This window comes from Neoarius graeffei, chromosome 4 (genome assembly GCF_027579695.1).
Source record: "Neoarius graeffei isolate fNeoGra1 chromosome 4, fNeoGra1.pri, whole genome shotgun sequence".
In the NCBI taxonomy this organism is placed as follows: domain Eukaryota; kingdom Metazoa; phylum Chordata; class Actinopteri; order Siluriformes; family Ariidae; genus Neoarius; species Neoarius graeffei.
The window spans coordinates 89,392,801-89,536,979 of record NC_083572.1 but is presented as its reverse complement, the minus strand read 5'-3'; the positions used below and the strand labels follow the sequence as shown (position 1 = coordinate 89,536,979).

The 144,179-nt window shown below is 41.5% G+C and overlaps 4 protein-coding genes across 8 annotated transcripts in view; 2 read left to right on the top strand and 2 right to left on the bottom strand.

Annotated features, from left to right (window-relative positions):
• The window catches only part of ccdc17 (coiled-coil domain containing 17), a 28,204-nt gene extending 22,277 nt beyond the window's left edge, over positions 1 to 5,927 (top strand). Inside the window, exons 12-14 of the mRNA XM_060918353.1 lie at positions 4,455 to 4,662; positions 5,570 to 5,680; positions 5,787 to 5,927. Coding sequence (XP_060774336.1) covers positions 4,455 to 4,662; positions 5,570 to 5,680; positions 5,787 to 5,927 — 460 coding nt within the window. The remainder of the gene's footprint in view (positions 1 to 4,454; positions 4,663 to 5,569; positions 5,681 to 5,786) is intronic.
• A 13,272-nt stretch (positions 5,928 to 19,199) lies between these two features.
• nasp (nuclear autoantigenic sperm protein (histone-binding)) lies at positions 19,200 to 31,255 on the bottom strand. 3 transcript variants are annotated; one of them, XM_060919975.1, is made up of 15 exons: positions 31,104 to 31,255; positions 25,474 to 25,512; positions 25,280 to 25,393; positions 24,638 to 24,718; positions 24,442 to 24,551; positions 22,911 to 23,651; positions 22,664 to 22,725; positions 22,515 to 22,588; positions 22,350 to 22,423; positions 21,810 to 21,998; positions 21,551 to 21,723; positions 20,219 to 20,287; positions 20,067 to 20,141; positions 19,671 to 19,799; positions 19,200 to 19,389 (listed from the first exon to the last, which is right to left on the bottom strand). In XM_060919975.1, the coding sequence occupies exons 1-15, from the start codon at positions 31,136 to 31,138 to the stop codon at positions 19,351 to 19,353; spliced, it is 2,004 nt and encodes a 667-aa protein (XP_060775958.1). In that variant the 5' UTR covers positions 31,139 to 31,255; the 3' UTR covers positions 19,200 to 19,350. The 3 variants fall into 3 exon arrangements, with proteins under 3 accessions (XP_060775958.1, XP_060775956.1, XP_060775957.1); XM_060919973.1 differs by lacking the exon at positions 22,911 to 23,651 and having other exon boundaries at positions 22,515 to 22,591; positions 31,104 to 31,253; XM_060919974.1 differs by lacking the exons at positions 19,671 to 19,799; positions 22,911 to 23,651 and having other exon boundaries at positions 22,515 to 22,591; positions 31,104 to 31,254.
• A 15,746-nt stretch (positions 31,256 to 47,001) lies between these two features.
• Positions 47,002 to 89,403, bottom strand: akr1a1b (aldo-keto reductase family 1, member A1b (aldehyde reductase)). The gene is made up of 9 exons (XM_060919972.1): positions 89,283 to 89,403; positions 85,107 to 85,201; positions 62,684 to 62,803; positions 62,444 to 62,595; positions 53,403 to 53,598; positions 50,515 to 50,714; positions 50,285 to 50,357; positions 48,063 to 48,149; positions 47,002 to 47,384 (listed from the first exon to the last, which is right to left on the bottom strand). The coding sequence occupies exons 2-9, from the start codon at positions 85,185 to 85,187 to the stop codon at positions 47,319 to 47,321; spliced, it is 975 nt and encodes a 324-aa protein (XP_060775955.1). The 5' UTR covers positions 85,188 to 85,201; positions 89,283 to 89,403; the 3' UTR covers positions 47,002 to 47,318.
• LOC132885357 (sialoadhesin-like) lies at positions 85,036 to 113,682 on the top strand. 3 transcript variants are annotated; one of them, XM_060919970.1, is made up of 9 exons: positions 85,036 to 85,059; positions 105,412 to 105,501; positions 105,766 to 105,804; positions 105,898 to 106,185; positions 106,589 to 106,870; positions 108,785 to 109,021; positions 109,118 to 109,147; positions 109,248 to 109,329; positions 111,915 to 113,682. In XM_060919970.1, the coding sequence occupies exons 2-9, from the start codon at positions 105,471 to 105,473 to the stop codon at positions 112,060 to 112,062; spliced, it is 1,137 nt and encodes a 378-aa protein (XP_060775953.1). In that variant the 5' UTR covers positions 85,036 to 85,059; positions 105,412 to 105,470; the 3' UTR covers positions 112,063 to 113,682. The 3 variants fall into 3 exon arrangements, with proteins under 3 accessions (XP_060775953.1, XP_060775952.1, XP_060775954.1); XM_060919969.1 differs by lacking the exon at positions 85,036 to 85,059 and adding an exon at positions 105,192 to 105,235; XM_060919971.1 differs by lacking the exon at positions 85,036 to 85,059 and adding an exon at positions 105,193 to 105,235 and having other exon boundaries at positions 105,766 to 105,801.
• Positions 113,683 to 144,179: the final 30,497 nt, after the last annotated feature.

The window sequence follows — 144,179 nt, the reverse complement described above, 5'->3', positions numbered from 1 at the left end:
CATGCTTCAGAGTTGGAGAGGTGTTCTTTTCCTGGAATTTGGCACCCTTTTTTCTCCAAACATACCTTTGCACATTGTAGCCAAAAAGTTTTATTTTGATTTCATCAGTCCACAGGACTTGTTTCCAAAATGCATCAGGCTTATTTAGATATTCATTTGCAAACTTCAGACGCTGAATTTTGTGGCTCAGATGCAGGAAAGGTTTTCTTCTGATGACTCTCCCATGAAGGTCATATTTGTTCAGATGTCACTGCATAGTAGAACAGTGCACCACCACTCCAGGGTCTGCTAAATCTTTCTGAAGGTCTTTTGCAGTCAAACAGGGGTTTTTATTTGCCTTTCTAGCAATCCAACGAGCAGTTCTTTCAGAAAGTTTTCTTCATCTTCCAGACCTCACCTTGATCTCCACTGTTTCTGTTAACTGCCATTTCTTAATAACATTACGATCTGAGGAAACGGCTACCTGAAAACACTTTGCTACATTCTTGTAGCCTTCTCCTGCTTTGTGAGTATCAATTATTTTATTATTCAGAATGCGAGGGAGTCGCTTAGAGGAGCCCATGGCTGTTGATTTTAGGGACAAGTTTGAGGAGTCAGAGAATTTATACAGCTTTGAAATCTGCATCATCTGACCTTTTCTAATGAAGAATTTGAACAAGCCACAGCTGAATAAGCTAATTAAGGTCTGGAACCTTGGTAAAAGTTACCTGAGAACTCAAATGTATTGGGGTGCCCAAACTTTCGCATGGTGTTCCTTTTCTTTTTTCACTCTCCAATTGTACAAAACAAAAATCTTGCATAAAATGCTGAAATGTCTAATCTTTACCTTTATGCCTTTTGGTGATCAGTTCATCTTCTGCTCACTTAACTATTCACAGTAACAGACATTTTCAGCAAGGGTGTCCAAACTTTTGCATGCCACTGTACATACATATCTGTGAAGATACTCAGTCGTCCAGGTACATAGTAATCTGTGGTTGGTAGAAGAGAGCAACTGGACTTGCTTGAAAAGTCTTGAAGACGTTTCGCCTCTCGTCCGAAAGGCATCATCAGTTCTGTCTGTCTAATAGGGAGTATCAAGTATTTATCCTCTCATGGATCATAATAGAATCCAAATCAGAATGCTGATGGCTGCATTGAAGGTGGCTGATAGATGTCATAGACACCCACCTCTGTTCAGTGATGGTCGTTCCAGGCTGACAAAATTGAACGATCCTCTCTGGCTAAGATGTCTGCCAGTTTTCTGGAAGTCCTCTCATACTCCCGCACTAGTCGAAGGGTACTCATCCCAAAGTGTGTAGAAACATATCTGTGAAGATACTCAGTCGTCCAGGTACATAGTAATCTGTGGTTGGTAGAAGAGAGCAACTGGACTTGCTTGAAAAGTCTTGAAGACGTTTCGCCTCTCGTCCAAAAGGCATCATCAGTTCTGTCTGTCTAATAGGGAGTATCACTGAACAGAGGTGGGTGTCTATGACATCTATCAGCCACCTTCAATGCAGCCATCAGCATTCTGATTTGGATTCTATTATGATCCATGAGAGGATAAATACTTGATGCTCCCTATTAGACAGACAGAACTGATGATGCCTTTCGGACGAGAGGCAAAACGTCTTCAAGACTTTTCAAGCAAGTCCAGTTGCTCTCTTCTACCAACCACAGATTACTATGTACGTGGACGACTGAGTATCTTCACAGATATGTTTCTACACACTTTGGGATGAGTACCCTTCGACTAGTGCAGGAGTATGAGAGGACTTCCAGAAAACTGGCAGACATCTTAGCCAGAGAGGATCGTTCAATTTTGTCAGCCTGGAACGACCATCACTGAACAGAGGTGGGTGTCTATGACATCTATCAGCCACCTTCAATGCAGCCATCAGCATTCTGATTTGGATTCTATTATGATCCATGACAGGATAAATACTTGATACTCCCTATTAGACAGACAGAACTGATGATGCCTTTCGGACGAGAGGCGAAACGTCTTCAAGACTTTTCAAGCAAGTCCAGTTGCTCTCTTCTACCAACCACAGATTACTATGTACCTGGACGACTGAGTATCATCACAGATATGTTTCTACACACTTTGGGATGAGTACCCTTCGACTAGTGCGGGAGTATGAGAGGACTTCCAGAAAACTGGCAGACATCTTAGCCAGAGAGGATCGTTCAATTTTGTCAGCCTGGAACGACCATCACTGAACAGAGGTGGGTGTCTATGACATCTATCAGCCACCTTCAATGCAGCCATCAGCATTCTGATTTGGATTCTATTATGATCCATGAGAGGATAAATACTTGATACTCCCTATTAGACAGACAGAACTGATGATGCCTTTCGGACGAGAGGCGAAATGTCTTCAAGACTTTTCAAGCAAGTCCAGTTGCTCTCTTCTACCAACCACAGATTACTATGTACCTGGACGACTGAGTATCTTCACAGATATGTTTCTACACACTTTGGGATGAGTACCCTTCGACTAGTGCGGGAGTATGAGAGGACTTCCAGAAAACTGGCAGACATCTTAGCCAGAGAGGATCGTTCAATTTTGTCAGCCTGGAACGACCATCACTGAACAGAGGTGGGTGTCTATGACATCTATCAGCCACCTTCAATGCAGCCATCAGCATTCTGATTTGGATTCTATTATGATCCATGAGAGGATAAATACTTGATACTCCCTATTAGACAGACAGAACTGATGATGCCTTTCGGACGAGAGGCGAAATGTCTTCAAGACTTTTCAAGCAAGTCCAGTTGCTCTCTTCTACCAACCACAGATCACTGTACATACAGCACACCTAATATTTGGGTAAAATGTCTCTTCGCAAGATTCACCTTGACCAAACATTTTTGTTTACTATGAACAAGCTTCTGGCAGAATTCTGGTTGGATATTTCACAACTCTTCATGGTAGAATTGGTAGAGTTTAATTACATTTTTTTTTTTCTTGGCACGGACTTGAGTTATAAGCACGGTCCATATATTTTCAATAGGGTTGAAGTCAGGACTTGTTTTAAGCTTAATGTTAGCCTGCTTTATCCTCCACAACCAGCTCTGACATGTGTTTGGGTTCATTGTCCTGTTGTAACTCCCAAGTCATGTTCAAGTTTCTGATGGTTTATGCTGAAGAATTCTGAGGTAGTCCTCCTTCTTCATTATTCCATCCACTTTGTGCAATGAACCAGTTCCACTGGCAGTAAAACAGCCGCAGAGCATGATGATCCTACCACCACCACCAGCTGGTACAGTGTCCCTCTGCACATGGTGGTCATTGTGGCCAAACAACTCAATCTTTGTCTCATCTGACCATACAGCTTTCCTCCAGAAGGTTTTTGATTTGTCTGTGTGGTCAGCTTCAAACTTTAGTTAAGCTTGAAAGTGTCAATCTTGGAGCGGGGGTTCTTTCTTGGATAGCAGCCTCTTAGTCCATGGTGATATAAAACTTACTGAACTGTAGACAGTGATCCATCAGCTTCCCGTTCATGGCAGGGCTGTGCCATGGTGGTTTCTGGGTTGTTCCTGACCATCCAAACCGATTTCCTTTCAGCAGAGGGTGACATTTTGGGTTTTCTTGAAGCAAAGTGGCTTGGCAAAGTGACTACACTTCCCAGTAACTTGCATACAATTGTTTGAACTGATCTGTGGATCTGCAGTTGTTTAGAAATGGCTTTGTGTACATCTGCGATCCTCTTTCTCAGATCTGCACTGAGCTCCTTGGACTTTCCTATTTTACTGTATTGGTCAGTCCAATGAGTGCTGTAAACAAACCCTTTTTATGAAGGCACAGAGAAGCTACCAGCTGTAGTTAATCATAATCACTAACAGGAAGTTAAGAGGCCTTGGCAAGATAAGAGACATTTTGGAAGTCTCGGCACCTCTGAATTAATAATCTAAGTGATCATTTTTGACTCTGTATGTATACTTTTAACCCTGGGTTGATTTCAGAAAACCCAAAGAAAATTGTGCACTGAATTCTAGTTTTTTTTTGTTTGCTTTTTTTTTTTTACAGGTGTATGCTGTACAATCACTCTGCCACTGAAAGAACAGTTCAGAGAAATCATTGAAAGCCCAAATATTGCCATGACATTCATATCCAAGATGACATTCATGTCACTGTTTGTAAACTTCTGACCACAACTGTAATTCTAATCTAGCAATATGAAGATTATGAGGCTTTATGCCCATGACTGCCAGAAAACCTACAATGGAGTCTTTAGCAAGGAGCTTAACCTTCAACTGCTCAGCTCAACTGTAAGACAAAAAAAGTGTCTACTAAATAGCAACTACAATTAATCTTTTTGATGTAGCTCAAGTTCTCACAAGCTACGTCCACCAGCTCAATTAATATTTATTTTTATAGATAATTTTCATTGCAGAGGCTTATGATCATCAGATATTTTACCTGTATAACTGAAAACCTTTCCATAAATTGAAAATCTCTTCACAGGGTGCAGCCATCTCCATCTCTCTGCTTGGTGGTAGAAGTTCAGGTTGCTGGCAGTTTTGACTTGTGTGATCAGGAGACACGAGGTTGGGCCAAACTACAGCTCTTTGACAGTCACAATCAGGTTCAGAGTGGATTCTGGAAACTTCCTTTCCACTCTCTGCCTGTGAGGCCGTCCTTCAGCCCAGGCCAACTCAAATCTGTACCTCAGGTAAATCTGTATCCTCAAACGCATTTCCTATTTTAGCACATTTGCTGTTCTCTATTTTAAAAAAAAATGTCCAGTACTAGGGCGGCACGGTGGTGTAGTGGTTAGTGCTGTCGCTTCCCAGCAAGAAGGTCTGGGTTCGAGCCCCGTGGGCGACAAGGGCCTTTCTGTGCGGCGTTTGCATGTTCTCCCCGTGTCCGCGTGGGTTTCCTCCGGGTGCTCCGGTTTCCCCTACAGTCCAAAGACATGCAGGTTAGGTTAACTGGTGACTCTAAATTGACCGTAGGTGTGAATGTGAGTGTGAATGGTTGTCTGTGTCTATGTGTCAGCCCTGTGATGACCTGGCGACTTGTCCAGGGTGTACCCCGCCTCTCGCCCGTAGTCAGCTGGGATAGGCTCCAGCTTGCCTGCGACCCTGTAGAACAGGATAAAGCGGCTACAGATAATGAGATGAGGTGTCCAGTACCAGTCAAAAGTTTGTACACCCTTACTCATTCATAGTTTTTTCTGTATTTTGACTATTTTCTACATTGTAGAACAATACTGAAGACATCAAAAGTATGAAATAACATATGGAATTATGTGGTAAACCATATGTTTCGTATTTTATATTCTTCAAATTAGCTGGCTTTTACCTTGATGACACTTTACACACTATTGGCATCATCTTAACCAGCTTCATGAGGTAGTCACCTGGAATGCTTTTCAATTAACAGGTGCCTCGTCAAAAGTTAATTAGTGCAATTTCTTGCCGCCTTCGTGTGATTTTAATAAAAATAAAGAAAAACCCACTGAATTAGGTGTGTGCAAACTTTTCAATCACTGTAGATGTGTTGGTTCTGCATGTAGAAGAACGTTATCTCCTTTCTTCTAATTGGAACTTTGTTGCTCTGGTTCTCTCCATGGTCAGTTGGGTAACATGGAGATTTGCCTTCGTGTAGTTAATGCTCGTGATGGAGATGTACAGTCCCTTGCTAAGATTGATCCGAACAATAGCAGGCAGTACAAATACCCATCAATGGTAATACAATATACAACTTCTTTCATACCATTAATATTTTCCTACTGATTGAGAATTTGTCTTAAATTTAAACTATAAATACGGCCTCATTGTGTAATCATCACAGGTCATCGCACACTTAAACACTGACTTGGAAGCACAAGCATCTCAGCTGAAAACATCACAACTTTCATCTAATCCTTTTCTTTCATCATTGCCACGAACTGATCATGTGGATCCTCCCCCTAAGGACAGTGGTCAGAGGTGAGAATAAGAGATGAACCCCAAACCAACTGGATCTGGTCTGTTGTGAATATGTACACGTTGATCATATGTTCTGGGCCTCACTCATCATCTAATGAGAGTGACATATTTACACGACAGTGCTGTTGAATACTTGGTTTTGATTAATCTTTTATAAAAACAGCAATGACACTTGTACCAGCTGCAAGGCAAATCACAGGTTTTTATTTATCTGCTTGTTCTAATATGTTAGTGTTTTTATAGAAACACCATCCACAGGCCCTGGACCCTTTCTGTAAGGATATGTTTAACTTTTTGTGCAAGGAGTATCTAATGCCAGGGCTTTGTTACAGATCCACGTCTCATTGTTTATCATTGAAAATAATTGAATTGTGCTGTGTTGTAAGTGGAATAAAACACTTGGGCATGTCTTATTGGAAAATAATCTTTACCATACCAGCAAAATTCCTTGTCGTTTGTGCAGTGTGATGATCAGATTGTTGTTTTGCATGTTTATATTTCTGAATGATTAATTTGTTTGTGGACTTTCCCTTTTGAAAATAAAATGATTCTGATATGTGCATTAAATAGACAAACTGTTTCTAATGATTTGAATTAGCCTAGTAAACGAGACCCACCCGCCTAGCGGCCAAAAATATTTTTGCCTAGCGAATGGGTCTAGTCTCGCACCATATAAACAAAAACACCCCGGACATCAAATCGTGCCCGCCAATCACAACGCAAGGTTTTTGTTTGGATTCTTTGGGCAGGTTTTTGCAGGAGTGACGAGAAAGCACAGCAGGAAAGATGGCTACGGGCTAGTGAACAGCGCTCGTTTGACTCCGCTTTGGAATCAGTTTTAGAAGAATTAGACTTGGAGTTTTCGTTGAAACATGAGCAGGAAGAGGCTCTCTGCTCATTCCTTTTCAAGAAGGACGTTTTCGCTGTTTTGCCGACCGGCTATGGCAAAAGTCTGATCTACCAGCTGGCTCCGCTCGTAGCCAAAAGGATGGGGCTAGTTTGTGCAGTACGAAGAATTAATAAACAGCTTTGAAACATTACTTTTTGATTGTTTCTTATTTTCCCGTTATTTGAAATTTAAGGGAAATTATTTCACCAAACACCACTAAATAAAAACTCTCAAAAACAGTTTAAGCAAACCCTTGAAAAACACTTGGAAAAAATATGTTAAGTATGTGGTACAGACTCCTGTGGTCATTATCTCCAAACTTCTTAATATCTAGAACCTGTTTATTAATTAATACGCATTTTGAAAAATTATTTATTTCAAGGCCTCCCCCACTGCGTGCTCTGACTACGTCACAGTCACGCTGATTGGTCAGAGCGTTGGCCTATACGCACAGAGACAGTTTGAAAGACAGTGGTTTGTTCCACCCCCACCCTTCAGAAATGTCTACGGATCGAGGCCAGACTAAATATTCACATTTAGTCTGGCTTGCCAGGCTAGATTTGAATGTTGTTTTATTATAAGCTACTCCATTTCTTTTACACTCTCTCAAAAGAAATAAGGGTACCATTGCTCTTTCACAGCTGTAGAACTCCATCTATAATATTTGCTACCTGCTTTCAGTAAACATGATTTGCCCATTTCTTAATTTTAAACAAACACTGGGAGTGGCAGCTTGTAAATCCGAGAAATAATTACTTCATAACTGTTTCATGGACCTTTATTTGATTTAAATACTGCAGCAGAGTCTGCTTTATCACCTCACAGTTCTTAGTCCACTCTTGTTCCTTCATACTAAATCACGAAGCTCAGACCTCAAACTCAACCAAACCAATCCATCTGCTGCTGAAAAATTGCTCTCATGGACCCGGCAATCACCATCCATCCATCCAGCACACTTAAGTTGAGCAGACATACAGGTGTGATACTTGGCATGTGCTGAGATCTAAACGTGCTTGAAGTAAGATTATTTTCTACATTTTGGCTTGTTCATTACCTTTTTGTTACTAGTTATCCATCTATTATCTGTAGCCACTTATCCTGTTCTACAGGGTCGCAGGCAAGCTGAAGCCTATCCCAGCTGACTATGAGCAAGAGGTGAGGTACACCCTGAACAAGTCGCCAAGTCATCACAGTGCTAACAGAGACAACCATTCACAGCTACCGTCAATTTAGAGCCACCAATTAGCCAAACCTGCATGTCTTTGGACTGGGGGGAAACCGGAGCAGCTGGAGGAAACCCACACAGACAGGTCCTCGTTGGCCGCTGGGCTTGAACCCAGGACCTTCTTGCTGTGAGGCAACAGTGCTAACCACTACACCACCATACCACCCAGTTGTCAATCATGTCTAAATTTCTTGAACTTCTTTATGCATGATAGTTTGAAAGTCTTGCCAAGTAGACCTTTTGGCACTTGTACCAACTAGAATACACCAATGCTTTCTACAATTTTGCCAGTCCTACATATCCAGAACATATGTTAAATACAAAATCTGAAGGAGACAATGTGTCAGAGGTCTGGTTTGACAAAGCTCTCCTTTCATAAAGAGATTAACCTAGCTCCAGTATTCCTGTCAGTTCAAATTTTACCCCTCACCACATCAAGTTTATTTCTAAAGCACTTTTAACAATAGACTGTCACAAAGCAGCTTTACAGAATTTGAATGACTTTAAACATGAGCTAATTTTATCCCCAACAAGCAAGCCTGTGGCGATGGTGGCAAGGGAAAAACTCCCTCAGATGACATGAAACCGAGAGGAACCCATCCTCATCATGCCTCATTTAATCAAGTTTATTTGTATAGCGCTTTTAACAATAAACATTGTCGCAAAGCAGCTTTACAGAATTTGAACGACTTAAAACATGAGCTAATTTTATCCCTAATCTATCCCCAATGAGCAAGCCTGTGGCGACGGTGGCAAGTAAGTAAGTTTAATTTGTATAGCACATTTAAACACAGCATACACTGACCAAAGTGCTGTACAGAGTCAATATTTAAAAGACAAATGATCAAAAGAAAAATAAAAAGAAATAAATAAAACTATAATAATAACAATAAGCTGATGTTTAAGGAAAGGCCAAGGAGTAGAGATGGGTTTTTAGCCTAGATTTAAAGGCAGAGATGGAGGGAGCAAATCTGATGTCCGGTGGGAGCTGATTCCAGAGGCGTGGAGCAGCAACAGAAAAAGCTCTGTCACCTCTCTGCTTCAGCCGCGAGCGAGGTACATGAAGAAGCCCTGCGTTAGAGGATCTTAGAGACCTTTGGACTGAGTGGGGCTGTAAAAGGTCATTGATGTAGGCTGGGGCCAGCCCATTGAGTGCTTTAAAAACAAATAATAAAACTTTGAATTGTATTCTGAAAAAGACTGGGAGCCAGTGCAAGGAGGCCAGAATGGGAGTGATGTGCTCACGTCTCCTGGTGCCAGTTAAAAGACGTGCAGCTGCGTTTTGGACCAGCTGTAAACGTCTAAGTGAGGTTTGAGGGAGGCCAAGATAAAGGGAATTGCAATAATCCAGTCGTGATGTGATAAAAGCATGGATGACTATTTCAAGATCGTTATGAGATAGGAAGGATTTGAGGTGGGAAATCACTCTGAGTTGGTAAAAACTATTTTTGACCACAGTGCTAATCTGTTTGTCAAGACAGAGATCGGAGTCAAGGAAGACACCCAGGTTTCTGGCAGAGGGTGTGACATGAGGAGTGAGGTGACCTAAATCATTCACTGTAGTACATCTTGCCTTGGAAGGACCAAAAATAATGACTTCAGTCTTGTCACCATTTAGCTGGAGGAAGTTGTTAGCCATCCAATTTCTGATGTCTTCAAGACAGACAAGGAGAGATTGGATGGAGTCCCTAGATTTTAAGGGCAAATACAATTGTGAGTCATCAGCATAAAGGTGAAAGGAAATATTGTGCTTTCTAATGATGTCACCAAGTGGGAGCATGTAGAGACTGAAAAGCATGGGACCCAAGATGGACCCCTGGGGGACCCCATAGGAGACAGAGGCAGTTGATGAGGAGAAATGGCCAATAGAAACAGAGAAGGTCCTATGTTTAAGGTAGGACCTGAACCAGAGAAGAGCAGTGTCCCTGATGCCCACCTGCTGGTCTAGACGGCTGAGAAGGATATTGTGGTCAACAGTATCAAATGCAGCGCTAAGGTCGAGTAAAACCAAAATGGCATCATCACCAGAATCTAAAGTGAGGAGCAGATCATTAGTTACTTTAAGCAGGGCTGTTTCAGTGCTGTGAAGGGATCTGAATCCTGACTGAAAAGGTTCAAGTATGTTATGGGTGGTCAGAAAAGGAATCAGCTGTGACAGTATAGCTTTTTCTAGAACTTTTGAAAAAAAGGGAGCTTGGAGATGGGGCGATAATTTTGCAAACATTGGGCATCGAGGTTGGGTTTTTTAAGCAGGGGTTGGACGACTGCATGCTTAAAAAAGGTAGGGACAGTACCAGATGTGAGACATGAATTTAGAATTATTTGAATTGATGGCCCAACAGCATCAAAAACATCCTTTATGATACAGGAGGGAATGGCATCATAGGGGGATCCAGTGGGTTTCATATGTAAAACTAGTTCCCGCAATTCACTGAGAGAGATGGGCTGAAATTGGTTAAGAGTCGAAATAGCTAGTGCACGAGAGTGAACAGGTAGAGCAGTTGATAAGGAGGGCGTAAACACTGATCTGATGTTCTCTATTTTATCAGTGAAAAACTTGAATTTTTCACAGGTCTCAGTGGATACGTCAGCAACTGGAGAGTTAGGAGGGTTAAGAAAAGAGTTAGTGCTAAACAGAATATTGGGTCTGTTGGAGTGTGTACTAATTAAGTCAGAGAGGTGCTTAGTTCTGGCTTTTTTAGCTGCAGTCTGGAAGGAAGCTAAAGTCGACTGGAAAACTTCAAAGGAAACAGTGAGATGGTCTTTTTTCCATTTCCTTTCAGCTTTACGGCAGGTTTGCCTGAGCGAGCGGGTGGCCTCATCCAACCAATATTGAGACTTTAGCTTGGGGCGGGTGAATGTGAGAGGAGCTACAGAGTTAAGTATGGAAGAACAAGAAGATTGAAAAAGACTGACTAATTCGTCTGGCCCAGAAGATGATGATGCCGCTGTTGCAATGGTAGCTGCAACAGAGTTACTGATGAAACTATCTGAGAACTGGGATGCAGTTTGAGTGTTAATGTGACGAGAGTGACGACCTTGAATTTTGGCAGTTTGCAGAGCATTTGATAAACTAACATTAAACATAATAGGTTTATGATCAGAGAAAATGGCATCTTCAATCACAATGTTATCCACAGAAAAACCATAGGATAGAACAAGGTCGAGTGTATGTCCCAAGATATGAGTAGCTTTGCTTATATGTTGAGTAAGACCAAGGAAAAACAAGGAAAAACTCCCTCAGACGACATGAGGAAGAAACCTCGAGAGGAACCAGACTCAAAAGGGAACCCATCCTCATTTGGGCAACAACAGACAGCCTGACTATAATATTAACAGTTTTAACAGGTATAACCCTCAACTGTCCTCATGGGGCCGTCCTTCACAGGAGCGGTGCGATAAAACTCCGACCGGACACAGGGCACCAGGATGGATCAAGCAGGTCCGAGGGGCAGAAGAGGCCAGCATCTCAATCCCAGGATCAACATGTAACTCAGAGGGACAGATTTGGGGGGGGGGGGGGGGGAAGAGAGAGAGAGAAAGAAAACATGTTGTTAGGTATGCCCTAAAAATGACAAGTATTAAATCTGTGTGGTAGGCTCGCAGAGACGAGAGTCTTTACATCAGGCATAACACACAACAATGGCATGTTAATATGGTAAAATATATCATGACCTGCTCTGGCTGGATGCTTGATTGGGTGATGGGAGCACACTCCTCAGCAATGATGAGATGCAGATGGGACCCTTAGAGCTGGCCAAGACAATTCAGTTACATTTCACCGGGTCTGGGACATGCGACAGAATGTCTGATGGCCGATTCCCTGCAGGCTACGATAGCCAGTCGAGGTCTCCACCCTCTCCACCAAAAGATTTCCTGTTGACTCCATGTAACTCAGAGGGACAGATTTAGGGTGGGGTGGGGGGGAGGGAAAGAAAAACACAGGTGGTTAGGTATGCCCAATGTCACCTGAATAAGTAGGAACAGTATACATATTGCACCGAGTACAAGCAGGGACTCCGGCAACTAACTATGACAGCATAACTAAAAGGAGAGAGCCAGAAGGTAACACAGGCATGAGGGAGCCCCGGGACATAAAGCAGCCAGCCACTACACCGTCAACAAACTCAAGTGAGCAAGCGAGTGGGGACTGACAGCATCCATACATCCCAGTTTACCAAAACACTATGTCTGAGGACCCTCCAGATCTACTCCTTTACCTCATAAACACCATTAACAAAAGGCTTGACTAAACAGATATGTTTTCAGCCTAGACTTAAATGCTGAGACTGTGTCTGATTCCCGAACATTACTTGGAAGGCTGTTCCATAACAGTGGGGCTTTGTAAGAAAAGGCTCTGCCCCCTGATGTAGCCTTCACTATACGAGGTACCAGCAGATAGCCTGCACCTTTTGATCTAAGTAGGCGTGGCGGGTCATAGAGGAGCAGAAGTTCACTCAGGTACTGTGGTGCGAGACCATTTAGTGCTTTAAAGATCAATAGTAGTATTTTATAATCAATACGAAATTTGATTGGGAGCCAGTGCAGTGTGGATAAGACAGGCGTGATGTGGTCATATTTTCTAGTTCTAGTAAGGACTCTTGCTGCTGCATTTTGAACTAACTGGAGCTTGTTTATGCACTTAATGGAACATCCAGACAGTAAGGCATTACAATAATCCAACCTGGAGGTAACGAAAGCATGGACTAGTTTTTCTGCATCATGCAATGACATTAAATTTCTTATCTTTGCAATATTTCTGAGATGAAAGAAAGCTATCCAGGTGATGTTATCAATGTGAGTTTTGAACGAAAGACGGGTCAATAATCACTCCGAGGTCTTTTACTGCTGCACGTGAAGAAACAGAAAGGCCATCCAGAGTTACTGTGTAATCAGAAAACTTACTTCTAGCTGTATGTGGTCCTAGCACAAGTACTTCAGTCTTGTCAGAGTTAAGCAGAAGGAAATTAATAAGCATCCAGTGTCTAATGTCCTTTACACATTCCTCAATTCTATTAAGCTGGTGTCTCTCATCAGGTTTTGCAGAGACATACAACTGTGTGTCATCAGCATAACAGTGGAAACTAATACAATGTTTACGAATAATATCGCCCAGAGGTAACATATATAGAGAAAAAGCAGTGGACCCAAGACAGAACCTTGTGGAACACCAAACTTTACCTTGGTACGTCTAGAAATATCACCATTTATATCAACATACTGATAACGATCAGTTAGATAAGACCTGAGCCAGGAGAGGGCCATTCCCTTAACTCCCACAACATTTTCTAGTCTATCCAGAAGAATGGAATGATCAATGGTATCAAATGCTGCACTAAGGTCAAGCAACACAAGTAGCGAGACACAGCCCTGATCAGACGCCAACAGTAGGTCGTTTACTACTTTAACCAGTGCTGTCTTTGTGCTATGATGAGGTCTAAATCCTGACTGATACATTTCATGGATGTTATTCCTATGTAAATATGAGCATAACTGCTGTGCCACAGCTTTTTCAAGGATCTTGGAGATAAAGGGGAGGTTTGATATTGGCCGATAATTGGACAGCTGACAGGGATCAAGGTCAGGTTTTTTAATCAGAGGTTTGATCTCCGACAACTAAAGCTTTGTCTAAGGAAATAACCAGATCTGAGATAAAATCTGCAAATTCAGAAAGAAAAACTCAGAATATGGCCCTGGGGGCCTGTAAATATAAGCAATGGAATTAACTGGGTAGACTTATTTTTCGAGGCTACATACATTATATGAATATGAAGAACTTCAAATGTATTAAATTTATAACCAGGTTTGTGTGTTACACCTAGATAATCATTATAAATAACCGCAACGCCTCCTCCTCTGCCAGTTAGACGAGGCTGGTGTATATAACTGTATCCAGGAGGACTCGCTTCATTTAATGCTATATATTCATTTGGCTTAATCCATGTTTCTGTTAAACACAGTACATTAAACTCCTGATCAGTAATGAGTTCATTAACCATTAGCGCTTTAGATGTAAGAGACAGGGCCGTTGACAGCTTTGGCTGGGCCCGGGACAAAATAATCTGAGTGGGCCCCCCCACACACACACACACATACGCACGCACATCGCCACACAGCAACCACCCACACCCAACCCCTCTTTTCACAGTCTCCGTTCACTCCAACCCTTAAATAACAGGTATTCCAAGCCCATTATAACAGTCAACCATTTTATTTCAACATATTTTACAGTTTGAACATTTCCTTAGTCTGCAACTATTCAGGTGCGAAATGCAATGCGCCCGGACTTTTGCTGTGGCAAAGTCGTCAATAAGGTAATTGAAGTCCAGCTTCTTTGCAAGTTCGCGCTCTATAGAGAGCATAGCCAGCCCATTGAGCCTCTCCTGTGACATGTTTGAGCGCAGGTAGTTGATAAACCAATATGATTGTTTACGGGATGGAACTGGGCCTCAATGAGAACGGAGTTATGGCTTTCCCAAAATCTGAACATAGAAGCATCACCACTAGTCACACACGGACTGGCCATTGGGAGTAGCGGGAGTGGTGGGCCGGTGGTTCAGCGTGGGCCGGCGGAGAAAAAAAAAAAAAGTTGCGCGCTGGCCTTTAATATGATAAGCAATGTTAACAGTTTCTTAACATTGCTTATCATATTAAAGGCCAGCGCGCAACTGTAATAAGCAATGTTAACAGTTTCTTAAAGAAACTGTTAACATTGCTTATCATATTAAAGGCTAGCGCGCAACTGTTTTTTTTTTTTTCTCCGCCGGCCCACACTGAACCACTGGCCCACCGGGAAAACTCCCGCTACTCCCGATGGCCAGTCCGTGTGTGCCACTAGTGATGTGTACAGTGAGTTTTTCAGTGTATTTTTTTTGTCTTGTTTTTCATAAACGTCTTTTCCGTACTCGATTTAGAATGTTACAAAAAAAATTGACACCCTCCCAACCACGTAACATTAGCCTATCTGACCTGGGGGCTGACACGTTTATTACGGATAAACCAAAAGGATTACAACGTTCCCTGGATATAGAACTGGACCGAGAAGATTTCAAAATCTTAACGTGTAAGCAACAACAATAAAACAGAGGTTGTTTTATTCATTTAGGGCTTATTAGGCTACTTTCATTAATTGCGCTTTTCATACAGGCCTATCATTTTTCACTTGAGCAAGGGAATTGTTTGAAGAGTATCCAGTGTAAGCGAAAGTTTAATGTTTTGCAACAGACTAACCTCAAAACACCCCATTTATAGCCCATTCGTTACATTAAACTCTATCTAGCTGGCAATTTCACATGCCGTCGTATCTACACGGGATGATTTCCAACAAAATAAGGTTTAATTAACAAGAGGCAGCGTTCCACGGGCTTTCAGCTAACCGGAGTCCAGCTCAGCGCAGCTCAGCAAGCGTGCCTAAAACATTTGGATATGATTGCGGGCCAATGTGCTATTCTTTGCTTCATTGAGATATATGCAACACAGTGTTATTAAACCGATATGTTTATGAAATAATTCAATGCCCTGTGCATTTCAGTGTTCACTCAGTGTACCCTGCTATCCTCTACTTTATAATTATGAATGGCGTGTCGCACGTGCTGGGGTTACATTACGGGGCTGGAAAAAAGTTATCTGTGTCTTACCTGGCTCAGCTGCCCCACTGCCTTCACCACCTGCTGCATCATCTAAATCTTTTCTAAAATATCGATGCAGTGAGCCCCTGAGGCTCTTGGCTTCTTCATCTCTTTTTCTCTTTTCTTTTCTTTGCTCCTGACTTGTGCATGTTGGCAAATGGGCTCGCACGCTTATTGTCGAAGTGTTATGATGGAATAGTGCCGTGTTATTTGCCGCCTTAATCAAAGACCAAACCATTTTTGCATTAGGGGTGGTACTGTAGGTGGGTTCTTGAATCTATTTTCGAAGACAATAAAGGCAAAAGAACCAGAAATCATTCATTGAATGCAAATATAGCACATTTTTCTCCCCCAAATCAACACATTTTGAAATGAAACAGAATGATTAATGGCATCTTCATGAGGGACCAGTTCTGGGCCCCCCCTCATGCCTGGGCCCGGGACAAAATACCCGGTTGTCCCCCCCTGTCGACGGCCCTGGTAAGAGATCTAATATTTAATAGCCCCACCTTTAGATCAAAGGTGCTGGCAGCAGCTGTACAGTCGGTATGATCTAATTTTATATTGATTAGGTTACTGGAACAAACTCTCTGAAAATTTCTACCTTTTTGTTGAGCTCGGGGAACAGACACAGTCTCGATGTAGTGGGCCCTGAGTGACGACTCTGTGCAGCTAGCAGACAGTCAGTTTAGCCTGTTCGTCTGCTCCCTGGCCTTGGCTCTGGATTGTCAGAAATTAACTAGGCCTGTTCTGAGACTATGACCTATGCTGCAGGAAATGAGAGCAGCACCTTCCCGAGTGGGATGGATACCGTCCCACCCTAACAGGCCAGCAGTGCCCTCAAAATTAGCCCAATTATCTATAAAGCCTACACTGTTTTCAAAGCACCACCTGGACAGCCAGCAGTTCAGCGACCATAACCTGCTGTAAGCTACATCGCCACGCCGCATTGGGATGGGTGTTACATAGCAAAGTTACTCTTAATAACCTCAGACTGACGAAGGCGTACATCATTAGCTCCTGCATGGATAACTATCTTTGAGAACCTGTGCTTGCCTAGGACCCTAAGATTACCTGCTATGTCTGGCGCCCTGGCTCCCGGTATACACCTGACTAAAGCTGCTGGTGCCCCTAAAGGCTGAGCTAATTTCACGTGCCGTATGATAGAGTCCCCTGTAACCAGAGCTCTTTCAGGTTTCTCAGTGGGTGCATCACTAAGGAGAGCAAACCTGTTCGACACGTGACGCGGAGAGGAGTGGCGCTCCCGTGGGCGAGCCTCAGCGGTAGCTTTGGCTCTACGCTTATGCCGCCGAGCCGTCACCCATTCGCCCCGCTGTAAGGGCTCTAATGCCGGAGTTGGGGGATTGCTAACTCCACCTAGGGCGTCCAGACTTTCCCTAACAGAAACTACACTGTTCTCACGCTCACTAACCTGCTCTAAAGCCTGGACATGCGCTTCTAGCACTGTAATCTTCTCCGTCAGAGAGCTAACTAATCTGCACTTATCACAAGTAAAGCTAATAGAGCTATCGCTAGTGACGGAGGAAGAATGACTAAACATCTTGCACTCAGCACACTGAACAGGCTGAAGGTGCGCCACGATGAAAAGATTCACGTACCTTAAATGAAGATCTGTTGATATTAAAGCAGATCAGATGTGGATGGCCTCCGCTTGTGGTCTTTACACAGGAGGAGAGAAAAAGAAAGCTTCCGGTCTCTGCGTTCTTCCGAAAAAAAGAGAAAAAACCGGGAAAAAAACGGAAAAAGGAAAGCAAAAAGTACAAAAATGAAAGCGACAGTACAATAAAAATGAAGAGGATACTGGAAATTTATTTGTAGAAAAAAAAGTTAAAAAAGGATTAGTAATTAATGCCGGCACTTGCGGGAAAAAGGACTCGGCACGAACAACTCAGGAAGCAGGAAGTGCGTAAACCAGGGATTTAAAAGTCAAGTCCATGGCTGTAGTCAACTATCTTAAAATTAAATCTTTCATATACATACCATGCGCTTATGGAGATCTGGGCATCGTTAAAACACACGGTACAAAAAGTTTTACAGCTACCTTTCACTGACAATACTTACCAGGTCAACCTCAGCTGGGCCCCCAGTGTCAATTCTTTCCTACTTACAGGTTTCTTGAGCTTATTTAAAAAAAAAAAAAAAAAAAAAAAAAACCACACGCCGGGACGGCACGGTGGCGTAGTGGTTAGCGCTGTCGCCTCACAGCAAGAAGGTCCGGGTTCGAGCCCCGTGGCCGGCGAGGGCCTTTCTGTGCAGAGTTTGCATGTTCTCCCCGTGTATTTCCTCCGGGTGCTCCGGTTTCCCCCACAGTCCAAAAGACATGCAGGTTAGCTTAACTGGTGACTCTAAATTGACCGTAGGTGTGAATGCGTGTCAGCCCTGCGATGACCTGGCGACTTGTCCAGGGTGTACCCCGCCTTTTGCCCATAGTCAGCTGGGATAGGCTCCAGCTTGCCTGCAACCCTGTAGAACAGGTTAAAGTGGCTAGAGATGAGATGACCCCAGCAACTATTAAATGAAAGTCAAACTGCCCTAGTGTTTAAATTTGAACTGTACAGGAGACATTTACCAGGAAATGTGATCAAGCAACCCAGAAACTGAGACACCAACTTTGACATCAATAGCCTTAAAGGAAGCCCAGAGCTTCCTTTTAAGTGCATATCCTGGACTAAATTTGTGTAAGAATGTCCCTTTACACATCCAGAAGGGCAATTTTGCACAAGACCATCTGTCTACAGCAGGAAGAAAAAAAAAAAAAAATCTGGAAAACCCCCAAAAGGAGTCTGGAGCCAGATTTATGTTACCTGTGGAAGCACCAGCAGGTTGCAAGAGCTTGCAGTTTCAGTGCACAGCCTGTGTCGACCAAAAGTTTAGCAGCTAGTGATTTTGCATTGAAATATGGAATTGTTACCGGAGTGCAATGTGGGAAACGATGAGTACTAATCCCATCAAGATTGGTGTTGCTACACCCTCCTACAATACATCTGTTAACCATTTTAATAATTACATAACGAAGAAACTTCCAGAAAACCACCAGGTCATTCTCAAACCAGCACTGATGTAGGATTCAGAAGGAGGCGTCCCACATGTGACACCACGAAAATCAAATCTCTTCTGGGAAACCCAAATGCCAAGTTTTTCCAGAGGCAGACAAACTCCTCAAATGGCTTGATTTCAACTGAATTTCTCTGGTATTGTGCAAAGTTATTATATATATATATTTATATATATATATAAAAAAGCACAAAATGTGACAGATGTTTGACTAAAGTTTCATATGAAATAGGAGAATTCCATTGATCTTTCTCCTGAATTTACCTGTGATATGCACTTTAAGCCTCACAGGCAAACTGCAGAAGTGCTTGAGCTGTACCATAGAGCACTTCCATTTAAAAGTTCCCCTGACAGACTCAGATCAGCTTCCAACTCCCACACACTAGTCCCAAATCACAAGTTTTTGCACCCACACTTAACTGCAAACAGCAAATTGTGCTCAAATAAGTGAAACTTGAATTGATGTATGCAAATATTTATTGAAATTTTACAATACAAAATTGACAGACAGAAAAGGTAGATGTCCTATTTACAAAACAAAATGCTGTTCATGAAACTTGAGGCAGGCATGCTGTGCTGGTTGGAAGATCAGTGGGCAGTTTAGAAAGCATCACAGCGTGGCTTCTGCTGAGGTAGAGGAACTTTCAGCCTAAAAACAAAGGAAGATGTTGTTAAAGACCGAATGCAAACCCCCCCCCCCCCCATCAAAAAAACCCAACCAGATTGTATTAAAAGCAAAATGACTGATCATGGCAGGAGTTTAGATTCAGTGCCTAGCTGACATAGCAAGCCCCAAACCAGAAGCCAAAAGAAATTCAAATCCTGCAAGTGCTCGGTATTGGGGAAGGCAAGTGCAATCCACAAATTCAGCCCTGGCCTGAAGCACCTCTGCTGACCCTACAAGCAGAAACGTTAAGCCTATCAACTCGCCTCCTGCTCCTTTTTCTCCTGGACTCCATTGCTGCTGCTGGCAGAGTCAGCGCTGCCATTAACTGTGGTCTCCTCTTTGACCTTTTTAGCATCACTGTCCTTTTTTGGGCTCTCGTCTTCTGGTCTCCTCTGTGCAGGAATACAAAGCAGGATAGAAAACTTTATTTCCTCCCCCTCTTACTTCCTCAACTCAGCTCCTCATCTAATCTACTAGCCAACTGCACAAATCCACAGCTGCAATCTCACTACTCAAGTCATCCATTAACCATGATTGTGACTAGAGAAGTTACGCAGACATGCATGCCTCTTCATGACAGGAAGGGGGCTTTAACAGGCAACACTTCTAGGCCTGTTGGAGAGGCAGGCAGTGAAAGCGCTCACTGGAGCAACACTCACCTTTTTACGGACTAGGTGAGAAATATCTGATGCGGATTTTGAAGAGGATACACTATCAGCAGGCTTAACGGTGACCTGAAACATGATTGATAGATTAAGGATTAAAAGCCCCTATACACAACTATAAGTGCATTAAAAGCAAGTTGACATACCAGGGTGGCTGTAGATGAAGACGCACCACCATTTTCACTTCCAAATCCTGAGGATGTTGATGCTCCACCCTGAAAGAAGAAAGCCCAGTGCTTTAGTCAGACTGGAGACTCAGGGACTCCCCCCTTCCCTTATTCTTTACATTTGTATTAGGGGTGGGTATTGCCAAGGACCTCACGATACGATACGCATCATGATATGATATTGCGATATTCTACATAGTTCACTGAAAAATGTAAACTGCATTATGCATCTTAATCTGAGTTGTATGTACATCAGATGATAGTGATAATTCATGGGACAAACTGAGTCAAGACAATGCAATTCAAATTATCCATGCCATTTTATTGTAACTATACAAGCGCAAGTTACAACATTTGCAGGAACACACTGTCTGGAACACATTGAAAAGTGCAGTGTGCATCTTAGTCTCCCTGAGCACAATTATGAAACAAAGTGCAGTGTGGGTCAGTGTCCACACACTGAAACTGAACTGAAACCTCAGTGAATCATGTTTCTTCTGAACTTTGAGTAAATACTCAAAATAAAATGCAGTGTCACACTAAAATTGAAAATGCAAAATAAAAGTGCAGCTTCTTGCCTTTGGCCTTAAATGACAAAATTAATTTCACAGTTACAGTAAGTCACACATCACTGAAGTAGACAGGAGGACTTTGGCGCCGTCCAGTGTAGTTTGCTTCGGGTCGGGTTTCGGTGGCTCCGGCTGAGCTAATATGTCGGGGTGGTGTCGTGCTAAGCAAGTTCGCAAGTTTGTTGTGTTACCTGAATATCTAATTGGAGCAAAACAGGTTTTGCAAAGTGCATACTCTGTCCAGCTCACTGTTTTTTTCTCCTTTCCTTTGGAATCCAAAGTGCCTCCAAACATCTGCCTTAAAGTTCGGCAGCATCTCTAGGTTTACGTTAACAGCCATGCTTGCTTGTTTCCCCCCCTCACTGCAACCACCAGGAAAAAAAAAAGACAAATAGTGCCTTGCAGTGAGGTAGCAGCACAGCAACACCTTGCAGAGCGGAGGTGTGGAAGTTGTACTGGATTTACAACCCGTCTGAAACATGATTTATTATTTGAAAAAATATCAATATTCAAATTGAGTATTGATATTGAATCGGAAGACAAAGTATCACGATATATCACTGTATCGATATTTTTTGCCCACCCCTAATTTGTATATATACCCAATTTAATTTATCTAGAAGTTTCTCTTTCTATTCTGTTTATCCTGTAATGATGCTATTGGAATTTTAATTTCCCTGAGGGAACCCACCCAAAGGGATCAATAAAGTTCTATCTAATCCAAACAGTTTCTTCAACTCACCAGGGTCTGGTGAATCGCTTCTGATGCTGCAGAAGCTGTCCGCTGGCTTTCCCTTGCATCTTCCACCTTCTCAGTAATTTCTGGCAGCAGCTGTTTCAGCTCCTCTAGTTCATGCTTTTCCTCTGCAGCTCCTTCAGTACCTTCTGCTTTGTCAATTATTTCCTGCAGCATAGCTAGTAAGAGGAATCAGAAATGGATTTAATCAATCACCAGTGTTAAATCTAGGCCTACTAATAACAGAAATCACACATGAACATACCCAGGCGGCTCTCAATTACTCTGATGGAACTTTTGAAGTGCTGGCTGGCCTGGCTGTACTGGCCTGTGTAGCTAAAAGTTGTGCCCAGCTGGTAATAGGTCTCTGCCAACAGACGACTGTGAGGAGGAAGATGCTCCAGCTGTATCCCTAAGCACTCCTGGAAGTCATCCAGAGCTTGGCTGTAGTTGCCTACGAAAGACCAAGCTAGGTTCAGGGATGAATCTCCTGCTTCAATCTGCAAGTCTCTGGCTTTCTGATCTACAAATACAAGTTACTATATCCAAATCAAATGCAGATTTATTTTGGTGGTGGGGTATTTCAGGTGGAAGATTCATCTTTCAGAATACTGAAACAAGGGTCCATTGCTTAAAATAATCTCCCAATTTGACCATAGGCCAAGCCTTTTTCCAGTTTGTTCATTTGTATTGCCTTTGGCCATAGGTGAGAAGTTTTCCCATGAGCCAAGATCTGATGCCAAGCTAAATTTCACAGCCAGTTTTGGTCCTTTACCTTCCTTTAAGAGTTTTTGGCTAAACTTACCTGATTCTGCACCAACTTCACCAAGTTTCAAGAAGATCTGTGCTGCCATTAGCTGGTCCTCTTCACTTTCCTTTCTGCAAGCAAGACATTCATTTTATTTTTCCCCCAGAGCAAGGGCAATTACAAGTTTGCAGTGTGTCCCCTCCTCCCCACAAGCCTTCATACCTTTGGTAAATTACTTTAGCCACTTCCAACATTTCCCATGCCAGCTGGAGATTTCCAACTTCTTCATCCTCACCCTCCTGCAAAGGATGAAAAAATTAAGGAAAATGCAAGAATTAACACTCAGAACACCTGCTGGATTAAATACAAACCTTATCCTCAGCACTGGTATCCTCTTCATCATCGTCATCATCCTCCTCCTCTTCCTCCTGACCTAGACAGGTAGGCATTGAAAGTCAGTTGAAACTAGCAGATGTCTCAATTTTGCATCATCTGCAAAAGCCACCATTACATTTGTTGTAGATCCAAGAGCCTGTTTTTACCAAGAAAATGTTCACCAAGTGAAGGAAAGACCACCACAACCATTTTCCTCACCCATGTGCTCTGTAACACCTCTACCTCCAATATCTTTCTCCACAGGCTTTGCCTGTTCTTCAGTTCCACCCTGTTCTGTGGGAAGGTCTTGCTCAGCAGCCTCCTTTGTAACCACAGCATCATCTGGTTTTGAGGCAGCTTCTTTGTCCAACTCCTTAACATCTTCAGCAGTCTGCCCTTTACTTTTAAGGGGGCTTTCTGGGGCCTCCGCGCCAGCTTCAACCGGGGCCTCCGCGCCAGCTTCAACCGGGGCCTCCGCGCCAGCTTCAACCGGGGCCTCCGCGCCAGCTTCAACCGGGGCCTCCGCGCCAGCTTCAACCGGGGCCTCCGCGCCAGCTTCAACCGGGGCCTCCGCGCCAGCTTCAACCGGGGCCTCCGCGCCAGCTTCAACCGGGGCCTCCGCGCCAGCTTCAACCGGGGCCTCCGCGCCAGCTTCAACCGGGGCCTCCGCGCCAGCTTCAACCGGGGCCTCCGCGCCAGCTTCAACCGGGGCCTCCGCGCCAGCTTCAACCGGGGCCTCCGCGCCAGCTTCAACCGGGGCCTCCGCGCCAGCTTCAACCGGGGCCTCCGCGCCAGCTTCAACCGGGGCCTCCGCGCCAGCTTCAACCGGGGCCTCCGCGCCAGCTTCAACCGGGGCCTCCTTAGCTTCTATGGTACCCTCCTTGACTTGTTCCTCTTTATTCACTTTTGGTTCCCCTTCCTGAGAATCACTCTTCCCAGACATGGCTTCATAAACCTGTTCTCGGAGCTCATCTCTAGTTTTCTCTGTATTGTGGTGGAAACATTTAAACTGGCAATAGACTTAACGCAAAAAATGTCAAGCAAAACACATCTATTGACCAAGAATAGCAGTGATTGAGCCCCAACAATATCTTCCCAACAGAACTCCCCAAATATTGCATATAACCATTAAAGTCTCAGCCCCTTCAGGTTTCTCTTGAGCATATTCCACAACCATGGGGAAACAACCAACACCAACCCTGCCCCAGGCCTTTATCCCACCCTCCCCTTCAATTAAACCAACATCAAATCAATTCCCCCCCACCTTACCACAACCATTGTGTGTTTCATTTGACAGGGTTTCTAAATCTATTATAAAGACAGACAAGAAACACCACTTGTCCACTCACTCCTGAAGTGTTCAAATCCCTGGCACAGTATTGAGACCACTTAAAGTGCACTTCATATTGATAAAAGTAGTGACTTGTCTATGCCTGTAATGAATCTATTCAACTATAGAGCAATCAACATATTAGACTTTACCAAGAACTTGCAAGTGTGCTATAAAGTGGTTGGTGAGGCAGCCCTTTCATTCAGAAACAGGAAGTATTAGAGCTGCTCACCATTCAACTCAAACTGCTCTACATTGCAAGGTCACCTTCAGTTGTAGCATGTATGAAAGAGGTGTTACCCATCATACTTCAGATTGCTACACACTTAAACACCCCGGCTCCAAATTACTTTTATAAGCCACAAATTAAGCTATATTCCTTCAGACAATAGATATACCGCTACAGAGCAAACACAGGTCAGTTGTTTCCACCAAAATACCCACCATCCAAGTTATCTGCACTCTCGATCTTTGAGTCATTCTTCTTCTCGCCCTCCTCTGAGGATTCCTCTGGGACTCCCTCCAAAGCATTACCCAAGACCGTGTTCTCCATCCTGTGAGTACACCCACCAAGTAATAAATGACTTGGCTTAAAAACATGTTCCAAGATCCAAGCACAAGAAACTGTTCGGTGCATTACCTGGCAAGCTCCAGCAAGGACTTCCCACACAAGAAGAATGCCTCTCCACATTCATCAGCAGTGTCGCCGAATTTCGCAGCTCTGTGGCAACGGTGTGATGAAATAATTGATTGTAATAAGTGTTCCAGTAGTGCTTCTACCCAACTCCAAGCAGTCAAGCAATATTTCAAGACATTACTATTGCATCAGTAACAACTCCAGCACTATATATTAAAAAACCCTGCAAATTGTTCCTTCAGAGATTGAACAGTATACATGCATCAAATGCATACACCATTTCTAGTAACAGTGTTGGAAAGATGGATAAAAACCTCAACACTGCAGTCTCACTTAGCAGTGCCGTGTTAAGTTAAATTACAAATTCATGCATTTTAAAATGCGCAACTACTTCCTGAAAAACTTTAGACTGGATTTCTTTTCCAAATCTTGAATTCTACCCCATGATAGAAAAAGTCAAAAACTGAACAGTAGTGGGTCCCCCCAGAGCCTCTTAACTAAGAGTGTTCATTGTGCTGCTCGCACTACCATTTAACGATGATCTTTGTGCCATGATGCTTTTGGAAAACTCAGCACGGGACATTAGATTGAAATACACCCATGCTATACTTAACATTCTCTCATGTACTACTCGGTCATACTCACAGCATGGCACAGGCCTCCTGAAACACACTGACTGCAGACACAACATCTCCCATGACCAGGTGCCTGTTTCCAGTGCCAATCAGCTTCTTTGCCTCTTCAGCCACATCTACAGAGCTGCAAGCCACACAATGTTCAACTTGCATGCATAACCAAGTAGTCACTGACTTCAATATAGGCAAGATTAGTAATCTCACCTCTCTGCAGCACTGGATGAGCAAGGCTTCTCTTCAACACTGGGGAAAGAGAGAACAATTAATTTGCAGACTGGTCTGTGATTTCCAATCAAAACAACGTACAGATATGTACAGAAGTGTACACAGCCATGTGGGAGGTAGTTTACAACTTGAATTACTGGTGACAGCAAGATGCCAAAAACATTCAGTACCTGACACTCCTATGAGACAGTATGTATTACAAACACTGAAAAACCAAGCACTGCTTTAAACAAAAAATGTTTGGTTTGTTATAATTTAAATATCAGCAGCTTCCAAGTTCGTAGGTTTTTTTTTAATAAATCAAGTGTAGCCATTTATCACAAGATCAATATAGTCCCATTACCCAGCCTGTCTGAAATGAAAATTGAAAACAAGTTTTGCTGGACAATGGAGAGGAGGTAGTAGGAATCAGTAAGATTAACAAGCTATCCAGATTTGGATATTTAGCCTACGCATCATGTTAAGGACATTCTGTGGAAAAAGCAATGCCGAAAAGTTTCAACTTTAGACAGAAGTGCCAATTCCACCCCAACCTCTATTTAACATGCAGTCCAATTCAGCCAAGGCTGGTTTAAATGGAGGCCTGTACTACAACATGAAAGATGTATGAACCAATATGGCTGTGAACACATAGCCAAACTAACGACATGAAGTCTGAGACTCTTGAATTTAAGGAGTGATGCTTCCTCTCTCAAACTACCTGGAAGCATGTTCCACATTTGAGCCCCATTTAAGCGAAAAGAACTGATACCAAGCAGTTTTAGTAAGAGGCAAGCAGAGATGATCTTGAAATAAAGTATCTGTGGAACTCACAAGTAGCGAGAACAATGTTTAAGCAAGCACAAGGCCATTTAGGCACTTTCGTCAGTAAATTTGATATTTCCTGTGAGATTCTCATGACCAATTAAGAATGCATCCAATTTCATGCTGCAGGATTGTGTGACCCTCAATAATACTGACCACATGATTTTCCACAACCATCCCAGACAACTGAACAGTAACCAAACAGGGGAAGTATTATGGTATTATACAGAACGATACAAGTCTCATGAGGGATGATCCTACAGACTTTCTGCAACATGACCAACAGATTTTGGTGGAAGTGTGGTCAATATGGTCACTCCAAGAGAGGGTTTATCAAGCATAAAACCAAGATACTAACTGAAATTCTACTTAAGGTCTCACCATATGCTGTAACAGATTTTTAACCCTGGCAAGCCAGTGGTCGACAAGATACAGATAGGGTCACAGATTATAGAAATATGACCAAGGATGTAAAATATAGGAGCAGTTAATATGGCTTTTAATACAGATGCATCACAGATGCTAGTAATTTACAGCTTGTCACAGATGTTTCGTTATATTACAGATTTCTTATGGATGGTGCATCATGGACTTAACTTTACAGATGTTGCTACAAGTCTATGGAACAAAGACAAGTCACAAAGTCTCCATAGTGACATTGGCTGATGGGGATAGAAGCACCAGAGAAAGTCAGGCCAATACTAAATCAGCAGTTGAGTCTTTTGATAAGAGATGTGGAACACAATATACACAACTATGAAATGCAATTTTGCCAGAAGGGGGTCAAGTTTACATATTTCACCCAAAGACTGGTATAGAAGATAGAGATTGGGTAGTAGATGGGCACAGGCAAGTTAATAAAAAACCTCCACAAAATACAGAGTTACATTTACAGATCTCAGTATATTATGGATGAAATCTCAACTTAAATGTGGACTGCCGAAGTGCATAATCTTACCTGCATTTATAGGTTCACTTTTACAACCCCAATTCCAAAAAAGTCAGGACAAAGTACAAATTGTAAATAAAAACAGAATGCAATAACTTACAAATCTCAAACTGATATTGTATTCACAATAGAACATAATCATATCAAATGTCGAAAGTGAGACATTTTGAAATTTCATGACAGCAACATCTCAAAAGTTGGGACAGGGGCAATAAGAGGCTGGAAAAGTTAAAGGTACAAAAAAGGAACAGCTGGAGGACCAAATTGCAACTCATTAGGTCAATTGGCAATAGGTCAATAACATGACTGGGTATAAAAAGAGCATCTTGGAGTGGCAGCGGCTCTCAGAAGTAAAGATGGGAAGAGGATTACCAGTCCCCCTAATTCTGCACCGACAAGTAGTGGAGCAATATCAGAAAGGAGTTCAACAGTGTAAAATTGCAAAGAGTTTGAACATATCTACAGTGCATAATATCAAAGATTCAGAGAATCTGGAAGAATGTGTGTTAGGGTCAAGGCCGGAAAACCATACTGGGTGCCTGTGATCTTCGGGCCCTTAGACAGCACTGCATCACATACAGGCATGCTTCTGTACTGGAAAAAAAATAGGCTCAGGAATATTTCCAGAGAACATTATCTGTGAACACTGATCAGAAATGGGAAATCACAACTAAACAAACATCTGCTAGTGCACTAGATGACTTTACACTGCACACAAACCTGATTGTAAAGAAGCTATTTTAAAAAAAGTCTTTGGCATTTCCCCCCCTTCCAGTGATGGAAATTACAGCATTACAAGAAAGTTCATACTCAATTCATAGCCAGCAGGGGTCTGGGTTTAATCCTAACCTCAAAAACACAATGTGAACTTGAGCCAACTGGTCCGGTGGAGTAAAGACAACAATCTCTTCCTGAACATAGGGAAGACCAAAGAGACTGGTTGACTTTAGAAGAGGTCACTCACAGCATCCCCCTTTGACCATCGACAGTGCTGCAGTGGAGAGGGTGAGCAGCACCAAATTCCTAGGGGTGCACATCACTGAGGACCTCTCCTAGTCCAACACCACATCACTGGCCAAAAAGGCTTAAACTCCCCTCTACTTCCTCAGCAAACTGAGGACTGCACAAGTCCCAAGCCACCTCATGTACTCTTTCTACAGAGGCACCATTGAGTGTACTCACTAGTTGCATCACTGCACGGTACAGAGGCTGCAATGCCTCCTGCCAGAAGACTCTGCAACAGTGAACACGGCCAGCAAGATCATTGGTATCCCTCAGCCCTCCAGTCTCACCCATCAGCATCACTGGTGACACCTCCCACCCTTCACAATCACTCTTCAGCCTCCTGCCCTCAGGGAAAGGTACCAGAGCCTCTGGGCCTGCTCCACAAGACTGCTGAACAGCTTCATCCACCAGGCTGCCAGGATGCTGAACTCTGTCCACTACCTACCCTCTACCCCTGGTCTGTAACATTCATTCACACAAAAAACTCATCTGTTTGCACATCACACTACAAGTCATTTGCATGACTTATCTACTGCTATTGGTCATCTGCACTACTGTTTGAAGGTGGGACTTCAAGGATCTGCTTTGAGTCCTCTCGTTTGCCATAGTGATAGCCTGACAGACTAAGTGAGGCAAGAGTCACCATGGAACATGATGCTCGCGGATGATATCGTGGTAAAAGCAGAAAGGAGGTTGAGCTGGATGTATGTATTGGAATGAACGTGAGCAGTAGGAAAAATACATGTACATCAGTGGGGTGCAGTGACGATGCAAGGAGTAGACGTAAAGAAAGTTGGTGAATTCAAGTACCTGGGGTCAACTGTGCAGGAAAATGGGGCTGCGATAGTGAGGCGAGAAAGAGTGCAGGCAGGGTGGAGCAGTTGGAGAAGGATTTCAGGAGTCATTTGTGATCGGAAAGTCCCAGCAAAAGTGAAAGATGTACAGTATAAGACAGTAGTGAGACCAGCTGTGATGTATGGATTGGAGACCATACCCTTAATGAAGAGAACGCAAAGTTAAGGATGTTAAGGTCTGTGATAGGAGTGACCAGGTTGGACAGGATAAGGAACGAGCACATGTGGAGAGCTTGGGAATGAAGCTAAGAGAGATGAGACAGATGGTATGGGCACATCCTGAGAAGAGATGCAGAGCATGTTGAGGATGGCACTGCCAGGCACATGAAAACAAGGAAGGCCAAAGAGGAGATGCATGAAAATGGTAGAGAAGGATGCAGAAGACAAGGAGCAATGGAGACAAAAAATCCACTGTGGCAACACCTAATCAAGAGCAGCCAAAAAGGAGAGAGAGAAGGGAAAAAAGTATATATGGGTTGTTTTACAATCAGGGTACGCAAGCTAAAAATCACATTTAACACTTATCTTCAATATCAAAAGGCTTGACTTGGTTGTTTATTGTAGACCTGTGATAGCTCTATTTACCATGAAAAAAAAAATTGTGATAACGTTATTTTTGGTGACTGTATGGCAATGTCATATTTAGCAAAGTTACTCGTGTCATTTAGAAAAAGTGCTTTTTTTGACCACAGGTAGCTCCAAAAGGGATGCACTTAAATCATTTATACCATCAAATATTTGGTTCCATATCATTGGAAACATAGTTAAGTTTTAATGTTGAATGCCAGTAAGTTTTCAGACTATTTTGATCAAATTAGTATGTAATTGTGTCAAAAAAAAGTCCTCTCCGAGACAGCCAATTTTTCAATATAAATATCTAAAAAGATTTTCATCCTAAAATGTGGTCAAGATATTGGGACATAATATTAGAGACAACTAACAAAGCTTACAGCCTTATATTTAAAAGCACTATGGAAGTAGTGGATTCTGAATTGTCAAAAAAAAAATCCTCTCTGAGAATCACTTCATTTGTTTCTCCCATCTTATAGCAGATTACACAAAACTACCATACACGTCAAAAAATTTCCTGAAATCTGTTCTTTAACTTGTCCTTCGCTTAAAAACTAGTACAAAAACCAGTTTGAATCAATTTGAGTTTTGGACACCTCTGTTATATCGTACTATATATTTGCACAGTGCTACTCTGTACATTGATTAGAGTATTTTTTACACATTTCTTAATATAAATATTTCTGATTTTACAAGTAAGGTGAGAGAAACAGTATTTCAATTCTCCTACATGTCCTGGATATATAGTGACTTGACAAATCCTTGAATTTTAATCTTAATCAAGATACGCTCTGAGTCAGCTTTATAACCACAATTTATTACCACAAACTAACAAATGACCAAATACTTGAATAAAATTGCACTGAAGTGGTGTATGGATGTTCTTCCTACCTCTTTACTCTGAGAAAGGCGGTACAGAGCGAGTTTATAAAAAAAAAAAAAAAGTTTGAGAGGTCTTGGTCTGAGGTAACCATGGTAGCCGTTAGCTTAGCTAAAATAAAACACACTGAAGTCAATGCAAATAAGTACAGCTAGCTAATGAATGAATGAACGCGCACACTAGGTTTTCTAATTAAGCTTAGATAAAAGTTAAACATGTTTATAAAAGCGAGAAAAAGGCAGCACGGACGGCTTGAAACTGGGACAGAAAAGAAACTAAACCAACTTTCACTCAAACTAGCAAGCGACTTAGCCGCCACTCTCTCCCGCCAAACGCCCAGCATACTCGCGTACTAAACAGTACAGAGGAATGAGATAAGGCAAGGCGGCACGTGAGCATACTACGTAGGGCGCTAGTGCGTAGTATTCAACTAAGGCTTCGACGTAGCACAGCAACAACAGAACTGGCCTCGCGCTACTGAACCGCACGCGCGCTACAGCCACACAGAAGGCGGACATTATTTTTAGGTTAATTTTTGTAAACTTACGCCTCAGCGGCAGCAACAGCGGTTTCATCCGGCATCTTCAGCACCGTACAGGAGACCAGCAACTTAAATTATACCGAATAAACCAGGAGAAAATGGCAGCACTGCTGATTCTGAATCAAGCGCTGTTGGCGCCTTTAAATACGGATGCTGTCGTCACTTCCGCTTACCTTTGACCTTCTGTCAAAGCGCGGGAAATGATTTTAAAGGGCACGCGCAATGCTTGGAAACTAGTTCATGAGTGCATTAGGTCACTTTTTGTTTTTATAAGGATTCCCTTAAAACCTTCCTCTGGTGTTAGCTTTCTGTTACTATCTCTTATATTAACGGGTCGGTTTTGATCCGTGTCTTAAATCAGCCATAAAATACCCGAAAAACAATTATTTATCATCCGATTTGTTTCTTACCTCTTGGTTACCTTGTTAGGCTCCCTTATCCATGAAAAGATTGGTTTTAATATTTTTGTTGTCTAGTGTTGCCACACGTCCAAGTTTTTCCGGGATTGTCCCGGTTTTTTGTGGAAAATGGAAAATGTCCAGGAAAATGGAATAACCTTCCCGGGACACGTTTTGTCCCGGTTTTTTACTTCCTCACATTATCCCCCATTGAAATAAACACAAATCATTAATGTTTCTCGCAGCCACTTAACATATTAATAGTTTTCACGTAAGCGGGCATATTGTAGGCAGCTACTTGTGTGGCCTCACCGAATGTTTGCGCACGCAGCCAGTCGTCGTTGCTAGGTGATCGTGGTCAATACGGCGGCCGCGCGAAATCAAAGCTACTGGAATACCGTAATACCAAACAAGAGGTGAGAGTTCCCTTGGTCGGTGCGCGAGTAGGCTGGCTGTCTACTTCCTATGTTCTGATTCTGATAAAGGCTGGTTCTAAAGCCTGGGCCAATTTCATCAATAAATGAATCATTAAATAAATCATTATCATTCATTCATTCATTATCTCTAGCCGCTTTATCCTTCTACAGGGTCGCAGGCAAGCTGGAGCCTATCCCAGCTGACTACGGGCGAAAGGCGGGGTACACCCTGGACAAGTCGCCAGGTCATCACAGGGCTGACACATAGACACAGACAACCATTCACACCCACATTCACACCTACGGTCAATTTAGAATGGCGTGAGAAATGAATAAATCAGTTGTCCCAATAACATAGCACCTCTCTCTTGTGATTAAAACAAAGGATTAGGGCTATTTGGGTGCTCCGGTTTCCCCCACAGTCCAAAGACATGCAGGTTAGGTTAACTGGTGACTCTAAATTGACCGTAGGTGTGAGTGTGAGTGTGAATGGTTGTCTGTGTCTATGTGTCAGCCCTGTGATGACCTGGCGACTTGTCCAGGGTGTACCCCGCCTTTCGCCCGTAGTCAGCTGGGATAGGCTCCAGCTTGCCTGCGACCCTGTAGAAGGATAAAGCGGCTAGAGATAATGAGATGAGATGAGTTCTCCAGAGAAAAGGCTAAAACAACAACGAAGCAGACTGAGAGAAATTATATTGATTATATTTGTATTATTTTGATTTGGAAACGGAATGGGAGGAGAGACTCTTCAGGGGGCTGTTAGCCTACTATTAAATATTTGTTAAAAAAATATTGGCGTCCAAATAAGATCATTCCTATATGAAATTATTTTTTTGTAATAATATTTGTGGCAGTGCCCATTTAAGGGTTAAGAAGACAAAATTAATTTTAACTAAACGCCTAACTGCACCAGTTGAACTGTTTTATTTTTAAACGTGAACATTCACATAAGGCATAAGGCATTGTAGATGTGCGTGTCCGCAGCCCTCAACCCCCGCGCTCGTACGTGCGCGCAGGCGCGGCCGCCGACCGATGTGTCCCGGTTTTTTACAACTCAGATGTGGCAACTCTAGTTGTGGCCCCTTGGGCCATAGTTCGAATTACGGGGGGTACTGGGGGGTACTATACCCCCCCAATGAAGACCCAGTACCCCCCAAAGAGACAAAAATATAAGTTTGGGGGGGGGGGGGGGGGGGGGTTTCCGATATTTTTTCTGATATTGTGAAAAGGAATATATAATTCAAACCAATTCCCAATCGGGGCGGCACGGTGGTGTAGTGGTTAGCGCTGTCGCCTCACAGCAAGAAGGTCCTGGGTTCGAGCCCCGGGGCCGGCGAGGGCCTTTCTGTGCGGAGTTTGCATGTTCTCCCCGTGTCCACGTGGGTTTCCTCCGGGTGCTCCGGTTTCCCCCACAGTCCAAAGACATGCAGGTTAGGTTAACTGGTGACTCTAAATTGACCGTAGGTGTGAATGTGAGTGTGAATGGTTGTCTGTGTCTATGTGTCAGCCCTGCGATGACCTGGCGACTTGTCCAGGGTGTACCCCGCCTTTCGCCCGTAGTCAGCTGGGATAGGCTCCAGCTTGCCTGCGACCCTGTAGAAGGATAAAGCGGCTAGAGATAATGAGATGAGATGAGATGAATTCCCAATCGGCATTCTTATTGTAGGAACATTTGAATGTAAATCGATTTCAGACAGACACCCCTATTGTGGACCGTATCATTTTTAGTCACCGCAGCGCTAGAACGCACTAGAAGCAACAGCTTCCAGTCCACACCGTAGATACAGTCCATGGGTTTGCAGCAATTTATACAGTCTATGGTTTGCAGCAGAAGACGTGCATTGGTAATGTTAGTTGCTAACCATCTTTTAGCCTGTTGAAAACGTGTTATTTTACAACTTTCATTTATTAAAGTGATTTGTTCTTCTTTCAGCTCATGTCACGTCTTTATATGTTGGATTACTTACCCACTGAGGCCAGTAGGCTACAGTGGACGGACGTTCACGTTAGTTACCAACGTTAGTTAGCAAGATAAGCTAAGTCTCTATTTAAATCAAGCTTATTACAGTGTGGTATAGAAACGATTCTCATTTCAAAGGAGAAGAACTCCATATGTTTGCATTCTCATTTTATCATGAATAAATTGTGGCGGCACGGTGGTGTAGTGGTTAGCGCTGTCGCCTCACAGCAAGAAGGTCCGGGTTCGAGCCCCGTGGCCGGCGAGGGCCTTTCTGTGCGGAGTTTGCATGTTCTCCCCGTGGGTTTCCTCCGGGTGCTCCGGTTTCCCCCACAGTCCAAAGACATGCAGGTTAGGTTAACTGGTGACTCTAAATTGACCGTAGGTGTGAATGTGAGTGTGAATGGTTGTCTGTGTCTATGTGTCAGCCCTGCGATGACCTGGTGACTTGTCCAGGGTGTACCCCGCCTTTCGCCCGTAGTCAGCTGGGATAGGCTCCAGCTTGCCTGCGACCCTGTAGAACAGGATAAAGCGGCTAGAGATAATGAGATGAGAGATGAGATGAGATGAGATGAATAAATTGTGCCCTTCTGAAATTCATTTGGCACATAGGCCCATCCTGTGTGTGTGATTAGGCACAAGAAGTTCTGATGTAGGCCGAGCTAAGCCTATGTAAAATTACAATCAGAACCTCTGGGGACTGGGGCAACATAAAAAGAGCCAGGTAGTAGGCTAGCCTAGGCAAAATAGCCTAGTACATATGCTAGTATTTTAATTTGTTTTCTATTGTTTTTACTTACATTCCTTTTGTATTATTTTTAAGATATTCATAGTTTCATCTGAGTACCCTGTTTGATTTTATTCACAGAGACAGTAGGCCAAGCATGAGGAAAAGAAAAGTGCCAGGCATCAGGCATTTTTTTGGTGCTAAAAGAGTAAGTAGTAAATATTAGCACTAAGATCTACAAACAATTACACAAGTGTAGGTGCAGTTAGGTTTTATACACTGTTCATGTGAATAAAGAAAATGGGTTCCCAGCAGACAGGAGAGGCACAGCAGGACGAAAGAGAGCAAGACATTCAGCAGGACTGTTCTGCATGTGTGTATATACTGTATGTGACTCATTTGTAGTGTTGATACCCAGTTTGTTCTGACAAAGAAGGTTATCAGGTTGTACTGCTGTTTTTCTTCTGTGGTAGTACTGTATGGTTTGTCATGCTTCTTAATGACATTAAAAATTCTTGTCCAGAGTTATGGTGTTGAGTTACTGACACCGACTTCCATAGACGAGACGGGACGGGACCATGATGGTACCCCCAATTATGGTGGGGTAATTCGCACTCTGCCCTGGGCCTTTCTTTTAACAGCATGCCCCTTGTTTTCAGTATAAAAAGTGGTCAAATGAACCTCAAGAGAGTAATGTAAACAATAGGGTGACCAGATTTCCCTAGTCTGAAACCGGGACACTTTTGTGCGCGACCATGCTCATGCACGCACACCTTTTTTTGTTTTTTTTTACGTAAACGTGACATTCAGAGAGGTGCTCTTATCATTTTGTTGAAGCTCACATTTATCAACATCTCACATGAAATAAAACAAACAGGCATTTTGTTATCTAGTAGCATAGTGGTATACAGATCAGTTAAATTATGGTCAGACAACAGATTTTGTAATGGCTGAGAATAGGCCAGGCTATGTCCATAGGCCAAATTTAAACTGATTTATTTCACCTGTTTGTGAGAACACCAAGAAGAATGCATATGCACATGTAGGCTATATCTCTAAAATTGTATGCACTATAGCATGAACTTAAAGTAGATATGTGACCTCAACATAGCCTTGGTCAGAATCAACCTTACTAACCATTCCCCACAACTGAATGAATAAAGCTGTGTACAAAAGTGAACACTTTAATGGAAGGTGCAACAAGCTGTTCAACACAGCAATATGGCCAAACTGTCAGAATGGTATGGTATGTTAAACAGAAACAAAAAAGAGACAAGTGATTTGAGAATATACACTCAAACAAAACAGCAATAAAGGAGGAGAGGGGCGACAGCCCGAGGAAAGCCCCCACTGGAGCGCACATCATTTGCAACATAGGCTACCCAACTCAGTACAGGAACAAAGCTAAGGCGACTGTCAATCCACCCACCCTAAACAAAATGCATTAGCCTACGTATATTTACAAGAAGAGTGAATCTTTTCCAGTTTTAATGTGATCCTGTATATCGGCGTTACCACCGTGGGCTACAGAGAAGGAACACTTACAGTGTGTGCAGTAGGCTTCGTGCGCATTGTTCTGCACCTCTCGGAGGAAGGGGTAGGTGCCCTGTAAATCTTTGGAAAAGGTACATTTTCTTTTCGGCATAATTGCTGCGGCATTACTGCTGCTAGCTGCTAGACAAAGAACATTCGTGCCAGTTAATGTTTATTTTATTGTTGCATGGCACCACGTTCTTTTGTCTGGAATAATGTGGCTAAATAAAACACCCATGCCACAGGGCCAGGGGGCAGTAACCAGGAAAGTTTGCGATTCCTGTCAATTCATCAAAATAGTAAATGCAGGGCCCTATGAAAGATTACAATTTAGGGCCCCCCCGGTAAAATTTTCAAGCTCAAGCAACTGAATTTGAAGTCTGTTTTTGGCTGGCACTTCTACTTTACTATGCATGTGATCAGCTACCTAGCAAGTTTAGGTGATACAATTATTTGGTATATGAACATTTTAAATGCAGAACTGTCAGAATTAGACTGAATAGACTGTTGCCTTAAAATGAAAATTCCATGATATATATTATGGAAGATATATATTTCTTTTATTAGCAACTATTATTAGGCCACTCAGTAGCTTATGGAGTTCATTCAATCCAAATGTTTGTGTTGAGAGAAATTGCATGCATCACTGTATCAGTATGGATTTATAACATTCTGTATGCACATTATGGATACTCCAGAGCCCTCCAGCAAACATCATCAATAATCAGGATTACAAAATGTATTCCTTTGTTTCCTCCATTTATTGACTTATTGTATGTGATCAAATGTATGCCTTGATGAATAACTACACTAGTTTTTTGATACAATTACATAGTGCACTGCAAGAAATCCACAAAGTGTTCTTGGTTTCTTTTAGGCATCACACATTTATTAGAAAACACAGCAAATGTTCAAATATTCAAGTTAAATACTTAGCAACAGTATCAATAAATCCACACATGAACAATAGCAATGATATCTATGACCACAGCTAATGTGCAAAATATTAAAGTTAAATACTTAACAATATCAACAAATCCACACATGAACAATGGCAAAACATCTAGACTTAATTATACAATAAAGATACCCAGAGTGCGAATTACCCCACCATAATTGGGGGTACCATCATGGTCCCGTCCCGTCTCGTCTATGGAAGTCGGTGTCAGTAACTCAACACCATAACTCTGGACAAGAATTTTTAATGTCATTAAGAAGCATGACAAACCATACAGTACTACCACAGAAGAAAAACAGCAGTACAACCTGATAACCTTCTTTGTCAGAACAAACTGGGTATCAACACTACAAATGAGTCACATACAGTATATACACACATGCAGAACAGTCCTGCTGAATGTCTTGCTCTCTTTCGTCCTGCTGTGCCTCTCCTGTCTGCTGGGAACCCATTTTCTTTATTCACATGAACAGTGTATAAAACCTAACTGCACCTACACTTGTGTAATTGTCTGTAGATCTTAGTGCTAATATTTACTACTTACTCTTTTAGCACCAAAAAAATGCCTGATGTCTGGCCCTTTTCTTGTCCTCATGTTTGGCCTACTGTCTCTGTGAATAAAATCAAACAGGGTACTCAGATGAAACTATGAATATCTTAAAAATAATACAAAAGGAATGTAAGTAAAAACAATAGAAAACAAATTAAAATACTAGCATATGTACTAGGCTGGGCGGCACGGTGGTGTAGTGGTTAGCACTGTCGCCTCACAGCAAGAAGGTCCGGGTTCGAGCCCCGGGGCCGGCGAGGGCCTTTCTGTGTGGAGTTTGCATGTTCTCCCCGTGTCCGCGTGAGTTTCCTCCGGGTGCTCCAGTTTCCCCCACAGTCCAAAGACATGCAGGTTAGGTTAACTGGTGACTCTAAATTGACCGTAGGTGTGAATGTGAGTGTGAATGGTTGTCTGTGTCTATGTGTCAGCCCTGTGATGACCTGGCGACTTGTCCAGGGTGTACCCCGCCTTTCGCCCGTAGTCAGCTGGGATAGGCTCCAGCTTGCCTGCGACCCTGTAGAAGGATAAAGCGGCTAGAGATAATGAGATGAGATGAGATGTACTAGGCTATTTTGCCTAGGCTAGCCTACTACCTGGCTCTTTTTATGTTGCCCCAGTCCCCAGAGGTTCTGATTGTAATTTTACATAGGCTTAGCTAGGCCTACATCAGAACTTCTTGTGCCTAATCACACACACAGGATGGGCCTATGTACCAAATGAATTTCAGAAGGGCACAATTTATTCATGATAAAATGAGAATGGAAACATATGGAGTTCTTCTCCTTTGAAATGAGAATCGTTTCTATACCACAATGTAATAAGCTTGATTTAAATAGAGACTTAGCTTATCTTGCTAACTAACGTTGGTAACTAACGTGAACGTCCGTCCACTGTAGCCTACTGGCCTCAGTGGGTAAGTAATCCAACATATAAAGACGTGACATGAGCTGAAAGAAGAACAAATCACTTTAATAAATGAAAGTTGTAAAATAACACATTTTCAACAGGCTAAAAGTTGGTTAGCAACTAACATTACCAATGCACGTCTTCTGCTGCAAACCATAGACTGTATAAATTGCTGCAAACCCATGGACTGTATCTGATGAATCCAGGGGCGCAGATAGGATTTTTGAACTGGGGAGGGGACTGAGCTGTCAGCAAATGATTCCATTTTGTGTGTGTATATATATATATATATATATATATATATATATATATATATATATATATATATATATACAGTGGGGCAGAAAAGTATTTAGTCAGCCACCAATTGTGCAAGTTCTCCCACTTAAAAAGATGAGAGAGGCCTGTAATTTTCATCATAGGTATACTTCAACTATGAGAGACAGAATGGGGGGAAAGAATCCAGGAAATCGCATTGTAGGATTTTTAATGAATTAATTGGTAAATTCCTCGGTAAAATAAGTATTTGGTCACCTACAAACAAGCAAGATTTCTGGCTCTCACAGACCTGTAACAACTTCTTTAAGAGGCTCCTCTGTCCTCCACTCGTTACCCGTATTAATGGCACCTGTTTGAACTCGTTATCAGTATAAAAGACACCTGTCCACAACCTCAAACAGTCACACTCCAAACTCCACTATGGCCAAGACCAAAGAGCTGTCAAAGGACACCAGAAACAAAATTGTAGACCTGCACCAGGCTGGGAAGACTGAATCTGCAATAGGTAAGCAGCTTGGTGTGAAGAAATCAACTGTGGGAGCAATTATTAGAAAATGGAAGACATACAAGACCACTGATAATCTCCCTCGATCTGGGGCTCCACGCAAGATCTCACCCCGTGGGGTCAAAATGATCACAAGAACGGTGAGCAAAAATCCCAGAACCACATGGGGGGACCTAGTGAATGACCTGCAGAGAGCTGGGACCAAAGTAACAAAGGCTACCATCAGTAACACACTACACCGCCAGGGACTCAAATCCTGCAGTGCCAGACATGTCCCCCTGCTTAAGCCAGTACATGTCCAGGCCTGTCTGAAGTTTGCTAGAGAGCATTTGGATGATCCAGAAGAGGATTGGGAGAATGTCATATGGTCAGATGAAACCAAAATATAACTTTTTGGTAAAAACTCAACTTGTCGTGTTTGGAGGAGAAAGAATGCTGAGTTGCATCCAAAGAACACCATACCTACTGTGAAGCATGGGGGTGGAAACATCATGCTTTGGGGCTGTTTTTCTGCAAAGGGACCAGGACGACTGATCCGTGTAAAGGAAAGAATGAATGGGGCCATGTATCATGAGATTTTGAGTGAAAACCTCCTTCCATCAGCAAGGGCATTGAAGATGAAATGTGGCTGGGTCTTTCAGCATGACAATGATCCCAAACACACCGCCTGGGCAATGAAGGAGTGGCTTCGTAAGAAGCATTTCAAGGTCCTGGAGTGGCCTAGCCAGTCTCCAGATCTCAACCCCATAGAAAATCTTTGGAGGGAGTTGAAAGTCCATGTTGCCCAGCGACAGCCCCAAAACATCACTGCTCTAGAGGAGATCTGCATGGAGGAATGGGCCAAAATACCAGCAACAGTGTGTGAAAACCTTGTGAAGACTTACAGAAAACGTTTGACCTCTGTCATTGCCAACAAAGGGTATATAACAAAGTATTGAGATGAACTTTTGTTATTGACCAAATACTTATTTTCCACCATAATTTGCAAATAAATTCTTTAAAAATTAGACAATGTGATTTTCTGGATTTTTTTTTTCTCATTCTGTCTCTCATAGTCGAGGTGTACCTATGATGAAAATTACAGGCTTCTCACATCTTTTTAAGTGGGAGACCTTGCACAATTGGTGACTGACTAAATACTTTTTTGCCCCACTGTATATATATATGTACTACCGTTCAAAAGTTTGGGGTCACTTTGAAATGTCCTTATTTTTGAAAGAAAAGCACTGTTCTTTTCAATGAAGATCACTTTAAACTAATCAGAAATCCACTCTATACATTGCTAATGTGGTAAATGACTCTTCTAGCTGCAAATGTCTGGTTTTTGGTGCAATATCTCCATAGGTGTATAGAGGCCCATTTCCAGCAACTCTCACTCCAGTGTTCTAATGGTACAATGTGTTTGCTCATTGCCTCAGAAGGCTAATGGATGATTAGAAAACCCTTGTACAATCATGTTAGCACAGCTGAAAACAGTTTAGCTCTTTAGGTGGGGTTTACATTAGACCGTATCAGCGGATCATCAGATTAACGTTTTTAAAACGATTAACATGCACACAGCAACACCAATACACGATTCGGGTGCACACAGCAACGCCAATACACGGATACGCTCGGCTCCGCAGGCATCCTGCGCTCCAAATCACTCCGCCCTGAACAGCGAGTGCCCTCTGGAGGGTGCGCACTCCGGCCCTGCACAGCTCACAGAGCGCGCGAGTGAAGTGCACGAGCAGTAATTCGGGACTGAGCCGCTGTGTGTGTGCTCTCAGTGCATATCGGGTATGCGCGTCACTTACCACTTGCAAGTGGAAGGATGGCAAGCCTAAAGACAATCATAACTACACAATGGGCAGTATTTGCATCAGTATTTGCAGTATTTTCATATATATATATTTTTTTTAAAGATATATTTTTGGGCTTTTTGCACCTTTATTGGATAGGACAGTGCAGAGACAGGAAATGAGCGGGAGAGAGAGAGACGGGAAGGGATCGGGAAATGACCTCGGGCCGGAATCGAACCCGGGTCGCCCGCATTCATGGTATGGCGCCTTAACCACCTGAGCCACGACGCCCCCAGTATTTTCATATTTTTATACTCTTTAATGAAAGGTGATACAAGGCGGAAGTCCGCGCCGTTTTTCAGCAGTCGCGTCACATGACCAACGCCAGCGAATCAGGAAGGTGGATGTCACAGTGACGTTGTCCAATGACGACGCCAGCTAGAGCTCAGCACAGCGTATCCGCGTATTCTCAATGTTTACACAGCACCGGATCAGACACGATCTAGATTGAATATGTGGACGCTGGCGGATTCCCGTTTCCCGGCGTTTCCAGGCGGTTTAATGTAGACGGACAGTGCATCCGCGAAGAAAACGAGACAGATACGGTCTAATGTAAACTTGTAAGTAGCTCTGTAGAGTGCTCTGTTTGAGCCCATGTTTACATTAGACCGTATCAGCGGATCATCAGATTAACGTTTTTAAAACGATTAGTGTGCACACAGCAACACCAATACACGATTTGCGTGCACACAGCAACGCCAATACACGGATACGCTCGGCTCCGCAGGCATCCTGCGCTCCAAATCACTCCGCCCTGAACAGCGAGTGCCCTCTGGAGGGTGCGCACTCCGGCCCTGCACAGCTCACACAGCGCGCGAGTGAAGTGCACAAGCAATGATTCGGGACTGAGCCGCTGTGTGTGTGATCCCAGCGCATATCACTTACTACTTGCAAGTGGAAGGATGGCAAGCCTAAAGACAATCATAACTACACAATGGGCAGTATTTTCATACTTTTATACTCTTTAATGAAAGGTGATACAAGGCGGAAGTCCGCGCCGTTTTTTAGCAGTCGCGTCACATGACCAACGCCAGCGAATCAGGAAGGTGGATGTCACAGTGACGTTGTCCAATGAGACGCCAGCTAGAGCTCAGCACAGCGTATCCACGTATTCTGAATGTTTACACAGCACCGGAGCTGACACGATCTGGATTGAATACGTGGACGCTGGCGGATTCCCGTTCCCCGGCGTTTCCAGGCGGTTTAATGTAAACGGACAGTGCATCCGCGAAGAAAACGAGACAGATACGGTCTAATGTAAACGTAGCCTGAGCCCTCGCCGGCTGCTGGGCTCAAACCCAGGACCTTCTTGCTTTGAGGCGACAGTGCTAACCACTACACCACCGTGCCGCCTGCCCGCCCATCCATCCATCTATTATCTGTAGCCACTTATCCTGTCCTACAGGGTCGCAGGCAAGCTGGAGCCTATCCCAGCTGACTATAGGCAAGAGGCAGGTTACACCCTGGACAAGTCACCAGGTCATCGTAGGGCTGACACACAGAGACAAACAACCATTCACACTCACATTCACACCTACGGTCAATTTAGAGTCACCAGTTAACCTAACCTGCATGTCTTTGGACTGTGGGGGACACCGGAGCACCCAGAGGAAACCCACGCAGACACAGGGAGAATGTGGAAACTCCAGACAGAAAGGCCCTCGCCGGCCGCTGGGCTCGAACCCAGGACCTTCTTGCTGTGAGGCGACAGTGCTAACCACTACACCACCGTGCCGCCCCTTGTTGAACATCGGGTTCCAGAATGAGTTCCCCTTTGCTGTTATAATAACCTCCACTTCCTTTATGCGAAGGCTTTCCACACACACAAACACATTTCCGCACTCATTCACACCTCAGGGCAATTTAGAGTAGCCAAAAACCCCAATTTGTACAGGTGAAGAACATGTGAAACTCCACACAGATAGTAACCTGAGCTCATGATCCAATTTGGTACCCTGGTGTTGACAGTGCTAGCCACTGCACCGTTTTGTCAAGGCCATATTGATATGCATGATTGTGTATTATCAGTATAGATGTGAAAGTCAGTATGATGTCAGCAAATCAGATCCAAATGGTCCAAAGAGGCTGTGAAGGAAAAAACAACAACAACAACAGTGGGTCTTAAAACAGAGCCTTGTGGGACACCATACTGTACTTCATCAGGTTCTCAAGGTCTCATTGATGCTGACAGACTAGTCAAGGTTTATCTAAAGATCTTAACCATGCAACAACTTTTCTGTTCTCAAGTCACATTTCATCTTCGTGAAATTCATCCTAAGAAATTTTTGGTCAGATGAAATGCTGAGTAAAGTTTAAACACGTGGGTTTATATACACTCGGCTGTTTTTATTTATATTTTTATTTATATACCAGCAATTTTTTAAAACTCATATGATGTTTCACAGTATTTAATGAAGTCCTCCTCACATTCATGCAGCTCCCAATAATATATCTACTTAGAGAAAATTTTTATTTTATATATATATATATATATATATATATATATATACACACACCAGCCACTTTATTAGGAACACCCATCCACCTGCTGTTTTATGCAGTTATCTAATCAGCCGATCCCTTGACGGCAGCACGATGCATAAAATCATGCAGATGTAAAGCAAGAGCTTTAGTTAACGTTCATTTCAAACATTAGAATGGGAAAAATTGTGATCTCAAAGTGTGACTTTCACTGTGGATGGGTGTTGGTTTGAGCCAGATGGTCTGGTTTGAGGATTTCAGAAACTGCTGATCTCCTGGGGGTTTTCACACACAACAGTGTCTAGAATTTACACAGAAGGGTACGAAAAACAAAAAACATCGAGTGAGTGACAGTTCTGTGAGTGGAAACAAACGCCTTGTTGATAAGAGAGGTCAGAGGAAAATGGCCAGATTGGTTTGAGCTGCCAGGAAGGATATAACGACTCATAGCAACTCTTTACAACCGTGGTGAGCAGAAAAGCATCTCAGCATGCAACAGCAGAAGACCACATTGGGTTCCGCTCCTGCCAGCCAAGAACAGGAATCTTAGAATCAAGAACAAGTTCGTATTAAAGTGGCCGGTGAGCGTAAGTGACAGGATTGCTTTAGGTGTGTGTATGTTTCAAATTATTCTCCCACTCACTTTCACTGTTGATTGTTATATGTAGAGTGTTGTACCGGGCAGGAGACAACAGACCAAATTCAGACAAATCGCAGCTTCCTAGTTAAATATCTGAAGTGAAACCATGAAAACACAGTATTGCTAAATGTCATTTTTGTATTAAATACACAGTAGTCATTAAACGTTCTCCCCACATAGACCAATCTAAGAAGTTGGTCTAATATCCAGGGTCTGAAAAAAACAAACAAAACCCCCAAATGAATAAAAAATTTGTTAATAAAATTAGCCTCAAAACTACAAACATTCTAATTATCCTATACCATGCTTTACACTTCCTTTTACTTTTACTGTCATTCCTAAATAAAATGTAACAGGCCATTTAAAACACAAAGCAGATCACAATTTGGAAATTAGCCATAAATCAATCTTACATGTAATCTCTCTTGCTACAGACATGAAACTGTTGTCTCTGTAGGTTTCTTTCATGCCTGACAAATGTACAAGAATCAAATTCATCCAGGCAGAGAAATGCTACGCTTTCTGTTTCTCCTATAAGGTTAAGAAAGGGGAAATAATCCTAGTTAGTTGCTGATATATCTGCATGGAAGCCAGTTTCCTCCACTTGGGGGGTGGGTGGGGGGTGTCACATAGTTTGTCATATCTCATAATTATGTCTTTGTATCTCATAGTTATGAGATACTATGCAATAATTATTACTTAAGTCATAATAATGAGAATATCTCATCTCATTATCTCTAGCTGCTTTATCCTGTTCTACAGGGTTGCAGACAAGCTGGAGCCTATCCCAGCTGACTACGGGCGAAAGGCGGGGTACACCCTGGACAAGTCGCCAGGTCATCACAGGGCTGACACATAGACACAGACAACCATTCACACTCACATTCACACCTACGGTCAATTTAGAGTCACCAGTTAACCTAACCTGCATGTCTTTGGACTGTGGGGGAAACCGGAGCACCCGGAGGAAACCCACGCGGACACGGGGAGAACATGCAAACTCCACACAGAAAGGGGCTCGAACCCAGGACCTTCTTGCTGTGAGGCGACAGCGCTAACCACTACACCACTGTGCCGCCATAATGAGAAAATTTTCCCAAAATTATTATGAGATACTAAGTCATAATTATATAATTAAAATGATCTAATTTTTATGAGATGTTAAGTCATTATTATGAGAAATTACATCACAATTATGGGAAACCTTCTCATTGTTATGGTGGCAGAAATTGGGCTTCCATACATATCAGTCTTTAACAGTTAAAAAGTGTAGCTTGATAGGATCAGGGTCACTTAATATACCGATTATATTCACACATCTAATCAGTTTTAAGTTGACTGTTGATATTCTGATAAGTTTCATTTGGTAAGCAAAAGAGTTACATATCTTCTACCTTTCAATAGATGAATTAACAGCTTTAAGATATTCTTAAAGTATGCTAAAAGTTTACAGAATGCTAAATTTCAGTGTATTTACTTATAACTTTAAGAATTTTTATAGTATAACTTTAATAAGCCAAGGAAAGCCACTTAAAGATAATGAAACGCTGTTAAAAAGAATGTTTAAGATGTGACGTAAAGTTACTAAATTTCACATTTAAATGTACCTAAAGTCACTACTACTTTTAAGAATATCAATAAAGGGTCTGAAAGTTAGTAGTGTATTTAATGCATTTAAAAAGTTCAGGAAAGGTACTTACATTTAGTACTAAATTTAAAGGCTGGTCTTTAAGGCAACTTAAATACACTACTAAATTTAAAGCTATACTGCCTTTCAGATTTTTCAAGTTTAGGTCATAAAAATAATTTTCCCCGACACCCAATTATTTCTGTTTAGTGGACCGAAAGCTACTGAATTCAAATCACAGACTTTCAATTTTGTTAGTTTATTTTTTTTAAATAGAACAATTAATGAATTTAGGACCACATGGCCCTAAATTCTCCGCTATTTTTTCCTGCTTCACCATGACGCAAAACAAGAGACCATGTCATGCATCACATGGTGGGCTTTCCTCGTATGCGCAGGGCATTGTGGGATACAAATTTGAAACAGGAGAGAAAAATGGAGGATGTGAGTGTGTGAATGAAACGTGAAAGACCAACTACAGTAACGGAAAGCGAGAAGAAAAGACGTTATGTTGTGAAGGAAAGGAAACGCAGGACCAAACTAATAAACATTGGCGGTCAGTGAGCACCTCGGTGTGATCAGCTGTTTGTTTAGCGACAGAATGATGTAACTGTCGGTGCACGGACTTCCTCTGTCTGCTTGACTGCGTGAAGCGAGCGATTTCATGCACATTATTTGCTCAGGAATCCCCTCAAATTAAATCACTTCCCAGCCACAGAATAGCCTGTTTTTTTTTTTATATTACAGAAGTAAACATATCACAATGACCAAATTTTAGAGGGAACTAAATGTCATCAATTTTATGAAATCAAAGGGCCGTCTCACTTTAAAGGTTCCTTTATGGCTTAGATTAAATGTAATTAAAATTCACATTTTCACCTCGTGTTTATAATGAATGGTCACTTGACAATCAGTATGAACATGTTCCTTATGAGCCATTGCTTCAGTGGCGTCATATTCCTGCTGTAGTCATCCTGGGAAAATCAAGTCACTGAAGCAGGGATGGAACAAAAAAAAATGAATACATCATTGAGACTGAACAGATAATGTGCTGCAAACAGATACAAATCGGAGGAACACTATTCGTTTTATTTATTTGTTTCTTTCTTTATTTTAATAAACCTTGCCAGAAAGGTTCACAGAGCATCTGGTTGACATGAGAGGTGTGAATCTGAACTGGAATTGCACAAGACTCAACAACAACAAAAAGTCATCCAAATACAGATAGAGATATTTCGACAGAATAAACAGATAGATATGGACTGTAACAAACTCCAACATTAAAGAAATGAAAAACAGTATTCTCATTACAAAAAAAAAAGCCCTACATGTATTGTATTATGTGTACAGCTCTGCCAGTTGAAGTGGATTGGAAGGCACATAATCCTGCAGTACAACATTAATTAATAAGGATCATTAAAAGGATAGTGAGTACATCCTGCATCTCTTGGTACAGACTTGCCATCAACCTGAAAAGTAATAAAAAAAATTTCAGTGTGATGGTACACCTCTGTTCTCACTTTTATTTTTAAATATTTTTTTCTATCAATACCATATATGACACATTCACTGGCTATGAGCAGTCGCGCACTCTGATTGGCTATTTTACTACTAGGCTATCAGCTCATATACCGTGAGAAGAGAAAAACAAAATGGCGGCGTGTATTGCTGAACCAACCGAGGACGACAAAAGTCTACTCGAAAACAAAACACCCAAAGCGCAACAAAATATGGAATAAAAGTATTTGATGGTAAGAACGTATCTTTGTTAATTTTTCGAGAATAATTATTATAGCATTTTTCACAAACTGCTCCTGTCATTTCACCGGTGTGTTTACATTCTCAGCGGAAATTATTTTGTTGGACGTTTTCTGTAAAGTTTTTATTTATCGAATTTGCAAAAAATAAAAATGCTCCGTTTCTCAAAATCCAGTCAATGTGGAGAGAAGAAAAGAGTTATTCCACTCAATCTCGTCATACATGGCTTATGTACGACTCAATTTCATGGAATAGCTGTTAAATATCTTTTTCTATCCTGTCCATTTGCTCCAGTTTACTTTACTTTACACTACTTCTTATAACTGTCATAACTGCAGTCATAAAATGAAGTGATGTTATAAATAAACGTTATGAGCTGAGAAACTTACAATTATAGCTGGCAGGATGTATCTCCAGCCTTTGTTCAATGCTGTAACGGTGTCCATCTCGTCAGGCTCCAGAGTGAAGTCAAAAACCTGCAAACAAACACGTGTTACAGCAGTGGTGCTAGATGGTAAACATACAACATTCAATGTTGAATAAGAAAAAGACGAGTGCTCCGAGAGCACAATATCCCCCGCTGGCAACTATATCTATGCTATAAGTGCTTAATACACCCTCATGAAATTGTCAAAGTACAAGTTTGGTAATCAAGGGCTGTAACTCTGGTAAAATGTGATTGAATTTAACGAAATGAAAATATGCGTATTACCGACATATAACAAAGAATCCTGTCAAGTTTTGTGAAATTCTTCCAAAAATTGTCAGAGGAGTTGATTTCAGAAGGTGAGCACCCTTCCCAGGATGGACAGATGGACATCGCCACGACATAATCCCCCTTCGGGCCTTTCGGCCAGCAGGGATAATAATTTTGTTAATCAAGGGCTGTAACTCTGGTAAAATGTGACCAAATTTAACGAAAATACAGTACCGACATACAACAATTCCTTTTGCCAAATTTGGTGAAATTCCTCCACAAATCGTGAGAGGAGTTAATTTCAGAAGGAAAAAAAAAAACACTCATGAAATTATCAAAGTATAATTTTGTTAACCAAGGGCTGTAACTCTGGTAAAATGCGACCCAATTTAACGAAATTACAATATGCGTATTACCAACATATGACAATGCTTCTTGTCAAGTTTCGTGAAATGCCTCCAAAAACTGTGAGAGGAGTTGATTTTAGAAGGTGAGCACCTTTTCCTGGGATGGACGGACGGATGGACATCACCATGACATAATCCCCCTTCAGGCCTTTTGGCCAGTGGGGGATAAAAAAAAAAAAGAATAGAGATGAAAGTCTTCCGGGATTTCATGGAATTCCGGGTTTTTAGATTTTCCGCCAGATTTTTTCTGCTAATGACCCGGAAATCCGGATATTTGACAAAACTCTTGAAAATCTCCGGTTTCCTGAATGGAGAAATTTATTTTTCGGATTTTTCGCGTTCCTAGACGCGGCGTAATACTTCGCATCGTCCTTGCATGGGTGCAGTCCTTAAATAGCCCAAACATAGTTCACTGATTAAAGACAGGTGTTCTTTGTTAACGCCGCGCGTGCCGGAGGTTGTTAGGCGCGTACACAAGGCGCGCCTTCAGGTGCACGTGCTAAGGCGCGCAGGACTGACACCGTTCTGCGCAAGCACAACACAATCGCACGAGAAAGCATGTTCAAGCTGCCAGTGTAGCTGCAGTCTTTTTAGTTGCGAATTACAAGTATTTTCTCGTGTTAATAATTCGCCATGTCAAAACAAGCAAAACTTTCCTCCTTCTTTCGACGTGAAGAGAGGTAAGCAATTTATTATATATTTTTTCCCATCAAAGTTGCATTTTGTGGTTTCGAAGTTAAGTTTTAGTGCTGTTTCTAGAACACAACATCAAGAAAACGTGGAAGAAACTACAACAATGGAAGAGCCGGTTTCTAAGCTGCCTAAAACTAGCAATGGTAATTATTTTTGTTACATAATGTACTCAGGCTGCCAGTCAGTGTGTGACACACACACACACACAACGCCCCTGATTTACATGAGAAATTTGGTATTCATTGGTGTGTTTAAATTTACAGACAATACGAACTAATGTAAACAATTGGCTTCAACTCGCATAAATACGAATTGGAAATGTTTAGTTCACTTTAGCTTCTGCAAACGCACAACTCTACTAAAAGATTGATAAACGAGGCTCAACGTCCCCAACATTGAAACCTGAAAGCTTTAGAAACTCTAACAGACGTTTACTTTTTAACAGCACTGTTTTGGGATTTTGCTGAGTTTACCTTCAACTGTCTGATATTTTTCAAAGTAATGAACTGTGTAGCAGGAAAATCACCGCGTTTTCTAAATGCACTCCTGAAAATTACTCATTAACTAGGGGAATTAAATTTGATATTTTTGACATGTTAATCATTAATGTGCATGAAAGGAAAAGGCTTAAAAGTTATAACTTGTTTTAGTGAAAATGAGTACTAAATTGCACTAGAATGCAGGGTTTTGCGTGTTATTAAAATATTTTCAGGGGACAGCTCCCCCCCCCACACGTTGCGCGCCCCCCCCCCCCATTTCAGGGTTTTTTCCTTTGCTCCACTTTCATCTCTAAAAGAAGAAGAGAAGAGCTAACCTGTATATTTTCTTTAATGCGAGACTCTGTCACACTCTTTGGGATGGTCACGACTCCTCGCTGGGTCTGCCACCTGCAATAAAGCCGAATCAGATGCTCTATTTGTGCAACATGTCACACAATCCAGCAACACAAAGAAGAAACTACAGCGGTATAGTGGCACAATACTAATACGCATACGGTAGATGAAAGTACTGTGTTTAATGCACTGTAGTCTTGAATGTATTTACCTGATTATAATTTGTGCATGAGATTTGTTGTACTTCTTGGCTAGAGCTGCAATGACTGGCTCCTTTAAGAGAACTGGCTCATCTGGTCTCTTCCAGGCACGATCTGGAGAGCCAAGTGGACTGAAGGAAGTCATCACTAAGCCCCTCTCCCTGCAGTGAGCAAGAAGCTCCACCTGGGCTAGATAAGGATGACCCTCCACCTAGACCAAGTACAAATATACTGTTTCATTTCAGGTTGTTTTTTTTTACAACCAAAGTGCAAGGACCAATATTAAAATAAATACAGGTCTCATTCCATTTTCCCTTTCCTCATGAAAAAAACCCCAGGACTTTAAATGTGAGGGCGGCACGGTGGTGTAGTGGTTAGCGCTGTCGCCTCACAGCAAGAAGGTCCGGGTTCGAGCCCCGTGGCCGGTGAGGGCCTTTCTGTGCGGAGTTTGCATGTTGTCCCCGTGTCCGCGTGGGTTTCCTCCGGGTGCTCCGGTTTCCCCCACAGTCCAAAAACATGCAGGTTAGGTTAACTGGTGACTCTAAATTGACCGTAGGTGTGAATGTGAGTGTGAATGGTTGTCTGTGTCTACAGTATGTGTCAGCCCTGTGATGACCTGGCGACTTGTCCAGGGTGTACCCCGCCTTTCGCCCGTAGTCAGCTGGGATAGGCTCCAGCTTGCCTGCGACCCTGTAGAACAGGATAAAGCGGCTACAGATAATGAGATGAGATGAGACTTTAAAATGTCATAAAATGTTGCAATGGTGCATGTCTGTTATAAGAAATTAGTATAAATACAGAGGTGATTATAGAAAATCGTGTGCACTGACTGGTCAAGAAATTTGGACCATTTCTCGATAATCACCTCGAGCAACTCGGCAAAATGGCGGCCAATTGCTTTGTCACCATAAGTGAGGAAGAATTACAGATGATGAAAGAAAATGCTGTTCCTAAAAGCACTAAAGGTGCTATGAAGTTTGGTCTAAAACTATTCAAAGGTAAGGTGGACTTGTGATTTATTTGATCTATTTCAAAACAAAGTATTTTATGTCCGCGTGGGTTTCCTCCGGGTGCTCCGGTTTCCCCCACAGTCCAAAGACATGCAGGTTAGGTTAACTGGTGACTCTAAATTGACCGTAGGTGTGAATGTGAGTGTGAATGGTTGTCTGTGTCTATGTGTCAGCCCTGTGATGACCTGGCGACTTGTCCAGGGTGTACCCCGCCTTTCGCCCATAGTCAGCTGGGATAGGCTCCAGCTTGCCTGCGACCCTGTAGAAGGATAAAGCGGCTAGAGATAATGAGATGAGATGAGTATTTTATGTGAGTCGCATAGATAAGTGACACAAATCTGCACTGCGCTTTTATTACATTTGCATGCTGTTTTTGACGTTTGAAATAAATTATTTTTTAAAATACGATTTTTAAATTTTTCAAAAATAACCACCTGTGTATACTAAAACAATTATCCGCCTCAGGCTCAGTGAAGAATAACCTCGACTTTGTCTTGGTTATTATTTACCGATATTTACTTTGCCTTTGGTGAATAACTGCTAATTAATCAATGACAGGGTGGTGGGATGCAGCCAGACCTAATGTGATGTTTTTTGTGATTACTTTTCAATAACAGCATGTCCTGAACTATTTTATTCCTCTTACAACATTCTTGTTATTACACCCAGTCCATGAAGTATCTTTTAATTAATAAAAATAAAGAATTAGAAGGTGTGGCCAAACTTTTAACTGGTACTGTCCACTATACTGGCTATAAACAGTTGTTTAACAGTTTTGTAGCTGAAAGATTACATTACATTAACGCCATTTAGCAGATGCTCTTATCCAGAGCGACATATACCCAGAGCAGCCTGGGGAGCAGTTGGAGGTTAGGTGCCTTGCTCAAGGGCACTTCAGCCATTCCTGCTGGTCCAGGGAATCGAACCAGCAACCTTTTGGCCCAAAGCTGCTTCCCCAACCATTAGGCCATGGCTTTCCCTATTCATTTCTCAAAATTACTATTCAAGATTAGTAACTGTATTGTGAAAATGGAAAACCATGAAAGGTGTTATGCATTATGGAGACAGTGTTGGTAAAGAAAACAAGGAACCTTAGTTTTAAGCAAGATTAGTTAAGATAAGGTTAGTTTTAGAACCTTAGGCAAGCCTAATTTTGGTGGACTGCCATTGGCTACATAACATTTGTCACATGAGTGTCAGCAGATGCATGTATATCACCAAATATCTTTTATATGACTCGCTGCATGCTAGCTAAAGGAAGCAAGTGTGAAATTTGGCTAGCTAGAGTCCTGACTGGCGGCACGGTGGTGTAGTGGTTAGCGCTGTCGCCTCACAGCAAGAAGGTCCGGGTTCGAGCCCCGTGGCCGGCGAGGGCCTTTCTGTGCGGAGTTTGCATGTTCTCCCCGTGTCCGCGTGGGTTTCCTCCGGGTGTTCCGGTTTCCCCCCACAGTCCAAAGACATGCAGGTTAGGTTAACTGGTGACTCTAAATTGACCGTAGGTGTGAATGTGAGTGTGAATGGTTGTCTGTGTCTATGTGTCAGCTCTGTGATGACCTGGCGACTTGTCCAGGGTGTACCCCGCCTTTCGCCCGTAGTCAGCTGGGATAGGCTCCAGCTTGCCTGCGACCCTGTAGAACAGGATAAAGCGGCTAGAGATAACGAGATGAGATGAGTCCTGACTCATGCGTGTTTCAACAACGGGACTCGGAGACTCTGTCAGTCAGTGAAAATGTCTGACTAGGTTGTGCAGCAATAATGTCTAAAGAAAAGAGATCTGTAGAACTTTGACCTTTTTCCTCTTATACAACATAATATCTTACATTTAAATTAGAAACTTTTTTCAGTTGTTACAGACCTGTGCAAAAACCCTGAAATATCTCTCTCCCAACCTGTAAAACAGTAGGCTTTATGTTGGCCACCGACAGAACATCATCAATCTGTCTGCTGTTGAAGTTCGAGAGCCCGATTGCCCTCACAAGTCCCTTTTCCACAAGTTTCTCCATGGCAGCCCAGGTCACCTTGTAATCAATGTCATCATACAGTAAGGTCCCATCTTCCTGTCTGGGGAAAGCTGTATCCCCCCGCCTAGAAAAAAAAAAGTCAAGCTTTTGCAGCATGAGAACGGAAGCACTGCTGTTTCAAACCGTGGAAGAAGGGGACTGGTTTAGACATGGACTTTGTGTTTACATTTTAATTTTGGCAGTCACTGTACATTGGCCTGCACAGGAGTGTAAATATATGTTTGACAATTGAATTTGAATTACGTCTCCAATGACGTAAGCTCATAATGGAAACGCAATTTCAACTTTGTGGTTGAATTAGCATTTGAATGCAGTTTGGAAAATGCTGTTATCGGTGTCTCTATTACCCGACCAATAATTTGCCTCTGATAAGTAAAAACTTTCCATTTTGTCTCTAGTATTAAAGGGGAACTGAAGTAATTTTTAAACTTGCTTTATTTAACGTGTTATTCAATTACGTTTTCGGTTTTAGTAACCTTATATTGTGACTCGTATTGGCAACTAATTGCAATTAAATATTATACTTATCGGCCTATTCGGTTTTTAGCCATGTTGAATTTAGTTCATTTGGTCCACGGCAGGCGTCGCTTATCCGTGCGATCTTCACGAGACTTCGAAACGTGAAGTGTCAGCCAGGTGTCAGTGCCGCCATTTTGAAAACTGTTTTCCAAATGAAATATTGCACAAAAACGAGTTTAAATGACGATTACTGCCTACTTTTTTCAAACTTTCCTGATTGCTATCAAAACAAACAAAACTTCCGGCTTGATTACATCAGCATTCGAAAGATGTAATTTGACAACGGTGGCAGATGTTGGTCACTTTGATTTCCGCTGTACGTTTTACTTCTGTCCTACGATGTCTCGCACAGGTCTCAACGAATCTCGTTTACAGCCATCGCTTTGACATATGGACTGATGTATTACATAGCATATTTCAAACACTTGGGCGGCACGGTGGTGTAGTGGTTAGCGCTGTCGCCTCACAGCAAGAAGGTCCGGGTTCAAGCCCCATGGCCGGCGAGGGCCTTTCTGTGCGGAGTTTGCATGTTCTCCCCGTGTCCGCGTGGGTTTCCTCCGGGTGCTCCGGTTTCCCCCACAGTCCAAAGACATGCAGGTTAGGTTAACTGGTGACTCTAAATTGACCGTAGGTGTGAATGTGAGTGTGAATGGTTGTCTGTGTCTATGTGTCAGCCCTGTGATGACCTGGCGACTTGTCCAGGGTGTACCCCGCCTTTCGCCCGTAGTCAGCTGGGATAGGCTCCAGCTCGCCTGCAACCCTGTAGAACAGGATAAAGCGGCTACAGATAATGAGATGAGATTTCAAACACTCATAACTTGCTATAGCAGTGACAAAATAGCTATCAAAATGCATTCCTACATTTAATAAAATGAGATTAATAGAATTTTGATAATAAAAAAAATTGCCTTCAGCTCTCCTTTAAGGCTTTTTCAACTAGGAAGCAGCTTGTGTGTATTTTGGAGGGATGAGTTTGGAGTGAACACTTATAGTAGGGGCTAGATTTCTGCCTGAGCTTAAAAATTTACCAAGATGACTGACAATACCTTGAACTAAAATTAAAATTACATAGTAATGTACTGCAGTGTACTACCTTCTGTTACACATATAACACTATTACCAGGTTTTCAGCTGCAACTCAATTCAATATAATTCAATTTTATTTATGTAGCACTTTTAAAGCGATTAACCAGGAAATTTTTAAATGATAGGGTTATGAAATGTCATCATTATACATTAATACAAGATGTTCTAGACGAAAAAAAATTAATCAGACTTTAGCTTAAAAAACATGCTAAAGTTGTAACATCAGTCCATTGGGCCATTTCTCCGGGCATGGCCATACTGGATTCGCCAGATACATACATGGATGTATTAGGAGACGAAAACGAGAGTGGTGCTGGGTGAGGTACAGTAGGATTCAGTACAACTGCATACCATGCCACGCATCAAATGGATGGAAGATAAGCAGGTAATTTTTTTTTTAAATGAACAGGCAATAAACTGGCCACTACTTTATTTTGATTCCTTTTCTAATACTGCATTGGCATAATTTTTGTGGAGAAATGCAAACAAATTGACCAAGAATTCACGCAAGACCATAATATTATATGTTTGTGAAGGTTTTCAGTCAACCAGATCATAGTAAACCGTGGTTGCTTAAGAAGGCAACTGGACTTGCTTTAAATTCTTGAAGACATTGCACCTCTTATCCAAAAGGCTTCTTCAGTTCTATCTGACTAGTGGGAGTTCCATGTATTTATCCTCTAGTGCAGAGGTGGGCAAACTACGGCCCGCGGAAGACAATCATATAAACACGATTGAGCAGATCTATAAACTATAAGCGTCAGTGTTATCACGTAGACAGGTGTTCTAGAGATCCGTCTTTCCAGTCAGTCGTATTCACGCGAGATTACATTTGCAGAGCGGTGCAGCGCGTGCCATGGAAGTCATTCTGGCGCCCGTGCCACTGATGATCTCGAGAACACAGGATAAAACTTTACAATGAGTGGTCCTAAAAGAAGAAAAGTGGACAGTGAGTGCAGGGTGTTCAATAAAGAATGGACAACTAAATATTTTTTTGCTGAAGTCCGATCAAAGGCTGTATGCCTTATTTGCAAAGAAACCGTTGCAGTTTTAAAGGAATATAACATCAAACGGCACTTTTCCTCCAAGCATGCTAATTATGCTAACAACCAGTCAGCGCAAGCACGGACGAATACAGCTCAGTGGTTGCTGAGTGAATGTGAGTATTAACACTTTCTCTTTTTAAAACTATGTTGGAGCTGTAGTCACATGTTTACAGACAATAATAATATAAAAAGTATAACTCTTAGTAAGGTTAGGTTGTCGTGGGTGGCTGCTGTAGTGCTGGTGTTTTGTTTTTATGTGTATATATTTTTTTATGTGCCAATCTATTGAACTGCAAGCATTTTTCTGCTCTGCCTTTGTTGACTGAGAACTAAAATAAATGTCAATCTGATCTGCATTTGGGTCTCTGTCAGTGAAGGCCTTACAATAACACTAAAGCTTTTCCGGTTTATGTTCGAGATGTATGAATTTGGTGCTGGCCCGGCCCGCCTGGCAAATTTCAAAAGTCAATGTGGCCCCTGAGCCAAAAGTTTGCCCACCCCTGCTCTAGTGGACCAAAAGCAACCCTGAGGAGAGTCGTTGAGGTCACCTGGGTTGTTGAGTCATCCTGTAGGTGTAGGTCCCTGGGGGCCAGGTGTGAATGGTGTTAGCAGCCTAGAGAGTTGTTAGGGTGATCGGTGGGCTGTTGGCTCTCTCTGCCATCATGTGAATCATTCAGTGCGCTTACATGCACATCCAAATCGAGCTACTGTCGGTAATCGAGCTAAGGGTCCCAGCAGGGGTGTCAGAGAAATCCAATCCTACATGCACACAAGGAAATCGAGCTATTGTATGAGGTACATTGTGCACCCGAGCCACAGGTGGCGCTACACACTCCATTGTATTGGTACACTTCCGGTTGTCGTCATGAAGAAGAGCTATTCAAGAGTATAAACAAAGTTATCAGTTCCCGTGTTCACAAGAAGAACGACGACGAGGACAGCAACATCGAGAGAGAGAAGATGGACAACAACGAAGCAGCTCAGCACTACTACTGTTGTCATGCCGACCGAGGCTGTTGTGTTTCCCGCTTGTGGTCTCGTCACTCGTCACTTCCGGAAGGGGCAGTGCTGAAGTAAGTAGCTCGACTACGTAGCTCGATAGGGTTTACATGCACTAAGTAGCTCGGCTACAATCGCATAATCTAGGTCGCGTAGCTCGATTACAAGAAATCCAGTTCGGTTCAATTTCAGCTGAGCTAAGGTGTTTCCATGGCATTTAGAACTTCGATTTCAGTCGAGCTACGGCAGAAATTCGATTTTCTCTATGTGCATGTAAACGCACTGATTGAAGTCAGCTGAGTTTTGGTGTGGATGTGTATTCAGTTTTCTGGGAAGTGTGCCAAGGACTGCACTGTAGGTGGCTGATAAATGGTGTCTCAGACCACCTCCTCTTTTCAGTGGTGGTTGTTCTAGGTTGACGAAGACGGCTTCTTTTAGTCCTCTTTCAAACCACCGGTTTTCTCTGGCTAAATATTATTATACTATATTATATTTAGTCTAGACTATATTTAGACTATATTATACTATAGTCTAGTTGTCACACCTGCACGTGTTGATGCAGAAGGATTCTCAGGCAAACTCTGAACAGTGCATGCTCCGAACTGACTCGCGCACGCCACGAATGACACACACCTGCATGGGATTAAGGCGTAATCAACGCGCCTAAATAAGCACTCAGAATGCAGACTAACTTTACGAAGTATTGCGCTGTTGTGACACATTACCAAGCCTTGCTTCCTGATTCCCGTTCTTCATTTTTGACCCTATTTCTGTCTGCGATATTCTGTTTGTGCCTCGCTCGACCTTTTGCCCGTTTTACCGTTCACGATATATGCCTGCCGATTTGGACAGTTTGCACCTTTCTTTATAATAAAGATCTTCTGCACTTACATCCATCTCCAAGCATCTCTGACAGAATACTTTGCCCTGCTGACAAAGTGTATAGCATGCACTTGTACACCTCCGCTGTGCTCGTGGAAAATTACATCACGCACGATGGAATTATGGCGGCCTCCCCGACAAAAAATAGTTCCATCTATTTTCATCACTTTAGTGGTTATATCGTTAAGAACAAATTCAACATGCAGCTTTTTAAAAATTTTTTTTTATAAAAGACAGACTTAAAGACTGACTTTTAGCTCAATTTGTTTATTTGCAAGGTATTTTCTTTAACAATAGAATGCGTCACAAAACAGCTTTAGATATTTGAATTCCTAGTGAGCAAGCTAGAGGCCCTCCTTGAGATGGCATGAGAAAGAGAGAGAGGAACCAGACTCGAAACAGAATTAGTCAAACAGTACTAAGTATGTTGAAAAGATGTGCAGTATGAGTAAAATGTGAATAAGTGTCCTGGGGTGAGCTCAGGGCAGTCTTTATTATTACAGCAGTAGCAGATCTTTAGTACAAATCTATAGTATCCAGGTGAAATTATCTACTGAAGTAAGGGTGAGACTTTGGCATAAATTATTTTGGGAGGCGCAAACCTTTAGGGCAGGGGTTTTCAAAGTGTGGGAGAGTCAGCCCCCACTCGGAGAGCAAATAAACAACAGCGCCCCCCCCTTACAATTTTTGTTGTTGCTATACTTAATGTTCCATTCGTATTTTAAAAAAATGGTTGTTGTACACATTTTTATTTTTTTCTTTTTCACATTTTAAACATCTGTGCTTTTTAAAACATCTTGTTTTACACATTTTAAACATCTCATAGCATCGTTAGCTAGCACCTCTTGGCAGACAACACACTGTGGCAGTGGAGCATCTTCAGATCCAGTCTATAACTTTAAATAATCGTGGTCATACTTCCTTCTTTTTTCAGTCCCCCCAGGATTCCGCAGGCCTTTTTTGTGATTGTTGCGGGCTAAAATGTCTGATGTTGCGGGGTTTTTTCCAAAAATTGAATTTGTCATCAATCAATTAACTGCCTTCTTGATATCAAACAGCCGTTTTGATAATTTTCAGTCAGGTTTTCGTGCCAATCATAGGACTGAAACAGCGCTGATTAAAGTTATAAATGACATACGTCTTAATACTGATCCAGGCAAAACATCAGTCCTGGTATTACTGGACCTCAGTGCAGCTTTTGATACTGTTGATCACAACATACTGCTATATCGACTTGAACACTGGGTTGGGTTGACTGGTAAAGTTTTCAATTGGTTAAAATCATACTTAAAAGATAGAAGCTTCTTTGTTACCATGGGAAATTGTACCTCAACATCAATGTCCTTGACCTGTGGTGTCCCCCAGGGGTCGATCCTTGGACCATTACTATTCAACCTTTATATGCTCCTACTTGGACAAATTATCAAGAACAACTCAATTTTGCATCACTGCTATGCAGATGACACCCAAATTTATTTTGCTCTATCACCTAATGATTATGCCCCCCTTGAATGTCTCTACCAGTGTATCGACCAAATCAACAACTGGATGTCACAAAATTTTCTCCAGCTGAACACAGATAAAACAGAAGTAATTCTATTTGGGGAAAAAAGATGAAAGACTCAGGATTACCACTATTCTTGACACAAAAGGGATTAAAACAAAATATATGCTTAAAAATCTTGGTGTTTTCATTGACAACGAGCTAAACTTTGACAGTCACATGAAAGCAATCACTAAATCATCATTTTATCACCTAAAAAACATTTCCAAACTAAGAGGACTTATGTCAAAAAATGATCTGGAAAAACTTATACATGCCTTCATCTCTAGTAGGGTTGACTACTGCAATGGCCTTTTCACAGGCCTGCCAAAAAAGACCATCAAACGACTTCAGCTGGTTCAAAATGCAGCGGCTAGGGTTCTCACACGAACAAAAAGAACAGAGCACATTACTCCAATTCTAAGGTCCCTTCACCGGCTTCCAGTAAGCTACAGAATTGACTTTAAAGCATTGCTGCTGGTGTACAAATCTCTAAATGGTACAGGGCCCAATTACCTCTCTGATATGTTGCAGCGGCCTAACCCAATCAGATCTACCAGATCGCAGCAGCAAAATTTACTGGTAAAACCTGTTGTTAAAACAAAGTGTGGTGAAGCAGCTTTTAGCTACTATGCAGTACAGCTATGGAACCAACTGCCAGAGGACATTAAAAATGCTCCTGCTGTTGGCAGCTTCAAATCTAGATTAAAGACCAAGCTGTTCTCAGATGCTTTCTGCTAACTGGTAAATATCATCATCTTTACATGTTTTAAACTTTACTTAACTTCTACAGTCTTTGCATGTCTTAAACTTTACTTAAATTTTATTCCATTTTATTCTGCTGTTTTTACTGAACTTTCTCTCTTCTTCCCCCTTTATTTTATGTAATTTTATTTTCTATTGTTTACTGTTTTGCCTTTACCTCTGTAAAGCACATTGAACTGCCACTGTGTATGAAATGCGCTAATTATATAAATAAACTTGCCTTGCCTTGTCATGAACAGTTTTGCACTCAAGTCTCCTTCAATGAACAGTTGATAACTTCAACAAAATAGATTTCATGTTAAAACTATAATGAATTTCCTGGTTACACAGTTGTACTTTGTGACTATATATGACAGACTTATAGAAGCGACTTATTTATAAATCACACTATCTGTTATCACTCAGATGAGGATGAGTTCCCTTTTGAGTCTGGTTCCTCTCAAGGTTTCTTTCTCACGTTGTCTGAGGGAATTTTTCCTTGCCACCGGCTTGCTCATTGGGGATAAATAAATGTATTAGGGATAAAATTAGCTCATATGTTTAAAGTCTTTATTTTTCTGTAAAGTTGCTTTACGACAATGTCTGTTGTTAAAAGCGCTACACAAATAAACTGACTTGATTTAACTCTGGACCAAGAGAGATTAGAGGATGTAGTGCTTCTAAGTGTTGTGGCTAGTTGTGGCTCTTGCTGTTCTTGCACTTGGTCAAAGGGTGAAAAAAGTGAACCTTGTGTCACTTGTATCACTGTCAGCTGCAGGCCTGGACTGTGTTTTGTTGAATTTGTGAGTCAGTTTGGATAAATGCAGCTTCCAAGGAAAAAAAAAAAAGAAGTAGTTAATCTCAAACAGGGAACATAAAGGAGATTGTGTAAACTAAGCCACCTAAGGTCAAGGTTTTTTTTTATTTGCCATTTGTGCATAAACCAACAGTTCAGACACATTGGAATTTTTGTGCAGGACTCTCTCAGTCAACAGATTAGAAAATAAAACACCATAATAAAACTATAAAATATAGAAACACTATACAATACATGGGGGGGAAGAAAAAAGAAAAAAAGTTATATGCTCAAAATTTTAAATACAAGTATTAAACAGAAAGAGAGGGCAAATGTTAAATAACATTAATAAAATAAAAAGCTAGTCCTGAGTGCTGTTCCTGGATTATTAAGGGCCCGTTTACACGAGGATGCTGTCGGGTAAAAACGACTAAATATTTTATCGGAAGTGCCTTTCGTCTACACGGGGACGGCGTTTCCGAGGCTGAAAAACGGAAAAAATTGAAAACGCCTTCCAGAGTGGATAAGTTAAAAACAGCCCCCGTTGCATATCCGTCTAAACTACCCAATACGCGAAACTCTGCTCGGATCTGCTCACGTCGGGTACGCGTTTACATCATGTATATGTCATATACTGTACATGCCAGCCCGGGAAGTAAGAAAGTAGGTAAAAAAGTAAGAGCATGTCTGATTACATCGATCCAACGGACCTTCAAGCTGCTCTGGCAGCTTTAATAAATGTCCAGGAGTCCTTCGAACATCTATACCGAATCTGCACATATACCGTTAATGAACAGAGGCGGGTATAGTATGCTCTTACTTTTTTACTTACTTTCGTACTTACCATAGCCAGAGTAGTCAAAGTTTTCGCGGCGCAGATGTGCAGATCAGACAAGACGGAAGACGTTGCGCATGCGTGCAGACATAGCGGAGGTCTTTCACAGCACCACCTAGCCGCCTGGCATGCACATCCAATTGAATTCCACACATTTATGCGTCACCGTATAGACGCAGATTTCCTCCTTGAAAACGGTCGTGTAGACGCGGAAAAAAATGAGAATGAAAACGGACTTTTGCGTTTTTGTTTCAGACCGTCCCCGTGTAAAGTGGGCCTAAAAGAGGGCAAAGTTATATGGAAAAATTGCACATTTTGGGAGGGGAATGAAAGTTATATGGGGATATTGCACAGTTAAAATACTGCACATTTATCAAAGGGTATATGACACACAATCCTGTTGCAAGTTTTGCATTAGGTTCCCTTGGTCAGAAGGGTCAGGTGTCAGCCTATACTTACTGGAAGGCATAAGGCCAGTGAATGAGGTAGAGATCCAGGTACTCCAGCTTCAGCTCTTTCAAGCTATTGAGCAGTGCTGGCTCCACGTCCTCCGGATGGTGCTTCGTGTTCCACAGTTTGGAGGTCACAAACACATCTTCTCGTTTTAAGGCCTGACATTGAGGACAGTTTGTGAGAAAAACAAAATAAATACCACGATGTGTATTTTCATACCTTAGGTACTCCTCTCAGCTGACTCACTTTGTCAGGACCCAACATCTCCTGAAAGGCTTCTCCAATTTCTGATTCATTTCCATAAATGGCAGCGCAATCGATATGCCGATATCCGGCCTGAAGCGCCCATATGACTGCCTGTTTCACCTGTAATCAAGAGTGTAAGAAAACAACAACTATAACCAAGAACAACTTTCTCTTAAGTAATACATGAGTGCAACCATGAGCTTGTAATATTTTGAATCATACTTGGATTTGTAAATGTGACAATCTTCGTATTGCATCCATCATCACGAATCCTAAAGTCCAAACCAAATATCCATGTTTATAATGTTCTTAAGGCTCAAGAGCTCTGATTTAAACATCTTACATCCATTACATCTTTTTTTTCTTTCTTTTTTACGTCTCTCTATTACAGCGTTGTGTTTAGACTGGGACAAACCAATGATTGCAGAGCACAAACAAAAAAGCTCTACAGGTTAAAAATACAAACCTGCATACAAACTATGCATCTAAAGTGGTAATGAATATACCATACAGTTGGGCAATAAATGATTCTCAAATGTCACATGAGAAACACACACATGAAATTTGCAGCAAGTTACAGATTTACCGCAGCAATACAGATGTGAGTAGGGACTCAAATTCTTGCAGTTACCAAAGAACTGACCCCCAGACTGTAACCCCAGCTACGTAATAAGCAAGAGGCTGAGGGCTATGGAAATGGAGATCTGTGCCACCCAATGTGCTAAGTGTCTGGTTAGTACTGGGACAGGAATTAATTTATTTTATTTCGAACATGTATAAAAAAAATGTATGTAACTATTTGTACATACAAAAGAAAGAAAACGAGAAAGTGACAAAAAAAGAAGAATAAATAAAATACCATAAAGAGCTAAGACATTACAATACACTGCACATTGTTCGAAAAAGGAGTGGGAAGAAGTACAATACTTTTTTTAATTTCCCACCCCCTTTTTAACTACCCCGAAATCCAAACTACATTAATACACCTATAAAAATATATACCATATATACACACTTCATGAATATCTATATAAATATATAATTACAAAAATAAATATATACTACATACCATATACAGTGGTGCTTGAAAGTTTGTGAACCCTTTAGAATTTCCTATATTTTTGCATTAATATGACCTAAAACATCATCAGATTTTCACACAAGTCCTAAAAGTAGATAAAGAGAACCCCGTTAAACAAATGAGACAAAAATATTATATTTGGTCATTTATTTATTGAGGAAAATGATCCAATATTACACATCTGTGAGTGGCAAAAGTATGTGAACCTCTAGGATTAGCAGTTAATTTGAAGGTGAAATTAGAGTCAAGTGTTTTTCAATCAATGGGATGACAGTCAGGTGTGAATGGGCACCCTGTTTTATTTAAAGAACAGGGATCTATCAAAGTCTGATCTTCACAACACGTTTGTGGAAGTGTATCATGGCACGAATAAAGGAGATTTCTGAGGATCTCAGAAAAAGCGTTGTTGATGCTCATCAGGCTGGAAAAGGTTATAAAACCATCTCTAAAGAATTTGGACTCCACCAATCCACAGTCAGACAGATTGTGTACAAATGGAGGAAATTCAAGACCATTGTTATCCTCCCCAGGAGTGGTCAACCAACAAAGATCACTCCAAGAGCAAGGTGTGTAATAGTTGGTGAGGTCACAAAGGACCCCAGGGTAACTTCTAAGTGACTGAAGGCCTCTCTCACATTGGCTAATGTTAATGTTCATGAGTCCACCATCAGGAAAACACTGAACAACAATGGTGTGCATGGCAGGGTTGCAAGGAGAAAGCCACTGCTCTCCAAAAAGAACATTACTGCTCGTCTGCAGTTTGCTAAAGATCATGTGGACAAGCCAGAAGGCTATTGGAAAAATGTTTTGTGGACGGATGAGACCAAAATAGAACTTTATAGTTTAAATGAGAAGCGTTACGTTTGGAGAAAGAAAAACATTCCATTCCAGCATAAGAACCTCATCCCATCTGTGAAACATGGTGGTGGTAGTATCATGGTTTGAGCCTGTTTTACTGCATTTGGGCCAGGACAGCTTGACATCACTGATGGAACAATGAATTCTGAATTATACCAGAGAATTCTAAAGGAAAATGTCAGGACATCTGTCCATGAACTGAATCTCAAGAAAAGGCGGGTCATGCAGCAAGACAACGACCCTAAGCACACAAGTCATTCTACCAAAGAATGGTTAAAGAAGAATAAAGTTAATGTTTTGGAATGGCCAAGTCAAAGTCCTGACCTTAATCCAATCGAAATGTTGTGGAAGGACCTGAAGCGAGCAGTTCATGTGAGGAAACCCACCAACATCCCAGAGTTGAAGCTGTTCTGTACGGAGGAATGGGCTAAAATTCCTCCAAGCCGGTGTGCAGGACTGATCAACAGTTACCAGAAACATTTAGTTGCAGTTATTGCTGCACAAGGGGGTCACACCAGATACTGAAAGCAAAGGTTCTCATACTTTTGCCACTCACAGATATGTAATATTGGATAATTTTCCTCAATAAATAAATGACCAAATATAATATTTTTGTCTCATTTGTTTAACTGGGTTCTCTTTATCTACTTTTAGGACTTGTGTGAAAATCTGATGATGTTTTAGGTCACATTTATGTAGAAATATAGAAAATTCTAAAGGGTTCACAAACTTTCAAGCACCACTGTGTGTATATATATATATATATATATATATATATATATATATATATATATATATATACACACACACACACACACACTTCATAAATATCTATATAAATATTTAATTACAAAATTAAATATATACTACATTCCATATATACACTTCATATCTATATAAATATATAATTACAAAAATATATATATACACTATATACCATATATACATTTCATAAATATCTATATAAATATATAATTACAAAAATAAATATCTACTACATACCTATCCCTGTAAATATGAAGATATAAACTATCCCCATAAATAAATATATACCATACAGTGGGGCAAAAAAGTATTTAGTCAGCCACCAATTGTACAAGTTCTCCCACTTAAAAAGATGAGAGAGGCCTGTAATTTTCATCGTAGGTACACTTCAACTATGAGAGACAGAATGGAGGGAAAGAATCCAGGAAATCACATTGTAGGATTTTTAATGAATTAATTGGTAAATTCCTCAGTAAAATAAGTATTTGGTCACCTACAAACAAGCAAGATTTCTGGCTCTCACAGACCTGTAACTTCTTCTTTAAGAGGCTCCTCTGTCCTCCACTCATTATCTGTATTAATGGAACCTGTTTGAACTCGTTATCAGTATAAAAGACACCTGCCCACAACCTCAAACAGTCACACTCCAAACTCCACTATGGCCAAGACCAAAGAGCTGTCAAAGGACACCAGAAACAAAATTGTAGACCTGCACCAGGCTGGGAAGACTGAATCTGCAATAGGTAAGCAGCTTGGTGTGAAAAAATCAACTGTAGGAGCAATTATTAAAAAATGGAAGACATACAAGACCACTGATAATCTCCCTCGATCTGGGGCTCCATGCAAGCTCTCACCCCGTGGGGTCAAAATGATCACAAGAACGGTGAGCAAAAATCCCAGAACCACACGGGGGAACCTAGTGAATGACCTGCAGAGAACTGGGACCAAAGTAACAAAGGCTACCATCAGTAACACACTATGGTGCCAGGGACTCAAATCCTGCAGTGCCAGACGTGTCCCCCTGCTTAAGCCAGTACATGTCCAGGCCCGTCTGAAGTTTGCTAGAGAGCATTTGGATGATCCAGAAGAGGATTGGGAGAATGTCATATGGTCAGATGAAACCAAAATAGAACTTTTTGGTAAAAACTCAACTTGTCGTGTTTGGAGGAGAAAGAATGCTGAGTTGCATCCAAAGAACACCATACCTACTGTGAAGCATGGGGGTGGAACCATCATGCTTTGGGGCTGTTTTTCTGCAAAGGGACCAGGACGACTGATCCGTGTAAAGGAAAGAATGAATGGGGCCATGTATCGTGAGATTTTGAATGAAAACCTCCTTCCATCAGCAAGGGCTTTGAAGATGAAACGTGGCTGGGTCTTTCAGCATGACAATGATCCCAAACACACCGCCCGGGCAATGAAGGAGTAGCTTCGTAAGAAGCATTTCAAGGTCCTGGAGTGGCCTAGCCAGTCTCCAGATCTCAACCCCATAGAAAATCTTTGGAGGGAGTTGAAAGTCCGTGTTGCCCAGCGACAGCCCCAAAACATCACTGCTCTAGAGGAGATCTGCATGGAGGAATGGGCCAAAATACCAGCAACAGTGTATGAAAACCTTGTGAAGACTTACAGAAAACGTTTGACCTCTGTCATTGCCAACAAAGGGTATATAACAAAGTATTGAGATGAACTTTTGTTATTGACCAAATACTTATTTTCCACCATAATTTGCAAATAAATTCTTTAAAAATCAGACAATGTGATTTTCTGGATTTTTTTTCTCATTTTGTCTCTCATAGTTGAGGTATACCTCTGATGAAAATTACAGGCCTCTCTCATCTTTTTAAGTGGGAGAACTTGCACAATTGGTGACTGACTAAATACTTTTTTGCCCCACTGTATATACACCATATACTAAGTTAGTTCTAATATAACAAATCAACCCTATTCTATTTATCCCTCATCATCCTCCGTTGACATACTTCCTCTTCTATATACTTGTTTAAAAATATTTTTTTTTGGACCTTTTTTAAAACAGATTTATATTTGCACTTTGTTTTATTTCTGTCTCCAGTCTGTTCCATAAAGTCACCCCACAGCTCAATACGCACATGTTTTTCATATTTGTTCGAACCTTTGGTTTTTTAAAATTTAGGTCTCCCCTTAGATTATATCCCCCCTCTCTCTCACTAAACATTCCTTGTATATTTTTTGGCAATAGATTATTTCTCGCTTTGTACATTATTTGTGCTGTTCTGAATTTGACCAGATCCATAAATTTCAACATGTGTGATTTTATGAATAGTGAGTTTGTGTGATCTCTGTATCCTGTTTTGTTTATTGTCCTTATTGCTCTTTTCTGTATTGTACCTATTGGCTGCAGAGTGGTTTTATAGGTGTTTCCCCAGACTTCGACACAATAAGTCAGATATGGCAAAAATAATGAGTAATATAGAGTACGCAAAGATTTGCAATCAAGAATATGTTTTTTTTTCCACAGAATTGCCGAGCACTTTGCCAGTTTTGCTCGTACGTATCCTACATGAGGTTTCCAGCAGACTTTATGATCCAAAATCACACCAAGAAATTTAATTTCCTGTACCATTTCTATCTTAGTATTGTCCATTATCAATTCTACATTACAATCTATTTTGTGTCTCCCAAACAACATGATCTTTGTTTTGCTTAGATTTAATGATTATTTTTGTCAAACCATAATTTTAGTTTATTTGGTGAAGGAGACTGCCTGGGAAGATCAGGTCCTGGCACGGGAGGAGGGACTTTGACTTTTTGACAGATTTACCAAATAGATTATAATTTTGCAGGTCATCTCAGGGCAATTCCACGAAATGGTCAACCCAATGGGTGAAAATTCATTTTTTTTCCCCCAAATATTTTTACTGAAAAAATACAAAATACTTCCGATCACAGAAATACAATTTACCTTTTGTTTTTTTTTTTTTTACCAACAACCAAAACAAAACACTCTGATAAGAATGTAGAAGAAAATAAGTCAACTTAAAGAAATTAAATTAAATTACAGAGTGCAGTGTAATAGACAATGAACAACCCCCCCACCCACGCCCCAATCAGCTCACCATGTCCAACACAACTACTACTGGTTATTCATGCGATATAAAAGGTACAACCACAGAGCCTAATCTAGGAATTTGAAAATAGGGGACAGATCCCTCACTAGTTGTAGAAACAGGGGACAGAAAATATTAACATGGGTAAAAATATCCCTCATTTGTTCCAGTTAGTGGGGACAGAAAAATAAGTAATACATTGGTAGATATTTTCAAGAGTACATCTATAAACAGAACAGTTTTATTAATCTTTACTTTTAGAATATCATTAACATAATACTAAATTGAACTTTCAACAAGAAAAATTAAACAAATTACTAAAAAAAAACCTAGCAATCATGTAGAATGTGTAAGATTACCATGACTACAAAAATGCAGAAAAATAGGCTTTACTTATCCAAATGCACCTGTTGGTTCAAAAGTTAAAGTGCATAGAACCTCACAGCACAACATGAAGTTACCTTTAAATATAATATAAATGCCTCAGCTTTCATGTAAGAAAAAAAACCTTAATACTAGTACTGTGTGCAGGCAGTCTCTCCTGAAGACTAAATTAAACAATAATTATAAACTAATAAAATAAATGGCTCAGGCTTCATAGAAGAAAAAAAACAATTTGAACAGAATCTCACAGTATGATGCTGAAGCTGCCTAAACAATGGAAAATAAAATGCCATTTTGGCAAAAATGTTGGCATCCATTAATTTTTAAGTAAAAAAAATTAAAGTGCACACAGTGCTTCACTGAAAACATAACACACTTTCAGTAACAGAATTTAAGCCTATTCATGCAATGTTGCCAGATACTGCTGACGTTTTCCAGCTATGTTCAAAACCCGCCAAAATGCACTTAAAACCACCCAATCTGGCAACACTGCGCACATGCTGCTTCTCTTGAACGTATACACGGAAGTAAGGCGGAAGGTAGTTTGTCGATGTCACCGCAAGACGACGCCAACGATTGGTCAAATTTACGGGAAAGTTGCGGTGATTGGATAGAATTGCAACACCGCCCTGAATTCGCAGGGATTGGTTGAATTTGCGTTGATGTTGCAAATCGCAAAATCCTGGAGGGTCTGAATGTTATGTTTGGATGAGACAGAACGATATGCCATGTGCTTTTGGGTATTTTTAAAACACTTCACACGATTGGTTGAGATACACTGTCTTCCGGTTCAGTGACCAATGATATAATAGTTCACAAAACTGTTTTACCCGCTAAATAAACCATTCGGAATACTTCGGTCCTTTCCGATATTTTCCGATTGGTGTGTAAACAACGCTGTATTTACCGCAGTGCTTGCTAGCGGGTGCTGACAAATTGTTCCACACAAGATTCAGTAAAACGTGACTACACGCTCTCTACTTATAAATGCGCGACAAAATGAATAGATACGCGATATCACTCTCGCACCCAAAAAGTGGATGTGCGACAGACAGATAAAAAACGCGTATTACGCGCCCTAGATTAGGCTCTGAACCATAGCAGGCACACATTCAATCGGGCAGTACCTCTAAATTAGTTAAATAAGAAAGAAAGGGTTGCCATTTGTGGAAAAATTTGGCCGTACAGCTTCTCAACGTGTATTTGATCTTCTCAAGTTTAAAAAACAAACAAACATGATGTCTGTAAGCCACCGGGAGATACATAGAAGGATATTTAGCAGATTTCCAATGTAACAGTAATAAACGTCTTGCTAGTAAGGATGTGAAAGCTATAATATCCTTTTGTGTAGAGTTAAGTGCAAGTGAGGGGTCAGGAATCCCAAATACAGCAATCAGAGGGCAAGGTTGGAGATTTAACCCAAGAACAGTCGACATAATAGTAAAATAACCCACCCAGAACCCTTTCAGAACAGGACAAAGAAAAAAACGTGTGGCTAAGGTGACGAGGAGAGCCGTGACATTTATCACATTTGTCCTCAACTTCCGAATACAGTTCAGATAGTCTGGATTTAGAGAAATGTGCCCTGTATAAGACCTTAAATTGAATAAGTCCAAGACGAGCACAAGAGGTGGTAGATCGTACCCTCTCTATGGCCTGTTCCCAGAACTCCTCGCGTATTTGTATTCCCAATTCCCCTTCCCAAATACACTCAAGTTTAGCATTTGAGTGGTCGCTAAAAGCCAAGATACTATCATACAACTTTGAAATGATTCCCTTGTGATGAGGAATAAATGATAGCATGGTTTCCCACTGCTGTTCTGGAGGTAAAGAGGGGAAATTAGGGAAATACTTGGTAACAAATTGTGAGTTTGAAAATAGCGAAACAGATGAGTAACAGGGAGGCCGTAGCGAGATGGCAAATTGGCAAAGCTATCGAAGACACCATTTACATATACAACCCGATTCCAAAAAAGTTGGGACAAAGTACAAGTTGTAAATAAAAACGGAATGCAATGATGTGGAAGTTTCAAAATTCCATATTTTATTCAGAATAGAACATAGATGACATATCAAATGTTTAAACTGAGAAAATGTATCATTTAAAGAGAAAAATTAGGTGATTTTAAATTTCATGACAACAACACATCTCAAAAAAGTTGGGACATGTTTACCACTGTGAGACATCCCCTTTTCTCTTTACAACAGTCTGTAAACCTCTGGGGACTGAGGAGACAAGTTGCTCAAGTTTAGGGATAGGAATGTTAACCCATTCTTGTCTAATGTAGGATTCTAGTTGCTCAACTGTCTTAGGTCTTTTTTGTCGTATCTTCCGTTTTATGATGCGCCAAATGTTTTCTATGGGTGAAAGATCTGGACTGCAGGCTGGCCAGTTCAGTACCCGGACCCTTCTTCTATGCAGTCATGATGCTGTAATTGATGCAGTATGTGGTTTGGCATTGTCATGTTGGAAAATGCAAGGTCTTCCCTGAAAGAGACGTCGTCTGGATGGGAGCATATGTTGCTCTAGAACCTGGATATACCTTTGAGCATTGATGGTGTCTTTCCAGATGTGTAAGCTGCCCATGCCACATGCACTAATGCAACCCCATACCATCAGAGATGCAGGCTTCTGAACTGAGCGCTGATAACAACTTGGGTCGTCCTTCTCCTCTTTAGTCCGAATGACACGGCATCCCTGATTTCCATAAAGAACTTCAAATTTTGATTCGTCTGACCGCAGAACAGTTTTCCACTTTGCCACAGTCCATTTTAAATGAGCCTTGGCCCAGAGAAGGCGTCTGCGCTTCTGGATCGTGTTTAGATACGGCTTCTTCTTTGAACTATTGAGTTTTAGCTGGCAACAGCGGATGGCACGGTGAATTGTGTTCACAGATAATGTTCTCTGGAAATATTCCTGAGCCCATTTTGTGATTTCCAATACAGAAGCATGCCTGTATGTGATGCAGTGCCGTCTAAGGGCCTGAAGATCACGGGCACCCAGTATGGTTTTCCGGACTTGACCCTTACGCACAGAGATTCTTCCAGATTCTCTGAATCTTTTGATGATATTATGCACTGTAGGTGATATGTTCAAACTCTTTGAAATTTTACACTGTCGAACTCCTTTCTGATATTGCTCCACTATTTGTTGGCGCAGAATTAGGGGGATTGGTGATCCTCTTCCTATCTTTACTTCTGAGAGCCGCTGCCACTCCAAGATGCTCTTTTTATACCCAGTCATGTTAATGACCTATTGCCAATTGACCTAATGAGTTGCAGTTTGGTCCTCCAGCTGTTCCTTTTTTGTACCTTTAACTTTTCCAGCCTCTTATTGCCCCTGTCCCAACTTTTTTGAGATGTGTTGCTGTCATGAAATTTCAAATGAGCCAATATTTGGCATGAAATTTCAAAATGTCTCACTTTCAACATTTGATATGTTGTCTACATTCTATTGTGAATACAATATCAGTTTTTGAGATTTGTAAATTATTGCATTCCGTTTTTATTTACAATTTGTACTTTGTCCCAACTGTTTTGGAATCGGGGTTGTAAATTTTGAATTGTGTAATACCCTTGTCAAACCACACTGAAAACGTCGAGTCCGAAAGTGATGGAGGAAATAAATGGTTGTTATTTAAAGGACCCAAAGAAGATGCAGCTACAAATTTAAAGTGCCGTCTAAATTGATACCAGATCTTGAGTGTGTTAAGAACCACTTGGTTATCAGTATATAGAGAGGGTTTTGTAGGTAAAGAGGAATAAAAGTAGAGCAGGTATAAAGGATCCCCTACAGGATGATAGTTCCAATTTACACCAAGAGAATCTGGGACATTTTAACCAGTAGCAAAGTTTATGAATGTGAACAGCCCAATAGTAGGCTAGAAAATTAGGAAATGCAAGTCCTCCACTAAGTCTGCATCTCTGCAGTAAAGTTTTACGAACCCTAGGTGACTTCCCACCCCAAATAAATGAGCAGATTATTTTATCCAGCGAGTCAAAGAAATGTTTTGGCAGAAAAAGAGGAATTAACTGGAATAAAAATAGAAATTTTGGTCAAATATTCATTTTAACAACATTGATCTTGCCGATTAATGAAAGGGGGAGATTAGCCCATCTTTGAATATCAGAAGTAACCTTTGAGATAAGGGGAATGAAATTAGCTGATGCAAGGCTAGACAAAGAACGAGTCACGCTAATACCTAGGTATTTAAACCCTGATGGACTAAATCGAAAAGGTAAACCTGCCTGTTGAAGATGACATGCTGCAATATTAACGGGAAAACATTCACTTTTCCCCAGATTTAATTTATAACCTGAAAAGTTGCCGAAGTTCTCCAGAATACTTAAAACAGCAGGGACAGAGCGAGTGGGATCGGTTATATACAATAACAAATCATCCGCATATAGCGATAATTTATATTCAGTTCCATTACGTGTGATTCCTTTGAGTAAGGGGGAAGATCGTAAGGTAATAGACAGAGGCTCAATAGCAAAGAGCAACGGTGACAAAGGACAACCTTGGCGAGTGCCACGTCCAAGGGCAAAATAATCAGAATAGACATCATTAGTATGGACACTGGCTTTAGGGGATGAATAAAGGAGGCGAATCCAAGAAATAAATGTATCACCAAATCCAAATTTCTTTAAAACTGCGAACAAGTACTCCCACTCTACCCTATCGAATGCCTTTTCAGCATCTAAAGAAATCACAAGTTCAGGAAGTTCAGCCGAATGTTTTGAATAAATTATATTGAAAAGTGTACGGGTATTAAAAACAATTGACGTCCCTTTATAAAACCATTTTGCTCTTCAGATATAATGTGAGGAAGCACATTCTCTAAACGAGATGCAATTACTTTAGCCAACACCTTTACGTCAGCATTAAGCAGAGATAGGGGTCTGTAGGAACCACAGGAGGTTGGATCTTTGTCCTTCTTGAGAAGGAGAGCTATAGTGGCTTGTGTCAAAGTTGGTGGTAGGGAATCACTTTCTAAAGATTCATTGAATACAGATAAAAGTAGCGGTGCCAATTTACCAATAAATGTTTTGAAAAATTCAATCGGAAACCCATCAGGGCCTGGGGCTTTGTTAGATTGCATAGCTTTAATAGCATTTGATACTTCATCGAGGGAGGGTGGGGAGTCCAATTGCATAGCAGTATTAATATCAATGACAGGAATTGAGAGGTTCTGAAGGAAATTGTTCATTTTAGTGTTCTCTGTAGAAAACTCAGATTTATATAATGAAGAGTAAAATGATTTAAAAGTAGCATTAATTTCCAAAGGATCTGTCGTAATAGTGAAAATTAATTTTGTATATATGGTGTTAAATTTGATTGGGTTATTATTAGTAATGATTGGTTCATTCACTGCAGTCAATATTTTTGTGCTGAACTCATGTCACATGACTGGTGGCCATTTTGAAATTGGCAGATCCAAGCACATACTTTAAACCAAAACTAACAGACACAAAAAACCTCTCAAACTGCTGTCAAAAGTCCTCACCAGGCAAGTTAAACTGCGTTTTATATCAAATGGACCTTATTCTTTATATTTCCATGAAAAAATTGATTCCATTGGGTGGGGCGGCACAGTGGTGTAGTGATTAGCACTGTCCCCTCACAGCAAGAAGGTCCTAGGTTTGAGCCCAGCAGCCGGTGAGGGCCTTTCTGTGTGGAGTTTGCATGCTCTCCCCGTGTCTGCGTGGGTTTCCTCCGGGTGCTCCGGTTTCCCCCACAGTCCAAAGGCATGCAGCTTAGGCTAACTGGTGGCTCTAAATTGACCGTAGGTGTGAATGGTTGTCTGTATCTATGGCCAAGTTTACATTAGACCGTATCTGTCTCGTTTTCTTCGCGGATGCACTGTCCGTTTACATTAAAACGCCTGGAAACGCCGGGAAACGGGAATCCGCCAGGGTCCACGTATTCAATCCAGTTCGTATCTGGTCCGGTGCTGTGTAAACATTGAGAATACGCGGATACGCTGTGCTGAGCTCTAGCTGGCGTCGTCATTGGACAACGTCACTGTGACATCCACCTTCCTGATTCGCTGGCGTTGGTCATGTGACGCGACTGCTGAAAAACGGCGCGGACTTCCGCCTTGTATCACCTTTCATTAAAGAGTATAAAAGTATGAAAATACTGCAAATACTGATGCAAATACTGCCCATTGTGTAGTTATGATTGTCTTTAGGCTTGCCATCCTTCCACTTGCAAGTGGTAAGTGACGCGCATGCCCGATATGCACTGAGAACACACACACAGCGGCTCAGTCCCGAATTACTGCTCGTGCGCTCCACTCGCGCGCTCTGTGAGCTGAGCAGGGCCGGAGTGCGCACCCTCCAGAGGGCACTCGCTGTTCAGGGCGGAGTGATTTGGAGCGCAGGATGCCTGCGGAGCCGAGCGTATCCGTGTATTGGCGTTGCTGTGTGCACGCGAATCGTGTATTGGCGTTGCTGTGTGCACACTAATCATTTTAAAAACGTTAATCTGATGATCCGCTGATACGGTCTAATGTAAACCCCACCTATGTGTCAGCCCTGTGATGACCTGGAGATTTGTCCAGGGTGTACCCCGCCTCTCGCCCATAGTCAGCTGGGATAGGCTCCCCGCTTGCCTGCGACCCTGCAGAACAGGATAAGCGGCTACAAATAATGGATGGATGGATTCCTGGGCTCACGCTAGCCGCTCGCATGTCCGCAAATTGCGAAGTTTTATTCCAATTTGCGAAAAGAAAATCATCTGTATTCGCATTTTATGCGAAAGTCATTTAAAGTTTAAGCAAAATCCATCAAACAATTGTGATTTCTCAAGATAAACAGTACCTTTCAGGGCCTGAATTTGGGCGCGGGATTGCGGGTATCGCGCATATTTTTTTTAATTACCGCACCTTTAACGATTCTAATGCGAGAGATTCCCACACACATTACTGCATTGCCTGACAACGTCAATCTAGTAATGGATCAGTGTGAATGCGCGACTACCTTCTGTTCTCAAGGTTACTTGAATTGAACCCTCCTTTTACTGACTGACCCCCCTCTCCCCCCGTAGCCTACTCAGAAAAAAAACAGCAGACACAGACAGTTCACACACACACACAGATACAGCGCGCGCACTCTTCCTCTCTCGGACTTTCGCTGTAAAACACATGGACCGCTGGCTAAAACGTACAAGTGCAGTGGCAGAAGTTTCCCCTGCTAAGAGGAAAACTCCTGAATCCGATGGTGGTAATAGCAGTGTGAGTGATACCGTTGAGAATACTGCTGAGAATACACAGGACGAGACAGCTGACATTAACGTCGACGTTGCAAAGGGGATTAGATCAGAGCATGGCTATAAGAAAAAAGTATTTACAAGGAATAGCAAAGGACACTAATGCTGACAAAAGGGATGACCACTAGGAGAAAGAGTAGGAAAGACTACACATGTACAAGAATCCTGCACTCAGCAAAGATGAATTGTTCAGTGTTGAGAACAATTTGATTTTTTTTAAATTAAAGATGGCATATAACACAGGAGACAGGGCTATATGGTATAAGAGAATCCTGAAAAGTCAACAAAGACTGTTGTCATGTTAACGTTCTATATGTGGACTGAAACAAAGTTTGTAAATTCATTCAGTGTTAAGAACAGTTTGATAGTGTTTTCTTATTTTAATTGTAGACATTAAACAGAGGACAGGGATGATCAGATCAGACATGAGAATAGAAAAATGATATAAAAGTTGATAAAAAAAGAAGATGATATAAAAATGTTATAAAAGGAAAAAGCAAAGGTCACTGATTAAAGAGATGGCCACTAAAAGAAGAGACAAATAACACAAACATAGTTAAGAGAATCCTGAAAAGTCAGCAGACTGGTTTAAGTTAGATTTTAAGTTAGACTGCTTGTGTCAATAAATTCATTGAGTGCTATTAAGAACAGACTGATTTTTTCTTTTTTTATAATTAAACGAAGCAGTGACACTTAAAGAATAGTGCATGAAGATGAGGAAGAAGCAGCTGTGTAAAGCAACACTAAGGAGGTTGTAAAATTAGCTTAAGAGCAATTCCAGTGTTATGGACGTGACACTTGAACTCAAAATGGCAACAAATGACCCAGTGCATGTTTTATTGTCTCCCAGTATTTAAACAGGTGTTGCATATTTTAAGGCTGTACCATACTGGAGAAGTGATAGAACAAGAACAATTCCCATAGTACATCTAGGGCATGCCAGAAAATGCCAATAAAAGATGCGTTATGGATGTGACAGAAAAAGTATCACTTTTCTTGGGTGACTGTACATTTTTATCAAACTCTGTGAAATTGTAAACCTAATGTCGAAATGGAGATATTCATTTGATAGAGGGGTCCAAGGTGAATATTAAAAATCTTTGTTTAAAATATTTTGTATTTCATGCAGAGTTTCGGAAGGAAAAGTCAGCGTTATGGATGTGACGAAATTCCGTTATGGATGTGACGCGTCTGAAATAGACATGGCATAAGTTTAGAAAATCAGCAATTTAACCACCATAACCCTTTGAAAAAATCTCTAAATATCAGCTAAAACTATCAAAATTCTTAAATAATATTTAGGATGGCTATTGTTTTGCTGTTTTGTGGATTTTAGCATACATTTCTGTGGCTTGTGGCAATAATATAGAATTGTACATGATCAAAGTTGATTTTAGCTTGGGTTTTACATTATAAGAAAGAAAGACTGACAGTGACATATTAGGTTGGTTACAAATTGGTTCAACTTATTCACATCTGTAAAATACAGGCCTAGGTGATATCTCTGGGAGTGGTTTTGATGTATTACATGTTGCTTTATTTTTGCATGGTGAGGTTGACATTTACATGGAATTGCCCTTAACTAAAAGGCACACAACCTTCCAAACTCTTCCTAGAGCCTTACTCGCACTGCTAGAAAAAGGCTATTGGTGTTTGATGGCATAACAGTCAGTCAGCAATGTCATGCTGTAAAGGATCTCTTTCATTTTGTGGTGGTTTTCTACCCTCCACCCGAAACTGAACAGTCCATATCTTAGATGGCTGGTGGGAATAATACTTGCATTTATCCACCCTTTGTCTGACAATGCTATCCAAATTTGGAGATATCAAAATGAAAAGTCTACTAAAAAGGATACCTCAAATGGTGACAAAAGGTTACATACTGTAGAGATCTTCAATCTGAGTAGTGGCAGAAGGTAAGACCTAAGCTATTTAAGCCCACAAGTAGCGTTCCCCACAAACTGTATAAATCCCCCCCCATTTGAGTCACTGAGGGGGGGAATTCCCCCCCATTCTGAAAAATGAAATTCAGGCCCTGCCTTTCGTGTCCATCTTCGATGTTTTGATTTATAACCAACGTCCCCCGAGTTTCGAAGCTTCTTACTGGTTGACTGCAAATTATGTCTTCCAATAGCATCGGATCTTACATATAAAATGATCAATTTCCGAGTTGCGCTGATAATGTCGCCAATTCTCGCTCATTAGTGAACAAGATTATAGCGAGGTTTGTTTAAAATAAATTATCCGACTTTACGTATGACAAAAACTTATCTAAAAAGTGAGATAACATATTAGAATATTCCTGTTAGCTTTCTCAGTTAGGGATAAAAACACGATATAACCATTCTAAAGACGTATTTTCTACATATCAACCCTGACAGAACTTTGGAAGAACTCACAGATGAACCAGGATATATCGACCAAGTGTACCTTGTTTTCAGAGCGTTTTGACGCACATGGTTCAAAGTTTTGACTGCAAGTTTCACTTGAGAAATTAATGGTGAATATCGTTATATTTGGGTTATGAGATTAATTTATAAGAAACAACCATTGATTTTAACTCCCTGAGCTCCCTTCATCCTACCCATAAAGACACACACCCCCCCCCCAAACACACACATGGATCCCAATTACACACATACACACACACACACAGGCCAGTCAGCATACTATAGAGGGTGACTTATGCCGCTTTTCCACTACAAACGCGGCTGAGTCGGGCTGAGCCGTGCCGTGCTGAGTCGAGCTGAGCGGGGCTGTTGGAGTTGCATTTCGACTACAACCGCGCTGAACCGTGCTGGCTGGAAGTGGGTGGACACATTGGGTGGAGTTAGCGAAAGTGGGTGGACGTCACGTGATGTCGTTAAGCGGCGCAAACAGTGACATCAGTGAGCTTTTAAGTGGTAGTCTCACAACCCGGATAGTAAACAATAAACATGGAGGACATGGAGTCGTTAGTGTTGCTGGTCTTGGTGCTGTGGCTTGTTGTCACCGACAACGCCAACAGATACTGGCAAGAGCGTATAGGTGAGGCGTGGCGCATAAGGCTTCAGAAATTCTCATAATTCGTAATTCTTCTTCTTCCGGGTTTACGGTGTTTACAGATCCCAGCGTGCTCGCGGGGCGTGTGTGGGCATGTGAGGACAGTCCTCCTCACCAATCAGTGCACAGGGGAGTGTCTGCTCACGCCCCCAGCCTCACTCAGCTCGGTTTGGCTCGCTTCAGCCCTACTCCAAAACGGTGCGAGTTTTGGGGGCTAAGCAGGGCTGAAGCGAGCTGAGTCGTGCTGTTTTGAGATAGTCGAAACGCGAGCCGTGTCGGGCTGAAGCGAGCTGAAGTGAGCTGAAAAAGGGTAGTGGAAAAGGGCCATAAGGGCCTCTGCATGCTCTTGCGACAAGGCTTTTGCAGATAGCTTTTCGCAGACAGTTGTAATTTATCGTTGAGCGGGGAGTAATAGGCGTGCGCGATGTTATTCACCGCCACAGCGCAAGGGGGCGTGAAGTCGCGAAATCGCTAGGAGTAGTTGGTGGGTGTGGTTAGTGGAGTGTTTATCCTCCGGTTACTTATAATGACTTGAACTGGAGTCGTATAGATGTACGTACTTCCTCACGTCCTCGATCAACCGCTCTTCGTGCTGCTCCATCTTCGCTCATGTTTTTAAAAATGGCGGTCGTGAAAACAAACCAAACCGGGAAAGTAGGGAAGCGGGAGTGCATGTACAGCGGATGTAGAGTGGACCAATCAGAGCCCTCTTGTCTGCGACGCTGTCTGCGAGGCTTCTGCGGTGGTCACAATTTTTGGGAGGTGCGCGCAGAGCGTCTGCGAAGGTGGGGGGGCTACGCAGATGCCATCTGCGACGCCATCTGCGAGGACTGCGTTGTCAGCATAAATTGGCCTTAAGGGCTAAAAGGTGCATAGATAGCAAAGAATGCAAAGCACATCACACCAGATGTTAGATATAATTATAATGAAAAATATGGACTCTGTAAACCAGATTAAGCGGGTTAAATTAAACACACAATTTCATTACATACAGTGGTGCTTAAAAGTTTGTGAACCCTTTAGAATTTTCTATATTTCTGCAAAAATATGACCCAAAACATCATCAGATTTTCACACAAGTCCTAAAAGTAGATAAACAGAACCCAGTTAAACAAATGAGACAAAAATATTATACTTGGTCATTTATTTATTGAGGAAAATGATCCAATATTACATATCTGTAAGTGGCAAAAGTATGTGAACCTTTGCTTTCAGTATCTGATGTGACCCCCTTGTGCAGCAATAACTGCAAGTAAATGTTTCCGGTATGTGTTGATCAGTCCTGCACACCAGCTTGGAGGAATTTTAGCCCATTCCTCCATACAGAACAGCTTCAACTCTGGGATGTTGGTGGGTTTCCTCACATGAACTGCTCGCTTCAGGTCCTTCCACAACATTTTGATTGGATTAAGGTCAGGACTTTGACTTGGCCATTCCAAAACATTAACTTTATTCTTCTTTAACCATTCTTTGGTAGAATGACTTGTGTGCTTAGGGTCGTTGTCTTGCTGCATGACCCACCTTCTCTTGAAATTCAGTTCGTGGACAGATGTCCTGACATTTTCCTTTAGAATTCCCTGGTATAATTCAGAATTCATTGCTCCATCAATGATGGCAACCCGTCCTGGCCCAGATGCAGCAAAACAGGCCCAAAACACGATACTACCACCACCATGTTTCACAGATGGGATAAGGTTGTTATGCTGGAATGCAGTGTTTTCCTTTCTCCAAACTTAACGCTTCTCATTTAAACCAAATTGTTCTATTTTGGCCTCAGCCGTCCACAAAACATTTTTCCAATAGCCTTCTGGCTTGTCCATGTGATCTTTAGCAAACTGCAGACAAGCAGCAAGTTTTTTGGAGAGCAGTGGCTTTCTCCTTGCAACCCTGTCATGCACACCATTGTTGTTCAGTGTTCTCCTGATGGTGGACTCATGAATATTTAACATTAGCCAATGTGAGAGAGGCCTTCAGTTGCTTAGAAGTTACCCTGGGGTCCTTTGTGACCTCGCCAACTATTACACGCCTTGCTCTTGGAGTGATCTTTGTTGGTTGACCACTCCTGGGGAGGGTAACAATGGTCTTGAATTTCCTCCATTTGTACACAATCTGTCTGACTGTGGATTGGTGGAGTCCAAACTCTTTAGAGATGGTTTTGTAACCTTTTCCAGCCTGATGAGCATCAACAACGCTTTTTCTGAGGTCCTCAGAAATCTCCTTTGTTCGTGCCATGATACACTTGCACAAACATGTGTTGTGAAGATCAGACTTTGATAGATCCCTGTTCTTTAAATAAAACAGGGTGCCCACTCACACCTGATTTGTCATCCAATTGATTTGAAAACACCTGACTCTAATTTCACCTTCAAATTAACTGCTAATCCTAGAGGTTCACATACTTTTGCCACTCACAGATATGTAATATTGGATCATTTTCCTCAATAAATAAATGACCAAGTATCATATTTTTGTCTAATTTGTTTAACTGGGTTCTCTTTATCTACTTTTAGGACTTGTGTGAAAATCTGATGATGTTTTGGGTCATATTTATGCAGAAATATAGAAAATTCGAAAGGGTTCACAAACTTTCAAGCACCACTGTATATACAGTTGATGAAATGATCAAAATAAGAGGATTCAAGAATAAATAAGCATGCTATGAACATAAATCAAGAACATGGAAAGACAAAGGCAGGAAACAAGCTTGCAAACACTATTGAAACACCAACAAACTACAATAACAATTCATTTTTCAGTATTATGTCAGTGCAAGAAACATTTAGAAGTATAACATATCTTGCTAAAAAATTACTTTGCTAAAAAGAAAATTGTTCTTTTAGCATTTCTTGCTAAGCAAAATTGCAAATTGCTAAAGAAAAATTTGAGTCTTTAGCACTTTTCGCTAAAACAATTTGGGTCCTAGAGTGAGCACAGGATTCCATTGAGTAATTATCACAGCTTTGGGGCCTTTTAGATCTAACAAGTAGCTTTATTCACTGATTGATATTATGACTAAGAGAAAATTACCAAATTTCATCTCTGTGTACATCAAATCTAAATCTAAAAGGACTTAAAAGGCAGCACTCCCGAAATTCCACCAGCATGTTAAGTATGCTACAAGGGGAGATAACACCCCGGACAAGGTTCACTCTCACATCAAACTAGGCTACAGGGCCAGAACACTACCACATCTGGGCCAGTCCAACTACCTGTCGTTGCTTTTAATCCCCGCATATGCCCCCCTCAGGAAAACTGCTCCTGCTATCACCAAGACTGTTGCCACATGGCCAGAGGGTGCCTCCCAGCAGCTGCAGGATGGCTTCGAGAAGACCAACTGGGGGGGTCTTTGAAAATCAGGACCTGGAGGTGTTCACAGACAGTGTCCTGTGCTACATTAAGAACTGTATAGACACTGTCACGGTGGACAAATGCATCTAGGTCTACCCCAACCAGAAGCCCTGGATGACACAGGGGGTCCAGCAGCTGCTAAAAGAGAGGAACACTGTCTGGTGGTCTGGCAACAAAGACCTCTACATCACAACTCGAACCAACTTAAAGAGGGGCATCAGAGAGGCCAAGGCAGACTACAGGAGGAGGATAGAGGACCATCTGAGCAGTAACAACAGCAGGCAGGTGTGGTAGGGAGTCCAGCATCTGACCAACTACAGGACCAACCTTGGAGCTGCTGAAGGTGACCCCGCACTGGCAGAGGAGCTGAATACCTTCTTTGCCCGCTCCGAGGTCACAGCACCAGACTCGGCACCACTACACCACATGGCACACAGCAGCATAAACCTCACAATTGAAGAGCATGAGGTGAGGTGCACGCTACGGGCCGTCAACCCGGGGAAGGCGGCTGGTCCTGATGGCGTCCTGAAGGACTGTGCAGATCAGCTGGCTGGAATCTTCACAAAGATCTTCAACCAGTCCCTGGCACAGTCCACTGTCCCACCCTGCCTTAAATCCTCAATTATAGTCCCCCTGCCCAAGAAACCTCATATTTCTAGACTCAACGACTACCGACCAGTGGCACTCACCCCAGTGGTGATGAAGTGCTTTGAAAAACTGGTCCATTGTCACATCACAGCAGCCCTGCCCCGCAGCCTTGACCCCCACCAGTTTGCCTACAGAGCGAATAGATCCATGGAGGACGCCATAGCACTCCATACTGCACTATCACACCTGGAGCAGCAGGGGAGCTATGTGCGGATGCTCTTTGTGGATTATAGCTCTGCATTCAACACTATCCTCCCTCGCAAGCTAGTGGTCAAACTAGGGGACCTGGGGCTTCCACACACTATCTGCATGTGGATCAATGATCACAGACAGAGGGTTAGAATGGGCCACTACACATCCACGGCCCTAAGCCTCAGTACCGGCTCCCCCCAAGGCTGTGTGCTGAGTCCCTTGCTCTACTCCCTCTACACACACGACTGCTCCCCTGTCCATCACAGTAACACCAAGGTGAAGTTTGCGGATGACACCACAGTGGTGGGGCTCATCCCCCGGGGGGACGAGTGTGCCTACAGAGATGAGGTGGAGCGGCTGTCAACGTGGTGTAGAGCCAACAACCTGGTCCTCAACACCTCAAAGACCAAAGAACTCATTATAGACTTCAGGAGAAAGAAAACAGAGGTACCACCATTAATCATCAACGGGGACTGTGTGGAGAGGGTGGCAGACTTCCAATTCCTGGGAGTCCACATCAAGGAGAGCCTATCCTGAAGCGTGAACACCTCTGAGCTGCTGGAAAAGGCCCTGCAGAGACTGTATTTCCTGAGAATACTCAGGAGAAACAACATCACACAAAGACTGCTGGTATCCTTCTACCGTGCCTCCACTGAGAGCATACTAACATACTGCATGTGTGTATGGTACACTAGCTGCACAGCGGCTCAGAGGAAAGCGCTCCAGAGGGTCATCAACACCACCCAAAAGATCGTCGGCTGCCCTCTTCCCACACTGGAGGAACTACACAGTTCTCATTGTCTCAAAAAATCCCAGAACATTATAAAAAGACACCTACCATCCCGGTCACTCCCTGTTTCAATTGCTGCCTTCAGGCAGATGGTACAGATCAATACACGCAAGGACAAATAGACTCAGACACAGTTTTTATCCAACTGCAATAATAACCTTCAATGCTGTTAAATAATGTGCAATACAAAACCTGACTGTGAAACAGACCGATGTAATGACAGAAAGTATGCATGTCTGTAGATGTATGTTCATACGACAACTGTGTGTCTGTACTGTCTTTTTTTGCAATGACTGGGTGTGTTTGACTGTGTGTTCATGTATGCTGCTAATATTGTTATATGTTTTCTATGTATTCTTTTTAACTTATATTTTAGAGACTCAATGAATGAGGCACTGACTGGAGAGCACTTTAAATTTTGTTGTACTTGTGACAATGACAATAAAGACCTATTCTATTCTATCCTAAATCATATGTAAATTTGGAAAGTGTTGTGTCAGTTACCAAGAATGTTGCGTCAGTTATTGTACATTCCATGAGCTCAACATTTTTCATAGTTTCTTTCTTTCAAACGTTAATAAAATTGCAACAAGTTTCACAGAAATTGGCATTTGTACTTGGGTGTTCAACAGTTGTCGAATTCTCCAAGTCAGTTACCAATGTTATCTGCATGCCACTAAATAAATTATTCATATCTGGGAAAAACTCTGTGTTGTTCAAGATGGCCTTTGGGCGTCAAGTCATCATACATTTGTTTGAGTTTGCTCTTTCTATAATAGCCACACAGTTTAATTTTAAACCCTCTGAATGTTGCGTTAGTTACCCATGGAATTGCCCCTCATCTCATTTTGTAATTTTCAGGTTGTTTACTTTTGCCAATTAATTAATTAACCTCCCAACAGGCAATGGGTGAGTATAAAAAGCATATATTATGCATGGAATAATTGTACATTCACCTTTCCAGGCTCACTCTTCCATGTCCCTAATCCGACGAGTGGCATCTTTCGGCCGGTGTTCAGCACTGCAAAGTCGTTCATTTTGCCTTATGACTCTAAAGAAACAAAAAGAGATGATTCCCTCTTTAGTCTTGAACTCATGGACTGAGTAGGTATTTGAAATGTCTACGTATTTAAACCCTGACTCAGGAATAGTGGTGCCACTGGACTTTTCCCCACTACCATTTATACTTCACTGAGGTTAATCAGTGACAAAGAAAGACAGAAAGGAAAGATGAACCTGCTGACTTGTCAAAGGACTTCCTAAAAGGAAGCTAAACAAATGGGAAATGTCTAAATATTCATATTTAGGATATGCTTTATCATCAAAATTTGATAAATTTCAGGGTAAAGTGTCTAAATTTATAAAGTACAGTCTTCAATTTCTCTAAATATAGAGATTTTGGGTTAAACAAGACGCTCAGTGTTACTGTAAACACATTCTTTATGCGGATATGCTAGCTCACTATTTATGCTAGTCACACTGATATTAGCATACTACAGTACTAAATAGTGCGGCTGCATATCCGCGTGCGTACTATTTCCCCATACTGTTTAGTACAGTAGTATGCATTTTCTAAACTACTACAATCTTCCGCAACACAGAAAAGCAAGGGAGCTGGATCTTAATACACAATCTTTAATAAATTATTTTAGCAATATAAGTTGTTCTAGGTGCTCGGTAGGAGGAAAACCCCCAAGCTCTCTCTATTTTAACACAATAAATAAATAAACCACATGAAGTTCGGATTTTCCGTTCCACCTTAAATTATCCAGGACTTACTACCTTCCGCCTGTAGATGGCGCCAAAAGCGCATTAAAATTACTTGCACAATTTAATACTGTGTAATGAATAAAGTGAAAAAACAGAAAAACCTTGCTCATTTCGCATGCTATTTCAAAAACATGACAATTGCATATGAAAACGTGTTTAGCGTATTGTACAAATACTCAATATGAAGGCATGCTTTTATGGCTGAGGACTACAGTTGACTTGCTAACTTTAGGACTGCGGTTGTCATGAACAGTTTTGCACTCAAATTTCCATCAATGAAGAGTTATAACCTCAACGAAACTGACTTCATGTTAAAACTGTTAATGTTATACACCGTAAAACATTTCAGCCTTGTTTAGTTATGTCCACTTTTTAACTCAATGAGCTCTGAGAAGTGTTTTAATTTGAACTCATCTGTGCAAGTTCTCAAAGGTTATACTTGAATTACCTAGTTGCCTTGACTAATTGAGACTTTTTCTGAGTTGAAACAAAGATAATCGTCAAATTGAGTTAACTTGCATTTTCAAGGCAGCAGGTGAACTTGCATTTCCAAGTTAAACCAGTTTGAAATGTTTTACAGTGTAGTCATGTTGTCTGTTGTTGTTCAGGTGAGGATGGGTTCCCTTTTGAGTCTGGTTCCTCTTGAGGTTTCTTCCTCGTGTTGTCTGGGGGAGTTTTTCCTTGCCACCGTCGCCACGGGCTTGCTCATTGGGGATAGATTAGGGATAAAATTGGCTCATGTCTTGGGTCATTCAGATTCTGTAAAGCTGCTTTGGGACAATGTCTATTGTTAAAAGTGCTATACAAACAAACTTGACATTTTACTGTAGGGATTTTTAATAATAGACCTGCAAACTTGGCTTTTGAGATTATTCAATACAAACAAATTGCACTTTCTGCCTAATTCCTGTGCTATTATCTTCTGATTTTTCAAAATGCCTCACAAATCAGACAATTACATATGAAAATGTGTAATATACTCTCAAAATACTCAACAGGAAGAAATTTTACTGTATGAATTTTTAATAATAGACCTGTGAATTTAGCATTTGAGACTAGTCAATACACCCAAATAACACTTTCTGGTTAATTCTCACTTAAGCTCATTTAACAGTGTTTGTGTCTGAGTAGTTTACGTAGTCCACAGATCACCCCACTTAATCCACAGCCATCTCGATGCCTTTTTCTACAGCCTCTGTGGTGTTTATGATAGCTCTCCTAATGTGCAGCTTTGTGATGCCAAGACGCTTGAGGGCCAGTCTCCAAAGCCTCTGCAGCCAACTTCAATGGGCTCACACTGAGCCTTTCATCCTTGGCTCCAGCATTCTCCTACCAGACCCTCTGATTTTGCCGTCTTCCTTTCTACCTGATCTTCTCAGGGATCTGTGAGCTCTAGCACGATCACTTGTCTTGTGGAAATCTGACATCAAGACAATGTCTGACCTAAGTGCTGTTACTGTGATGGCGTCTGGGAATTTAAAATGTCCTCTTCTCTGGCACAGTCAGGATGTTGGGGTTTCTGCCATATCACAATGAAGTGGTTGGATGGGCTGGGGAGGACATCATAAACCAACTGGATCAGAAACTTTATTTGTATTAGCAGATCTCCATCTACAAGATCCTTCAGTCCATTGCTTGCTCCTATCTGATCCATGCACCCTGCTACCACATCCCTACAATCCTGCCGGTACAAATTCCTCCAACCCTGCTCGATCTGAGGAGAAAGATTGTCTATAGCTGTTAGCCATGTCTGTAGCTCATTGTTGGTTGCCCAGAATGCTGCCGTGTCCTTCAGGATGCAGTCAAAGACCTTACCCAGGTTCTTAGTGACTTCTTAGTGACTGACAGGATCTGGGTACCTCCTGTGAAGAAACAAAGTTTGTCAGTTACTTTCCCCTTCCTTCCAACTAGGGACCTGGACTTCACTGGTTTGAAATTCATCCAGGCTCAGGTGATGAAGATCCATCTGCATACCAGCATTGATGATGTCACCATTAGGTCATCCATGAATATCCTGATGAGTGGCTGCCCAACACTGAACTTGGTCAGGAGGCCTCCACACTCCATTTCCGCCAACTTGACAAACATGTTCATGGCCAAGGTGAGCAATGTCACTAAAATGGTACACCCAGTGGTAATACATTTGTCCAGCCAGTGCCATGCTGATGTTCTAGAGGTGGTAAACCATTATGAGGTCATCTTTAGGACACCTTCTGCATGGACGTATTGATATACAAGTTCCTCAGGAGAAACTTTGTCAGGAATCAGGCAACAATATTGAAGAATACTTTGCCCTCAACACTGAGGAGAAGGATTCAAGTGAACTGCTCAAAGTTCTCCTCTTTCAATGGTGATTCTGCAAATCAACGCTGCTGTGCCATCTTTCCTCTCCACCATACCAACTTGATAATTCTCCACAATCAGTACAGGAGCACTGTTATAGACCATGTATGACACTTTGCTAGGCCCTGGTGCTGAGCTTGTTCTGGCAGCATCATGTGCCTCCTTCAGGGTGGGCTCCTTAATATTGAATTGGAAGCTGGGTTCTGGTAGAGATATCAATGCCCTCTAATTTGCTCAGTCACTAAAGGTGTTATAGGGATGCTGGTCAATTTCTGTGCTCTTTGGAGCAAGCAAGGTGTTCAAAGAGAAAAATCTAGAGCAAATAAGTAGAAGACAATTTCTCGCATACCAAGCTCAAAGGACCACAAGATTCTTTTTTAGATGTTTTGAGAATGAGGAGACAACATCATAGGAATTCAGCAGAAAATCAAATTTGCTTGTATTCAATAGTCTCAAATGCCAAGCTAAAAGGGCCAATTTAAAAATATCCTCCAGTAATATTTCTTCATATTGAGTATTTTGATAGTACATCACACCCTATTGTCATATGCAATTATCAGATTTATGAGACGCTTTGAAAATCAGAAGATAATGGCACAGTAATTTGGCAGAAAGTGCAATTTGCCTGTATTCAAGACTTACAAAAGCCAAGTTCACAGGTCTATTATTAAAAATCCCTACAGTAAAACATGTCTTCATCTTGAGTATTTATACAATACACTAAACACAATTCATATGCAATTATCATGTTTTTGAAATAGCATGCAAAATCAGCAGGTTTTTCCTCTCTGCACAAGTGTTCACTGAATTGCATCGCCTCAGGTCATTTTAGTGGGCGTTAAAGCGACACCTATAGGCAAGAGACTGTAAGTGCTGGATATTTTAAGGTGGAACAGAACAACTGAATAAATAAACCAACTTCAGTCTCGTGATTAAAATCTGTGATCAAGCCCATTTCGGATAAAATAGACTTAACGCACACACACAGCGTCTATACACACAAATACACACATACTCACAGTAACTATCTTCACTACACAATATCTGCACTGGAAAATCAGCCAAGGATGGTGATAAAAACCTTTCATTCATCAGTTGCCCCACCAGTATGAGTTGGGGCTATACTTCCGGTCCACACACCGCCAAATTAAAAGTCCCTTTGGATGTCACACAGGAACACGAGTGAAGGGAATTTCGGATCTTTTCACTGAATCGGGTCACCAGTAATCTCATCTCATCATCTCTAGCCACTTTATCCTGTTCTACAGGGTCACAGGCAAGCTGGAGCCTATCCCAGCTGACTACGGATGAAAGGCGGGGTACACCCTGGACAAGTCGCCAGGTCATCACAGGGCTGACACATAGACACAGACAACCATTCACACTCACATTCACACCTACAGTCAATTTAGAGTCACCAGTTAACCTAACCTGGATGTCTTTGGACTGTGGGGGAAACCGGAGCACCCGGAGGAAACCCACACGGACACGGGGAGAACATGCAAACTCCGCACAGAAAGGCCCTCGCCGGCCACGGGGCTCGAACCCGGACCTTCTTGCTGTGAGGCGACAGCACTAACCACTACACCACCGTGCCACCCGTCACCAATAATAATAATAATAATAATAATGAGTCTGCTAATTGCAGCTCTAAATGCTAATGTAGTGAAGAAAGCCATAATATATCAACAAGAACTCTCTGACAAATAGTAGGCTCTGTGGAGAAAGAGTTGAGAACGTTACTCACATAGTAAGCTCTTGCAAAATGCTCGCACAAAAAGATTATAAGAGATGGCATTACAAGGGATGCTTAAATCTTCCATTGGAGTCTACGTCAGAAATATGGCTTTCAAGTCAATACTACATTACGGGCATTTAGCAGATGCTCTTATCCAGAGCAACATACGACGTACCCAGAGCAGCCTGGGGAGCAGTTGGGGGTTAGGTGCCTTGCTCAAGGGCGCTTCAGCCATTCCTGCTGGTCCAGCGAACTTTTAGTCCCAAAGTGGCTTCTCTAACCCACCCCAGCAGTGGCGGCTGGTGAAAAAAATTCTTGGTGGGGCTGGTGTGCCAATAGATTTCCCTGCCTAGTCCAGTATGAGCATTCAAATGAACAGTCAGAAAATGATAACAATTCCACAATAATAATTTAATTTCCTTCTCAAAATCAGTAGTTTCACAGATAAGTTAAATTAACAATTTACAGCTATATTAGGCTCCATTTATGCTTTGGAAAGGAATGGTATCAAATACAATACAATACTCAAATACCTCTTCATTGTGCCTTCTTATCACCATTAACCATGGTGGTATCTCCACGAACCAGGTAAAGTATTGGAGAACGAGCATGCAAAAATCCACTGGGACTTTATTATACAGACAGATTGGAAAATTGAACATAACAGGCCAGACATCACTTTGATGGACAAGAAGGCAGATCTTTGTAATCTTTAATGTATAATCGGTATACTCCTAAGTCAGCATAACTCTACTAGGGGTTCAAAGAATAATAAAAAATATAAATAATCAAATAACATTTGATTCAATTAAGCTAGAAGAGGGCAGCATGGTGGTGTAGTGGTTAGCGCTGTCGCCTCACAGCAAGAAGGTCCTGGGTTCCTCCTCCTACTCAAGCGAGTAGGACGCTTCTTTGCTTTGCTCCTGCTTTCTTGATCTTTATTTCTATACTTTACTTTCTCATTTAATTTCCACTATTTTTTCATTTTATTTTTCATCTTTATCAGCTTTTAATTTAATTTTAATTTAATTTCCACTATTTTTTCATTTTATTTTTCATCTTTATAAGATAAGTTAGCTTTTAAGACAAAATGCCAGGGGGCAAAATATCCTGCAGAAAATGCATGGAACTAGAACAGAGGATTTCTATCCTGGAATCAAAGATTGATGCTCTGCCAAAGACGGACAAATTAAAAGCGATATCTCAGGAAAGGAGTAAAGAAACAGTGGCTGAGAATGCAGAGATTGCACTCCGACAGACCGATGGCATTGCAAATCGAGTGGAGGAATTCATCGATCAAGCTGGGCAAAATGTGAGTACAGAAAACTGGCAAATGATGGGTGGCAAGCCCAAAAATAAAAACAGAAGAGTAATTACCTCAACACCAGCTCGTTCTACAAATTACAATAGGATTTACAATCCTATGGAAAATTCACAGCCCATAAGGCTTCAGAACAAATTTGAATGCCTCAGGGATGTGGAAGAGGATTTTTCAAGCGGACAAACACATCGTAAAAAGAGATCGCACCAAGATCGAAGAGCTGTGGGAAGAGGCAAAAAGCAGCTCGTTACACCACCTGATCCCACAACCCTTGTTCTTGGTGATTCCACTGTAAGAAATTTAAAAGGTCATGGGATGATTATTTGCTGTCTTCCAAATGCATCTATCTCTGACACCAAAGACAGCATTTTGAAACTCATGTCAGAGCATAAAACTATCAAACGTATTGTTGTGCATGTGGGAGCAAATGATGTTTTCAGAGAACAGCTGTTTGTCCAAGATGATTTCAGAAAACTTTTTTCTGATCTCTATAAGACTGGAATACAATCTTTTATTAGTGGCCCACTCCCAGCAAGAGGAAGTTTTGCATTTTCTCGACTCTTCAGTCTTAACACCTGGCTTAGAAAAACTTGTTTTTCATTTGGTATGAACTTCATAGACAATTTTAACCTTTTCTGGAATCGCAGAGAATTTTTCAAGCCAAATAGCACTGAACTCAGCTGGATTGGAGCCAAGGTCTTAGTAGACCATTACAGACTTGCAATCTTTTCTCAGCCAGCATTGAGGAAAACAGTTGATAAGATGTCGCAGACGGACATAGTTACAAAAAACAATATCTCTGCAAAGACAAAACAATCATCTTTGCAAGTCGTCATCAAGGACACACAGACATCTGATCTGCCAGACTGCCAAGATTCAAAGACAGACTGCCAAAAATCAGAGACAAACTGCCATACAAAGAATTCACCAATTTCTCGCTCTTCTGATCTGCCAGACTGCCAAGATTCAAAGACAGACTGCCAAAAATCAGAGACAAACTGCCATACAAAGAACTCACCAATTTCTTGCTCTTCTGACTTCATGACGCCATCTTCCTCTTCCACACGTATGGATTTCCCAAATAGCATGCAGAGATTGCTGCCAATGACTACACTCTCTTTTTCCAGCCCAAATCTGTCGCGACAAGCAGTGTACCCAGTTCATCAAAATTGTGTTCACCCAGGACTTTCAGCTGGCTCACCATCTAAAAGATACATGTCATCTCCAATCCTTTCACCCTCAAACCAAATGGAACATTTAGAAAGTTTTGTTTGATGTACTCTGGGTCCCTGCAAATGGGTGTAGTTTTGAAAACCAGCTGGGACCCTATATGCCTATGCCATTCTCTATTCCTGTGTTGATAAGAAATAGAAAACATAGAGCACATTTAACCCAGGGGGTAAACCAATCTAATCTCCTTCCTGTTTTAAAACAATATCAGAGTGCACAAGCAGATATTACTTCTAGACTTTCTGTAAAGCTAGCTCTTCTGAATGTTAGATCACTTTTAAACAAGTCATTTTTAATTAATGATCTTATCTGCAAACACAATCTTGATTTTTTGCTTCTAACTGAAACTTGGCTGGATCAAGCAAATAGTGCTACCACCCTTATTGAAGCAGCTCCCCCAAATTTTAATTTTTTGAATGTTACCCGACAAGGGAAAGGTGGAGGGATCGCAAATATATTCAAAGTCTCTTTTCAATGTAAACAATCCTCACTTGGTGATTTTACATCCTTTGAACACTTATGTGCACTTGTTACATGCTCTACTAACATATTATTATTAACTATTTATAGGCCTCCGAAACATTCAGCCAAAGTCTTTCTTGAAGAGTTTGGTGAACTGTTGTCAGTCATTTGCTTAGAGTTTGATTGTCTTATTATATCTGGGGATTTTAACTTGCATGTAGATAATCCTGAAAACACTTATGCCAAAGAACTACTTGCACTTATTGACAACTTCAACCTAGTACAACATGTACAGGGGCCGACCCACTCTCGTGGTCATACCCTTGACCTCGTCATCACAAAGGGTCTTACTGTTTCTACTACTGTTGTTGACCTGGCCTTATCTGATCATTTTTGTGTTTTCACTGATGTTTCTATGTCTCCTCACATTCAGAACAGCTCAACGATTATGGGTAGGAGAGTCATAAAAAACAACACATGTGCTCTCTTTGAGCAAGCTCTCTCTCAGAACTCAACCAAAATGTCAGACTCTGTAGATGATTTACTGGAAATTTTTAATTTAAATATGACCCAAATTATGGATGATATTGCTCCATTCAAAATCAAAAGAGTCAATGATAAGCAGAAAGCACCATGGAAGCAGTACCCGGCTGTTAAACTGCTAAAGAGAGAATGTAGAAAGACTGAAAGAAAATGGCACAAATCTAAACTTCACATCCATTATCAAATCCATGAAGAGATGCTTTGTAATTATAATTATGAAATTCGTAAAGCAAGACAGTCTTTCTTCTCCAATATCATAAACAGGAATATGAACAATGCCCGTGTGCTATTTTCAACAGTAGAGAAGCTAACTAATCCCCCACCACAATTAGCACCTGAACTTCTCTCAGTTAATAAATGCAATGAGTTTGCATCCTTCTTCAAAGGTAAAATTGATAAAATACAGCAGAATATTGCTCATAATATATCTCAGCTGCAAAAAATTGAAAAACTGCAATCACCAATGACACAAATAGATAACTTCAACACAATGTCAGAATTTTGTTTAATTGATTATGAGACTCTTGAAAAAACTGTACAAAATCTCAGTTCCTCAACATCTGAATTGGACATTCTGCCCACCAACTTTTTTAAGTCTGTTCTTCATCTTATAATTATAGATGTGCTTCAAATTATAAATACATCCCTAGAGACTGGCGTTGTTCCTGTGTCCCTGAAAAAAGCCGTTGTAAAGCCCCTACTTAAAAAAAATAATCTGGATCCTTCAGTATTAAATAACTACAGGCCAATATCAAATCTACCATTCATCGGGAAAATCCTTGAAAAAATTGTCTTCAATCAATTAACTGCCTTCTTGATATCAAACAGCCGTTTTGATAATTTTCAGTCAGGTTTTCGTGCCAATCATAGCACTGAAACAGCGCTGATTAAAGTTATAAATGACATACGTCTTAATACTGATGCAGGCAAAACATCGGTCCTGGTATTACTGGACCTCAGTGCAGCTTTTGATACTGTTGATCACAACATACTGCTATATCGACTTGAACACTGGGTTGGGTTGACTGGTAAAGTTATCAATTGGTTAAATTCATACTTAAAAGATAGAAGCATTTTTGTTACCATGGGAAATTGTTCCTCAACGTCAATGTCCTTGACCTGTGGTGTCCCCCAGGGGTCGATTCTTGGACCATTACTTTTCAACCTTTATATGCTCCCACTTGGGCAAATTATCAATAACAATTCAATTTTGTATTACTGCTATGCAGATGACACCCAAATTTATTTTGCTTTATCACCTAATGATTATGCCCCCCTTGAATGTCTTTACCAGTGTATCGATCAAATTAAAAACTGGATGTCACAAAATTTTCTTCAGCTGAACTCAGATAAAACAGAAGTAATTCTATTTGGAAAAAAAGATGAAAGACTCAGGATTACCAGTATTCTTGACACAAAAGGGATTAAAACCAAAGAAATGGTTAAAAATCTTGGTGTTTTCATTGACAGCGAGCTAAACTTTGACAGTCACATGAAAGCAATCACTAAAACGGCATTCTATCACCTAAAAAACATTTCCAAACTAAGAGGACTTATGTCAAAAAATGATCTGGAAAAACTGATACATGCCTTCATCTCTAGTAGGGTTAATTACTGCAATGGCCTTTTCACAGGCCTGCCAAAAAAGACCATCAAACGACTTCAGGTGATTCAAAATGCAGCGGCTAGGGTTCTCACACGAACAAAAAGAACAGAGCACATTACTCCAATTCTAAGGTCCCTTCACTGGCTTCCAGTAAGCTACAGAATTGACTTTAAAGCATTGCTGCTGGTGTACAAATCTCTAAATGGTACAGGGCCCAATTACCTCTCTGATATGTTGCAGCGGCCTAACCCAATCAGATCTACCAGATCGCAACAGAAAAATTTACTATTAAAACCTGTTGTTAAAACAAAGTGTGGTGAAGCAGCTTTTAGCTACTATGCAGTACAGCTATGGAACCAACTGCCAGAGGACATTAAAAATGCTCCTGCTGTTGGCAGCTTCAAATCTAGACTAAAGACCAAGCTGTTTTCAGATGCTTTCTGTTAAATAATTAATATTGTCTTCCTTACATGTTTTTATAATCTGTACTTTTACAGTTTCTGCATGTTTCAAATTTTACTTAACTTTTATTCTATTTTATTCTGCTGTTTTTTTTCTCCCCCTATTTGAACTTCTACTTCATTTTATTTTTTTTATTTCTACTACTGTTTAATTCTTATTATATTTTTCCCATTTATTTTATGTAATTTTATTCTCTATTGTTTACTGTTTTGGCGGCACGGTGGTGTAGTGGTTAGCGCTGTCGCCTCACAGCAAGAAGGTCCTGGGTTCGAGCCCCGGGGCTGGCGAGGGCCTTTCTGTGTGGAGTTTGCATGTTCTCCCCGTGTCCGCGTGGGTTTCCTCCGGGTGCTCCGGTTTCCCCCACAGTCCAAAGACATGCAGGTTAGGTTAACTGGTGACTCTAAATTGACCGTAGGTGTGAATGTGAGTGTGAATGGTTGTCTGTGTCTATGTGTCAGCCCTGTGATGACCTGGCGACTTGTCCAGGGTGTACCCCGCCTTTCGCCCGTAGTCAGCTGGGATAGGCTCCAGCTTGCCTGCGACCCTGTAGAAGGATAAAGCGGCTAGAGATAATGAGAATGAGATGAGAATGTTTACTGTTTTGCTTTTACTTCTGTAAAGCACATTGAACTGCCACTGTGTATGAAATGTGCTATATAAATAAACTTGCCTTGCCTTGCCTTGCCTTGGGTTCAAGCCCAACGGCCAATGGGGGCCTTTCTGTGTGGAGTTTGCACGTTCTCCCCATGTCTGTGTGGGTTTCTTCCGGGTGCTCCGGTTTCCCCCACAGTCCGAAGACATGCAGGTTAGGCTAATTGGTGGCTCTAGATTGACCGTAGGTGTGAATGTGAATGTGAGTGTGAATGGTTGTTTGTCTCTACGTGTCAGCCCTGTGATGACCCGGCGACTTGTCCAAGGTGTATCCCGCCTCTTGCCCATAGTCAGCTGGGATAGGGTCCAGCTTGCCTGCGACCCTGCACAGGATAAGTGGCTACAGATAATGGATGGATGGATAGACTAGAATAATAATTCTATAATATAAAATGAAATATAACATATGAGCTATATCCATGTGAATATTTGTGGCAATGGCTTTAAATTTATCAAGAGTCTCAGGAATTGTGGATATAAGTAAATTATTCCAAGTCTTTATCATTCTTGAGTAGAAGGAGTATTTAAATATATTGTTCGATGTACTAAGTTGGTGAAAAGGCTGACAGTTAGGTAATCTGGATGTTCTTGTGTTACGAGACACTTCAGGTGGAAGATGAATGCCAAGCTGCCCTTGATAGATCTTGTAGAACATGCACACTAGGTTGATAGATTGACAGTGTTCCAAAATATCCCAGCCCAGTGCTTTGATCATGGGTGATACGTGGCTGAAATGGGAATAATCACTGTAAACAAATCTAACCACATGGCATTGAACCATTTCAATCTTATCGTAGTGCCTGGAGATAGTAACACTGGCCAGAAAGAATTTGAAAAGATCAACACCTATGTTGACCTGAGAGGATGTGGAAGAGGAAAACTATAGTAATCCCAGTAGTAATAGGAGCACTGGGCTTAATTCCTCATAAAACACCCGCATTTCTTGGATCAGTTGAAGATCAAGTATAACGTTGGGATTGTGAAAAAAATTTGCATTGATCAGAACTGCAAGCATGTTGTGGAATGTGCTATTGCTCAAAGGTCATGGACACCTGATGGACATGCAACAGTATGAACAGACCAGACACTGAGACTGTGAACTTTTCAGTATGTAATAATAATAATAATAATAATAATAATAATAATAGGTGCTACATGCTACATATTTGCAGTGACTAAATGTATACTCAATTATTCCTGCACTAAAGGGCAACTCACCCTGAACGACTTGAACATTAATATTTCTGAACAAACAATATGCAAGCTTCAATTTTTTAAAATAAAAAAATTAAAATGGCAGCACAATGGTAAGCACTGTCACCTCACAATAAACAGGTTCTAGGTTTGAACCTTGCAGTTGACTGGGGCCTTTCTGTGTGGAGTTTGTATGTCCTACCCGTGCCTCCATGAGTTTCCTCCAGGTGCTCTGGTTTCCGCCCACAGTCCAAAGACATATGCATTATGTCAGCTGGCTACTTTAAATTGCCCATACTGTAGGTGTGAATGTGAGTGTGAATGTCTGTCTGTCTGTGTTAGACCTGCGATAGATTGGGCACCTGTCCAGGTTGTACCCCACCTCTCACCCAAAGTCAGCTGGGATTGGGTCCAGCTTACTTGCAACCCACAATGGATAAGCAGTATAGAAAACAAATGAAGGAAAAAATGTTTTTTTAAAATGGTTGTCTGTCTGTCTGTTTGTGCAGCCGTCTGAGATTCACCTTAGCTTGATATCTCAAGAATGAGTGGTTGAATGTTTGTAGGAATTATATAGAATAAATTGCAACCAGCAAATGAACGAATTAGATTTTGTCTGAATGGACTATAATTGTTGGTGGTGGCAGCATCCCTGTTGATGCCACTGGTGTTGAGTTCTACTTGTTTGTTTTAAATTTCTTTCATTGACAAGTTTTTTTATGCCATTGGGAGTTAGTTCTCACATCATGTCTACCTAATGAGAGTGATGCAATAGTGCTTTAGTCCTTTAGACTGTCCAGCTCACTAACCTTCTCCTTCTCTAATCTCCTCTAATCTGTATACTCTACTCAAACAGAATGTCATTGTTCTTGTCATCTCAGAGATAGCCACCAAGCCAAGACAAATCTCAGTGCAATTATGTCATATTGCATTTTGGATCTTTGAGTCCAGTGTTTGTTGTCTCCATGAATCCTACTTTGGATTGCTCATTAACATGACATTGAACATTGCTGGAAAATGGTGCGTGAAAAAAGAAGCTCTTGCTCCGTTGCATTTGTTTTTTAGCTAGTTGTGAAATCTGAGCATCTTCCCTGATGTTAGAGATCACTGAACATTTTTCTCCATTCAAACATTATTGTAACTGATAGAAATATATGTTTGGCATGCTTGACACTGGTACAGGCTGTTCTGATTGCTACTTGTTTTGGTTAGTCAAATCCTTGAGATTTATCTTTGCTCACACATTCTGCTCTTTGCTTAATGAAGGGTATGTTGACCAGTAATGTCTTTCTTCTTTTCATAAGATTATGATCCTGACAGGCGATGTAATTGGTGCATAATATCTCTCTTCTTTTATACAGTAGTGTATTCTAAACCAGTGATGTAATGCTTCAACACCCATTTACGTTATACATAGATAACTTAGCTTCGTCAATAACATCATCATCCAATCACACAGCTACAACACATTCTTGAATGTGAATATATACACGTTTGTCTGACAATAAACTGAGAAACATCTCTGAGCAGCTGTGTCTGTGTCAGTGACTGTTTGCTCACAGATCAATCCACGAGGCAGAATCTCTTAGGTGGCAGAGGTCGGCATTTCTCGATCACACTTTGTCAATTCAACCTTCTTCGCTACAGACAGATCAAAACCTAACAGTAACTGCTCTAGCAATGCAGAACACAACATCAACCTTCTCACAGGAATAATAAAATTAAAGCACTAACTAAACAATGAGCACCAGAGTCATTTTTCACATTACCACTATTTCAATACGGAATCCCAATTCCAAAAAAGTTGGGACGCCGTGTAAACTATAAATAACAACAGAATGTGATAATTTGCAAATCATGGAAACCCTATATTTAATTGAAAATAGTACAAAGACAACATATCAAATGTTGCAACTGAGAAATTTTATTGTTTTTTGAAAATTTTTTGCTCATTTTGAATTTGATGCTAGCAACACGTTTCAAAAAAATTGAGACTGGGACATGTTTACCACTGTGTTGCATCACCTCTACTTTTAATACCACTCTGTAAACATTTAGGAACTGAGGAGACCAGTTGCTGTAGTTTTGAAAGAGCAATGTTGTCCCATTCTTGCCTGATATACAATTTCAATTGCTCAACAGTTCGGGGTCTCCTTTGTCACTTCATAATGTGCCAAATGTTGTAAATAGGAGACAGGTCTGGACTTCAGGCAGGCCAGTCTAGCACCCGAACTCTTTTACTATGGAGTCATGCAGTTTTAATATGTGCAGAAAGCAGTTTGGCATTGTCTTGCTGAAAGAAGTTTGGCATTGCCTTCCCTGAAAAAAAGATTTTGTCTGGATGGCAGCATATTGCTCTGAAACGTGTATATATCATTCAGCATTAATGATGCCTTCCCAGATGTACAAACTACCCATGTCATGTGCACTAATGCACCCTCATACCATCACAGATGCTGGCTTTTGAACTGTGCACTGATAACAAGCCAGATGGTCCCTCTCCTTTTTAACTTGGAAAACGTGGTGTCCATGATTTCTAAGAAGAATTTCCACTTTTGATTCGTCAGACCTTGGGACAATTTCCCACTTCGCCTCAGTCCACTGTAAAAGAGCTCGGGCCCAGAGAAGGTGGCGGTGTTTCTGGATATTATTTATATCTGGTTTTAACTTGTGTTTGTGAATGCAGTAATGAACTGTTTTCACAGACAATGGTTTTCTGAAGTATTCCTGAGCCCATACAGTGATTTCCACTACAGACGCGTGTCTGCTTTTAATGCAGTGTTGCCTGAGGGCCTGATGATCACAGATATCCAATGTCAGTTTTCAGCCTTGTCTCTTGCATACAGAGATTTCTCCAGATTGTCTGAATCTTTTAATGATACTATTCTGCCCCTGCTCGTGTGTGTGTGGCTACAAGCTCAGCAGATAGATAACAGGTTTCCCAAGAAAAGCAGGACGCCGAAATTCTCTTCAAAGCTTTACTTAAGACTCAATGTAAAAAGGCAAATGTTTTCCTGGCCATAAGATACAGAGTAAGAAAATCGTGACTGTACAGTTCCTTCATACGTTCTAAACTGCCAACGGGAACACTCAAGGCACAAAATTAACGCTACTATGACAAATTATGACCACTAGAGGTCTCCCTTTAACCAATGTTAATAACAGAACATCACAGATACTATGTACCATAGAATCTATGGGTACATGGCATAGATAATGTGATCCCCAGATTCTTTGCAATTTTACATTGAGGAACATTATTCTTAAATTGTTGCACTGTTTGCCCATGCAGTCTTTCACAGAGCAGTGAACCTATCCCCATCTTTACTTCTGAGAGACTCCACCTCTCTGGGATGCTTTTTTTTTTATACCCAATTATGTTACTGACCTGTTGCCAATTAACCTAATTAGTTTTTTTTAACCATTACACAACTTTTTCAGTCTTTTATTGCCCTGTCCCAACTTTTCTGAAACGTGTTGCTAATGTGTTGCTCAAATTAAAAATGAGTATATATTTTTCAAAAAACAATTACATTTCTCAGTTTCAACATTTGATCTGTTGTCTTTGTACTATTTTCAAAGAAATATAGGGTTTCCATGATTTGCTAATCTTCACAATCTGTTTTTGTTTATGTTTTACACAGCATCACAACTTTTTTGGAATTGGGGTTGTATATAAAATGTCTTTTGATTTATTTTTTTTTTTATTTAAGTAAACTGAACATATTCTGCTTTAATGATAAAATTAATTGCTTGACAAAAGGAATACATTTTGGAAATGAAAGCATTTTGCTATAAAGCAAATATATTTGCTATGCATACAAGAGCACCGAATATACCACAAGGACATCAATATTAGACATCACAAAATGGGAAATGGATGGATGCTATTAACAGCATCAGCAGAAAAAGCTGCTAACAATGCAACAATTAGAAGAGTAGGAATACTCTTAAGCCCACACAGCTATAAAGCACTTAACACCATTGAATCTATCAGCCCACAAATATTGGTCGCCAACTTCAGTGGAAACCCTGCAACAACAATCATATCGTGCTACAGCCCAACAAATTGCTCTGACGAAAATGATGTCACACATTTCTATGCTGACTTGTCAGATTTAGTAAGAGGTATTCTTAAGCATAACGTTATCCTAATTGGGGGAGATATGAATGCAAAAATTGGACAACAAGATTCTAAAGGGTCATCATTCCACAAAATTACCAACCGTAATGGTCAATACCTTCTTGATTTTGCAACAGAATGTCTCATCTCATTATCTCTAGCCACTTTATCCTGTTCTACAGGGTCGCAGGCAAGCTGGAGCCTATCCCAGCTGACTACGGGCGAAAGGCGGGGTTCACCCTGGACAAGTCACCAGGTCATCACAGGGCTGACACATAGACACAGACAACCATTCACATCTACGGTCAATTTAGAGTCACCAGTTAACCTAACCTGCATGTCTTTGGACTGTGGGGGAAACCGGAGCACCCGGAGGAAACCCACACGGACACAGGGAGAACATGCAAACTCCACACAGAAAGGCCCTTGCCGGCCCCGGGGCTCGAACCCAGGACCTTCTTGCTGTGAGGCGACAGCACTAACCACTACACCACCATGCCGCCCACACAACAGAATGTGATCTTATTAATTTAAGTTCCCAGTACAAGAAGAAAAAAGGCAAGCTTTGGTCTTTCATATACCCCAACGGCAACAAAGCACAACTTGACCACATACTTACAAACAAGAAATGGAGAAACAGTGCCTTAAATTGTGAAGCCTATTACCATAGTAAATTTAAGTGCCTTAAATTGTGAAGCCTATTTACCATAATAAATTCAGATCATCGAATAGTATCATCAAAAATTCGATGAAGCCTCAGGATGCACAAAAAGACCAGCAGAAAGAGGATTAACTATGACTGGAGTAGACTGCTCTCTGTAGATAAAGTCAAGACAGAATATGCCGCAGAAGTCATAAAACGTTTCCAAGCACTACAAGATCTATCAGAAAATAAAAATGCTAACACTACATACAGCAACATCGTTGTAGCACATGAACAATCTGCAAAAATTCACATACCTGTAAAAGAAAAACATAAACAGAGGGTGCCCTGGGAAAACACAGATATAAAACTGAAACGTGAAGCAGTAAAAAATGCAGCTAGAACAAATTCAAGAAGATCAACTAGATCTAGTGTTGCAATACTCGAAAAAGCTAAAGAAGATCTTGATGCTGCTTATACACGCGAATTCAGCTCATATATCACAGAGAAAAACAGTGTTATTACTAATGATTCTGAAAATTGCCAATCACATCTTGCGTGGAAAACTGTAAATGAGATTACAGGAAGAAAACACACACCCAGTGGAAAAATAAAAGCAAACAATCCCAAGGAACGGATCTCAAAATGGAAAGAACACTTCAGTAATCTTTTAGGCAAACCACCTCAAATCAGTCCTAAAGAAATCATCAAGGTAGTGGAAGATATTCTACCAATAAGCACAGAGAATTTCACCAAAGAAGAAATACAAAAATGCATCAAATCATTCTCCAGTGGCAAAGCAGCCGGGCTTGACAATATCCCAATAGAAGCCTGGAAGACAGGGGCATTGATAGATCCCCTGCTGGAAGTCTGTAACCAAACTTTCAACAGAGAGAAACCGGATCTATGGGGAAAGAGTGGGCTTGTACCACTCCCAAAAAAGGGTGACCTAGGATACACCAAAAATTACAGAGGAATAAGTTTATCAGTAATTGCAGCCAAAATCTACAACAAGATGCTACTGTTCAGAATTAGACCTCACATTGAACCACTTCTCCACATAAATCAAAATGGATTCCGCCCAAACAGATCGACTTCAGCACAGATATTAACTCTTCGTAGACTAATAGAAGGAATCAAGGCAAAGAATTTATCAGCTGTTCTAACATTTGTTGACTTCAGCAAAGCTTTCGATTCCATTCACCGAGGTAAACTAATGGAAATCCTAGAAGCATACGGTATACCAGCAATCATTGTTAATGCTGTGAAAACACTTTATGAAGATACAAAACACAAGTTCTTTCTCCTGATGGCGAAACAGATTTCTTCGAAATATCGGCAGGAGTTCTTCAAGGTGACACTTTAGCACCTCTCCTTTTCATTATTGCATTGGATTATAGGCTTCACATTATCCCACAGTCGCAGTTCAAGATATCCTGCTACAATCATTATTGACACCGACTTTGCCGATGATATCGCTTTAATTTCAGATACACTAGAAAAAGCACAGTTGTTACTGCATCAAGTAGAAATCACCACTGAAACAATTGGTCTACATGTCAACGAATCCAAGACAGAGTATATGGTATATAACCAGTCAAAAGAGGATATTATTACATCAAATGGCAAAACACTAAAGTGTGTTGCTGACTTCCAATATCTGGGATCTTGGATTGATAATACCAAGAAAGACATGGACATCAGAATAGCAAAAGCATGGTCTGCAGCAAATAAAATGGAAAATGTGTGGTCATCAACCCTAAGCAGAAAATTAAAAACTAATTTTTTCATAGCTGCTGTCGAAAGTGTGTTACTGTATGGTGCTGAGAGCTGGACGCTTACAAAATCACTAGAAAGAAGGCTTGATGGAGTCTACACAAGATTACTACGATTAGCTCTCAATGTTTCCTGGAAAGAGCACAAAACCAACAAAGAGCTTTATGGAAATCTTCCACGAGTGTCGGAAACATTAAGAACAAGAAGACTTAGGTTCATCGGTCACTGCTGGAGAAAAAAAGATGAAATAATATGCAAACTTCTACTCTGGGAACCTACACATGGAAAAAGAACCAGAGGACGTCCCTGTTTCACATACATAGACCAATTAATTGAAGATACTGGACTGGATATACAAAATTTGCCAGATGCAATGAACGACTGAGAAAAATGGAGGAAATGGACAAATGGTTGACCTAGTATTCACTCGACAAATCATCATCAAGCATGCTTTGTTTATTAAGCTATATGGTCAAAAGTATGTGAACACTTGACCATCACAGCCATATGTGGTCCTTCCCCAAACCATTGCCACAAAGTTGGAAGCACACAATTGTATAGAATGTCTTTGTATGTAGTAGCATTAAAATTTCCCTTCACTGGAACTAAGAGGCCCAAACCTGTTCCAGCATGACACTGCCACTGTGCTCAAAGCAAGCACCTTGAAGACATAGTTTGCCAACTTTGGAGTGGAAGAATTTGAGTGTCCTCACCTGCACATAGCCCTGACCTCAACCCCACTGAACATTTTTGTTATGAACTGGAACACTGACTGAACCCCAGGCTTCCTCACTCAACATCAGTTCCTGATCTCACTAATATGCTTGTGGCTGAATGAACACAAATCCCCACAGCTACACTCCAAAATCTAGTGAAAAGCCTTCCCAGTAGAGTGGAGCTTATTATAACAGCAACAGAGGAATAGATCTGGAATGGGATGCTGAAAAAGCACATATGGGTGTGATGGTCAGATATCCACATACTTTTGGCCATATAGTGTATCATCATGCTATTTCCATTCTTATATTTTTATCATATAACAGTATGACAGCTCTGCTCTGCTTCACAGATATTAAAGGTGGAGGAGATCCACTTCCTTGAGCTCCCTGCCAGTGTGTGTCAGTTTACACTATTTGTTCTCAGCCGCTCAGTTTCTCTGGAGTGTATTTTTCACTACAGCACAGATATTCATTAACCTGCTGGATCTGTGAATTTCAAATATGGTGCTCCTTTATGAGAATCATGTCTTGATTGTTGTTGTTGTTGTTTATAAACTAGACGACTGCATCATTAATCAGTATATCTGTAAGGACAGGAAGGGGAGGAGTGTGAAAATGTGATTATGTCTGGGAATGTAAATGCTTTCCTGCTCATGGTGTCTTTTTACTCCGCTATATAGCCTTTTCCTCATCTTGCTAACTGGACTGGGAGAAAGACAATGATCCTCTGGTGAAGAAAATGAAAGGTTTGTTTGTTGTCGTGGCTATAGGTGAGTTTTTCTTAGATTTATGAATGTGATAAGATGCGTTGTATATTTATGAAGATATAATGTAATGAACTACAGTTGTCTCATCTCATCTCATTATCTCTAGCCGCTTTATCCTGTTCTACAGGGTCGCAGGCAAGCTGGAAGTTATATGTATTTGATAAAGTGGAACAAAAGTAACACTTAAAATATCTTCATGGGTACTGGATTTCAGGATACCTGCATGTCTATAAGGGAATTTTAATAAGTTGTTTTTTTTTTTTCCAGTACTGTTCTTATCATTGGCCAAACACAGAACATCTGGTGGTATAACACACACACATACATTTTGCCTACTTTAAAAAAAATGTTCAATTTCCTGTCTTGAACTAACACAAAGTACTGAATTCATTCTTTCAGAAGTTGTTTTGACTACCTGGCCTCAGGGAGAGCACTTCTACCTTGGGGAACCCATTGTTCTGACATGTAAAGTAGAAAGGAATTCTTCAGAAGTGTGGCTCTACAGTTGGTTTAAACACAATCTCAGTAAGGCTTCTACCCCCAGCCGTGCTCATAGAGTGAACCGTCACACTTACTCCATTTCAGCGCTGACGTCTTTGGACAGTGGCAAGTACTGGTGTAAAGCTCAGAAACAGGACACAAATTCCACCCTCCTGAGTAACTCTGTGATTTTAAGGGTCACAGAAGGTAAGACTGAGAAACTCAACAAGTTCCACCAATACACATAACCTTTGGGTTCAGTCTTGGGCAAAATGACAAATGTAAATTTTTTTCTGAAAAGTGAGACAATATGAAAAAGAATTTTTCAGGGCAGAATGTGACGTACCCATCTCAGTTTCACCCCAAAGGGTCTGAGTTATTACATCTATTACTGACAATTGCATGTTGCCATAGAAAAAAAATACCCAAAGTAAATGGGACAGCCATTATAATCAACAAATCTACATTCAGCAACGAATAATGCTGTTTCAAACCATTCCTGCCTTGTTGTGCTCATGTTGTTGTGTTTACTCCAGTGATATTCCCACAGTTTGAACTTTAATTTTGAACTCTTTCACCCTCCAATCTTTGTCCTCTCATCTCTACTAAGCTTCACCTCCTGCATCCCTGGATGTCTGGCCTAACAGCAGTCAGCACTTGAAAGGTGAACAGTTTTCTCTGTGCTGTTCAGTAAACGGTGGTGGAAAAGACTGGACCCTGAGGCGGTACCCCGGTGCTGAAGTAAATTCAAGCTGTTTGGAGGGCAGGGTCAGTCCGAAGAAACCCCACATGTGCAGCTTTAACAACATCACTGGAGGGTTAAGTGGCCTGTACTGGTGTGAAGCAGCCAGAGGGGATCAGCGTAGTAATACCATCAACATCACTGTGAGCGGTGAGCTCCATATCACAAACACATCCTTACTGAGCAACAAGGCACTTTACAAGTGAAGGGTGCTTCATGTTGATTTTTTTTTGTGTGCTAAAAATCATTCTGAGACTCTAATAACCTATAATGATTTTGAATTTAATCCAATTTAGTATTAACTAAAATTATTTGAGTCATTTGTTTGTTTATTTGTTGTTTAATCAATCAGTCAATCAATTTTTTCCATCGTCCTAAATGTACAGTTCTTATTTTAACTGCTCTATACCTTTTGCCATGGTGGTGTAGTGGTTAGCACTATTGCCTCACAGCAAGAAGGTTCTGGGTTCAAGCCCAGTGGCCGACAGGGGGCCTTTTTGTGTGGAGTTTGCATGTTCTCCCTGTGTCTGCATGGGTTTCCTCTGGGGGCTCCGTTTTCCCCCACAGTCCAAAGACATGCAGGTTAGGCTAATTGGTGGCTCTAAATTGTTCATAGGTGTGAATGCGAGTGTGAATGGTTGAGAGGTGAAAACCTCTATAATAATCCAGTAGTAGGCAACGGGAAACCACTACTATAATGTTCCCTAGACACTTTGATAGATGAAGCCATCAGAGTGGCCACGTCACTGTCGTGATATGCCAAAATGGATGGATGCCTGCCTTTTGCAGCAGTAACTTAATGAACTAGAAGGGCACACTATAGAGTGCATACCGCCACCAAGCCATATATTATCAACATCAAAATCAAATCATTACATTACATGGCATTTAGCAGACGCCCTTATCCAGAGTGACGTACAGCAAGTGCAAAAGTCAGGTGCACGAAGTGCTGAACTTCTAGACAAGAAAGTTCTAGTGCCAACTGAACAAGTGACAACAATGCCTAGTGTAATATTCTGTTGAAGTATCAATATTCAAACAGCCAAGGAAACAAACCAACTATATAAAGTATAAGTAAATAGAGAACTCAAATGGCTAACCCCAGTACACAGCCTGGGTCGGCCAAGACTGATACGCAGTTACACCAGTGGGCAGGGAAGCAGGGGAGAGGTGCAGCCTGAAGAGGTGAGTCTTTAGTCTGCACTTGAAGGTAGTCAGGGAGTCGGCAGTTCTGACCTGAATGGGAAGGTCGTTCCATCAACGGGGGACCAGGACAGACAGCAGTCTTGAGCAGGCTGGGCAGGAGCAAAGAGGAGGAGGGGCCAGGTGGCCAGTAGCAGCAGAGGATACTGCTCTTGAACCTAGAACAGTACTAAAACTGTACACCAAATTTCATCAAAATCTGTTCACTACTTTTTGAGTTACATTGGGGACAGGCAGGTGGCATGGTGGTGTAGTGGTTAGCACTGTCGTATCACAGCAAGAAGGTTCTGGATTCGAGCCCAGTGGCTGACGGAGGCCTTTCTGTGTGGAGTTTGCATGTTCTCCCCGTGTCTGCGTGAGTTTCCTTCAGGTGCTCTGGTTTCCCCCACAGTCCAAAGACATGCAGGTTAGGTTAATTGGTGGCTCTAAATTGACCGTAGGTGTGAATGTGAGTGTGAATGGTTGTTTGTCTCTATGTGTCAACCCTGCGATGACCTGGCGACTTGTCCAGGGTGTACCCCACCTCTCACCTATAGTCAGCTAGGATAGGCTCCAGCTTGCCCGCGACCCTGCACAGGATAAGCACAGGATGGATGATAGAAAGAGGCAAACAAGCAAACGGAGATGAATACATAACCTCCTCCAACAAAGTTGGCAGAGGTAACGATATCCATGCAGGCTTAAAATAATATTAGTCTAATAGATAAGTCCTGTGTGTTCTGATATCAGCTGGGATTGGCTCCAGTTTCCCCCATGACCCTGACAATTAAGTGGTATAGATAAAGCTGGATGGAAGTTCTGATATCAACAATAAACTCAGAGATCATAGTAACACCGCACCGTGTTCCTTCTTCTCCCCAGATGGCCGTGTGATACTCCAGATTCCAGTTCAACCTGTAATGGAGGGACAGACAGTAACTTTACTATGTAACACTTCCTACAACTTAAATCAAGCCTTTATCTATAAAGATGGTTTGAAGTTCATGAATAATACTAATGTAACGATGGAGAATGTGACTAAGGCTGATGAGGGATTTTACAAGTGTGTCAACCCAACTGCTGGTATGGAGAGTCTAGAAAGCTGGCTGTCAGTGAGAGGTGAGGAAATTAAATCTGCTCCATTTTCAGTTGAATTGAAGCTATTTTCTAGACCTGTTTTCTAAATGGAATAGTTTGCTGTCGGTATCACTACAGGTCACTCAGAGGAAGAAAACACCTTTACAGGTATGGAGGTTTTGAGCAGGTGTTTCCTTTTACTAAGCCATATACATACACTACTGTGTTTTCATGCTCTCCTGTCTTATGTCCCTCTTGTTTTCTGTAGCGGCGTGGGTCTGGGCTATCTGTGTCATTGTCATCATTCTGCTTCTGATCCCTATCACCTTTCTTCTTGTACCAAGCCTCAGGTATAGCTGACATTACTGATAACTTCATGGATGAAATTCTTAGTAAAAACCCCTTCATCCTTCCATGGCATTTATGGTTGAAAAGTATTGTTGGCCCCCTTATTTATCATCGATCATAGAATAATTGTCTTGATATTTCCATGACCATTGGTGCAGGTAGTAACTTATGAAAGAGCCCCAATGAGTCGGGGTTACAGTAAATACATTATCAAGACTTGTATTCTCGGTATCAGTACCTATTTGGCCAAAAGTATGTGTACACCTGTCCACTACACCCATATGTGCTTGTTGAACATCCCAATCCAGAGTTGGTCTCACTTTTCCTGCTGTAACAGATTGTTGTTCTAGAAAAGATTTTGAGCTTGGCTGTGGGGATCTGTGATCACTCGGCCACAGGAGCATTAGTGAGGTCAGGCTTAGATGTGGGGCGAGGAGTCCTGGGGTGAACTCAGCATTGCAGTTCACCCCAAAGGTGTTCAGTCAGGTTAAGGTCAGAGGTCTGTGCAGCCACTCAAGTTCTTCCACTCCAAATTTGGCAAACCATGTCTTTACACACTGTGCTTTGTGCACAGAGGCATTGTCGTGCTGGAACAGGTTTGGGCCTTTTAGTTCCAGTTAATAATATGACAGCATACAAAGACAATTGGGTGCTTCCAACTTTGTAGCAAAGATCAGTGTATAGATGTAATGGTCAGGTGCCCATGTACTTTTGGCCATATTGTGTATATCTGAATGTCTGTAAAGCTGCTTTCTGACAATTGTTTTAAGTAAGGAATAAAATACTTGGGTGCATGCTGTTGTAGGAAAATAATGATGTCAGGTTGATATGTTTTATATTAAGAAGGAATAATTTTTATCTCGGCGGCACGGTGGTGTAGTGGTTAGCGCTGTCGCCTCACAGCAAGAAGGTCCTGGGTTCGAGCCCCATGGCCGGCGAGGGCCTTTCTGTGCGGAGTTTGCATGTTCTCCCCGTGTCCGCGTGGGTTTCCTCCGGGTGCTCCGGTTTCCCCCACAGTCCAAAGACATGCAGGTTAGGTTAACTGGTGACTCTAAATTGACCGTAGGTGTGAATGTGAGTGTGAATGGTTGTCTGTGTCTATGTGTCAGCCCTGTGATGATCTGGCGACTTGTCCAGGGTGTACCCCGCCTTTCGCCCGTAGTCAGCTGGGATAGGCTCCAGCTTGCCTGCGACCCTGTAGAAGGATAAAGCGGCTAGAGATAATGAGATGAGATGAGATAATTTTTATCTCATACAATAAGGTGTTTCTATAGATATTAGGTGTGAGCTTTAATATAACTAACATAACCTGTGGTCTGAATTATAGCTGGCTTGATTGTCAGAGTTGCTTTTATAGAAAACTAATAAACACCTTCTGACCAATCAGATTAGAGAATTCAGTAGATTAGATTAGATTAGATTAGATTAGATTAGATTAGATAGAACTTTATTGATCCCTTTGGGAGGGTTCCCTCAGGGAAATTAAAATTCCAGTAGCATCATTACAGGATAAACAGAGAATAGAAAATAGAGAAAACTTCTAGATAAATTAAGTATTTACATATACAAATAAAAAAAAAAAGATATGAAAAAAGTCCAGCAGGAGACGTATTGCACATTATATTGCACATTTATATTGCACATTGTCCAGTACTGCTTTTTGTCAGGCTAGGCTACTGCTCCTTCCCATCCTCTGTCCTCCTGTTACCCCTCCTCCCCCCAGAGAGGAGTTGTACAGTGAGGGACAAAGCAGTTTTTAAGTCTGTTAGTCCTGCGCTTGGGAAGGAGCATTCTATCACTGAACAGGCTCCTCTGGTTGCTGATGATGGTGTGTAGAGGGTGACTGGCATCATCCATGATGTTCAGTAGTTTGTCCATAGTCCTCTTCTCTGCCACCGTCACCAGAGAGTCCAGCTTCATGCCGACCACAGAGCTGGCCTGCCTGATCAGTTTGTCCAGCCTGGATGTGTCCTTCTTGGATGTGCTGCCCCCCCCAGCACACCATGGTGTAAAACAGGACACTGGTGACCACGGACTGATAGAACATCCACAGGAGTTTCCTGCAGATGTTAAAGGACCACAGCCTCCTCAGGAAGTACAGCCTGCTCTGTCCCTTCCTGTACAGGTAGTTGGTGTTGCAAGTCCAGTCCAGCTTGCTGTCCAGCCACAGCCCGAGGTACTTGTAGGAATCCATAGCCTCCACCTCGACTCCCTCGATCAGAACTGGTCATGACCTTGGTCTGGACCTCCCAAAGTCAATGACCAGCTCCGCTGTAGCATTGTGGAATAAAATTGTTGTTTATTCCATGGGTCTGTGTGTTAAAAGCAACTGACCACAAACAGAGAAACACTGCTTTGTGCTACTCCAAATTATCACTAATCTAAACTTGTATGCACTTGCCTAAAAATAGAATGCTATAGAGTTTGAGGCAGATGTTTAATTTCTCAAGTTTACGAATGAGAGAGATAATGACTTTTTAGCATCCTTAATTGCTTCTCAAAATGTCACTCCTAATGTTACCGTTCATATGACTTATATATGACATACAGACAGCTAGAAGTGATCAAATGTATTTTGCTTTTACAGAAAGAGAGTAAAGTTCTTTCCAAAATGCGGAGAGTCTAATCCCCATCAGGAAATGCCTAGAACTAAACAGGATGTGACAGAGATCCAGTGGGACCTGGCTTGGATGGAGATAACTAATCTGCTGGACAAGCCAAGCCCTGGCAGCTGAGCAGCTCTTAAACTATTTACATACTATTAATATAATCTCAATACAACAGGGCAGAATATCATTATGAACAATGCAGTGGCTACTGAGATGCTCTAATCCATAGTTAATATGCAAAGTATTTGGCAGAATTGTTTATTAGATAAGGTAAATGAGTATCCATGTATTCTCATGAAGCTGAAATATCATAGTAAAGAACAGTAAACAGTGAAAAACTAAGCTAAGTCAATATTTGGTGTGACCACCCTGCCTTTTCCTTGAAACTTCATGAGATCACTTTTGGCACACACTGTCATGTAGTCTTTTAAAGGCAAACAAACCCCAAAAATAAACTCCTTTATACTGACAGATAATACCCATGCAAGACATGTTTGAGTATTCATATCTGTACCTGTATACTGTGTACAGATTTTATTTTAAAAGAAAAACCATGTCCCCCAGTGCTGACATCTTACTCTGTCCGAGGTTCAAATATCGTGCTCTGAGTACAAATTACGCGAGAGAATCTGAGATTGTGACCTCACTTACACACCACATAACTTTCAGAGGCTGAGGTCTAGTGGATACATTGCTTCTAAATTGTTGTAAACAACCCCGAAGATGCCCAAATGTCAAGTGTTTGGGTGTAAAAATAAAGCAGTGAACTGAAGCAGTGAACACACACACACACGTAAACAGAGAGCACACACATACCAAGCCTTTGGAAGCCTTTTGCAGCCTATAAATGCTACATCGCCAGCTACTCACAGTGGTGTTTTTTTTTTCCCCTCAAAAGATTTAATTTTTCCTTGTATTTTTATGTGGCATACTTTTGTTTTTATTCACTAAGAAAGTGATCTTTTTAGATGCGAAGAATCGCATTGGTTTGACAACGGATATTCTTTACTAGGATCTGTGTCAGTACTGCGTATGTGTTATCTAGCTGAGTGAGATTTAAACTTCATAAAAGTTAAGTCTGTTGATTTGTGTATTTTTTTGCCAGTAAAAATCACATGGTTACAGAAAATTTCTGATTAGATTTTTAGAATTAAAAGCCTTTATTTGTCACATATACATTACAGCACAGTGAAGTTCTTTCTCTGCATTTAACCCATCTCAAACAGTGAAAACACAGACACAGAGAGAGAGAGAGAGAGAGAGAGAGAGAGAGAGAGAGAACAGTGGTGCCTGGGGATTTTTTTTTTTTTTAGAATTAGAAGCCTTTATTTGATGGCTCTCTGTTAGGAAGGTAAACAGCGTACCAGTGATCCGCCTATGTCACTGCTGGATATCCGGTTTTATTGCAAATAGCTACATCCAGGTGAGCCTATTTTTAGCAATATCATAAGTTTTAAAATGGATTAAATGTTGTTATAAAGTTTTCTTTTTAATTTAACTGTGTCTGCGCGTGGGGGTACATCAGGGCAATTGCCATGATCGGCAAAAGGCATTTATTTTGGGGTTTTGTTTGACTTTAAGAAACTTGGCTGGTAAGATTTTTTCAAGTGCCTTGGAAAACCTCTGAAGTCTTTCTGAATATTTTGTCTGTCACTAATAATGTGCCTTTATGTATTATTTTCTTAAACAAAATATCCATATTTCTTTGTAACATTACATTTGTTTTATAAAATGAATATTTGGAAACGTTTTGTGACTTTCTCTTGAGCCAGTAATCCAGAAGACATTAAAATCTCTAAAAACAAACTTTACATTACAGACATTTAGCAGACACTCTTATCCAGAGCAACATACAACGTACCCAGAGCAGTCTGGGGAACAGGTGCCTTGCTCAAGGGCACTTCAGCCATTCATACTGGTCCAGGGAATCAAACCAGCAACCGTTTGATGCTAAAGCTGCTTCTCTAGCCATTAGGTTAGACTAACTAACTAACGCTCTAAAACAAAATCTCATTAAACATTAATTATCCCTCAAACCAACATGCCATGCTTTGTGAACGTCAGATAACACTTGTATTCAACTGCATAATTTTTTTTTTAAATTTTTGGTCATCAATCATCAATTTTAAAATAAAACAACAACAACAACAACAACAACAACAAAAGTTTCTTATTTTTCCATTTTAAAAAATATTATTTTTCCTGTTTTTGGGTATCCACAACACAACATTGCTTTTGCTCTCTTTCTGCTCTAACACACCTGATGTTGACCAGTGGTTTTATAGCAAGCTTTTAATACTTTTTCTTCAAATAAAGAATGTTTTTTTTGAGAAAAAAAGCAAAAAAACAACCCACCTGTCAAGGTCACAGAGACAAAAGGGTCAGATTGCCAATCAACACCATGATTTTAACACCCACGTACTGTACACTCAAATACAACCTGTAATGTGTTTAAAAACACTAGAGGGCAGAGCTGGCTTTATCTTTATGGGATTGCCTATTGTTATTTTGTCCAACCTTCATGCGACAGTCAGATTTAATAAAAACACCTTTGCACTGTGATCAGAGCAACAACGTGGAATTTATTCTAGGAGTGTAAGGATTCTTACAGTCAGGTTAATAAGAGTGTGAGAGAAAAAATTGTGTTTAATAGTATTTCTCTATAGTATATCTATAGTATATCACATATTGCTCTGTTTTGAAAGCTTTTGGTTTTGTATGTGAGAGCTCGTGGCTGAGTGGTCTGTGTATCACAGCTCATTGCCTTACAACATTACAGCATTACAGAAGGCAATATTAGGTGCTGTTTTATAAATGCTGTAAGGCAGAAACATGGACAGTACAACCTTTAGGCAAGAAATACAGGCATCTGTTGCTCTTGTGCTTTCTTTCACACTTAATTGATTCTTCCTGGTGCCACACTCCTTCTCCACACAACCTTAATTACAGCAGTGCGCAGTAATCTTTCACCTTCCCATTCCTCTGTTATTCCCCTTCTCCTCTCCTAGAGGGCAGATTATAATTGTGCATGCACATTTTCACAACCATGGTTCATTGTCTGGGACCTGCTGATTCTCAGGAGAGAAAACACACACACACACTGAATTAGTCTCGGTACAGATGCATCTTTCTCAAACTAGTACTCAGAATTTTTAGATGACACAGACTAAGAGGATAGGTATATATAAGTATTAGTCAATAATTTGTACACCGCTACTCATTCATAGATTTTTCTGTATTTTGACTACTTTCAACATTGTAGAACAATCTCGAAGACATCAAAACTATGAAATAACACAGACTTGTGTGTGACATATATTTCCAAACCAGGTTTATCCATGAAACAATTCAATGACTGTGCCTGTATTCCATCCATCCATCTTCTACCGCTTATCCGGATCCGGGTCGCGGGGGTAGCAGCCTAAGCAGAGCAGCCCAGACTTCCCTATGCCTGTATTATATTGCATAAAAGTTTGTGCTCTTTACAACAAACACATTCAATGTCAGTTTTCCGCCTGACACACTTTCCACATTAGAACCAGATAGCTGCTGAACCCTTATTCCTGCCTTCCCGATTTTGTACTTGCAAGGCACTACCAATTTCATCATTAGAATCATCTGATGATTCACTGCTGAAATCATTTACCAGATATGGATAGTCCTTTTTCTGAGGTTCATACAAATATCTGGTTTCTCCACTGTCTGTACTGATAACGCTGTATGTTTGTTTACATTGGCTACACTTAGCTTCTGGTACCTGGCTATTGACGAATTTATGCCACATTCTGGACGCCACATTGGATTGCCCATGTGCAATAAAATGTAACATGCTTTTGGACTTTTAAGCTTATGATAACTTATGATTAAACTTGTGTGCATTATTAGAATTAGGGCTTGTACTATTGATATCGATCATGTTTAAATGCTGTACTGGTACCGTTTAAGACATGAAGGTCAGTCAATCCAGAAAATCCCAAGGACTTTGAATGTGTCTTCAAGTGCAGTTGCAAAAACCACCAAACACTCTGATGACACTGGCTCTCATGAGGACCATCCCAGGAAAGGAAGACCAAGACTTACCTCTGTTGTAGAGGATACATTCATTAGAGTTACTGGCCTCAGAAACCACCAGTTAACAGCACCTCAGATTGGAGCCTACATGAATACTCGAGAGTTCATGTAGCAGACACATCTCAACATCAACCGTCCGGAAGAGACTGTGAATTGAATTGCTGCAAAGAAACCACTACTGAGGGAGGCCAATAAGATGAAGAAGAGAATTGCTTGGGCCAAGAAACACAAAGAATGGACATTAAACCAGTGGTAAATCTGTACTTTGATCTGATGAGTCCAAATTTGAGATTTTTGGTTCCAAAAATGTCTTTATGAGACACAGAAAAGGGGAATGGATGGTATCTCCATGAAAGTGTTGAAGTGGTGTGGGGGTGCTTTTCTAGTGATGCTCTTACATTATGTTACAGGCATTTAGCAGATGCTCTTATGCAGAGCAATGTACAACATACCCAGAGCATCCTGGGGAGCAGTTGGGGGTTAGGTGCCTTGCTCAAGGGCACTTCAGCCATTCCTACTGGTCCAGGGAATCAAACCGGAACCTTTTGGTCCCAAAGCTGCTTCTCTAACCATTAGGCCATGGCTTCCCAATGCTGTTGGCAAGTTATTCAAAATTGAAGGCACACTTAACCAGCATCATACCCACAGCATTCTGCAGCGACATGCCATCCTGTCTGTTTTACGATTAGTGAGACTATCATTTGTTTTTCAACAGGACAATGACCCAAAACACACCTCCAGAAAGATGGAGAAAATAAACCTTAGTTAATCAAATTGAGCGATGACATTTTCATGGAGTCAACCTTTTAAAAATGTTGGCAGTTTCCAACCATCGTACATCATCTAATCAACTTTAATTATACATTTCTTCTGTTGCTTTTTTAATCTAGGTAACTGATTTCACCATCTCTGATTTCACCATCTTAATCCCTTAAATTTGTGGCTTATCATGCAATAGTTAGTTCCGGTCCACTGCTCTGATTGGTTGAGCAGCGTTCAAAGAGTGCTGATACTGTATTTACTGAAACAGCACTGGGACATTTCACTATATGCTGTGTGTACCACTCTGCTTGTCTGGGTTCACCACATACAACTCCACTTCCTCGTTCAAACAGATACTACAATAGTGTTAGTGACATATAGTCTCATCTCATCTCATTATCTGTAGCCGCTTTATCCTGTTCTACAGGGTCGCAAGCAAGCTGGAGCCTATCCCAGCTGACTACGGGCGAGAGGCGGGGTACACCCTGGACAAGTCGCCAGGTCATCACAGGGCTGACACATAGACACAGACAACCATTCACACTCACATTCACACCTACGGTCAATTTAGAGTCACCAGTTAACCTAACCTGCATGTCTTTGGACTGTGGGGGAAACCGGAGCACCCGGAGGAAACCCACGCAGACATGGGGAGAACATGCAAACTCCACACAGAAAGGCCCTCGCCGGCCACGGGGCTCAAACCCGGACCTTCTTGCTGTGAGGTGACAGCGCTAACCACTACACCACCGTGTCGCCCGTGACATATAGTGTAGCAGATAACTGAAACAATCTTTCAAATGGTGATACAAGCACCAAACTTGGCACAAATACTCCTTAGACATTATTCTTTTGAAAAAGTACGTGGGCCACCTGAAATTCAAGATGGCTGCTTATTTTCAAGATGGCCGCCGCTGCAGACTTGAAAATGAGATATAATCTGGCCACTTTGACCGATTTGAATGATCTTGGTGTCTAAAAGTAGGTTTTTGACTATGAGAAATCTAAAAATCCCACTCTTAACCTTCTAGGGAGCTCCTTTCTGCCATTTCTAGCAAAAATATGATGAAAAATATACATAGACCAGAACATATCCTACAAACCATTTTATTTATTTGTTATTTTTAAATGCATAACTGGAATGTTTAGTTATGGTCAATGTTTGTCACTGCAGAGTGCAATGAGTCAAATACAGAGCTCACAAATGCACTGTTCACCCCAGCAGTGAGCTGCATGGTTTCACTTGTCCTCACATTTGCAGCTACATAGTCCGGTGCAGGTGAGACTGAATCGGTAGCATTTGCACCTTCCATGGCATTCAGATTTGCATCCACATTTGGTCAGCTGTTGGCAGCTTTCGGCAATAGGTGGAAGCATTGTCCAGAAGACCTTCCATGTGTCTCCACTCTTTGTCCATCCCCAGTCAGCAGGACTTTGTGTTTCTGGTTGGCGCAGTGTTGACTGACTCCATATACAGCCTGCTTGATAGGCAGCGCACTTTGCATGCTGAAGTAGTGCTGCTTGAGTTGGAGGGATGGCTTCATATGGCCTCTGCTTTCGAGCAAACATATCCAGCCTGGCATCATCAACACGTGCAACTGTACTGGACCTGTCATACATTGTCACCACAAACTTCTCCAGGACCTCCAGATCATCATCATGTACTGTTGGTGGGTACTGGCTGAGCTTGGCAAAGACATCAGAAGCTTCAGCATACACATCCCAGGTTTGCCATGCAGACTTCTTCCCTTTGCTGCGGAAGCCTGATACAACATCGCAACCAGTGAAGGCATGGAAGAAGAGTATTCCTTTGCTCGTCTCCAGTCCTAAAGAGAGGTGCAGGTCATGTACAGGAATCCATCTCAGGTTCCGTCCTTGGCCAAAGGCCACCCACAACTGGTGCAGACCAATCCCTTGAAGAAGAGGCAGAACACTGATTGCTATGATGAGGACATCCTCTACCTCTACTGCTACACCCTACACCCCAAACTATAATTATTGCTACAGTCTATACAAACATGCATGCTAGCTATGTTAGCGTACTATTTTACAAAAGGCCAAGAATAAGGCAAAAGTAAGCTTCTGAGTGATTTTATTCTCCCAGATTTGGATTCTACATGGTCAAAAATGTATAATTTGATGCCAGAATCACCCATATTGGACAAGTCTGTGCATAGTTATGGCAAAACGATATATTTCTGTACTAGACATGGTGGCCATCTTTAAAATGGGCAGCCATCTTGAATTTCAAGTGGCCCGCGTACTTTTTCAAAAGAATAATGTCTAAGGAGTATCTGTGCCGAATTTGGTGCTTGTATCACAATTTGAAAGATTCCTCTGAAATATTATGTTATCTGCTGCACTAATACTTATCAGACATGGTAAATGATACTTTTCAGGAATATAACTTTTTTAAATTATGAAAGCTCATCAGAAAAAAGAAACAGAAGAAGGAATGTTGATTTTACTGGAAGCATGTTTAATGGGAACGTAGTATAAATCAATGTTAGCTCGCAAGCCAGCTAGCTGACGTGCTATAAAGTGAATGTACAGTAGCTTCTTCAGGATCTATTACTGCTAGTGAACCAAAAAATAAACAGAACATTTGGTGTCATACTGTGTCTGAAATGTCACTTACTTGATATTCATTTATTATTTATAGAACTGTTGTATAAAAACTATCACACAAAAGGTTGTGCCATTGTACTGAATATCAGCATGGCTGTGATTAGCTATGGAATGTGGCCTGCAGTACTGATATTCAGTACAACAGCACTTTCTCTCATGTGTCATGTGATATTGCATAAAAGTGCACTATGTAGAATTTAGTGGCATCTAGCGGCGAGGTTACAGACTGCAACCAACTGAATACCCTTCCTGCTGAATAGGTGCAATAATATCTGTCTGCAGAGGAGTTTCACTACCACTTTTTCACCAGGAGTTTCACTACCACTTTTCTGGTCTATCTTTGCAACTGTTAGGCTAGTCAACATTTCAGTTGTGGGTTTCTGATAAACTTGTGATATAAAACTAACATAAAATATCGCTAGTGTCATAAACACTTTTGAATCTTTTACAGTTTTCTTCTGAAAACTAAAACCCTGGTTTGTGGTTGGTAGGCTGGTGTTTACCTGGGCTTTATGTGTACACTTACACTACATGTTCAGGAATAAAACTTTACTTCAAATAAGCTTAAACTGTGAGCATAATATTATTTTACTTGGACCACCAAAACAATAAGACAAGCAAGAATACTTCTTCTTTCTTCTTCTAAGCAGTCTCTTAAAATTGCTCCTACATTCTTTGACTTCTTTTCTTCTTCTTCATCTTACTTCCAGTGCCAGCTGTTGCTTGTAAAAACATAAAATTACATTATAGGCATTTAGCAGACACTCTTCTTCAGAGCAACATACAACAATTGTTACATAACCTGCATGTCCTTGAAATGGAAGGAAACCCAAGCAGACATGGGAGAACATGCAAACTCCATAAAGAAAGGTGTTTGTTAGCCATGAGTTTTGAACCTATAACCTTCTTGCTGTGAGGTGACAGTGCTAACAACTGCACCACCAGTTGGTTAGTATGGCTAGTTAGCATCACTGCTTAGCAGTGCTCTCTCTAGAGACAGTGTTTGGTTTGTCCATTCTGGGCTACTGTAGAAACATGGCAGTGCAACATGGTGGAAGAGAACCTACTCCCTATATAGCTATGATGGACTTGTACTAAGTTTATGAAAATACGATTCATTGTTAAAGGTGATTATACACTAATGAAAACATAATTATGCATACTATAGTTGATTTATGTTAATAGTGCACCTTAAATTATTTAGTTACTCAAAGCAGTGACTACAATGAAACTAATAGGACAATGTATTCAGTTACGAGAGTAGGGAAGCTTGGACATACCATTGTCTCCAATGTTTAAGCGGTTAAGTAAGTTCTTGGCATCATGTCCATACAAAGATTTAAGGAGATCAAAAACTAAGTCCCATCCACTGGCATGCATGAAGCCCAGAGTCTTGAAACTAAAAGCTATTACGCTCACACCTCAAGCTGTAGCATGTATCTTTGAAGGTTGGATTTGGATAAAGATGTCTAAAATTCATCTGCTTTATTTCTCACTGGGGTTGAGAAATTGGTTTATGGAAAGAAGTTGACACAGATGGGACTGGGGCTTTTAAGTGACTTAACTGGGCTGATTAATTAAAACAATGTTCTTTGCTGTACTCAGACTGTTTATGTATGAGGTTCTACTATTAATGTACAGTAAAATAAATCAGGAAATGTCAGTCAAGAATTAAAATCAGATTTGTTTCCCAATTTGCTAATGGAGCTTCGAGATATAAGCTCATTCTGGGTTGCATTTGTCTTCCCTCGACTAAAGTTTGGTCTTATAGTTTACACTTGAAGGCTACTGAAGTTCATTGAAGTTGTCCATAATTACCTGTGATGTAGGTTTATTATCATGGGCCAATTTAAAATGATAACACTTGAACCAAATTTGCACCAAACTTTTCTTTTTAAATGCTACATTTCCAACAGGGGAAAACAACATTTTATCTGAATTAATTAGAACAAACATTTCACCATTAGCACTTTGTTTACTGTCCCTAAGCTAGCTAAAATATTATTTCACATGAACACTGTAGGCACATGACCCAAAACTGGTATTGGAGGGTACTAAAGCTGGCAAGATAACTTAGCAAAATTCACTTCTCAAGCAGACATGAAAAAGAACACATTTTAGTCACATCTCACTAACTAATTTCAACAACTAAATTATTGATCAATCCATTGGAAGGTGCGAAGAGAGTCTTGACATTGCTCCTCAACCACCAAAATGAAACATTAAACATGGATGATGTCCTTCAAGCTAAACATGCTAGGATGCATTTTCTAGTAATATATGTAAACACTCACTAGATGTGTGAATCAGGACTGGGACCAGAGAAAGATAAAAATAATCACAGGATCTGGCAATCAAATATGAAGCTCATGTGGCAAAGAATAACCATGTTCATTAGCATTAAATCAGTGTTGTGCAAGTTCACACTTTTTTTGAACTAGTTCAAGTTCAGTTCAAACATGTTAAAAGTGAACTATTCACGTTCATAGTTCACAGTTTTAATTCTGAACTAGTTCAAAGTTCAGTTCATTTTACTTTTAGGTGGGATATGAAAATAAAGACTAAAATCATATGCTACATTCTAGCTCAAAACTACTCACATATTATAGATATTATATTCTATCACACAAAATGGAAGTTATTGTACATACTATATATGGAAAAAAGGACAAAATATTTTGATTTTTTCACTGACTCAACCACTGCTACCAAAACGTTACACGTGACTTCAAACAAATGCTTTCAGTTTCAACTAACAGTAACTTCTAATAAACGACAACTAGACTTCCTCATAAATGTGTGTGTTTCTAAAAAGATGACTGCCAATATGTATATACACTGAAGGAGTGCTATTTTAAGATCCATATCAACAGCATTGACCATATTGATCAGACAGAGGGATGCATGCTCAAGGGCTTTTTATTTCTCAAAATACAAAACAGGAAAACTTCAGATAGCCTCATTCTTCAGTACACATCTGTGTATGCACACAACAATCAAATTTCTAAAATTATTTGGCATTGTACTCATCTGTGTTCTCCGTGCCGCTACTTGAACTTTCACTGGCCATGTTGCTGTGAGTGTGCGCCGGCTGTGGTGTGCGCGGTGTCTGCTGGCTGTAGCTAGGGAACGCTGGGTTACGCCTACTCTGCTCTGCTGCATCATGGGTAACGTAGTATGGAGCCAAATCATAGAGCCATCCACTATCTCCGGCTTCACACTACGTTATCCATGATGCATTGCACACACGCGGCACCTCAGGGCAGTGAGTGACAACAACATCAGACTGACAGTGAAGTAGTAGAACGTAAAATATCTTGCAAGTAGACGTGCCACTCGATTCATCAGGTTTCATGTTTCGTTCATCTTCATGTTTGTCGTTCATGTCGCATAATTTGAACGAATTCACGTTCAAGTTCTTTCATTACAAAGTTGTTGCGTTCAGTTCAAAGTTCATGGAAAAACGAGCGTGTTCAGTGAACGCGTTCTTTTGAACGCGTTCATGCACAACACTGCATTAAATATAGTAGATTGCTTACATGGCATATGTGATACCTTTACTGTGGTTTAAATGGTCAATTTGTTTATACTTTAAAGAATAGAAAATACTGTGGGCAGGTACAAACAACAATAATAATAACAATAAGACAGTAGTGCAGGGACTGGGTGGGATTGGACAAACATTCTGTGGGAATCAAAAGTATCTATGGTAGGGGTAGGCTTGGTCAGAAATCCTTCAGAAGTGGATAGAATTAGTCATGAATGTCTGCTGCCTGGATTGGTCAAAAGTCCTTCAGGAGTAGGTGGAAATGGCCAAATTTGTTGATGGGACTGATCAAGAATGTCTTTGGGATAGGAAAGATTGTCCAGAAATCCTTTGGAAGTGGGTGGGATTGGTCAAGGGTGTCTATGGAAGAGTTGGTCAAGTGTCTACGGAAGTGGATGGGATTGGTAAAGAGTGTCTATGGTCAGGCCCGCCGACAGGGGGGGACAAACGGGTATGTTGTCTCGGGCCCAGAACTGGGCTCTCATGAAGTTGCGATTATTTTATTTCATTTCAAAATGTGTTGATTTGGGGGAGAAATGTGCTATATTTGCATTCAATAAATGATTTCTAGATCTTTTGCCTTTATTGTCTTTGAAAAAGGTGTCAAGAACCCCCTACCACCCCTAATGCAAAAATGGTTTGGTCTGACTCTTTGATTAAGGGGAAAAAAACGACATCGTTCGATCATGGCGCTTCGACAATCAGCGTGCGTGCCATTTGCAAACATGCACAAGTCAGGAGCACAGAAAAGAAAAGAGAAATAGAGAGGAAGAAACCAAGAGACTCAGGGGCTCACTGCATAAATATTTTAAAAAAGATTCGGATGATGCAGCAGGTACTAGCAAAGGCAGTGGGGCAGCTGAGCCAGGTAAGACCAGTGTTGGGCACGTTACTTTCAAAAAGTAATTAGTTATAGTTACTAGTTACTTTTCCCAAAAAGTAACTGAGTTAGTAACGGAGTTACTTTGTCATAAAAGTAACTAATTACCAGGGAAAGTAATTATTCCGTTACATGTTGTTCCCCCTCAAAAAAAATCAAATTCAATTAGTGTAATCATAATAAAAGTGAATGTTAAATGTGTTTAATGACTGAAATGGACACTTAACAGAACCAATTAGTAACATTATCTACACTATATTAATATTTTTGTGGGACAATGTGAGATAAGACATCTATCGAATGTAATATATTTTTGTAGTTATTAAAATTATGTTACTAATTACTGGCCACTGACGAGGACAAATGCTTTGTTCCTCGACATAATGTGCATTGCACGTAAACACTCTTGCCTTTTATTTCAAGTAATGAAAAGTAATGGCTGTATTTCCAGTGTGAAAGCGCAGTGCTGGGCTGACCGCTCGCCATCGCTGGGTCTTCCGATTGAAAGAGCGCGCAGTAGTGCAGTAGGCGTGGCCTACCTACGTATGTTGTCCAAATCTACTCTGATTGGCTTACTGTGCCGTTGTCTCGTGTCTCCCCGCCCCACACGAAAGCAGAGTAAAGAAAGGCTGAACGAGCAGCATGCCAGATGAGAACAGCTTTAATAAAGTAACACATAGTATTTTATTGTAAGTAACAGGAACGGCGTTATAATGATGTAAAAAGTAATTAGTTAGATTACTTGTTACTAAAAAAAGTAACGCTGTTTATTTCTAACGCTGTTATTCCCATCACTGGGTAAGACACAGCCAACTTTTTCCAGCCCCGTAAAGTAACCCCAACCAAGGCACGTGCGGCACGCAATTCATGTTACAAACGAGGGGAGAGCAAGTCACACTGAACACCATATCAAATGTACAGGGCATTGAATCATTTCATAACCACAACGGCTTAATAACATTGTGTTTCATATATCTGATTGAAGCTAAGAATATTCACATTAGCCCGCAATCATATCCCGCCGTTTCTTGAGCGGTGTGTTCTTCTCTGCTTTTCACACTGGAAAGTACGCATGCACGCACAACAAAAGTCCGGCGCATTGCATTTCGCACCTGAATAGTTGCAGACTAAGGAAATGTTAAAATGTTAAAACTGTATGACTCAAAACATGAGCAAATTTTATCCATAATCTATCCCCAATGAGCAAGCCTGTGGCGACGGTGGCAAGGAAAAACTCCATCAGATGACATGAGGAAGAAACCTCGAGAGGAACCAGACTCAAAAGGGAACCCATCCTCATTTGGGCAACAACGGACAGCATGACTATAACATTAACAGTTTCAACATGAAGTCAGTTTCGTTGATGTTATAAACTCTTCACTGCTGGAAACTCGAGTGCAAAACTGTTCATGACAATTGCAGTCCTAAAGTTAGCAAGTCAACTGTAGTCCTCAGCCATAAAAGCGTTACTGTAAGAGTCCAGAGTGTCCTCCAAGTGTGACTTTCAACTGTCCTCATGGGGCCGTCCTCCACAGGAGCAATGCGATGAGACTCCAACCAGACACAGGGCACCAGGATGGATCAATCAGGTCCGAGGAGCAGAAGAGGTCAACATCTCAATCCCAGGACCAACAAGAGGGTCTATGGAAGAGGGCGGAGGTGGTAAAGAGTGTCTATGGAAGTGGCCAGGAGTGGTCAAGAGTGTCTATGGAAGTGGATGGGATTAGTAAAGAGTCTCTATGGAAGTGGGTGGGATTAGTAAAGAGTGTTCATGGAAGTGGATGGGATTGTCCAGAGTGTCTATAGTAGTGGGTGGGAATAGTAAAGAGTGTTCACAGAAGTGGATGGGACTGGTAAAGAGTGTCTATGGAAGTGGATGGGATTGGTAATGAGTGTCTATGGTAGTGAGTGGAAATAGTAAAGAGTGTCTATGGAAGTGGGTGGGATTAGTAAAGAGTGTTCACGGAAGTGGGCGGGATTGGTCAAGGTTGTCTATGGAAGAGGGTGGGGTTGGTAAAGAGTGTCTATGGAAGTGGGCGGGATTGGTAAAGAGTGTCTATGGAAGTGGGCGGGATTGGTAAAGAGTGTTCACAGAAGTGGATGGGACTGGTAAAGAGTGTTCATGGAAGTGGATGGGATTAGTAAAGAGTGTTCACAGAAGTGGATGGGATTGTCCAGAGTGTCTATGGTAGTGGGTGGGAATAGTAAAGAGTGTTCACATAAGTGGATGGGATTGGTAAAGAGTGTCTACAGAAGTGAATGGGATTGGTAAAGAGTGTGTACGGAAGTGGGTGGGATTGGTAAAGAGCGTCTACAGAAGTGGGTGGGACTGGTAAAGAGTGTTCATGGAAGTGGATGGGATTAGTAAAGAGTGTTCACAAAAGTGGATGGGATTGTCCAGAGTGTCTATGGTAGTGGGTGGGAATAGTAAAGAGTGTTCACATAAGTGGATGGGATTGGTAAAGAGTGTCTACAGAAGTGAATGGGATTGGTAAAGAGTGTGTACGGAAGTGGGTGGGATTGGTAAAGAGCGTCTACAGAAGTGGGTGGGATTAGTAAAGACTGTTGATGGAAGTGGGCAGGATTGGTCAAGGGTGTCTATGGAAGAGGGCGGGGTTGGTAAAGAATGCCTACAGAAGTGGATGGGACTGGTGAAGAGTGTTCACGGAAGTGGATGGGATTGTCCAGAGTGTCTATGGTAATAGGTGGGAATAGTAAAGAGTGTCTACAAAAGTGGGTGGGACTAGTAAAGAGTGTTGACAGAAGTGGGTGGGATTGGTAAAGAATGTCTATGGAAGTGGGTGGGGTGGATTAAGAGTTTCTATGGGAACAGGTGGCGTTGATCATAATTCTCTAAGGAACAGGAAGAATAAAACAGAAAAACAGTCCCGCAAACAAATTAAAGTCTCACTCTATATTTTCCCACAATACATAGTGTTTTACAGTAAAAATACTCTAAATAAATAAAACAGCATTTTACTGTTAAACTATCTAAAATCACAGCAATTTCTATGGCACGAGGGACATTATTTTATACGTGGGTGTGGTTTGTGATAAGGAATGAGAAAAGAATGAAAGAAGGAGAAAAGAAGAAAAGAGAAACTTTGATAAGGCTTTTTCTTTCTTTACTATTATCATTACAACATACAGTGGTATGCAAAAGTTTGGGCAGCCCTGGTCAAAATTACTGTTACTGTGAACAGTTAAGCAAGATGAAATTTGAAATGATCTCCAAAAGGCATAAAGTTAAAGATGACTCATTCCCTTTATATTTTAAGCAAAAACAATTTTTTTTATTTTAATCTTTTACATTTTCAAAATGTCAAAAAAGGAAAAGGGCCCAAAGCAAAAGTTTGGGCACCCTCATGGTTAGTACCTAGTAGCACCCCTTTTGGAAAGTATAACAGCTTGTAAACGCTTTTTGTAGCCAGCCAAGAGCCTTTCAATTCTTGTTTGAGGAATTTTCATCCATTCTTCCTTGCAAAAGTCTTCCAGTTCTGAGAGATTCCTGGGCCATCTTGCATGCACTGCTCTTTTGAGGTCTATCCACAGATTTTCAATGATGTTCAGATCAGGGGACTGTGAGGGCCATGGTAAAACCTTCAGCTTGCGCCTCTTGAGGTAGTCTATTGTGGATTTTGAGGTGTGTTTAGGATCATTATCCATTTGTAGAAGCCATCCTCTTTTCAACGTCAGCTTTTTTACAGGTGAGGTTATGTTTGCTTCCAGAATTTGCTGGAATTTCATTGAATCCATTCTTCCCTCTACCCGTGAAATGTTCCCCATGCCACTGGCTGCAACACAACCCCAAAGCATGATTGATCCACCCTCATGCTTAACGGTTGGAGAGGTGTTCTTTTCATGAAATTCTGTGCCCTTTTTTCTCCAAACATACCTTTGCTTGTTGCTGCCAAAGAGTTCCATTTTAACCTCATCGGTCCACAGGATTTGTTTCCAAAATGCATCAGGTTTGTTTAGATGTTCTTTTGCAAACTTCTGATGCTGAATTTTGTGGTGAGGATGCAGGAAAGGTTTTCTTCTGATGACTCTTCCATGAAGGCCATATTTTTGCAGGTGTCGCTGAACAGTAGAACAATGTACCACAATTCCAGAGTCTGTTAAATCTTCCTGAAGGTCTTTTGCAGTCAAACGGGGGTTCTGATTTGCCTTTCTAGCAATCCTATGAGCAGTTCTTTCTGAAAGTTCTCCTGGTCTTCCAGACCTTATCTTGATCTCTACTGTTCCTGTTAACTGCCATCTCTTAATTACATTTTGAACTGAGGAAATGGCAACCTGAAAACGTTTTGCTATCTTCTTATAGCCTTCTCCTGCTCTGTGGGCCTCAACCATTTTCATTTTCAGAGTGGTAGGAAGCTGCTGAGAAGAACCCGTGGCTGCTGATTTTTGGGACTAGGTTAGAGGAGCCTGGGTATTTATAAAGCTTTGAAATTTGCATCACCTGGCCTTTCCTAATGATGAATGTGAACAAGCCATAACCCTAACAAACTAATTAAGGTCTGAGACCTTGGTCAAAGTGATCTGAGTGCTCAAATCTCCTAGGGTTCCCATACTTTTGCAAGTTACTCCTTTCCTTTTTATCATCTCATTATCTCTAGCCACTTTATCCTGTTCTACAGGGTCGCAGGCAAGCTGGAGCCTATCCCAACTGACTATGGGCAAAAGGCGGGGTACACCCTGGACAAATCGCCAGGTCATCACAGGGCTGACACATAGACACAGACAACCATTCACACTCACATTCACACCTACGGTCAATTTAGAGTCACCAGTTAACCTAACCTGCATGTCTTTGGACTGTGGGGGAAACCAGAGCACCCGGAGGAAACCCGTGCGGACATGGGGAGAACATGCAAATTCCACACAGAAAGACCCTTGCCGGCCACAGGGCTCGAACCTGGACCTTCTTGCTGTGAGGCGACAGCGCTAACCACTACACCACCGTGCCGCCCTCCTTTCCTTTTTTCACTCTAAAATTGTACATAACCAAAATAATACACCGATATTGCTTAAAATGTTGAAAATTGTGTTTCATCTTTAACTTTATGCCTTTTGGAGATCATTTATCTTCAACTTGCTTAACTGTTCACAGTAACAGTAATTTTGACCAGGGGCACCCAAACTTTTGCATACCACTGTATACATTAAAGTAACCATCTACTGACACAAGCTCATATTCCTTTCAGTGTTATTTTCTGTTTCCTCTTTCTCACACTCTTTTGCATATAAATAATTGGAGGCAGCTGGTGGCTGACAGAAGCCCAGCTGTGTGTGAGGAAGGGTGTCTCACAGTTACTGCACCCTGCTGAGCTTTCCTACTGATAATTCAGAGGGGCATCTTGAAGTGCTAGGTCAAAGGGCAAGCTGTTGGCACAGTGATGATGCTGGATGGAAAAACTGTGTATGCTGTATGTTGCCTTTCATTTTGAGCTGTTGTGATTCAAAGCAGCTGGAATTTCTTTTTTTTTTTTCCTCAAATTTATTTATTGTAAAGCATACAGTGGTGCTTGAAAGTTTGTGAACCCTTTAGAATTTTCTATATTTCTGCATAAATATGACCTAAAACATCATCCGATTTTCACACAAGTCCTAAAAGTAGATAAAGAGAACCCAGTTAAACAAATGAGACAAAAATATTATACTTGGTCATTTATTTATTGAGGAAAATGATCCAATATTACATATCTGTGAGTGGCAAAAGTATGTGAACCTCTAGGATTAGCAGTTAATTAGAAGGTGAAATTAGAGTCAGGTGTTTTCAATCAATGGGATGACAATCATGTGTGAGTGGGCACCCTGTTTTATTTAAAGAACAGGGATCTATCAAAGTCTGATCTTCACAACACATGTTTGTGGAAAGTGTATCATGGCACGAACAAAGGAGATTTCTGGGGACCTCAGAAAAAGCGTTGTTGATGCTCATCAGCTGGAAAAGGTTACAAAACCATCTCTAAAGAGTTTGGACTCCACCAATCCACAGTCAGACAGATTGTGTACAAGTAGAGGAAATTTAAGACCATTGTTACCCTCCCCCAGGAGTGGTCGACCAACAAAGATCACTCCAAGAGCAAGGCGTGTAATAGTTGGTGAGGTCACAAAGGACCCCAGGGTAACTTCTAAGCAACTGAAGGCCTCTCTCATATTGGCTAAAGTTAATGGTCATGAGTCCACCATCAGAAGAACACTGAACAACAATGGTGTGCATGGCAGGGTTGCAAGGAGAAAGCCACTGCTCTCCAAAAAGAGCATTGCTGCTCAACTGCAGTTTTTAAAGATCACATGGACAAGCCAGAAGGCTATTGGAAAAATGTTTTGTGGATGGATGAGACCAAAATAGAACTTTTTGTTTAAATGAGAAGTGTTATGTTTGGAGAAAGGAAAACACTGCATTCCAGCATAAGAACCTTATCCCATCTGTGAAACATGGTGGTGGTAGTATCATGGTTTGGGCCTGTTTTGCTGCATCTGGGCCAGGACGGCTTGCCATCATTGATGGAACAATGAATTTTGAATCATCCCAGTAAATTCTAAAGGAAAATGTCAGGACATCTGTCCATGAACTGAATCTCAAGAGACATTGGGTCATGCAGCAAGACAACAACCCTCAGCACACAAGTCGTTCTACCAAAGAATAGTTAAAGAAGAATAAAGTTAATGTTTTGGAATAGCCAAGTCAAAGTCCTGACCTTAATCCAATTGAAATGTTGTGGAAGGACCTGAAGCGAGCAGTTCATGTGAGGAAACCCACCAACATCCCAGAGTTGAAGCTGTTCTGTATGGAGAAATGGGCTAAAATTCCTCCAAGCCGGTGTGCAGGACTGATCAACAGTTACCGGAAACGTTTAGCTGCAGTTATTGCTGCACAAGGGGGTCACACCAGATACTGAAAGCAAAGGTTCACATACTTTTGCCACTCACAGATATGTAATATTGGATCATTTTCCTCAATACATAAATGACCAAGTATAATATTTTTGTCTCATTTGTTTAATTGGGTTCTCTTTATCTACTTTTAGGACTTGTGTGAAAATCTGATGATGTTTTAGATCATATTTATGCAGAAATATAGAAAATTCTAAAGGGTTCACAAACTTTCAAGCACCACTGTATTTAGGTTTAAGCTGAGCTTCATATTTAAGACACCTTGATGGTTTGACACTTTGGAAATGTTGATGTGCTGACCGTGTATGTTTTCTCTGCATGTGCTTATCAACACACCATGCAGTATGCCTTAGCCTTACAGCACTATGCTGAGAATAAATTACTATATACACACTCACACACAGCACACAGCTTCTCTCTTAGAACATGCAAAGTGACTATTATGTAATACCAACCCAGCAACACTGTCCATGTTAACACACAATGTGTATGGTTTCTACAGCAGAATGCTTTCATTTCTGTCCTTCAGTTGCATTCCGGAGTAATAGACTTATTAGACATGTTTAATTTAACAATTATTCGCCAAAGGCTAAATGAATATCGGTGAATAATAACCAAGACGAAGTCGATATTCACTGAGCCTGAAGAGGATAATTGTTTTAGTATAAATACACAGGCCCTGTGATGACCTGGCGACTTGTCCAGGGTGTACCCCGCCTTTCACCCGTAGTCAGCTGGGATAGGCTCCAGCTTGCCTGTGACCCTGTAGAACAGGATAAAGCGGCTAGAGATAATGAGATGAGATGAGAGATAAATACACAGGTGATTGTTTAAAAAATGTAAAAATCATTAAAAAAAAGAATTTATTTCAAACTTCAAAAGAGGCATGCAAATGTAATGCGTGCAGATTTGTGTCACTTATCTACACTAACTCACATAAAATACTTTGTTCTGAAATGGATAAAATAAATCACAATTCCACCTTACCTTTGAATAGTTTTAGACCAAACTTTGTAGCATCTTTAGTGCTTTTAGGAACAGCATTTTCTTTCATAAATTGTAATTCTTCCTCGTTTATGGTGACGAAGTGATTGGCCGCCATTTCGCTGAGTCGCTCAGGGTGATTCATTGAGAAATCGTCAGAATTTCTCGACCAATCAGCGCGGGATTTTCTATGTAAAATTTTTGTTAAAAACTCTGATGTCCATAAATATAACACAAGAGCAAAGAATGATATTCATATCGTGAAAATAAACTCAAAATCAGGAGACAGGACTTTTGCTTTTTCAGCTGCCATGTTCTATAATTCTCTGCCTGACGATGTTAAAAACTCTGAGACTGTGAAGAAATTTAGAATTAACTATTGAAAACACTTTTCTGGTGTCTCATCTCATCTCATTATCTCTAGCCGCTTTATCCTGTTCTATAGGGTCACAGGCAAGCTGGAGCCTATCCCAGCTGACTATGGGCGAAAGGCTGGGTACACCCTGGACAAATCGCCAGGTCATCACAGGGCTGATACATAGACACAGATAACCATTCACACTCACATTCACACCTACGGTCAATTTAGAGCCACCAATTAACCTAACCTGCATGTCTTTGGACTGTGGGGGAAACCGGAGCACCCGGAGGAAACCCACGTGGGCACGGGGAGAACATGCAAACTCCGCACAGAAAGGCCCTCGCCGGCCACGGGGCTCGAACCCAGACCTTCTTGCTGTGAGGTGACAGCGCTAACCACTACACCACCGTGCCGCCACTTTTCTGGTGTAAAAATATAAATTTTAATCATAATAATATTTGTCACACTAAATTGTCTCATCTCATCTCATCTCATCTCATCATCTCTAGCCGCTTTATCCTGTTCTACAGGGTCGCAGGCAAGCTGGAGCCTATCCCAGCTGACTACGGGCGAAAGGCGGGGTACACCCTGGACAAGTCGCCAGGTCATCACAGGGCTGACACATAGACACAGACAACCATTCACACTCACATTCACACCTACGGTCAATTTAGAGTCACCAGTTAACCTAACCTGCATGTCTTTGGACTGTGGGGGAAACCGGAGCACCCGGAAGAAACCCATGTGGACACGGGGAGAACATGCAAACTCCGCGCAGAAAGGCCCTCGCTGGCCACGGGGCTCGAGCCCGGACCTTCTTGCTGTGAGGCGACAGTGCTAACCACTACACCACCGTGCTTCCCCACATTATATTGTATATTACTTATTTTATTTGTTATACTATATATTTTATGAATGTTATAATGTAGATATAGATTATTGGCATACAGTGGGGCAAAAAAGTATTTAGTCAGTCACCAATTGTGCAAGTTCTCCCACTTAAAAAGATGACAGAGGCCTGTAATTTTCATCATAGGTATACCTCAACTATGAGAGACAAAATGAGAAAAAAAAAAATCCAGAAAATCACATTGTCTGATTTTTAAAGAATTTATTTGCAAATTATGGTGGAAAATAAGTATTTGGTCAATAAAAAAAGTTAATCTCAATACTTTGTTATATACCCTTGTGGCAGCGGGGGCGTAGTCAAGCATCGGTCTGTGACAGGAGGGCGGAGTCAGGGAAGGTAAGTGGCAGAATCACTACACCTGTCGTTAATTAATGTGTTTGTGTGTCTTCCCAGTGACCACGCCCTATTTAAGGAGAGAGAGCGAGAGCAGAGCGAGCTCTCGTCTCAACCGGATGACTGATGTGTTTGCGTGTGTCTGGGTGTGTGTGAGAGTGCGTTTAGGCTGAAAAGCTGAATAAAGCCAGTTTTGTGAACTCAGTTCTGTCCTGCCGACCTTCTGTGCTCCACCCACCTACACAAACTGTCACAGTGGTACTGAAACCTGGGAACCGAGCACGGAAGAGAACAGCCCCATGGAGTCCTCCACCTTCGCCGACCTGATCCACGCCCTCACCACGGCCCAACAGAGCCAGCACCAGGCACTGCTCGCCCTCCGAAAGGAGCAAGAACAACAGTTCGAGGACCTGGTGCTGGCGCAACAGGAGCCGCCCTCGATCGGGCCGGAGCGTATCGCATACCGGTGAGTATCCAAGGGGATACATATCAGGCGTTGGTGGATTCTGGCTGTAATCAGACCTCAATCCACCAAAGCCTGGTGCAAGATGAGGCACTGGGGGGTGCACAGGGGGTGAAGGTGTTGTGTGTGCACGGGGATGTTCACAGCTACCCTTTGGTGTCGGTCCACATTTTTTTTCAGAGGGGAAAAATTTAGAGTAAAGGCGGTGGTTAATCCTCGCCTCACCCACTCGATAATTTTGGGGACTGATTGGCCGGTATTTCGGGATTTAATGACACATTTAGTGAAGAGTGGGTCCTGCCATCAGTTAATAGGGGGAGGCCCCGGTGTCACGTTGGCGGGAGCAGCTGTCACAGAGCCGTCTATGTCAGCTCCGCGTCAGAGTGAGGAGCCGCCGGCTCCTCCTCTCTCTGTTGGAGAATCCCTCGTGGATTTTCCATTAGAGCAGTCGCGAGACGAGACTCTGCGGCATGCGTTTAACCAAGTGAGAGTAATCGATGGTCAAACGCTCCAGCCGAACGTCACCCCGTCCTTCCCCTACTTCGCGATTATGAAAGATAGATTATACCGAGTGACGCAGGACACTCAGACTAAAGAGCGAGTCACGCAGCTTTTAATTCCGAAGAGCCGCCGGGAATTGGTATTCCAGGCGGCTCACTTTAATCCCATGGCTGGACACTTAGGGCAGGATAAAACACTAGCCCGAATAATGGCCCGGTTCTATTGGCCAGGGATTCACGGCGATGTCCGTAGGTGGTGTACGGCATGCCACGAATGCCAGTTAGTAAATCCAGTGGCCATTCCAAAAGCACCTTTGCGCCCTCTACCGTTAATCGAGACCCTGTTCGAAAGAATTGGGATGGATCTCGTCGGGCCATTAGATCAGTCAACACGAGGGTACCGCTTTATATTAGTTCTGGTGGACTATGCAACGCGATACCCGGAAGCAGTGCCTCTTCGCAATATCTCAGCATGCAGTATTGCAGAGGCACTCTTCCGCGTTATCTCCCAAGTTGGAATCCCGAAAGAGATTCTGACTGACCAAGGCACCTTGTTTATGTCACGTACACTGAACGGACTGTATGGGTTGTTGGGTATTAAGCCGATCCGCACCAGTGTGTATCACCCACAAATGGACGGTTTAGTTGAACGGTTCAATCACACCCTCAAGAACATAATTAAAAAATTCGTAACTGAGGACGCACGTAATTGGGATAAATGGCTCGAACCCTTGCTCTTTGCAGTGCGAGAGGTCCCCCAAGCCTCCACGGGGTTCTCCCCATTTGAATTGTTATACGGGCGTAAGCCGGCCGGCATTCTAAATGTGCTGCGGGAAAATTGGGAGGAGGGACCTTCACCAAGTAAAAACGAAATCCAATAAGTTATTGACCTGCGCACAAAACTCCACACACTCACACACCTAACTCAGGAGAATTTGCGGCAGGCCCAAGAACAACAGACCCGCCTGTACGACAAGGGTACGCACCTTAGGGAGTTCGCGGGGCGGGCGGGGGGAGTCGGCTGCAGGCCGGATGGCTGCCCGGCCTGAGTCGGGTGGTGGGGGTGTGTGGCAGCAGGGGCGTGGTCAAGCATCAGTCTATGACAGGAGGGCGGAGTCAGGGAAGGTAAGTGGCAGAATCACTACACCTGTCATTACTTAATGTGTTTGTGTGTCTTCCCAGTGACCGCGCCCTATTTAAGGAGAGAGAGCGAGAGCAGAGGGAATTCTCTTCTCAACCGGATGACTGATGTGTGTGCGTGTGTCTGGGTGTGTGAGAGAGAGTGTGTTTAGGCTGAAAAGCTGAATAAAGCCAGTTTTGTGAACTCAGTTCTGTCCTGCCGACCTTCTGTGCTCCACCCACCTACACAAACTGTCACAACCCTTTGTTGGCAATGACAGAGGTCAAACGTTTTCTGTAAGTCTTCACAAGGTTTTCACACACTGTTGCTGGTATTTTGGCCCATTCCTCCATGCCGATCTCCTCTAGAGCAGTGATGTTTTGGGGATGTCGCTGGGCAACACGGACTTTCAACTCCCTCCAAAGATTTTCTATGGGGTTGAGATCTGGAGACTGGCTAGGCCACTCCAGGACCTTGAAATGCTTCTTACGAAGCCACTCCTTCGTTGCCCGGGCGGTGTGTTTGGGATCATTGTCATGCTGAAAGACCCAGCCACGTTTCATCTTTAATGCCCTTGCTGATGGAAGGAGGTTTTCGCTCAAAATCTCACGATACATGGCCCCATTCATTCTTTCCTTTACACGGATCAGTCGTCCTGGTCCCTTTGCAGAAAAACAGCCCCAAAGCATGATGTTTCCACCCCCATGCTTCACAGTAGGTATGGTGTTCTTTGGATGCAACTCAGCATTCTTTCTCCTCCAAACAGTTGAGTTTTTACCAAAAAGTTCTATTTTGGTTTCATCTGACCATATGACATTCTCCCAATCCTCTTCTGGATCATCCAAATGCTCTCTAGCAAACTTCAGACGGGCCTGGACATGTACTGGCTTAAGCAGGGGAACACGTCTGGCACTGCAGGATTTGAGTCCCTGGCGGCGTAGTGTGTTACTGATGGTAGCCTTTGTTACTTTGGTCCCAGCTCTCTGCAGGTCATTCACAAGGTCCCCCCGTGTGGTTCTGGGATTTTTGCTCACTGTTCTTGTGATCATTTTAACCCCATGGGGTGAGATCTTGCGTGAAGCCCCAGATTGAGGGAGATTATCAGTGGTCTTGTATGTCTTCCATTTTCTAATAATTGCTCCCACAGTTGATTTCTTAACACCAAGCTGCTTACCTATTGCAGATTCAGTCTTCCCAGCCTGGTGCAGGTCTACAATTTTGTTTCTGGTGTCCTTTGACAGCTCTTTGGTCTTGGCCATAGTGGAGTTTGGAGTGTGACTGTTTGAGGTTGTGGACAGGTGTCTTTTATACTGATAACGAGTTCAAACAGGTGCCATTAATACAGGTAACGAGTGGAGGACAGAGGAGCCTCTTAAGGAAGAAGTTACAGGTCTGTGAGAGCCAGAAATCTTGCTTGTTTGTAGGTGACCAAATACTTATTTTACCGAGAAATTTACCAATTAATTCATTAAAAATCCTACAATGTGATTTCCTGGATTCTTTCCCCCCATTCTGTCTCTCATAGTTGAAGTGTACCTATGATGAAAATTACAGGCCTCTCTCATCTTTTTAAGTGGGAGAACTTGCACAATTGGTGGCTGACTAAATACTTTTTTGCCCCACTGTAAGTTTATACACATCTCCAATGGAAACCAGCATCAGCTGAGTGGCTGTTGTATCTAATAAAGCTATTTATCTATCTATAATCACCTGTGTATTTGTACTAAAAGACAATAAGACATAATAAGACAGACATTCTTAACAGTAACTTCAGTGAAACTAAATTTATTTTCAAAGAGACACCATTTTTAATTTTGCATTTCATTTAGAATAAAAGTCTAAATTCCATTTCTTATCATTTTCAGAAAAAAATCCCATAAATTCCAAATGATTGTTTTGGCATTTAAGAATACTTTAACTTATTTAATTTTTAACAGCTTTTTCATCACTTCCCTACTTTATCACTCCCACTACTGCTAAAATACTACTACTACTACAACCCCGATTCCAAAAAAGTTGGGACAAAGTACAAATTGTGAATAAAAACGGAATGCAATAATTTACAAATCTCAAAAACTGATACTGTATTCACAATAGAATGTAGACAACATATCAAATGTCAAAAGTGAGACATTTTGAAATTTCATGCCAAATATTGGCTCATTTGAAATTTCATGACAGCAACACATCTCAAAAAAGTTGGGACAGGGGCAATAAGAGGCTGGAAAAGTTAAAGGTACAAAAAAGGAACAGCTGGAGGACCAAATTGCAACTCATTAGGTCAACTGGCAATAGGTCATTAACATGACTGGGTATAAAAAGAGCATCTTGGAGTGGCAGCGGCTCTCAGAAGTAAAGATGGGAAGAGGATCACCAAAACCCCTAATTCTGCGCCGACAAATAGTGGAGCAATATCAGAAAGGAGTTCGACAGTGTAAAATTGCAAAGAGTTTGAACATATCATCATCTACAGTGCATAATATCATCAAAAGAATCAGAGACTCTGGAAGAATCTGTGCGTAAGGGTCAAGGCCGGAAAACCATACTGGGTGCCCGTGATCTTCGGGCCCTTAGACGGCACTGCATCACATACAGGCATGCTTCTGTATTGGAAATCACAAAATGGGCTCAGGAATATTTCCAGAGAACATTGTCTGTGAACACAATTCACCGTGCCATCCGCTGTTGCCAGCTAAAACTCTATTGTTCAAAGAAGAAGCCGTATCTAAAGACGATCCAGAAGCGCAGACGTCTTCTCTGGGCCAAGGCTCATTTAAAATGGACTGTGGCAAAGTGGAAAACTGTTCTGTGGTCAGACGAATCAAAATTTGAAGTTCTTTATGGAAATCAGGGACGCCGTGTCATTCGGACTAAAGAGGAGAAGGACGACCCAAGTTGTTATCAGCACTCAGTTCAGAAGCCTGCATCTCTGATGGTATGGGGTTGCATTAGTGCGTGTGGCATGGGCAGCTTACACATCTGGAAAGACACCATCGATGCTGAAAGGTATATCCAGGTTCTAGAGCAACATATGCTCCCATCCAGATGACGTCTCTTTCAGGGAAGACCTTGCATTTTCCAACATGACGATGCCAAACCACATACTGCATCAATTACAGCATCATGGCTGCGTAGAAGAAGGGTCCGGGTATTGAACTGGCCAGCCTGCAGTCCAGATCTTTCACCCATAGAAAACATTTGGCGCATCATAAAACGGAAGATACGACAAAAAAGACCTAAGACAGTTGAGCAACTAGAATCCTACATTAGACAAGAATGGGTTAACATTCCTATCCCTAAACTTGAGCAACTTGTCTCCTCAGTCCCCAGACGTTTACAGACTGTTGTAAAGAGAAAAGGGGATGTCTCACAGTGGTAAACATGGCCTTGTCCCAACTTTTTTGAGATGTGTTGTTGTCATGAAATTTAAAATCACCTAATTTTTCTCTTTAAATGATACATTTTCTCAGTTTAAACATTTGATATGTCATCTATGTTCTATTCTGAATAAAATATGGAATTTTGAAACTTCCACATCATTGCATTCCATTTTTATTTACAATTTGTACTTTGTCCCAACTTTTTTGGAATCGAGGTTGTACTACTATCCATCCATCCATCCATCCATCCATTATCTGTAACTGCTTATCCTGTGCATGGTTGCGGGCAAACTGGAGCCTATCCCAGCTGACTATGGGCGAGAGGTGGGGTACACCCTGGACAAGTCGCCAGGTCATCGCAGGGCTGACACATAGAAACAAACAACCATTCACACTCACATTCATACCTACGGTCAATTTAGAGCCACCAATTAACCTAACCTGCATGTCTTTGGACTGTGAGGGAAACCGGAGCACCCGGAAGAAACCCACGAGTTTTAGACACGGGGAGAACATGCAAACTCCACACAGAAAGGCCCTCGTCAGCCGCTGGGCTCAAACCCAGGACCTTCTTGCTGTGAGGCAACAGTGCTAACCACTACACCACCATGTCACCCCTATTATTATCTCATCTCATTATCTCTAGCTGCTTTATCCTGTTCTACAGGGTCGCAGGCAAGCTGGAGCCTATCCCAGCTGACTACGGGCGAAAGGCGGGGTACACCCTGGACAAGTCGCCAGGTCATCACAGGGCTGACACATAGACACAGGCAACCATTCACACTCACATTCACGCCTACGGTCAATTTAGAGTCATCAGTTAACTTAACCTGCATGTCTTTGGACTGTGGGGGAAACCGGAGCACCCAGAGGAAACCCACGTAGACACGGGGAGAACATGCAAACTCCACACAGAAAGGCCCTCGCTGGCCACAGGGCTTGAACCCGGACCTTCTTGCTGTGAGGCGACAGCGCTAACCACTATACCATCGTGCCGCCCCAATTATTATTATTATTATTATTATTATTATGTTGTGTTATAGTGGCGAACAAGCTAAATCATGTAGTGTGCTAACTCTCCAGCGATTGATATACAAGAAAAGTAATCACAAGTGGAATTTGATTTTCACTTGGATGTTGCCACATCTCTTTCCTCAGAAGCTCTTATCAGCTCAGAGAAGTGCCACAGGTTGCTACTGTAGATAGCTGAGACTGCAGCAGATAATAAACCTTATAATAACAGGATGGGTTGACACCTCAGGGTTCTTATTTCCTGTTGGATCTGTCCTGTTTCTCCCTGTTTCAGGTGCTTTGTGCTAGCTCTGTGCTCCTCTGATTACCTGGCTTATGTGTTTACCAGAGAGTTTTCTATCTTCATTTTGTCTGTGACATGAGGGTTTTAGGGATCCTGGGAGCCTCTCTAACCTCTATGAGAATACGTTTCATATGAAAGCCTGTATATGTAGCTCCATTTTAATAATATTATTTTCCTCAGACATTCTAGAATATTGCGTGCTTCAGCAGTTGACTCACTCGAGGCAGGTGAGAACACAGACTAATGGTCTTGGTTGTGGTTGCCATACTAATAATTGTGCTAAGTGAATGAGGGAGGGAAAAAAGTGAACATTAAGGCAAAAGTAAGAGCGAGGCTTTGGCCCCCTCAGCTTGCTCCCAGCATGCCTGGCATTTCTTGCAGTAAGAACTGTGCCATGCTCCAAGACTGTGCATATGGCCTTCATGTAGGAAGCCTCTACTCTATGACAGGTTGCTCAAATTGACTGCACTAAATACATCAATCAAAATCAGTATACAATATTTTACTGGAATATTGTGCTTCCTTCTTTTTTAGTCACTCTATCCATAATATCTGGACCTCTGTTTTATGCTCTTTTTGGTTATGGCATATATAATTCTTAGCCTCTGTGAATACCTCCATCTAGCATCTACATCTTCTCGTATGTTTGTTATAGTTGACCATTTACTGCAGATTTGTTAGCTAGCTCAGGAGAGCTACCAAGGGTGGACGTCAAGGATGTAGAGCAGCTCCACCCAACCATTCACACTGATGGGTAATTTAGAGTAGCCAGTTAACCTAACTCAAGTCAAGTCAAGTTTGTTTGTATAGTGCTTTTAACAATAGACATTGTTTCAAAACAGCTTTACAGAATCTGAATGACCCAAGACGTGAGCCAATTTTATCCCTAATCTATCCCCAATGAGCAAGCCCGTGGCGATGGTGGCAAGGAAAAACTCCCCCAGACGACATGAGGAAAAAAACCTCGAGAGGAACCAGACCCAAAAGGGAACCCATCCTCACCTGGACAACAACAGACACCATGACTATAACATTAACAATTTTAACATGAAGTCAGTTTTGTTGATGTTATAACTCTTCATTAATGGAAACTTGAGTGCAAAACTGTTCATGACAACTGCAGTCCTAAAGTTAGCAAGTCAACTATAGTCCTCAGCCATAAAAGCATTACTGTAAGTGTCCAGAGTGTCTTCCAAGTGTGACTTTCAACTGTCCATATGGGGTCATCCTCCACTGGAGCAATGTGATGAGACTCCAACCAGACATAGGGCATCAGGATGGATCAGGCAGGTCCGAGGAGCAGAAGAGGTCAGCATCTTGATCTCAGAATTGACATGTAACTCAGAGGGACCGATATTTTTTTTTGGGGGGGGGGAAGAGAGAGAAAACACAGGTTGTTACGTAGGTATGCCCAATGTCGCCTGAATAAGTAGGTACAGTATACATTTTGCGCTGAGTACAAGCAGGGACTCTGGCAAAACTATGACAGCATAAAAAGGGGAGAGCCAGAAGGTAACACAGGCATGAGGGAGCCTCAGGACATAAAGCAGCCAGCTGCTACACTGTCAACAAACTCAAGTGAACAAGCGAGTGGGGGACTGACAGCATCCATACATCCCAGTTTGCCAAAACACTCTGTCTGAGGACCCTCCAGATCTACACCTTTACATCATAAACACCATTAACAAAAGGCTTGACTAAACAGATATGTTTTCAGCCTAGACTTAAATGCTGAGACTGTGTCTGATGCCCGAACACTACTTGGAAGGCTGTTCCATAACTGTGAGGTTTTGTAAGAAAAGGCTCTGCCCCCTGATGTAGCCTTCACTATACGAGGTACCAGCAGATAGCCTGCACCTTTTGATCTACAGTAAGTAGGCGTGGCAGGTCATAAAGGACCAGAAGTTCGCTCAGGTACTGTGATGTGAGACCATTCAGTGCTTTAAAGGTCAATAGTAGTATTTTATAATCAATACGAAATTTGATTGGGAGCCAATGCAGTGTGGATAAGACAGGGGTGATGTGGTCACATTTTCTAATTCTAGTAAGGACTCTTGCTGCTGCATTTTGAACTAACTGGAGCTTGTTTATGCACTTATTGGAACATCCAGACAGTAAGGCATTACAATAATCCAACCTGGAGGTAACGAAAGCATGAACTAGTTTTTCTGTGTCGTGTAGTGACATTAAATTTCTTATCTTAGCAGTATTTCTGAGATGAAAGAAAGCTATCTGGGTAATGCTATCAATGTGAGTTTCGAATGAAAGACTGGGGTCAATAATCACTCCGAGGTCTTTTACTGCTGCACGTGAAGAAACAGAAAGGCCATCCAGAGTTACTGTGTAATCAGAAAACTTACTTCTAGCTGCATGTGGTCCTAGTACAAGTACTTCAGTCTTGTCAGAGTTAAACAGAAGGAAGTTAATAAGCATCCAGTGTCCCTTACACATTCCTCAATTCTATTAAGCTGGTGTCTAACTGCATGACTTTAGATGGTGGGGGAAACCGGAGCACCTGAAGGAAACCTACACAGACATGGGTAGAACATGCAAGCTCCTCACAGAAAGGCCTTCATGATCCATGAGGTTCGAACCCAGAATGCTCCTGCTGTGAGCCGACAGTGCTAACCACTGCACTGCCATGCCACCCTAGCATCTACTGTTGTATGTACACCAGAGTGAAAGTTTTCATAAAACCATTGGAATTAATTTTAGAAGACAAGGACAATTCTAAAAAAAAAAACCCCACAAATTTTAAACCATTGAACCACTTTAAACAATTTAGGGCTCTATTTTTGTGCCAACAACATAATTTCCTGGTTAATGCCAGCATGCTGATATTTTGATTGGGCACAAACCATTTTTTTTACATTGCTAAATTAATGATGCAAAAAAGGAAAGTGACATTCAAAATTCACAGCTATAGTTAAGGCTCTGGGTTACCAATCAGAAAGTTGGGGTTTCAAGCCTCAGCACTGCCAAGCTGCCACTGTTGGGCTCTTTAGCAAGGAACTTACCTTCTCAGCTCCATGGACATTATATCATGACTGACCCCAGCATTGTAACAAGCTGGGATATGTGAAGAAATGAATTTCATTGTATGTGTGACAAATAAATGCTGCTTCTTCATTTTCAAACCCATTTTGGTCCAAAAGTGTGTGTATTACCACTTGATGAAAACCCCTCTCATAGGCAAGGATAAGATCTTTAACAAATAAGAACAATAACTGGCTAATAGCAAGTCCAACGAAACTGAAACTCAGTGTGTTGAAAGGATGTTCAGTACAGTGTCTTGCAAAAGTATTCATCCCCCTTGGTGTTTGTCCTGTTTTGTCACATTACAAGATGGAATTAAAATGGATTTTTCGGGGGTTAGCACCATTTGATTTACACAACATGCCTACCACTTTAAAGGTGAAAATAGTTGTTGTACTCTCACACAAACAATAATTAAGATGAGAAAAACAGAAATCGGGGGCGGCAAGGTGGTGTAGTGGTTAGCGCTGTCGCCTCACAGCAAGAAGGTCCCGGGTTCGAGCCCCGGGGCCGGCGAGGGCCTTTCTGTGTGGAGTTTGCATGTTCTCCCCGTGTCCGCGTGGGTTTCCTCCGGGTGCTCCGGTTTCCCCCACAGTCCAAAGACATGCAGGTTAGGTTAACTGGTGACTCTAAATTGACCGTAGGTGTGAATGGTTGTCTGTGTCTATGTGTCAGCCCTGTGATGACCTGGTGACTTGTCCAGGGTGTACCCCGCCTTTCGCCCGTAGTCAGCTGGGATAGGCTCCAGCTTGCCTACAACCCTGTAGAAGGATAAAGCGGCTAGAGATAATGTGATGTGATGTGAAAAACAGAAATCTGGAGTGTGCATAGGTATTCACCCCCCCCAAAAAAAGTAAATACTTCGTACAGCCACCTTTTGCTGCAATTACAGCTGCAAGTCTCTTGGGGTATGTCTCTATTAGCTTAGCACATCTAGCCACTGGGATTTTTGCCCATTCCTCAAGGCAAAACTGCTCCAACGCCTTTAAGTTAGATGGGTTGCGTTGGTGTACAGCAATCTTCAAGTTATGCCACAGATTCTCAATTAGACTG

Coding starts and splice junctions, on each gene's coding strand:
- nasp (XM_060919975.1), bottom strand. CDS start 31,138: ATGCCGGATGAAACCGCTGTTGCTGCCGCTGAGGC. Junction 25,394..25,473: donor TCATCCAGTGCTGCAGAGAG/GTGAGATTACTA, acceptor TGTGGCTTGCAG/CTCTGTAGATGTGGCTGAAG. Junction 21,999..22,349: donor TGAAGTTGGTGCAGAATCAG/GTAAGTTTAGCC, acceptor GGTCTTTCGTAG/GCAACTACAGCCAAGCTCTG.
- akr1a1b (XM_060919972.1), bottom strand. CDS start 85,187: ATGAACGACTTTGCAGTGCTGAACACCGGCCGAAAGATGCCACTCGTC. Junction 62,596..62,683: donor AGATGTTGGGTCCTGACAAA/GTGAGTCAGCTG, acceptor CCTCAATGTCAG/GCCTTAAAACGAGAAGATGT. Junction 50,358..50,514: donor CATGCACAAATTATAATCAG/GTAAATACATTC, acceptor GCTTTATTGCAG/GTGGCAGACCCAGCGAGGAG.
- LOC132885357 (XM_060919970.1), top strand. CDS start 105,471: ATGAAAGGTTTGTTTGTTGTCGTGGCTATAG. Junction 105,502..105,765: donor GTTTGTTGTCGTGGCTATAG/GTGAGTTTTTCT, acceptor TTTTTTTTCCAG/TACTGTTCTTATCATTGGCC. Junction 106,871..108,784: donor CATCAACATCACTGTGAGCG/GTGAGCTCCATA, acceptor TCTTCTCCCCAG/ATGGCCGTGTGATACTCCAG.